At 37.0% G+C, this 144,179-nt stretch overlaps 1 long non-coding RNA gene across 2 annotated transcripts; it reads right to left on the bottom strand.

Moving 5' to 3' along the window:
* Positions 1-48,537: 48,537 nt before the first annotated feature.
* Positions 48,538-111,367, bottom strand: LOC140520922 (uncharacterized). 2 transcript variants are annotated; one of them, XR_011972709.1, is made up of 3 exons: positions 111,329-111,367; positions 82,621-82,746; positions 48,538-49,540 (listed from the first exon to the last, which is right to left on the bottom strand). It is a non-coding gene; the product is annotated as an uncharacterized lncRNA (long non-coding RNA). The 2 variants fall into 2 exon arrangements; XR_011972710.1 differs by lacking the exon at positions 48,538-49,540 and adding an exon at positions 68,084-68,844.
* Between the last annotated feature and the right edge of the window lie 32,812 nt (positions 111,368-144,179).

Below are 144,179 nucleotides of genomic sequence, written 5' to 3'. Positions count from 1 at the left end.
CTGTTGAACATTTGTCTTGTTGCTACAAAATACATCTGCTATTTGCATTAACTTAATCTGTTAAGATATTGTGAACTAAATTACAGATTTCAAGAGGCATTTAGGAAGTAACTTCACATTTTTTTTATTGGACTTTTTTTTTCACTAGGAAAGTCTGCTTTTGAGATCACAAAGCCCTACTCAAGGAGCTCCCCTTTTCTCATGTGTCTTACTCATGGTAACCTCCCCACCCCAACTCCAACCCAAAGCCCCTGTCCTCTGTCAAAAAAAAAGACCATGCAATGTCTTGCAGTGATTTTCAGGGGTTTTATGGAGAAAACAATGCCCATTTACTGAGGCAGGTTTATCTGAAATGAACAGTTGAAAGAAAACTTAATGTCCACTGAGAAACATTTTCCACATTAAGATAATGGACGAATAAGAAATGAAAATAAAAGAAGTCCACGTAAGGTGGACCCAACCAGTATTCTGCTTTTAAAATAATCTGAGATGGGCATGATGGCACATTTGAGATACCAAGGAGACTAAGGATGCCAATTTCTTGAGTTTGAGAGTTCCAAGATGCAGTGGACTAAGTCAGTTGGGTGACTATTCTAAGTTTGGCATCCATATGATGAGCTCTCAAGATGGGGGAGGCATAAATCAGGTTGCTTATGAAGGGATAAACCTGCCTGGTGTTGGAAATAAGGAGGTCAAGAGAAGGGATAAGGGAACAAGCATTTATAAAGTGTCTACCATGTGCCAGACACTACGCTAAGGATATATGAATACCATCTCATTTGATCCCATGATAATCAGTAGTGGGATTTGGCCCATGAGTAGCCCCTGTGACTCTAGCCTCCTAGATTATGGACAGAGAATGATAGTCTCTTGATTGACTTCTTGACTCCAGTTTCTTCCTTCTCCAATCCATCCTTTGTGCTAATGTCAGATTAGTCTCCTACCAGCCCCACTCACCACTCCCAGGCCACTTTCTAAGGATTATGCATGGCTATTTCTTCATAAGCATTTCATACTCCAGGCAGATTGTAGTTTTCATAATCAGATTTGTTGTTAAGTTGTTTTCAGTCATGTCTGACTCATTGTAATCCCATTTTGCGGTTTTCTTGGCAAAGATCCTGGAGTGATTTGCCATTTCCATCTCCAATTCATTTTACAGATGAGGAAACTGAGGCAAGCGGGATTAAGATTAGCCCAGGGTCACATAGTAAGTTTCTGATGCTGAATTTGAACTCAGGAAAATGAGCCTTCCTGGTTTCAAGCCCAAAGCTCTATTATTCATTGTGTGCCACCTACCTCCCCCCTTCATACTCAGGACTTTCTCCCTACTCTCTGTGCATGCTGTTCCCTCCATTTAGATTTCTATCATTAACATCTTCATCAGTAAGACTCTTATCTATCTGTCAAGGCCCCCATTCAAATGGCATCTCCTGCATGAAGTCTTTTCTGACTGCTTTTTCTCCATCCCAGATGGCATGCCTTGTTGCAGTGGTTCAGTGACTTCCAACTCTCCAAAACACCATTGGGAGTATTCTTGGCAAAGATACTGGAGTGCTTTGTCATTTCCTTCTCCAGCTCATTTTGAAGATGTAAACTAAGATTAACAGGATGAAATGACTTGCACAGGTTCCCACAGCTAGTAAGTGTCTGAGGCCAGATTTGAACTCAGGTCATCTAAACTCCAGGACCCTCATTCTATCCACTGTGTCACCTAGCTGCCCCTAAATGGCATGTTGACTTCCCTTGAACAACATTAACTCTGATGAAACAGTTCAGGTCTATCTTGAATTTTGCCAGTTTTCCATATCCCTTATTACATTGTAATCTCCTTGAGGGCAGGGACCATTTAAGTCATTAGCTCCCTTCTACCTTCCATGGCATTTAGCACTATGATTTGCATATAGCAGATGTTCTGAATGAAATGAATGAATGAACTTCTGTAGTTCTCTCCCCAAAGCCAAGAGAAGGGTTTTTATGATCCATGATTTCAGAACTAGCACTTTGTATTATTTAGATAATGACAGGGGAAAGGGACTGGAATATGGAGTTCCTTCTTGAATAAGAACTTTTCTTTTTTACCCCCAAAACTCTGTTTTCTAGGGTAAGCCAATTTAAAGTTTATATCTTGCTGTCATGTCCCTGTAGAGAGTAATTTGATAACATTTAAAAGGTTAAGATTGAATAGAAAGACTATTCAAGTCCTTTCTAAAGATTTGTCCTTTCCCTTGGCTTGAATACTAAGGAAGACACATTTAAAGTGCTCTTGACTTAGGTATTAATATTCATAATGTATCCTAAGCACTATGTGTATACACAAGTCATTCTCTGTCTATAATATTGTTATCTGTATCATTTTATCAGTTGGATCCGTAGGGAGTTTGCTGATAATTCACAAAACAAACAAATCTGCTCCTTTGGCCGTGCTCTCCCCCAATTAGTTTTCCAATTTATCCAGTATCACTTTCCTCTCTCCCTTGGCACTGATTCCTCAAAGAGATGGGAAGCTACTGAAACAGAAGTACGGGCTCATCCACATAAGCTGCAATTGATAAAAATGAGTGGTGACCTTTAGCTGGTTCCAGTGCATCATCCATTCCTGCTCAGGCTCTTCCATGGTTAACACCAAGGAAATGCCTTGTAATGTACTCATGTAATGCAAGAATCGTAGGGGGTCAGCCACACTGTTAGACTGAACTGAACAGGAGTGGTGAGAGTCACTGAAACTGAAATCTAACCCACTGCCCCCAAACAGCAGCCGTAACACAAGGTTAAATTGGTGGTTACACACAGAAATGGTTTGTGTGGAAATTATGTTCAGCGTTCATTGGATGATGACTGATGCTTTTTTTTCCCCTCTTCAGTAATGAACATATGATCATGTAAGAACATACACACACACATATATATACACATATGTAAGATATTATTATAAAGGTGTAATATATTTCATAAAGGCACTATGTATACATACATACATACATATATATGTATATACACACATAACACCTTGCTTTTACTATCTCCAGTATCCTATATGTGTATGTTTCTATATATGGACATATAGTTATTTATTGGTGCTGCTCAGTCATTTCAGTCATGCCTGACTCTTCCTGATCCCATTTGGGGTTTTCTTGGCAAAGATACTGGAGTGCTTTACCATTTCCTTCTTCAGCTCATTTTATGGATGAGGAAACTGACAAACAAGGTTAAGTGACTTGCCCAGGGTCATACAGCTAAATGTCTGAGACCAGATTTGAACTCAGAAAGAGGAGTCATCCTGACCCAGGCCTTGCACACTATTCAGTGCACCAATTAGCAGTTCCCCCTTTTTTCACACATAGTTGTTTGCATGTCCGCTCCCTCACTCTGAGCTCCTTCAAAGGCAGAGACAATAGTTTTGCCTTTGTTGGAATTCCCAGGGCTTGGCACAATTCCTGGCACATGTTACAGGCTTAATACATATTTATTGACTAACTGACTATACAAATGCCTTTATTTACTTAGATTTTTTTTTAGATTTTGTGATGACTTCGTGCCAGAATTTGAAGTTTTTGATTAATGGTTTATATTGTGAAGACGGAGTAGTCTGCAGTTTATTTTTGCAATTAAGCTGTTCACATACGGGCTGTGTATGTATGATTTTGCATTGCTCATTCGTGACCTATTTCAGTACCTGTGTGCTTCAAAGTCTCTGTGATCCCTTTAAAGGGATTTCTCTATTAACGCATTTTTCAATACATCCACCTCTCTTCCTTTTCTGGAGGCCTTATACCAAATCTCTGAACAAATTGTGGATGCCGGTGTAAGACTCAGGTGGTTTATGTGTTGTCATTTGCTTCAGGACTCCTCTTTTTCTACTCATGCATTAGCTGTGTATTACCCTTTATACCTCTTATTACCAGAGCCATCTTTGGTAATGTTCCATCCCCTGCTCTCACTCATTATGCATGTCTTCGATACTCTTTGGACCACGCACAATTTTAATTCTATTTAGAATGTGATATTTCATGATTTACAGCCTTTGAATGTTATTGGGAGAACATTCATATGAAAAAATATTGCTTTTGCATGTTGGATCAGTTAAGGTTCATTGAATACAATTTCCCAGGTACAATCTAGTCCATTGTTTTCTCCCTGCTCAGTTTTGAGTTTGTATGCAATGCCTGTACTGCACAAACACACACACACTATATGTGTGTATGCATGCATACATATATGCACATATACATGTGTGTACATATACATATATACATGCATGCATATATGTATGTGTGTGTATATACATATATATTCCATTCATTTGTATTTTCCTGTATGCATTGATCTCTAAGGCTCCTTCCAGATGTAAACATCTCTGTTACGTATTGCCTCATTGAGTTACTGAACCTCTTTATGTTTCAGTTTCCTTATTTATAAAATGTACTAGATGACTTCTAAGTTTCTTTCAATTCCAAATCTACCTTCTAGTGAATGCTATTTTGATTGGATTTCATTGCTCTCCCTTTTTCTGTGTTACCACTTGGTATTCATGAATTCTTCCTCCATGGACACTGAGATTTAGGAAACTCTATTATTGGTAAGAAACCTGAGGCATAATTATGCCAAAATGAGACAGGGGATGTGACTCTGAAGAGCAGAATGGAGGTTCCATGCATGAAGTTCTAGGAACAAGGATGATTTTTCACATTAGGAAATGTATAAAGAACAAAGTGTGTAAATGATTATTGACTGGCTGACATAGAGACTAAGAAAAAAAACCCTCAGGTCTTTTCTTTTTAGCAATGCCATGATAAACATACCTTAGACAATAATACTAAGAAATATAGTCAGAGATTAATCTCCTAATTTGGTCTTTACAGTCAATTCAAATCAAAATTATAGTGCCATTAGAGTTGGGGAGACAATATTGACCAACATGAAACAATTTGGGAACAAAAGAGGACAGTTTAATCAAATGATAAACTGCCTACTTTGCAAGGACTACCTAAGTGTGCAATAAATGCGTAGCAGACAAGTACAATAGGAATTCAGGGAAGGAAACTCATTGTTCATTGGGAGAGGAGGAGAAGGTTTCCTGGAGGAGCTGGAACTTGACTTTGGTTATTAAGGAATAGGTAAAACAGAATAAAGATGGAAAACTTTATCACTTGGGAAGATAACAGGAGAAAAAGAAAAGTTGTGGGAATGAATAATGTGGATTAGAGAGGAAGAAGAATGATTAGAACTGTCTGCATTGAAGACTAGTGGGAGATATTTGGAGAAATTTGAGCTGTGATTAAAGGTTGAGTACAAATATGGGACCCAACAAGTTCCTTGAGGGTAGATACTGTATTGTTTTTTGTCTTTATGTCCTTGTTACACACAGTAGGAACTTACCAAATATCTGTTGAATTGAGATGATTACATAGGGCCAAGAATGTTGGGTTGAGGAATTTGGAATAATTCTTATCGAAAAATGTTCTATATTCTTGAGCTAAAAAGTAACATTATAAAAACTCCACAATCACAGTTTATTTTGAGAAATATTTCTTTTAATATTGTTCAAGTTTCTCCTCCCCATCTCCTCCCCTTCCCTCCTTCCTCCTCCTCCTCCTCTTTTTCTTCCTCTCCTCCTCCTCCTCTTCCTTCTCTTCATCTGCTCTTCTTCTGCCCCTTCTCCTCCTCTTCGTCTCCCTCCTCCTTCTCCTTCTTCTTCTTCTTCCTCCTCTTCTTCTTCTTCTCCTTCTCCTGCTCCTCCATCTTTTTTCTTCTTCTTCTTCACCCCATGCTCAAAATTAGATAAAAGTTCCTTATAATATTGGAGGCTACATCTCTGTTCTGTTGATAATAACAAACATCTCAAGCTCTGTTCCACTGGATGAAAGCACCATGACAAGAATTTCCTGTCAATGTGTGTGTGTGTGTGTGTGTGTGTTTGTGTGTGTGTTTGTGTGTGTACATAGGGAATCACTGATCACTTTTTATTTCACACTTCTATTTTTTCCTACCTTCTTGTACAAGCCATTCATTAATTACACTATGGTTCTATAGTTGTTAGTTTGTATAAAATGTGTCTGCATTTATACGTGTGGGTGGTGGTGGAAGGGAAGCAGAAGGTAGGAAAATACAATAAAGATGCTTAAATATTTAATATTTGAATTTGGACACAACCCTTGTTGACCCAACATATTTCCATAAGGGATTTTTTCTTGAGTGCTCATTACAAAATTATGTCACTGAAGGAAAAGAAAGGAAAGAAAAAAGACTCCCTCTTGTCCCTTTTAACAGTAGGAAAGACACTGATGCTCTGGAACAGCTTAGGATGGTATTTGGGACTGAAGAATCTGGCTCTGTGGCCTTTGGGGGTTATAAAGGGGCTCCATAAAAATCATGAACCTTAGGAACCTTTACTAGAGGGCAACATATTTAATGATCAATGCTCTTTTGTATTTTTCTCCTCATTTTCACATCTGTGTGAAAGAGATTTTTGCATTCATTGGGGAGCCCTCTTCTGCTTTAACTTGTGAAGGGGTTTGTGGCTTGGTTATTTAGCATGCTGAAGGGTATGTTTTCTGGGCATTTTTTCCCTTTTGGTGCAATTTGCCTTATGCTGCCCCAAACTTTGTATTCCTTTTGAATATATTCTCATTTCAAACACAGAGAGGGTGGTAAGAAGTTCAACTCTGTAGGTTGCTTTATTATAGAAGAAAAGAAAATACTGTTGGACCCCATCTTCTTTTGCTTGCTTTTCAAAGGAGCATGATATGACACTTCCATGAAGATCCTATGAAAGCAAAATGGTATATTACCACAGAGTGGGAGGATAGAGATTTTTGCCTGGAACATGTTTAGCATGTCTCATAAAGTATTTACAGATGCTACTATTGCTACCATCCAGTTCAGTTGGGCATTTTCTCACTTAGCCTAGCACCTCTCCAATTCTTTCTTTCAGTTTCCTCAATCCAAAAATGAATAGCACCTTTTGTATTTTCCCCAGTTCATATTTTTAAGGGCACTGGGAAGACTGGTTAAGAGGATTCACTCCTTAAAAGATGATTAGATCTACCTTTCAGTCTGGGTTATGCAAAGTAGATTTGAATAGTCTCTGGTTCCAAATCTGTCTGGTTCCAATCTAAAACATGGAACTTTGGGAGCTTGTTTTGAGTTATGCATAACCGAGGGGCTGGCACTGTCATGACAAAAGTCTTTTAATTTGCTACAGAACCTGAAGAGCTGTAATAAAAGGGACAACCTACTGATGTCTCAATCTGCCCCTCCAGCCTCTTCTCCTTTTTTGATGATAAATTAAGCAAGATTTTATGGGAGCTGCTAAGTGGAGTTTGAGGGGTAAAGGCAGGAAGAAAGAGCAGCCCTGGTATCTCTCACCTAGTTGCCATGTGTCAGTGAGGACATCATGCCTGTTTCTTTTGTGTTTTTTTTTTCTTGATCTATAAATGGGTATTCTGAAAGATGAGTGCCTGAGTAACTATGTAAGTTTGGGAGATTCATTGGAACCTTCAGAGGTTCTACCCACTCAAATGCAGTCAGTAGCAAAGTCCACTAGAGGTGGTAGCAGTTTCACTAGTGTGACAATAGAGGAAATAACCTGTAGACAAATGTGGGAAGAAAATCATTTAAGAAAAGTTTCAGGAAAGCAACTTCCAGGATCATGAATTCTCATGAGGCAGAGAGAAATTGCTCTGGACTACAGAAAGGTGCCATTCCTTGAAGACTAATAGAGAATTATGTCTAAAGTGAAATTAATGAAAGATCCATGAAGGTAGAAAAAGATCTCTAGGGTCAGGAATGCCATGTATGTTCTCAACATATATGCTTCCTTACCATTGTACTTTAAATTTGAGCCTACTGTTCCTAGAGACCTTTGTGTGTGTAGGTAGGTAGGGTGTCCTCAGGTTTTTGAGGGAATTTTTTTTTGGAAGTACTCTTCATACTTTGATTTCTCATTATAAAAACCAAGTATAACGCAATTTGTTGACCAGTAAAGGGGTACACACTGGTGGGGGCTCAGGATCTAGAACATTAGAAATTGTGATTCCTAGAAATCTGAGAAAGGTGCTTACTCTTAGAAATCTGAGGTAGTTGTCTTCTGGGGATCCTAACTTATGAGTGAAAAACTGATTATCCCCTCCCTTTTTCCATTAGCCAGTATTCTTTAAGAGAAAAATTTAATCATAACCTTTGTCCAGGCTTCACCGTTGGCCCAGGTATATATGTATTTGTGTGTGTTATGTGTGTGTGTGTGTGTGTATGTGTGTGTGTGTGTGTAAGCAAATTGTGGAGTCTGTTGGGTAGTGCTTGGGCATAAGAACTTCTAGTAGACAACAACACATTGAATGTGCAAATTAGGCCTCCAGTGATTCTAGAATCTCTCTTTCTAAATTTCAGATGAATGACTCCTTGTGGTCTTAGGCTCTTGGCCTTGATTCCTGTTACCACTCTCTGGATTCTGTTTATTAGACAGCCTAACCTGGATTCTCTATTGTGAAGCACTGAATTCTCTATTGTGAAAAACTCCTCCCTGCCTAGATTTCCCTGGTTCAAGTTCTGTTTATTGTTCCTGGACTTCCTTTTTATGAACATGCAGATTCAATCCTTATTCCTTCTCCTTTGGCCAGATTTTCTAGCATGACTCTGTCCCCCAAAAAGGCCTCTTCTCTGCTCCATTTTTCTTGATTGGCTAAGACTCTCTGTGACGACATACTTCTCTTTTACTAAAGCTATGGGTTGGGTGTTTTGAGGAATCTAATCCATGATCTGAGGTCTCTGCATATCATCAACGACTAAGTATCAACACGTCCTTCATAAATATGAGGTTATTTTGCATGGCCATGCTGAAAGGAGAAAAGAATGAAATACAGTTTAGCATAAGCGGTCCAGTCATTCCCAAGTGATATTTTCAGAAGTGGTATAACAACCAACAGAGTAGTTTATAAGCAAGTCATTTACTTATTCCACACATAAACATAAATTTAAAAAAAAACTCTCACCTTAAAACCTCATGAGTTGTATTCATTAAGAATTCTGTACACCCATGTATGTCAACTCCTTTGCAGACATTACTCATAAGTTGTTTTATTTTTTCTTTGCTCTTCAATAAAACTCTTTTCACCTTTGTGTAAATTAAGTCCCACTGAGGAGGGTGGGTGTGCATGTGTGTGTGTATGGTGGTCCATAAGCTAACAAGATTCTGACTCAGCCAGAGGGGAAATCACTATGTTCTAGGTAAAACACAGCCACATTTTTACACATGGATGATTCTTAATGAGCCAGGTTTAATGCCCTCTGGGTGGTTTTCTGGTCATAGAACATATTTTATTATTGAAGGGAAAACAGTATTTATTATAATAGTAAGATGCCTGCTACTTATATTCTCCCTCTGGTTGTCAATCCTCTGTGAAGGGTATTTGGTTCAGGTGCATTCTGAAAACCCAAAAAGAGAAATAAGACTGAATGAAGAGATACATGATTTTGCATCTTTAGGAGTGCAGTCAAGTGATATCTTGATGGAGAGCTGAATTTAGAGTCAGGAACATCTGAGTTCAAATCCAACCTCAGACACTTACTAGCTATGTGATCTTGGGAGGTGACTTAATATCTCTCAGCCTCAGTCCCATCATCTGCAAAGCAGTAGATATCAGTAACACCTATATTAGAAGGCGATAGTGAGGGTGAGGTGAGCCTTTAAAATGCCTTTAAACCTTAAAGTGCTATTATCACATTCTCCCACATATTCTAGTTATGGAAGTATGTGTATTTGTGTGTTTAGTGAGATATCTACATCTGTATCTATCTATATAAACATGCACATACACATATATATCTACACACACACCACTAACTATATAAATGAATTATATCAATAACAACAGCTAAATGTATTTTCCCTCTGCTGTTATTTTTTGAGCTTCTTGAAAGCAAGTTTGGTGTGACTTTGGTCTGTTTCTAGTTTTATGTTCCTATCAACTAGTACAACATCTTGAACACAATTGATGCTTTATAAGTGTTTTCTGAGCTACATGGTGTGAGGAGAGAGCACTGGATTTGGAGGAGAGGACCTGAGTTCAAATCCTAGCTTTGCCACTTTGGGGTAAGTCACTTAAACTCTCTGGGCCTTAGTTTCTTTCCTTATCCATACAATGAGAGATTCTCGCTAGATCCTCTCTAAGACTCATTTTAAGTCCAGAACTTTGATCTTGTTAATTTAGTCTCTAAAAATCATGAATTCTGGTTTATGAATTTTACAAACCCCTTCCCATCCTTAAACTTAATGAATTTTATATTAGTTGATTTGTGTATGTGTATGTGTGTGTGTGTATGTGTGTAGTGGTGGCAGCGTGTTACCATGTTTAGGTCAAGCAAATAGCAGTGAACATTTTTAAAAAATTGTCCTTTCTGTAGAAACAGGTGTGTGGGGCCATTAAAAAATTCCTCTCCTGAGTTCACGTCATTGCAGCACTCACCCTCTATATAAGCTTTTTCAAGTCCAGGAGAAATGGGGCCTATCCGGGGGCTGGGATTTTTCTTTTAAAAGGTGCTCTTTTAGACAGTGGAATTGTGAAGACATAGACATGGATCACTTCACTTCTTGGACTAATAGGTGGGAAATATACTGCCATGTAGGGAAGAAAGTTGAGTAGTGAAGCCAGCAGCAAAGAACTGACAGGATAGAAATGCTCCATCACCAAGGACAAGAGCCCTGAGCATAAGAGCCTGTGGTCTATTCTCAGTAATCCTTCACCATGCTCATTGCTTTCTAGATGGGACAAAAAAGACAAATGGGATGTGAGCTGAAGGCCAATGACTTGGGCATCTTATTCTGGTAGTGCCTACATTGTCAGATGGCATGGAGGTTGCTGGCATTTTTCTGGGAAATGGGGAATGTAAAGGGCCAAAACAGATTTATTTCCCAGGGCCAAAGAAAACTACACGCTAAAGCCTGAATGATCTGAATTGCTGTCTGCAGTACAGAAATTTCATGCTAACACATTATATTTATACAGCACTTAATTCTTTTGAAATCTTTTCACATATGTTGTCCCTTTTGATCCTTATAACATGAGGCATTTAAAAGGTGGTAAAGCTGAAAGAGAGAGGAAGGATGTGATTTTCTCAAGATCTCAAGATCCCAAAACAGCTTGGTGGGATTCAAATTTCCTGACTCCCAGATTTGTGTTCTTTCCATTCAACCATGCAACCAGTCAATCAGTCAGTCAACAAGCATTTATTATGGCTCTATTGTGTGCCAGGCATTGGACTGAGTTCTGGCAAATTTCTGTGGCACTCATTTCTCTCCACGTAGGTGAAGTCTGTAGGCTCTTTAATGTCCCTTTTCTATCTTAAGAGATAAGATAAAATGGAAGTCTTGGTGATTTGCTTTATCTCCAAGGACTGTTATTTCTGTTTAGAAGAGATCAATACTGTTGGGAATGAGTGAAGCAATCGACAAGACATCCCAGAGTGCCTTCTGTACGCTCAGCATTGTGCTAGGCACTGTAGAGAAGACAAAAGAAGCAGGATATCACAAACTGCGTAGAAGCCAAGTTGTGTAACCTGGAAATGTTCTATGCCAGTTTTCATCTTGAACACATAGATGTGGATTACCACTATTTGGGCTGTTAGATGGGAAATGCATTATCAAGGAAGGAGAAAAGGAAGTTCAGTAGTAATGCTATCAACCAGGACTAAAAAGGATTTCTAAAGGATGAGGGAAAAAAAGGGAGGTGGTTGGATCAATGGCAGCATTTCAATCAACAATACTGTGAGGTAATCCATGGTTTCTAATTTCTAAATTATTCCAGGTGATATACAGAAATATTCTAGACGTAGAAGAGTAACCAAAGACTGCTATTACTTATAACCCCTAGAAATCCAATTAATCACTTTGGCTATTTGTGTGTGTTTCTATTTGCATGCATGTGCACATTGAAGAAAGCAGAAGCAAAGTAGAGAAAAGTCAGCTAACATAATGTACATCATGGACTTCGTGTGATGCAAGACTGTTGGGGAAACTGCTTTCCTGCTGCCGATTATCTCTAATTTATCCTGTACATATCTTGGTTATTCAAAGTTGCTTATGTATTGTCTTTACCATTATACTATGAGCTCCTTGAGAGCAAGGACTGTGTTTTGCTTCCCCCTCCCCCTGCCCCTTGCATCAAGCACAATATCTGGCACATAGTATGCACTTAATAAATGTTCCTTGACTAACTGGCAGGAGACCTGCAATGCTGTCAAATCGTACTCTGGTGATATTACTCTTTGGGGTATCATCCTGATTAGTTAGTATCATAGTAGTAGGAAACTATTCCTGAAAGCAAAAGAAACAGATGAGGTGGCATAAGATTGCTTGATGGACATATTTGACATTATTATGATGATCATCTTTATGAAAGATAAAGGATAGTGGACTGGATTGTACTGTTTTGTGCCCTGATTTTACAAAAAGGCAAAGTAAATTAGAACATATAATAAATACAAACACTCTTAGAAATGTTTAAGTATAGAGAATGATGACCTCTAAAGTGGTAAAACTATGAGAGTACATGTAATGGATTGTAAATGTGAATATTTTCATTTCAAGCAGATATTATATCATAGAAAAGGAAAAAGGTCCTGCTGGCTATAGGCAAGGTTATATTAAGCTTACAGTCACATAGCAATGCATTGCTAACCAATATAGGGAAAACATAAGGGGAAAAGAAGTCATCCTTGATCCTATGAGTTGAAATCAGGGCCATTACTAAAATCTAAAGAGACAAAAGTTAATAAACATGAGATCAGTGAAAAATCTTCACTTAATGCAAACTCCATAAATGCTACTGAAAATGAAAAAATGAAACAGATTACAAAAAAATTGCAAAGGAGATAAGAACACTTTGAGTGGAATATTGAAAACCCCCTTTTTTGAGTTAAGTGGATTAGAAGAGCAATTATATTAAAACACAGTAATACAAAAAAGCCGGTATTTATAGTAACTATCATGAACAAATATACTTTCCAATAATACTTGACACTAAGTGAGAACACATCACAAGACTTGCAAGCAGCAGTACATATGACAGACCCTGCCATGGGAATGTGTGTGTTTGTCCTTCGTTGCTTAAGAAGATCATGCCATCAGAGAAATGATGACATGATTTGCCCTTGACTTTGTTTTGAGTAAGGGAGGACTGTGCAGGTCACCAGCCTCACTTCTCCTCCAGAGCCACCTGAATCCAGTGACCAGATATTCATCAGGATGACTGGAGATGATCCAGGATGAGGCAATTGAGGTTAAGTGACTTTGCCCAAGGTCACACAGCTAGTAAGCGTCAAGTGTCTGAGGTGAGATTTGAACTCAGGTCTTCCTGACTCTTGCACTGATGCTCAATCTGCTGCACCACCTAACTGCCCCACCATGGTAAGAAATAGAACAGAAAAGAGAGAGCTATCAAGATATACTTCCAATAAACATAGCTAATAAAGATATCAAATGCCATTATGGGAGAAGCAACCTGAGACTAGCTATTGAAGCCCTACAGAAAGGCATTGGAAAATTATGTCAGTATCTACCTGGTACATACAGTAGAAAACCTGAGTGCTATATTGTCTAATTAAAGACCTCAATGACAACAATAAAAAAAAAGTAGAACACAATATGGAAAAAATATTAAGAAAAATTCTTGATGTCCTTCAACAGAAAGTAAATGCAAAAAATTAAGGCAATGTAAAATATCAATGCAGCACAAACAAATAATTCAACAACATTAAAAACCATAGCAATGACAACTTTATGACAAAGACTTGAGAAACAAAGGAATTAGAAGGAGGAAAGAATTCCTCAACAAGGTTGATAGGGAAAATTTCTTGTATTCTATACAACCATACAAATCCAAAACATCAAGAATGCAGTTTGAATTAAACAAGGAACAGAAAATTTGAACACTTATTATAATGAATGACAGAATAGTTAAATCAAGGGAGGTGAATGAAATTCTAGTTTCTTTACAGAACTGGAAAGTGGCAAAAGCTGTCCATATTTATTAGCCCAAAGGGGTTGTATCAGTTCAACGATTATTAGCAAAACATTCTACCAATTTCTTCTCAGAAATAAGTTGAATCCCTTCTAAAAGATCATATCATATATCTAGCACAGAAAGATGAGAATACTAGTGATCTTTTCAAATACAAGTCAATTTCATATTCATATACATTATATAAAGCCTGTTTTTACCACAAAAATATAAATGTTTTCAAAGATGTGTCAGAAATTCAAGTGACATAAGAAATAACATTTTTGGTTAGTAGTTACTGAACAAGATGCCTAGAAGTGTGGTAGAACTGTAATGCTTTTATTGATTGTCCCAAAACCTTTAACTCAGTTCCACACTCATGGCTCATTCTTTTACTAAAAACACAGGAAAAATGGCACAGGAATATTATCACTCTATTTGAGGTCCACAAGAAAACATTAACATTTTAAATTTTAAATAAGCCACAAATGACATCGTGTCAAGAATAATTTATATGATAACCAGTGTTTTCCAGGGATACTGTTTAAGCCCATTATGGTTCTGCCTAGCCTTAAACATGTTATCACCTCTCAAAAACAGAAATAAATATGGCTTCCAAGTTAAAGAGAGAGGTGAACCAAAACATCTTATTTATCACTTGATGAACATGGATGACATCAATCTATATTACTTTGCCAAAAAACACATTAAATAGTGGTTTTATCTCAAGGAATCTTTCTCTAATAACATAAAATGCCATTTTGAACTGATAAGAATAAAACTATTAATTTATGCCAAGAAAGATAGAAGGAAGTCATCAAACTTAAGTCTGGATGTCAAATTAAACTAATGGATGAAGGCAATAATTATAATACCTTAGTTTCCTCCAGGCAAGACCCTTGGAGCATAAAGCTAGCAAAGAAGAAAGCTTGGGCTGGATGTTAAGATAATTACTAGCATGCTGAAATCAAAGCTCAACAGGAAAACATGCTTAAAGCAAATGGCACCTCTGCATGCTAGTCTAATGTATGCTCTAGGAAATGTGAAATGAACCATAGCTGATTTGGAAAATATTCTCATAAAATAGGAAATATTAATTAAACACAGGGCCCATCATTTTAAGGTAATGGGACAAAAGTTAATACTTTCTCACCAGAAAGGATGAAGAAAACATTCAGAGACTATATAAGTAGGTCAAAAACCTACAAGAACAATATTGGAACAAATAGAAGTCACTTCACCAAATGATAATCAAGGCTCAAAACAGAATCGTATCTAATGGTTACATTCATGTTTGTTGAATATGATCAAAAAGTGATTTCCTTCTGGATGGAGGTAATAAAATAATTAATATCCAAGAATCAGAATCAAAAGACCCTCCATGGGTGATATATAATGAAGTGAGCAGCAAAAGTGATGTTGACTACATACTGAGTCATGCATATTTCTTAGAGGAAATCGAAGGTTTTAGGATGACAGTTCAACATTAGGTCATCACCAGCAGAAATTGCAGAAGAGATTTTTAATGAGCTCAAACTTAGTGACTGATGGATGTAGATCAAGAAAACAAATGGTAGACATTGAGACACTTATTACTGAAACTATAAAAAATTGTCACCTCCTGAACACATAGCTTGACTTGATCTGATAACTAGAATTACACATCCAAAGCACACTATCTTTCTTAGATGAAGAGACAACAAAACATGGTACAAATTGAAACCTTTAAGTATCCTTAATTCAGTCATTAACCATTATCACAAAGAACTGTTGTTCACAATCTCCTGGACATAAAATTGATCCATATAAACTTAAGAACACTTCTTTAACAGATGATGCTACAATAAATATTCACAATATCTATACTACATGGAATAAAAGAAAATCAAAATATAGAGACCTATTTAATAATTGGTAATGAAGGGTCTTTGTGAGAATCAGGTAAAAGCCATCACATTTTTTTCCCCAAAACGGGAACAAGATTTTTTTCTCACTCTCTCCATATATTGTTTCCTTCTCTAATGGTAATTATAAAAGCTAAAGATCTTCCCCACCCATTAATGGACCTTCCCATTAAGTGATATTTGATTAGGAGAGATTTGTTTTGTAGGAAAGTCCACTGGTTTTGTTAATTTCTAATGAGGCACTGATTCTCAAGGGTTGTGATGGCTGCTGGCTCTGAAAAGTGTATAAATACTCTAAGGCAAGGTTTTGCTTTGGGGCTTAGTTTTTGGAAGAAGATTTGTGTGCCAGATGAGACTCTGGGTAATTGCTAGGGAGCCGCCTGACTTTGGAAACCCAGATGTTGGTGCTTCCCTCTCTGGTAACTATGTATGTATTGCTTACGGTCAGACAGTTGGAAGTCTTGTCTGTTGATCTTTATTTTTCTGTTTGTATTTTTTCTGATGTTCAGGGTGCTGACTTATTCTCCTGAACTAAGTGAATGATATATGTGCTTGATTAAAGTAGATAGTTGACCCCTCAAAAGTTGTTTTCTTTTTAAAAAAGCAGATGTAAAAACCTGTACAGCAAACCTTCCTGTGTATGCTGGGGGTCCTTGATGTTACACCTTCTCAGTCTCTTATTTACATTATCACTAAATCCCTAGGCATAGAATCAGAAAGTCATGAGTTCAAATCCTGCCATAGTCACTTGCTAGTTGTGTGACCTTGCACAAATCATTTACCCTCTTTCAGCCTTACTTTTCTCATCTGTTAAATGGGGATAATAATAGCACCTATCTCATAGAGTTGTTGTGAGGATTCAATAAGATAACATATGTAAAGTTTTTTTCTAAAAGCACTTAAAGCTTGATATAAATACTGGTTATTTATTATTATCATTTCAGAAGATTCTAAAATCTCATTCTCTTCAGAAATCAACTCTCAATAGTTTTAGTAGCAACTTTTGTATAAAGTTCAAGCAATAGGGTATTTATATATCTGCCAAAAAATATGACAGGAGAATCAGAGAGCTACAAGAGAAGTTTAAGGTAAAGCAGTTTCTGTGAAACTTTAGGCTGTCCCTTGAGCATCTTGCTTTCAAATACTCAGCCGTCAGGTTTTCAAATAGTCTTGATACTTAGAATGGAATAATAGATATGTACCTACATGGGACTCCAGAGGCCATTTAGCCCAATTCTTAGATTGAACAGATGAGGTCAAAAAGACTTGTTAAATTTCATGCAGTGAGATTCAGGATCCTAATCCTGGCCTTCTAAGTCAACATTCCATATTTTTCTTTGTATCTACCATTTTGACTGATCACCATTATCTATTTATGTCTATCCAATGTAACATTCTTAAAGATACATACCAGACTCATGTTCCTTTTGAAGGAGAAAAGGGATTGTGATAGAGACAGGCAAAGGAAAAGTAATCTGCTCTGAAAACTGGCTTTGACTATTACAGAATTGTGGGTAATTTCATAAGGACCAATTTCATGTCTCTCTGACTCCCCTTGGACATCATTTAGCACATTACCCAGCGCAATAATACACCCAAACAGAAACTGCTTAACACATTTTGATGACAATTAAGGATTTTCTCAGATGTCAAATCATGATGATTTCAGCTTAAAAATTCTATGAGTAGGCATAGATACATTTCGTTTTTTCATATGTGTCTTAGATAATGATACACAGTTTTCTTTCCTGTACTTTGAAATGCATCTTTCTGTGAATCTTACAAAGGTAAGCTAACTTGTGTCAATGAAACAAAAGTAGGATTTCTTTTTTCATCCTAAGTGTATTTAATAGCAGCCTTCTGGAAACAACCTTCTAAACCCCTTGTGATGTAATGCGAAGCAATTTTCCCAAGATGAAGATCTTGTTTGTGTCATTCACTTAAGCTCAACAACTCTCTTTTGTCTTTAGAGTCAGATATGAGCTCCTCTTGACTCAATCCTACCATTTTTCACGCTAGATGGCCTGTCTAAATTGACCTACTTGTATTTTACATATGGCAGTTAATCTTTAGCCACTACGACTTTGCATTAGATGTCTTCCATGTCTGGAGTGTACAAGTCCAAAACTTGACTCAAGTGACACTTTCTACACGAAATCTTTCCTAGTCTCTTCAACTCTTAGAGACATCTCCACAAACGTGCCTTATTTTGCACATACTTTATATATGCTTAAAAAAATTCTTGTGTAAGTTCTTATGATAGACTGCAACTTCCTTGAGGGAAGGGACTGTTTCTTTTCTCTCTTTTTAAAAATCCTCAACATTTAGTATCATGCTTATGTACATTGTAGGTACTTTATTTCATTTCTTATTACTCAGCTTCTTTTCAGTTATGTCCAGCTCTTCATGGTCCCATTTGGGGTTTTCTTAGCAGAAATACTGGAGTGGTTTGCCATTCCTACTCTAGTTCACTTTGAGGAAACTGAGGCAGACAGGGATAAGTGACTTTTCTGGGTACTTTATACATATAAGTTAGTTGTCTAATTGGAAGGAGGGACTCCAATAGTGGAAATTTCAGACTAGAAGCTAGGTGGAGTGAGGGTTGCATGGGGGAAGCGGGTAGATAAGGTATTTTGGGAGCTGATAAGACCTTGCAATACTTTCGAATTTCTGCGTAAATACTTGTGGTCAATATCTTTGATATGCTTGGAGAATAGCTACGCCTTAAAAATAAACAACAATCGCATTCACATTATAGGTTTTTCATTTGGTAGCCATTATACTTTGAAAAAAATCTACCAAACACCCTTTAAAGATTGAGCCCTGAGCTGTGGTAGCTAAGTCAAACTGGATCATTCTGTGAACATACCAGGTACCATTATTGATGATGATGATAATAATAGATGACATTTATATGGGGTTTTAAAGTCTTTAAAGCATATAATTAACTCCCTGATAATAAAAACAGTGAGATTGCTACTGCAGGTATTTTTTTCCAACAGTTTTTCTTAACCAAAACAGACTGGTATCTTTTCTGCTAGTTAAAGAGTTTTGGGGATGTTTAGAGGTTAAGTGATTATCCCAGGGTCACACATTCAGTAGTCTCAGAAAAGGGACTTGAACTTAGCTCTTCCTAACTCTGAAATCAATTTTCTATACATTATACTATATTGCTCCTTCAAAAGCACTGTTTTCTCCATTTTCACAGTTGAGGAAATTGAGTTTCAGAGAAGTTAAATGATTTGCTTATGGTCATACAACTAAAGTATTAGAGGAGGTATCTCAACCTAGATCTTTCTGACTCCAGTTTCAGTGCACTATCCATTTGATTTTGACAAATTTGATTTTGACAAAATATATGAGAAGTCTACATACATTTCAGAAAGACAAGAATTCTTTCCTAGCATTTAGAGCAGTTCTTTGCAGATTTCATCTCCATGGCTACTTCCCAACTAGTAGTATTTTTCCTTTCTGGATGTTGGGATTGAATTATGGCCATTTTTTCCTTGGTTGAGGTGTTAAATAAGAGAATTTGTGAATTTTTTTTTTTTTTTTGGAGACTGTTTGGGATCAATGACCACAATTGGAGCTTTCGTCTTCCCTACATCTTACTGCCATTAAATCCTTTCATTTACAAAGAAAAATGTCTTGGATTTGGTATTTGAGACAAAAGAAGGGTAGATATTTGGAATGACAGTTTCAGACAAGCCTTCCCTTTCCCTAATCTCTCCAAGACAAGCAAAGCCCTTCCTGAAGCCATGGGGGAGACTTCTCTGATTCAGCCAAAGCTTGAAGACCACAAAAGCTGAGCTATATAAACAGCACTGGGATTTTGGCTTGTGGTCAGAAGTAGAAAAGACCAGTGGATCAGAAGTGATACTTAAAGAGGTGTGAGGAGGTGCCTGGGACCTTTTGACAACACCCAGACTGCAGAGCAAACTTAAACAGAATGATGAAATAAGAACTAAAGCTAGACAAATTACATTTTTTCCCCAAACAAATCATGGTGTTTTTTTGTTTTTTAGGACCAATCCACTAGAACGTAGAGGTTGCAATTTGAGTGGTTTGCTTTACTGTCATTTCCTGCCTTCTTTCTGGAAGCTGTGAAACATGTCATTTTTTAGGCTTACTGAAGTGGTCTTAGTCTGTGTTGACTAGGCCTCTTTTGGCTTGAGGGCAGCTGTAAGACTGATGGATGGAGTCAGACAGAAATAGAGGTCATTGGATTATAACTTTGGAGCTGGAAGGGGCCTTGGTGGTCATCTAGTCTAAGTCTTTAATTTTACAGTTGAGGAAACTGAGACCCAGATTAGTTATGTGACTCACCCAAAATATAGGTAGTTAGTGATAAAACTAGAGTTGACCCAGCACTATCTATTCAAAACCTTAATATACTACTTAACGAACTATAGCTGAGTCTGGAGCAAATTCAGTTGTTAGGTGTGTGATGGAGGATGTTGGCAGTATTTATGCCAAGGACAATTTGACCACTTAAAATGGTTGTTCTAGGAGGACCAGCTGTTCCTCAGAGAGTTCATCCCATCTCTTCATGGGGGATGGGAGGGGAAATAAGGCTCCCTGACAGAGTGCCAATGTGGTAGGACCTTAGGCATGATGGCCCAGTGACCATCTGGAGGACCTTTAAGTGACACGAAGACAGAGTGTTACTAGCAAGAGGGAGGTATATTTCAAATACCCTTTCCCCCCATGTTGGTGCCCTGGGAAAAAATCCCATTTAGACCTGTATTAATTATAGCTCTGGAACAATTACATTATGTCTTGCCCAGAAAAAAGATAAACATGCTATCAATCTTTGATCCATCTATCAACATGCATTTATCTACAATCTGCTGTTGTATGTGCTAATTCATTTCATTAAATGCTGAAGATACAAAGAAATGTTAAAAATAGCATCTGCCCTCAAGGACCTTAATAAGTACATATTACCTAACTATTTACATGTGTGTGTATGTGTGTACATATATAATTTTAATCAATATCTTGTGAATATTTATTTATACACAGGTCTTGTATATAAATCAATTTATATAAAGTGTATATATTCGTATGTATACACATGTATACATATATGCATATGCATGCATGTATAATATACATGCATACACATACATACATATAAACACATACATAAGACAGCTGAGTGTCATAGTGGATAGAATGTCAGGCCGGAAGTCAGTAACATTCCTTTTCCTGAATTCAAATCTGGTCTCAGACACATACTAGCTGTGTGACTCTGGGCAAGTCACTTCATCCTATTTCCTCATCTGTAAAATGAGATGGAGAAGGAAATGGCAAATCACTCTAGTATCTCTGCCAAGAAAATCTCAAATGGAGTCATGAAGAGTTGGATAAGATTGAAAAATGACAATAAGAAATATATATACATATGAGATAAATACAAAATAGATTGAAGAGAATCATAGAGTGGAGGGTACTAGGTGGTGATTGAGCTAAGTGTCAGGAAACCAGAGATTCTAAGAGTAGGAAGTGATGAGGGAGAACATTCCAGATATGTAAGCAGGTAACAAACATTTATTAAGCATTTACTAAGTGTCAGGCACTGTGTTAAGTGCCGGTGTTACAAATGCAAACCAAAAAAAAAGGCAGTCCCTGCCCTCCAGGGGTGAGGATAGGGTGAGATAACACACAAAAGGGGTATGAAAAGCTGGAGGGCAGAGTAGAAAATATTAGTACCGGGAGGATGTTGGCCAAGTCCAGGGAGAGGAATGAAGTAAGGTGGGCCTAAGACCATCTCTGAAACAGAGGCCCCTGGGAAAAAACCTCACCATTGGAAGAATGAAGTTGGCTTGGTAGACTGATTCTCCAGGGTGGAAACCCCTCAGACACTGGGGGAAATTCCAGTGTGAGAAGACAGATGAGTCATGGTAGAAAAGTCTGAAGAGTCAGAAGCACAACTGTGAGAAAAAAAATGGGCAACCCAGGAATAAGGGATTCCCAGTCTGTTTAAAGATGTGGTAATAGAAGATGGAATATGTGTGAGAAATGGCAAATAGGCCAGTATGGCTGGACAGTAGAGTGCATGAAGGGGGGTTCATACTGAAAGGCTCAAATGACAGGAAAAGGTTGTGTTGGGAAGATCTTTTGAAGTTAAACAGAAGAATTTATGTTTGATCTTAGAGTCACTGAAGTTTCTTGAGTTGGGGTAGGGGTGGGGTGATATTTAGTCTTGTCACACTAGAACATTGAGATCTGAATTCAGTGTTTGGTGAACTGATGTATAATTCAATTCAATTCATTTCAAGAAGCATTTATTAAACATCTCCAGTGTACCAGACACTGTGATGCTAGACACTGGATGCCCCAAGCCTTTATTTTCCTAAATTTCTTTGGGTTAGTTTATTTTATTAGATATATTTTTATCTCCAGACAGAAAATCAATGTGATGCCATCCACAGGCATGCACCTGCATAAGATATTTCACTGGCTATGCATGCATCATTCTGACTCAGGTTACAGCTTGGTTAAGACCAAAAATTGGCAAGAACCTTCTATCTCCCGATACTTGCAACTCAGTATTTCATCTCTTTCAAAGAACATTGATACTTAAGATCTTTGGTCAAATGCAAATTGTTTTTGTAGAAAGGTTAAGAAATTTATTAATATAACTATGCTAAAGGGGGAGTTTGTCTTTTGTATTGAGCTTTAGATTCACTTTAAAGATTAAATGTGAAATAGTCCATGGCAAGGGAGAAAAAAATACAACACGTAGCAGAAATGATGGATTAAAAGCATTCCACTTTCATTACCAACATCTTTCTAAGCAGCCGGCAATTAGAGCAGGCTTATCAACACATCATCTGCCAAAGCTTTGTCACAACTTTTTCAGATTTGGATGGAGGTGGGAATTTCAAGAGAGGGAAGGAGAAAAAATAAAGAGTGAAGAAAGGCTTTGCATTCCTCACACAAGGAATTGTCTAGTTGCATTTGTATGATGAAAAATAAAGAAAGAAAATCTACAAGTCTTGCAAAATTTGGCAGGGGGAGAGGTTTAGCAGAGAACTAGAGAGTGTTATTTTGATACCAAATCAATAATATTGACTCATATGTGTACAATGTTTTAAGATTGACAAAACATGAGAAGCCTGAGAGGGAGGGATATGGATTAGACGTATGATTTCATTGCTACTTTTTTGTTCAGCTGTGTCTCATTCTTTGTGACCCTGTGGACCATGGGGTTGTCTTAGCAAGGATAATGAAATGATTTGCCATTTTCTTCTCCAGTGGATTAAGGCAAAAAAGGTTAAGTGACTTGCCCCAGGTCATACAGCTAGTATGTGTCTTGAGTCTGGATTTGAGCTTATGTAGATCCGATTCTAGGTCCAGTGTTTTAATCACTGTGCCACTTAGCTCCCTCCTTTTTCATTGCTATAGGGAACCTTTAAGTGAGGACACTTTACCCATGCAGATGAGCACCAACTCTATAGTTTTGTTTTAGAATTGCTTAGAGCACAAGAGGATAAATTACTTTCCCAGGGTCACACAACTAGTATGTGTCAAAGAAGAGACTGAATTGAAAGCTAAGTCTTTCTGGCTTTGAATAGGGAGATAGTGTAAGTATTACTAGCCCCATTTTACAAATTAGAAAACTGATGCTTGGAGAGGTTAAGTGAATTGTCCCTGGTCACAGGAGTCAAGTTTGAATCTCAAACCTGCTACTCTATTACATTTGACAATTTTATTGAATATTATTGAATATCATAACATAATGTACTATAAAGTATCCTAAATTTGGAGTCACAAGACCTTGGTTTGATTCTTCTTTCTTCCATTCACTACCTGTGTGACCTTGAGCAAATAATTTAACCCCACTGGGACTCAGTTCCTTCATTTGTAAAATGGGGAGGGGGTTGGATTAGATGACCTCCAAGGTCCTTTTCAGATCTAAAGCTACAGTCTTGTGGAAGTGGGATTTGAATCCAGCTCTCTCAATTTCACAGTCAGCAGACTATCTACAATGCCTCTTTAAAAAATGCAATTTACTCTGTTCAGTGCAACTGATATAATAAAGTGTGTTTCTATACCTGGGTTGGAACCAGTTCCCATTGTTTGATTTTTGGTGTGAACATTTGCACCTTGAAACTCACCAAACACTACCAATCAAGCCTTAATTTAATGTTTTGTTGATTAAGAATGTGATGGAGAAAATGGCATTAATGCCAATTAAACTTAAATGTGTTACACATGTATTTTTTTTCAGAGAGCTGGTGGTGAAATATTTACAAGCACACTCCTGAAACTTTTGGTAAATTTTTAGCCTGAGTCTACAAAGGCTAAGAATTTTCAACTATTATGTTTTAGTTGGATCCTGGGGCTCTACTCAGCTTTTTCTCCATTATTTTCAGAGAAGGCACTAAACAGATTAGAAAATGTTTTGTGTTAAGCTATTATACAATGTTAGACAGGATCATCTAACCTAACCTACTATTTTTTTTACAGTTAAAGAAACTAAGGCTCAAAGAGGTGAAATTACTCACTCATGCCCACATCTTGCATACACACATATACTCACACACATATACACCCCCCAACATAACCACCCATTACATATCCATATTCCCCCAACCCCCACAGCCACATCCCACCCACACCTATACACAACCATACCTACACATTCTTACATGAATCCTCCACACACATGCCCATATATACACCCATGCCCCCAAGCCCCCTCCTCTACATATCATCATCACATACCCACATACCCACCCTCATACCCACACCCATACACATACTCCCACATACCCAAAGCCTCCCCACACATATCCCCCACACCCACACCCACACTCATGCACACTGCCATAGGCCCCACATACACACACACACACACACACACACACACACACACACACGACTCAGAGTAAATGCTCAGCCATTTCATTCCATGGAATAAGAGTTAACCAGGGTGTAATGGCAAGCAAGGTAAGATTTTTTAAAGTTTTGTTTTAGTATAATCAAGTGCCTCTGATAGAATAATGTGATAAAAGAAGATCTTCCCCACCCATTAAAGGGCCTGGGAAGATTTGTATGAAGGCCTATAACTTTGGTTAATGATCCACTGGTTCTCAAGGGTTGTGATGCTGTCTGACTCTGAAAAGTGCATAAAGACTCTGAGGTGAGGTTTTACTTTGGGGCTTATTTGCTGGAAATGTTTGTTTGGCCAGATGAGACTCTGGGTAGCTGTTAAGGAGACCCCCTGGCTTTGAAAATCCAGATGTTGGGGTTTTTCTCTCTGATAACTGTAGGTATGGTCAGACAACTGCATCTGTCTGTTGATCTATGATGTATGTATCTCTTATGTCAGACAGCTGGAAGCACTGTCTGTTGATTTGTATTTCTCTGTATTTTCTCTGAAGTTCAGAGTGCTGAATTTTTCCCCTGAACTAAGTGAATGACATACATGTGCTTGATTAAAGTGATTGTTGACCCTCTCAGAAGTTGCTTTCCTTTTAGAAAAGCAGATCTAAGAACCTGTGGTAATGAGCCCTCCTATGTATGTCAGGGTCTTTGCTTTTACCTTATGGCACAGTTGGAAGGATCTGCAGGTCACATGGGCCTATTAATGGATGGGAAAGATCTTTCCACTAAGAAGCAAAATTATATTAACAATAAGCAAAAATGCATCATCAATACACAGGGATAAGCACACTGCCTGACCCATAGGTACTTGATAAATGTATTTTGTATTTGTTCATTTATTCAGGTAAGGTGCTCTATAAGGATTTCCCTCCCCTGCTCCCCTAAGGTTAAATCCAAATATCCCTCTCACTCACTAAATCCATGTATTTTACATGCCCATTGGTCACATGCAGAATTGCAGAGTTCATAGGACCTTAAAAGTCATCTTGTTCAGACTGTACTAGAGACCAGAAAAGTTAGTATCCAGCCTCTAATTGAAGACTTGCATGATGGGGAACTCATTACCTCATAAAGCAGTCAGTTTCACTCTTGGGTAGCTCAAATTTTTAGGAAAATTTTCCTGATATCAAGCCTAAATCTGCCTTTCTATAATTTCCCATTTCTGGGACTAAATAGTATAAATCTAATTATTTTTCCCCACAATAACCCTTCAAATACTTAAAGCCAGTCATCATGTAATCTTTTCTGGCTAAACAGTTCCAATTCCTTACGTAGCATGTTTTCAAATTCTCTCATCACATTGGACATCTAACAGTTAGTCAATATCTATCCTAAATCATGACTCCTAGAACTGAAGACTTTAGTCTAGATAGCACTGGACTAGGGCAGAGTGCAGTGAGACCATTGCTTCCTTCATTTTGGACACTAAGCTTTTACTAATGCAGCTTAAAATGTCATTAGCTTTTGTGACTGTCATGTTACATTAGGAACTTATTGAACTTTTGTCCCCCAAATTCCTGGATCATTTTCACATAATCTTTGATCTTACCAATTGTACTGGTGCTATTGCTTCAACCCAAGATCTTCAGATTTTTTATGATACTTTTCCACAGTCCTATCACAATTTTTGGTGTGCAGTAACTTATGGGTTCTAGAAGATTATATCAATAAAAAGCAAGCCATAGTAGTTCTACCAAGTTGTAAAAGCTTTCAAGATGAGCCAGCAACAGACCACATGTACATATGCACATATAAATGCATTATATGAGGACTAACCTAGTTCATAAGATCATAGATTTAATACTCGAAGAGATGGTAGAGATCAGCTTTCTCAGCTCCTTTATTTAATAGACAAAGGAAGGTGGAAATTACAGGGTTAAAATAAATTCCTGTGAATCACACAAGCAGTGAGGAGAACAGCCACGATTCAGATGTAGGTCCTCTGACTCCAAACTCAGAATTCTTTCCCATACTATTATCCCATATTATGCTAGAAGAAAGGAAATAATTTCCTTTAGGCAGAGTGGTCACAAACTATACCTCAAGATTCTTCTTTGTCTATTTACCATTCAAGGAATAACTATATAATTGTGAGGAACTCATCACCAGAAGGCTGACTACAGGATGATGGATATCTACCACTGTACTACAGCTATTCAGTCTCTTTCAGTCATTCCCTACCCTTCAACAAAGTTCCCAGGTGGCATTTAGGATCACTTAAAACTCCAATATTTTAGCAAATGTACAGTTTATATTTGTTTAACTTCCTATGGCAAGTCCCATTGCAAGCTGGCAAATAAAAGTAGAAAACAAAATACAACTGACTTGGTGGCTCAGTGGACAGAGCCCTGGGCCTGGTGTCAAGGAGGTCTGAGTTCAAATCTGGCTTCAGACACTGACTAGCTGTGTGACCCTGGGCAAGTCATTTTACCTTTGTCTGCCTCACTTTCCACGGCTGTAAGACGGGTGTGTGTGTGTGTTCATCCTTTGTTGCCGAAGAAGACCATGCCATCAGAGAAATAATTTCATGACTTGCACTTGACTTTGTTCTGAGTGAGGGAGGGCTGTGCAGGTCACCAGCCTCACTTCTCTTCCAGAGCCATCTGAATCCAGTGACCAGATATTCATCAGGATGACTGGAGATGACTCAGAATGAGGTAATTGGGGTTAAGTGACTTGCCCAAGGTCAACCAGCTAGTGAGTGTCAAGTGTCTGAGGTGAGATTTGAACTCAGGTCCTCCTGACTCCTTCACTGGTGCTTTATCCACTGCACCACCTAGCTGCCCTGTACAATGGGTATAATGAGAGCAATTACCCCCAGGGTTGTGGTGAGGATCAAATGAGGTAATAATTGTAAAGTTCTGAGAACAGTGCCTAGCACTCCCTCTTTCCTTTCCTCTCCTTCCTTCCTTCCTTCCTTCCTTCCTTCCTTCCTTCCTTCCTTCCTTCCTTCCTTCCTTCCTTCCTTCCCTTTTGCTTTCAGTAGAGTTAGTCTCTAGTTGAAGACTCAAGAACTAGGAACTCAGCTCCCTTCTGACAAAGATGTGGACTTGGGTTCCAGTGGACTCAAAGCATAGATTTAGAGTGGAGGGGACCTCAAAGGTCATCGCTTTCTCCTCACTGTGAAAGTGAGGACCAAAGGTACAGAATGATTATGCTATTTGCCCAAGGTCACAGAGGTGGAAAATGAAAGAGCTAGAATTTTACCTTAGGGCCCTGGACTGCCAGCTCCAGCATCTTTTTCTGCTCTAGAGAAAGGCAGACTCAGTGCTTTGTCACTGGATGACTATATTTTCTTCATAGTTAGTGCCTTACTTGTCAAACAGGGTGAGTACAACCAGTGACTGGCCCTGAAAAGAGAGGCTTGTCTCCATCATATGACCCTGGCACGTGTTTGACCTTGACCACAGCACCCCTCTGGTGCTACTCACTCTCTGGGGTGCACTCCTTCACCCACTCCCCTTCTCACCAGTAGCCAGATATAACTGTTTCCTTCTCTCCCAATTGGCAGGAGTGACAGGCAGCTTAATAAAGATATTGCAAGTCCCCTACCACCTCTTGCTCTGTTAAATGGCTTACCCCACTCAGACATCTGGATAAGTGGGTTGAGGGGGATCAGAGGAACTGCAGGGTGACAGACCATTTTGACCATCCATCTCTATTATAGGTAGTAAGCATTTTAGCTAGAGTCCATAACTCATTGTAATGAGGTTTTCTACACAACTTCTTTATGAAATATCTGGCCAGAGGGGAGACCCACCTGGCTGGGAAGAGTGGCCAAATTAGGAATAGATCAGGTAAACTTTCTCCCCTTTTGTGGAGTTAGGTGGGGGTGGGAAAAGTATGTGGGAACTGACCTAGTGTTGCCTTTTGGTTGTTAGAAAGTAAAAATGGAGAATCAGGTTTCTGATATTTAAAGAAAAAAGGAAAAGAAAGAAAAGCAGTTCTTACCATTTTTTGAGAGGTAATTAGAACCTTTAAGAATCTCTGTAGATAGGTATGAAAGATCATGCTTACATGGCTGCATCTGCACTCACTGAATTTGGTGCCAGATTTATGAATTCAGTGCAGAACTGGCATTGCATCTATCCTGGCATAAACTTGGCGGCTGCCCCCATTTAAATAGTGCAGGAGCCTAAAGTGATTTCAATAGTGCAATGAAGTGATTGTGCTATTGAAATGCTAATTCAGTTGCAGCAGCTGCCTAATATATGGCGGGTGTCTAGTAGGTGATGCCATACAAGCAGCTACCCTTCTCAAACCCAAGCAGCGAAAGAAGATTTTTCTGCGTTCCCTGTGTGCGCAGATTTTGGTTTAAACAACTCCCACCCTGAGTGTCAAATATGGCCTGCTCTGTCCATCCCCTGGGATTTTTCTGTGGCTGAGTTAACACAGATCCTTTATTACCTTTCATTGAACACATTAGCCCTTCTTTTCAGACACTGCCTTATGGTTGAGAAGACTTGGCCCATTCCAGATAAACATCTGCATGACTATCCTTGGATCAGTGGCTCTGATCGTGGGCTGGATAATTTGTTTGATTAGGGCATCCACCTAAGACAAAGGGAGTATAGCTGAGTGAATCAGGACTCTGGTCTCCAGGAGAGGCCCAAAGATGCAAGAAGAAGCCATTTGCCCTAGACCTTTGACCTGGGCCACCCTCAGGTAGAAGAGGTTTGCTCATCATCTTGTGTTATCCTCAGTCAAATGATGGGCTTTGGGATCTGACAGGACCACAGTTAATCATACAGACAATATCAGAACCACGGGCTCTGCCTGCAGTCGTTACAGATGCAAAAGCAGATGAATTAAAACTAATAATAGATTTTCAAGCTTAGCTTGATGATCCCGTTACTTACAACAAATCTGTCTTCATATTTTGGGCAATGGAGAAAAACTCCCTCAGAAAAAATGTCAGTGGCTCGAGTTTATTTATATGTGAGGTAACCATGAAATATGCCAGCCTACCACTAATTGTGGGGTATATTTATTCTACACAAGTTGTTTTCCGCATTAGCACAGTTGTTAAAATGTACGACTCTGCCCTGGGGATTTTTACAACTTTATCTTCCATCATGATAAACGTGGATGCTGTCTGGCCCTGGTACATGCAGGGCATCAGGAGTCAAGACTGGCAGCCCAGGAGATGCAGAAATAGAAATGACCCAGGGGTGAGACCCTGGAGAGAGACAGCAGGGAACAAAGCTCAGGAGATATACTCAATGAAGGCAAGCCTCAGCGAGCAGCTTTAGAACTTTGTCTGCCCTTTGGTTTGTCTGTCTTTTCTCTTCAAATGGGTTTTAGCTGAAACCAATTAAAGTGGACCAATTGGCAGGGTTCACACTTGTGGTGTTTATGGTGTGTGCGTTGTACTGATTTATGCTGGCCAGCAGCGACGGTGAAAAGCAAACTCTGAAGGGGAAGGGAAAACCTCACACTCCGGGGGTATTTCAGTGTGCAGGGATTATTGCTGGAGCAATAATGAACGGCCCCATAAAGAGAACTGCTGACCCCACAAGATTTGGCGACCAGGAGTATTTTTAAAGGAAGACAATGCAAAGGCTGCAATTTAGTGGCAGGTAATTATGCAAGAGGCTTAATATTGGTGGAGAACGCAGGTCATTTTAGTGGAAGTAGCACGAAACAAAGCAGCCTCTGGCGTTGGCCCTTTTGGAGAGGCTTTGTCTAATAGAAGTAACGTTCTGGACACGGGTCTGACTCTGCAGATGAATCTTTTTACTAAGAAATGAGGTTAAGAGATTTTTCTTTTTATGTTAAACCACAAGCATGTTTGGGAGAGCAAATGAGCCTGACAGAACCAAGATCATTGGACCATCCTGGCAAGAGGTAGGGCTACTAGGATAGGGCCCGTCCTGGGAACCCTTGGCCTTCAGATGGCTACACTGGTGGTATTTGTAAGGGGAGAGCACCCTCTACTCATTTAGGCCATTTGGCAGCTCTTGAGTTAATGCCCTCTCTGCTAGATTGTAATCACCTCCAGGGGAGGGTGTTATTTTTCAATGACACTTTTCCTTCTCTTACCTTCCTGCCCTTTAAGATACTTAATACCGGGCTTAGGATAGAGGCAAAAGCATCCAGCTTGGATTCAGGGGACCTGGGTTCAAGTCCTGGTACTTATTATCTGTATGCTATCAGGCAAGTCACTTAATTTCTCTGAGCCTCAATCCCTTCCTCCCCGCAAAAGCAAAAACAAGGAATCCAGCTAGATCATTGAGGTCCCTTCCTACTCCTGATCTGTCACCCTAGTGTGTGTTTAATAATTTATCCTTTTAATATATTAGCATTTTAAAATGTATTAATAAAGGAATAAAGAGGGGAGAAACATGGAGTAAGTGGAGCCGTATTGAGGGTAGTAAAAAGACTTGATTTAGGGCTAGAGAACTGGGACCTGAATTCCAACTCAGGTCCTCAGTAGCTTTGAGACCTTGGACAAGTTGCTTTGCTTTTCTGAACCTTTTCTCCTTATTTTTCATGTAAGGGGGCTGGGCATGGTGGCAGCTCCCATGGTGGCTGGCAGATCTCCTGAGCCTGGGAGCAGTAGGCTATGCTGATCCACACTAAGTTTGTTATTAATATGGTGAGACCCTGGGAGTGAGGGCCATGAGTACCCCAAGACGGGAGTTAGAGGGAAGCCTAAACCAGCACCCTCTTAGTCCAAGGTCAATGTTCGGATAAAATCAGGCTCTTGCACATCATTGAATAGTTAACAAAGGGAGATCTGGTTTGCTTTAACACATCAAGGATGTGTACTAAAGATGGAGTGACACTCAGTTTCTCTGGATATGTCCTCTTGTTTCCATGTGGAAATGTATCAGATCATTGAGCAGGATGTGGTAAAAGACATGGTGACTTATGTGGTCTTCACAAATCTACTAAGTCTGATGGATATTGACTTCAGTTGAGGAGCACTTTTTATGCCTTTAGGTGACCAGGAAGCTGAAGGCATCAATTAAGTTTCAAGTTCAGCTTTGTCGCTTTTTAGGGAAAAGTTGTCGCTGTCATAGGAGAGAAGGTGGATGCATGGGTTTATCTAATTCATTGTTTTTTAGAGGTGAGGAGGAGGTAGAGACCATACTCATGTTATGGAGAAAAGTGCTAGATATCAGACTGCCAAAAGAGATGAAGTAAAGAGGATTTGGAGCAGACCAAATCCCCCAAGCCAGTCAGAGTAGGACATAGCTGGTGAAGAACCCTTAAACTTCTGAATCCATGATGTATCCTTTTGTCCCTCCTGTGACAGGGACTAGTTTTCCCTAAAAAGCAAGAGGAGAGACCCCACAAATATGCCTCTATTTTCACATACACATCTATCTGTACATATGTGTAGATATATATTTATACTACAGGCATACTGCAGAATGTGTTTGGTTGCAGACCACCACATTAAAGTGAATATCAAAATAAAGTGAAACATTTTTTTTTGTTTTCCAGTGCATATAAAAATGTTTATACTGTACTGTAGTATTAAGTGTGCCGTAGTATTATGTCTAAGATAATGTATATGCCTTAATTAAAAATATGTTATTGCTAAAAAAAAATGCTAGCCATCATCTAAGCCTTCAGTGAGTCAAAATCTTTGCTAGTGGAGGGTCTTGTCTCAGTGTTGAAGGCTGCTGACTGATCGGAGTGGTGGCTATTGAAGGCTGGGGTTCTGTGCAATTTCTTAAAATAAGAGAAGAATGAAGCTGCTGCATTGATCAACTCTCCCTTTCACTTGAACACTTTGTAGAGATCATTGTAGATTATCAAGTGGCCTAATTTCAATATTGTTGTGTCTCAGGGGATAGGGAGACCTGAGGAGAGGAAGAGAGCCTGGGAATCACTGGTAGTTGGAGAAGTCAGAATACATGTCACATTCATCAATTAAGTTCACTTTCTTGTTTGGGTATGGTTCATGGTGCCCCCAAACAATCACAAGGGTCACATCAAAGATAGCTGATCACAGATCACTGTGAGAGAAACAATAATGAAAAAAATGGAAATATTGAATGAATTTCCAAAATGTGACACAAATGCATGGAGTGAGCACCTGCTGTTGGAAAAATGGTGCTGATAGATTTGGGCAGAGTTGCCATAAAACTTTAACTTGTAAAAAATGCAGCTTTTGAGAAGCACAACAAAGTGAAGCATAATAAATGAAGAATGTCTATATATGTATATTTATATTGTTTGCTTTTCCTTTCTTCCTTCCTTCCTTCCTTCCTTCCTTTCTTTTTCTTTCTTTCTTTCTTTCTTTCTTTCTTTCTTTCTTTCTTTCTTTCTTTCTTTCTTTCTTTCTTTCTTTCTTTCTTTCTTTCTCTCTCTCTCTCTTTCTTTCTTTCTTTCTTTCTCTCTCTCTCTTTCTTTCTTTCTTTCTTTCTTTCTTTCTTTCTTTCTTTCTTTCTTTCTTTCTTCCTTTTTTCTTTTATCCATCATCCATCTATGTATGTATGTATGTATGCATGTATGTATGTATGTATGTATGTATGTATGTATGTGTCTATCTATCTATCTATCTATCTATCTATCTATCTATCTATCTATCTACCAGTATACTTTTCATTTTCTCTTTTGGCTCCTGAAAAATCATGCCAGATCCACATACATTGCCTTGGATCTTCGGTAGACCTACAGGGGCAGAACTCAGACCTTTGCTCTGCATTCTTGCCTCCACAATAAAATGTACCCATATCTGTTATGTTTTTCTTCATTAAAAAAAAAACAACACTCTTCTTACAAATCACAGTGTGTAGGCACACCTCTTAGATGCATATGGAAACATTCATTGATTTTCAGAGTCAACTGTATTTTAGTTTACAGATCATCAGCCTCACAGCTATAAACGTTCCTCCCTCACCCCCCTGCAAACAGCAGCTGCCATAACAACAAAAAACAAAACTCCTGAATGTGGCATAACTAGATTAAAATATAATTAAAAAATGTTGAACAAAAAAAATTAAAAATACAACATAGCAATGTTAATTTGTGGTTTTCTAAGTCAATATGGAACCAGCAGGTATTTCATTACAATTGAATTTGGTACCACTGAATAGAATATACAGCATGGCATAACAAAATCACATACATTGGATCAAACACAGAGGTCATACAATATAAAAGGGACACTATATCACATGTTGAGATATATACCAAGCACTCATTACGTATAGTATCCCCAAACCTTTTTCCACCAAAAAAACCCTTAATACAGTTTTAAGCTTTACCAACTTCGGAAATATAAATGATAAACTATAAGAAAGGAACATTTTGAAAGCATATTTGTATTTTAAAATATTGATATTTCTTATAAAATTCAGTATAACTACTGTTTTGTGCTATAAGTCCAGTTTCTTTTGAATTTGTAAAAACTTTCATCAGTTGCTTCTCAGTGATTGAAAGGATTTCATTTGTAATCTTAGCCTTAAGATCATTCAAAGGAGGATTTGATGCCAACATGACAGTTTTGATGTGACCTCACAAGAAAAAGTCAAATGGAGATAGATCAGATGACAAAGCAAGAAGACCTCTTCTATCCATCCGCTGGTCTGAAAAAATCTCATCCCGAAACTGTCACACACACAGTGCATCATGATAGGGTAGCCTATCTTGTTAAAATGAATTTTGTTAAATTTCAAGATGATAGAATAAAAAATAGTTAAACTTTGAAATGATATTTGAACATTTATTCTTCTGAAGTTATTAAAGCTTAGAACTGTACCACCAAGACTTTTAGGGCAGTTTGTATTGATATCAGTTTTGATTTTTGATGACTTTTTGATGACTATGTTTTTGTTGCATTGTCTCCCATTATTCTTCTTGCATCCCATGGCAGGTTGGTTACTTGTCGGGTAGTCCTGGCATTTCTGAGGTGATTGGCTAACAGTTCTGTAACCTCTAGGTATTGAATAGATTAGGTTGTTTAACTGTTTCTAGAACATAATGATTCAGACTCCCTGAATGGCCTTTATTCCTTCATGCCTGAAAGGTCTATCTAGACACCTCAAGTCCCATCTTTTCCATGAAGCTTTTCCTGCTTCCTCCCCTGCTAGGGTCCTCCTGACACAAATTTAGCATATATAGCCCTTCTATATGTGTGTGGTGCCTTTCCTAATAGAGTATAAACTCTTTGAGGGTGTGAACTATTTCACTTCTGTCTTTGCAAGTGGTATGTGGTTAATAAATGCCTGTTGATTGATCAAATCTGAACCAAGAAAGAGGAAGTCTCTATATTCAGTTTTCTTTCTTTCTCTGGGAAGATGCCTATCTTCTGCAATATGAAGAAATTTTAACAGGTTCCCCACCATCAAAGAGTATGAAACTTCTTCACCATCTAAAAAGTAATCTAGATTCTCTCTGTGTAGGCCACTGACAGTCACCAGTCATCCATCTGTACCTGATGGATAGTCTTCATTGAGTTCACTTTTACAGAACCCTCCTTCCTTTCTCTTAGCCTCTTGGCCCTCAGGGACTGGCACTCAGTAAAAGGTGGTGGAGATCCTTCTTGCACATTGGGGCTATTTAATAAATAAATAAATAGCATTTATTTATTATTTATATAATATTTGTATTATACATTATAATATAGTATATAATATTATTCATATATGGTACTTATATGTAATATAACATATAATGTATATATAATTGACAATAAATAAATTTAATAAAATAGATAATAGTTGGGGCTATTTAACAAACAGTCGCAAGGCTCAATCTTTCCACTCTTTGGCTTGGGTTAACTTTCTTCTGACCCTTTTTCTTGTGAATTCCTTTTGCAATAAAATCAACATAGAAGAATTTTATCACATAACTGGAGCTTCTGACAGAGAATAAGGGCATCATGTGTATGACATCTTCCCCCCAAAAATGTTAAGATCTTTGACAGTAGAAATTATTTCACTCTTGTCTTTGCATTTCTAGTGTCTAGCACAGTGCTTAGCAAGTCATATGTGTTAATAAATGCTTGATTGATTAAATCTGAACCAAGAGAGAATAACTCTCTAATTTACACTTCATTCCTCTCTCTGAGAAGAGGTCATCTGGTTTTTGCTTTTTTTGGCCCCTCTCAGACTTCATATGAGCTGAAGCCCTAGCTAAGAGAAATGATGGTTGTCTCTTCATTTTTTCATCTCAAATGATGCTTAAAAATGAGCATCCACACATCAGCATGCAGAAACTCTTGGAAGCGTTACATACATGTTCTAAAATGACCATACTCTGACTTTGCTTTGCTTTTTGTACAGGTTTCAGGGTCTGTAATATGTTTATTAGCAGTATTTGGTTAAAATGCTCTGGTAAAGGTATCCTTGAGAATCACATGTTGCAATTATAGTCAGGAGTTTTTGCTAATGTTCATTTCTCGATTAGTCAGTCAAGAAGCATCTTCTAAGCACCTATTATATGCTAGGACTCAGGAGGAGAGAGTGAGGCATCAATGCCAATGCTCCCCCCATGACAAACCCTGATGAAGTCAAAGAAAAATTTTATGAAGACCTAGAGACCCTTATCCTCAATGTGCCAAAAGAGGATAAGCTTATAATTCTGGGTGACTTTAATGCTAGAGTAGGCTCAGACTACCAGACTTGGTAGGGAGTCCTAAGGAAGAATGGATTTGGAAACAGCAACAGCAATGGTCATTTACTGCTGCAGACTTGTGCATCACATGACCTCATCACCAACACTGTCTTTCATTTACCTAAGCACAATACAACTTCATGCATGCACTCTCACAGAAAATATTGGCATCTAATAGATTATGTGATTGTAAGGAGAAGAGACAGACAAGATGTGAAAGTGACAAAGGCAATGTGTTATGCAGATCATAGACTTATCCTTTCCAAGCTAAATATTCACATTCATCAAAAGCACCACCCACAAGGCAAAATGACGACCAGAAGAGTTAATGTCAACAAATTAGAGCTCTTCTCTGAGCGTGAATAATTTGCTGCTGACTTGGAGGGAAAGTTGAGCCAAGACACAGTTAGTTGGCAACATTGGAGCAGAAAAGGAGTCAGCAGCTTTCAGACACTTGGTGTACAGCCATTTGCTCATCTGAGTCAGATAACTCGCAAACACCAAGACTGGTTTGATGAAAATGATGGGGAAATTCAGAAGCTGCTAAATGAAAAATGAGAACTCCACAGAATTTACCAGGAGGATAGTTCATCCATCTCTAAGAAGGCAGCATTTAATTCTATTAAAAGCAAAGTACAAGCAAAGCTTAGAGAGATACAGGATTCCTGGCTCAGTAAGAAGGCAGATGAAATTCAGTTTTATGCTGATAGTAACAATCCAAAGCGCTTTTATGATTCCCTGAAAGCTGTTTATGGACCAAACCTATGGTGCATCACAACTACTCAGTGCTGATGGAACCACATTGATTAGTGATAAGGACATGATCCTAGAGAGATGGACTGAACACTTCCATAGTGTTCTCAACAGATCATCATCAATGCTGAGATCATTGACCGTTTACCTCAGGTTGAAGTCAATCCCTCCTTAGCTGAACTTCCAACTGAAGAAGAGGTTTTGAGAACCATTAGGCTCCTTTCTTGTGGCAAAGAACCTGGTGCTGATTCTATTCCAGGTGAGATTGACAAGGTAGAAGGACCATTGCTCATACAAAAGCTGACTGAAATTTTCCAGGATATATGACAAGAGGAGGTTATCCCCCAGGAGTTCAAGGTTGCCTCTACTGTTCATCTCTATAAGGGTAAAGGGAATAGATTGTCATGCTGGCAAAATTCTTGCTAGAGTCCTCCTTAATAAGTTGATCCTTTGCCTGGAAGATGGGCACGTACCTGAGAGCCAGTGTGGCTTCAGAAAGGGCCAAGGAACAGTTGATATGGTATTTGCTGCTTGACAACTCCAGGAGAAATGCTAGGAGCAGAATAGAGATCTGTACACAATGTTTGTGGATCTGACTAAGGCCTTTGACACTGATAGTTGTGAGGGCTTATGGAATATTATGTCAAAATTTGGTTGTCCGGAGAAAGTCATCAATATTGTATGTCAATTTCCTGATGGCATGTTTGCCTGGATTCTGGATAATTGACAAAATTCTTGTGCCTTCCCAGTCACTAATGGAGTGAAATAGGCTGTGTACTTGCTCCCATGCTTTTTAGCGTGATGTTTTCAGCCATGTTGACAAATGCTTTCAATGAGAATGAACACAGCATCAAGGTCAACTACCATACTGATAGTAAGTTCCTCAATTTGAAAAGGTTACAAGCCAAGACCAAAGGGGAGGGAGTGTTGGTACATGATTTTCTGTTTGCAGATGATCGTGCACTCAATGCAGCCTCTGAAACTGAGATGTAACAAAGTATTGATCAAATCTCTGCTGCCTGTGCTAATTTTGGCCTAATAATTAAAACCAAAAAAACACAGGTGCTCCATCAGCCACCACCACACCATCCATATGTGGAATCATTGGTTACAACAAATGGAGAAGTTTGGAATGCTGTCGATAAGTTCACTTACCTTGGTAGTGTACTTTCTAGGGATGTACCCATTGACAGTGAGGTTGATACATGCATTGCCAGAGCTAGCTCAGTGTTTGGGAGGCTCCGAAGAAAAGTTTGGGAGAGAAAAGGTATTAGACTGACTACCAAACAGAAGGTCTACAGAGCTATTGTGCTGACCTCATTGTTATATACTTGTGAAACATGGACAGTCTACCAGCGCCATGCCAGGAAACTGAATCGCTTCCATTTGAACTATCTTAGGAATATTCTGAGGATTACCTGGCATGATAAGGTACCAGACACTGAAGTCCTTGCTCAAGCTGAACTGCCAAGTATTCAAACCATGCTTCAGAGAGTGCATCTCCTATACGCTGGCTACGTTGTTTGAATGCAAAATATACACTTGCCAAAAAGAACTTGCATGGAGCAGGAGATCACATGGTGGACAGAAGAAACAATACAAGGACACTCTCAAGGTCTCTCTCAAGAACTTTGGATCTGACTGTGCAACATGAGAGACACTGGCACAGGACCAATCAGCATGGCATGCCCACATAAGAAAAGGTGCTGTGCTCTTTGAGCAAAGTAGAATTGAGACAGCACAAAGTAAATGCAAGATGCACAAATCTGGGATATCCACCTCAAATAATCACATGGACTCTCTGTGCCCAACCTGTGGTAGAGCATTCAAAGCTCATATTGGTCTGATCAGCCACTGTTGGACACACTGAAATTCCACTTTAAAATGGTGATTATCCTCTTTGAAGACAAAGGACAACAACCAATCAACAACCATATGCTAGGAACTCTTCTTAGCACTGGGGATACAATGTCTTTTAGACAGCCCCTATTCTTGAGAACATATTCAAATGTAGGAGATGGCATGAAAACAACTATATACAATCAAGCTACATACATGATAACAGAGGGAAGACACTAGCTTTAAGGGGGATTGGGAAAGGCTTCCTGTAGAAAGTGAGATATTAGCTGGGACTTAGAGGAAGCCAGGGAAGCCAGAAAGTAGGGATGAGGAGAAAGAAATGTCCAAGCATTCAAGACAGGAAAATGCCCAAACTCAGGGGATACAGTGTCTTGTTTGAAGAGAAGGCTATCTGGCTATCAGAGTACATAAGGATGGAGGAAATTAAATGTAAGAAAAGACTGGAAAAGTGTGTGTGTGGGTAAGTGGAGGATGGGGCAGGTAATGAAGACCTTTGAATGTCAAACAGAGGTTTTATGTTTGAGCTGGAGTTGATGATTTCACACTAATTTTGAATTGTTAAGAGCAATGAGTATTTCTCCTAACAAGGAAATCTCAACCCTAGGCTACTATAAGTATAGAGGACTATATAGTTCCCTAGGGGAGGTGAAGCCCACTAGAGAGAGAAAGAAAGCTGTCTGGACTATTTATGGGCTTGAGAGTAAGTCCTTTGTGCTTTTCATTTTTTTGTCAGTTTAAATAAAGTCTGTCCTATATTTATTATACCATTAGCCTGAGTGCACGGTAGTGAAATCCTTTACTTTTTTTGTTGAGACTTGGATATGAGAAAATTCTTATGTTCTCAAGGGAAATCCTGGGTGGGGGCAAAAGTCAAAGAGAGATTTTTGATGTTCCCAAGATGGAACCTGGAACTTTTGGCTTTGGGATACAGATTATATATCCATATTTATACAGTATGTCATTACAGAAATATGCAGCACAGGTTAGAACATTCACCTGATCTGAGAAGTCTTAAGGTTTCCCTAGTAATATATATATATATATACATATATATATATTATACACACACATGCATGCATACATACACACATTTATATGGGTGTAGTATACACACATATGTATATGTACATACATATATACATACACACTCATACTTTGAATGTAGGGCAAATAGAATTTCCTCTTGGATGTTAGGTTTTGGTAGAATGGCAGAAATGACTACCTTATCATATATAACTTAATTTACTAGAGAAAAATACCAGGTTTGTAATCAACATACCTGTCTTAGCATTGGGCTTTTAAAATGAGGTAACTGATTTGAATTTCTAAGGTCCCTTACAACTACAAAAATATGTAATTCTATGAGCTCTGCTTCCTTTCCTCTGCCTCCTACTTCACCAAACCTTCTTGGAAACAGAAAAGGCAACTGGCACTTGCTTCTGTGTAATGAAGGATATTAGCTTCTCATTCCTATTCAGATCTCTTCTCTCTAGTATCTTGCAGGTTTTTGTTCATGGACCTATCTTTGACTGTCATTACTCTGTTGATTCCAGAAAACGATCTATCAACTGCTCTTAGAATCAGTGTTGAGTATCATTCATGCTCTCATCAAAGCCTCTATCAAATGGCCTATGTTAAACTCTGTGGCAGGTACAAAAGTTATGGAAAACAGTTTTTGTCCTCATGAATATTCTTTAGCGAGTCTTTGTTGGAGAACTCTTGAATGAGAACGATTATTTGGGTGCCTGTGGCAACTCGTGAAATGTCGCCTGTCTTCACTGTTCTGTTTTTCAGTAGTTTTCTCTAGTCATCTTGATGTGTGTCTGACTGCTGGACCCAGATAGCTTCAGAGCAGGAAGTGAGGCTGATGACTTTGCACAGTACTCCCTTACTAAAATTGAATTCACTTGCATGTCAAGGCATCACCTCCATGATATCATGGTGCTCTTCGAGAACAAAGGACAAAGCACAACAGCTTTCTCCTCTGACATCAATGTTAGAAAATACAGTATTTTACCTCCTTGGGCCTCAGTGTCTCTATCAGCAAAATGAGTGGTTGAGAAAGGAAGAAGAAAATAATTTATATTGTGCCTACTTTGTCCCTGGCACTGTGCTAAGTGTCTTTTACAAAATATTATTTCATTAGGTCCTCACAACAACCTTATTATGGTGACACAGTTATTACTCCCATTTTACAGATGAGAAAACTGAGGTTAAGTGACTTGTCCAGGATCACAAAGCTAGCAAGTTTCTGTAGTTGGATTTGAACTTAGCTCTGCCTAACCTAGCTGCCTTGACTAGATTGGACTAGATGTCCTTTGAGGTCCATTCTTGCTCTAGATTTGACATCTATGCTTCTTTTGGATATATTCAGCAAGACAGGCAGAAAAACACTGCACTTAGCTCTTATCAAAAGTCAGATATATTCCCAACTCCAGTTTTGGTGTAGTTAATTTTCCATTTACATCCGATGAAGATGATTCAATGATTGCAAATGTGGTCTGTTTTCTTTTTTTGGTATCAATGTAATTTCTGTATGTGACTATGTGTATGTCAGATCCTGTTGGAGTTGAAAACAAATTAAAAAGTCCAGATATTGTTGTTTAATAATCAAACATTGCACATGAGGTAGAATTTTTTTTTTCTCCAAGTCTCAGTGGTATTTTTTTCACTCTGGACAACAAAACATAATTACACAACATCTCAAATAGCTTACATCATGCCCTTTATAAAAATTTGTCTTACCTTAGAGACATTTCTTGAGGGGTTAAGGGAAGAGGGACTTAATTACACATCCTTTTTTTAACCTACTTAATTAAAACTATTGGAGAAATATTTTTTTTTCATAACTTTCCACAAAAGGAACACATTTATGCAAACAAGGAAATCTGGCTTTACCTAACATTAGAAAATCAATGTTAGAAAGGCTCTGGAAACTAAAACCACATAATATATTCAGCAACTTAATTGGCTGATTTATGGATTTAAAGTATGTAAACTTGATGGAGACTCAGGTTTGAATGTTGGATTAAATTCCTATGCCCATCTGGAGGAATATAGTAGTGTTCTACATTGTGACTTCTATATGGGTCATTTTGATAAAATTGTAACTGAGACAGTACATGAACATCATACTCATCATTAGACTTCACATGGCAGAAAGTTTGAACTGTATATCTTTTGATGTATTTTGTATTTTACCTAAAGTTGACCTTGGCCAGCATATGACATTGTCATCCTAGAAGCTTTGGAATGCTGAGGCTCAGGGTTCCAGAGAAGCCTTGACAGTAATCATCATCACCATCATCACCATCACCATCATCATCACCACCATCATCATCCTCTAGCAATTCTATAGTAGTTTAAGGTTTGCAAAGCACTTCATATAGTTCTTCACAACAACATTGGAAGTGGGAGATATTATTATCCTGATTATATAGATGAGGAAACTGAGGGAGAAAGAGCTTAAATGACTCATATAGCTAGTCTGTGGTCAGATTTGAATTCAGGTCTTTGTGAATTCCAAATTCTCGTGCTCGTTCTATTGTGCCACCTGCCTTCAAATTAGGGTTTGTTTCCTCAAATGGCATGCATGGAAGGAGGATATAGGAACCTAATCTACAGTATATAAAAATCAAATCCGTGGGAAAGGGTTTTTATGGATTGAAAGTCTACTCCTTTTGCTCCTCATCCCCACCCACAGTGTTAATCATATCTCATGCCACATATTTCTCTGCCAGGAGAACTTCTTTACCTTTAAATAAAAAAGATGATCTTAAAATAAATAGCTTTATCTGCTGTAAAGAAGCTAAAGATACTTGGAAACAATATTTTTAAAATATTTATAAGGTCTATTTTAAAATCTGCTGCATTCAATAAATTGTATAAATAAATATCAGATCTACAAGACACCATCACGGCGCTCCAGAGCAGTATCTCCAATCACTCATTGACAAGCAGACAAGTTATGATTTCAAACACTGTCATCTGCCTCACAGCCGAAAAAATCCAAACTGAGAAACTTTTTCTTGTCTTGAAAAAGTAGGGTCTTAATTTTTATGTGGAATAAAGAGATAGCCTAAGACTAACCTGGAATGGAGGAGAGAGAAGAATTGAAAGGGAGGAAAGTCAAAACCAAAACACAATGGGATTCTTTTAAAGGAGTGTATCTCCAGGTCTCAGGAGTTGCAGATTTATGCTCAGTAAGGGTTAGACTAAATAAAAGCTAGCCAGATGCAGAGTGGTGTCCTGAATAGGACGCAGGAGTTGGAGTCACAAAATCCTGGGTTAAGTCCTACCTGAAATACTTATTAGCTCTGATACACAGGATAAGTTAATTTAATTTTTAGTCATTCAGTTTTCCTATCTGTAAAATGAGACACTTGAACTCAGTGGCCTTTTAGAACCTTTCTAGCTCCAAGTCTAGGATCTGAATCCTATAGGAGGTCTTCAACTATATTTATGGAATTTGGTTCTGCTGCCATTTTCTGTCATCAGATTATGGAGATAAATGTGTGAATACACAAAGACAGGAGGGTTTCACACACAATATCCACTCCATTTTGCCTCTCCTATGTGCCCAGGACTGTGCCAGGAACTGAAAAGGATGAAAGACAAGTGTAGTGGAATGATAACATTCAAGAAGAGAAACCCTCAAACTCTCAGATGCCCCTAGCATCTTGAGCATCTTGATATAGCAGATCTTACTTGAGGGAAAGTAGACCAGAGCACTCTCTCTAAGTGTAGGAGCTCATTTGGGAGTAATGGTTTTGAGACACACAAAGAATACTTCTGATGGTGCCTCCCCAAATAGAGAGGACAAAGAGACTGCTTCAGGAAGCATAGGGATTATGGAATAAAACCATCTTGTAATAGCTGTGGACATTCTTTAATTGGCTCCAGTCTATTGACCACATAGGTAGGAGATAACTTTGGGTCACAGTCTGGGATAGCTGAGATGAGGACTTATTCTGTTGTTATGTTTCATCTGGATGTGGACTTGGTGGGACCAATATTATGTAGGAACTGAACTAAATTTAAGACAATTCTCTTCAGAGACTGAGATGGTTCTGAGAGATATATGGTATAGGGGTAAGGATACCTCTGTGAGGTTGGTGGAAATTTTTTTTTCTCTTGTTATACCTTTGAAAAAAATATCCCTTTGAAAAAGTGAGTTGATGTGAATGAAACTGGGGAACTAGTCTGTCTCTGGCACCAAATAGTGGGGGGGGGGGGCTATGGCTAGTGGGGACTCTAACCAATAGCATTATAGAGGAGACCCTTCCCTAAACCCTCAGGGTCCCTATAGTAACCTGAAGGGCAGATATAGCAGATCTCATTCTGGAAGAGGAAGCCAGAACATAATCATAACACTTGCTAAAGACCCCAAGAGCCTGCAGCCCATATAAAGAACCAAGAAATATAAAAGCCAGGGCAAAGATGAATGGCAAAGATGGGGAATGATTTATAAGATTAGGAAGAATTGGAATGTTTAATAGGCACACTAGGCAAGAATTGAAGAACTTGTTGATCTTTTGAGTTCTGCTCTTAAAACCTGATTGTATGAAATCAGTTCCAAAAAGGTTGTTTAAATGAAAGAGCCTGACTGCATTTAGTATCTTGATTGACCCCTAATTGAGATAGTGAGGATGTCTACTTGATCCTGTGTAGAGAGATGTATATAAAGACCATGGTAAGATCTAAAGCCCTCAGTCGGTGGATATTTTGTATACTAGACCTTTGGGCACCTTTGGTGATCTGGAATCATCATTCTTACCTTATTTAATGACTGGTGGGTTAACCCTGGCTTTGGTTCTGAAACCAGCCCTTTAGAGGTTGCTTACACTATGACTTATCATGTTGGCACTTCCTTGTGAATTACTAGGTGGTTTAATTCCTATGGGCTTTGGAATTTACCCACCAATTAATGCACTCAAACAAAGAGATCGTGAGTAGATCTAAAGATAAGAAGGCAAGATGTGTAGCATTAAAACAACTTTCCCATTTTGATGTAAAAGTATAAGCAATATTTGAACACATCCAAATTATGATTTTTCCCCTTGCCTCACCAACCATTTGGTGAGATACAGACTGAGTCAAATATGTCATGACTATTTATATTATAGCCTAGTAATGATTTTATGAACTGTGTTTTATTTTTCTCTCCTTTTTCTCTTTCCCTTTCATTCACTTGCTTGCTTTCCTTTCTTTTCTCCTCCTCTCTAATTTGTTGTGAATTTTTAAGTTTAATATTCCAGCCTATAATTCTCATGCTATTTAGGGGCATATGTTATTTGTCCAATTTTTTCCCATTGAAAAATTGTACAATTTTCTCAAGTTTCTTTTCTTTAATGTTGTGATTTCATTCAATTTGTAATCAATGTAAATCTCTTACAAATGAGAACGTCATAGGATGTGATGGCATGGTTGCCTTCTGCACTGGTAAAAGCAGTATCAGAACTGAAGTCACAGAGCCGCCCAAGTAACAGTACAAAGCTCTTTTGTATTTTCTGAATCTTAAGTTTTCTTTTGAAGCTTCACAAGTCTTTGTAATATTTCCCATATTCAAACTAGGAAGGCAACAGAATGGTTTAAAGGACGTTTAGTTCATGACACATGAAGATTTTGATTTTGAAATGTAAAATAAATATAAAAACTGACTTATAAATAAAAGAATAGACTATTAAGCCTTATTTCTGGTAAAATAGAAATATTTTAAGTTATTTTGTAATATTGTTTAATATGATATAGTTTTTTAAAAAGGAAAATATTTTAAACTATAAGGGTTTTCCTCAATCCCCCCTCAAGTCCTAGCATCCAGTTATAGTCATACCAGTGGATTTTAACCAACCACTGAGGTTCCAGTATGTTCCAAGGTAGCCCATTTCATTTTGGGATTAATCTATTGTTAGGAAACCATTCCTTCCTTTTTAAATCTGCCTCTCTGATTCTGCCATCCATTACTCTTGCTGCTGTCCTACAGGAACAATTCATCTTCCCTATATTTATAGAGCACATTACCTTGCTTCCAAAAGCAGGATCCTCTTCCATTTCTTTCTCTTTTTTCTTGCTCCCTAAAATTTTTAATTAATAGTTGCATAATTGCTTAATATGTCCTGTTTCTGCCCTTTCTCATTTTTGTTTTGCTTCTTCCATCTTCTTGAAATCTCAGTGTAACACAGTGACTGGCACATAGGAAGCACATAATGTTTATTGATTGATGAGTGTGGTGGGAAGAACACTGGACCTAGAGTCACAGGACCTGGACTTACTTCCTGAATTGCCCATTTACTTACTAGCTGTTTGGTTGTGGATGGGTTAAGTGACTTATCCTTTCTGTGCCTCAATTCCCTCATTTGGAAAAAAAAATGGGACACAAATATTTGCATTATACAACTCACAGGACTGTGAGGCATCACTAGCATTGCATACATACATTGCCCCTTCTTTCCTTTTTTTTTCTTTTCTATCTACCTTTTTATCTATATATACCTATATCTGTCTATTGGTAAATATGTATGTATATATACACACATTAATGTTAGTAGATATATAGGGAGTATTGAGACACATAAAGATCAAAGCCTTTTGCAAAACTTAAAGAATTATATTATATTAGCAATGGCTATCAAGAACCAGAATTCCTGCCACCAGCTTCTTCCCCTCTATGTAGTGGGTAGTTTTAAATTTGGAGTCAATGAACCTGGATTCAAATCTCAGCTACCTGGGTTACTACCTGTGTGACATTTTGCAATTCACTCTCCCTCTTTGGTGGGGCAGGTAAGTGCCACAGTACATAGAGCTCTGGGCTTGGAGTGAGGAAGAACTTAATTCAAATCCAGCCTCAGATACTTACCAGCTGTGTGACCCTGGACAAGCCACGTAACACTACTTGACTTAGTTTCCTCATCTGCAAAATGAATTGCAGAAGGAAAGGGAAAACCACTCCAGTATCTTTTCTAGGTCAACCTCAAATGGGGTCATGAAGAGTCAGACATGACTGAAATGGCTAAAAAACAATAACAATTCCTTCTTTGGGTTTTGTTTTCTTATCTATAAAATAAAGGAATTGTTCTCCAATGTCTTTTCCAACTCTGTGATTGTCTAATAAAATGTATTTATTATTTTCAAGATCATCTTCCCTAAGTGTGAGTATTTGATCCAGATTATCTCCCCACTCAGATGACTGCAATATCTTATTATGATTCATCTTTTCTAACTAAAGTTCCTGCTAATGGGCTTTCATGCTCTTTATCAGCCAATGATACTCTCAAAGCCAAGGCTGACACTGTCCTAATCATAGATGTATTTTGTAGGTCTGTTTTGGAGAGAGACTGAAACAATTTGTTTAATTTAATTTAACAATTTACTTTTAGTGCTTACAATCTGAAAATTCAAAATGATATCTCCTGTCTCTGTTCTCATGGGTGGTTTTTCCCTCACTGTTCTCAATTTCATTCTCCACTTAGAACTGTAGGGAGAAATAATGTGACAGCTTCATTGGACCCAGGAACTTACAGATATTGACCTTAGCTCAAAGTGTGCCCACCACTGTTGAGGGTGGGAGGAGGAGGAAAGATAAAGAATGTAAAATTCAACAGAATCCTAACAGAGAGAGAAGAACTACATGTGCTCAAAATCTTGGGTTGGAGGGAAGAGGTAGGTGTGGGTTGAGGCCCATTTAGATTTCTGAAATGAAATATACAACTTCTGAAACAAATCAAAAGCTCAAAAAACATCCAGTGTCATGATAAGCATTATGGAAAATAGAGACAGGTTTGTAATTATAATGGGTACAGTTACCATCAAGGGTTAAAGTGTGTTTTAGTAGTCCACTAGCAATTGAGCTACCAGCTCTCCCCCTACCCTTCTAATTTGAGTGTTTTACAACCTACACATAAATATTTTTTAAAGACCTTAAACTGGTCCTTTAAGGTGAGAGTGAAGGACCTAATTTTCTCTCTGCCTTAAAAAGTGGCCCAGCAGTTTGAAAGTAGCAGAGTACTCCAGGTTCCAAGAAGATGTATTTTGTCCAAAAGGGAATGTGATCACCATAACATTGATTCTTCCTGATAAGCTTCTCCATCAGAAATTTGAGTTTACTGAGAATGTTGGTTAATGTAAAGGGCTGCAAAAGTGCTTTGAATCTCCTCTGACTCACTTCTGAAGGTTTTATTTTGAACAAAAAAGGCTAATATTGAATTAAGAGAAAGCACTTTGGAAATTAGTATTCACCAAGAATAAAACACCTTCTGGCTATGGGCTGCCACCTAGATTCAAAAGCAAATATCCAGCTGACAGCAGGTAGACTCATTTCTGTATGATCTTGCAAGTGATTCAATGAGAGTTGTGGGTTTTTAAGAAGTCATAGTAATGTAACTTAAAAACAAAGTTTCTAAAAAACAATTTATTGCATAAGACCTAGGAGATGAAAAGAATGTAACTATTATTCTTGGTTTGTTTTGAGGTTATTTACTTAGGACTAAGCACCTCATTTTTCTTGTATACAAAAAGTAATTATGCAGTCAAAAGAATTATAGCTCATATACTTCAAAACATATGAAAAATGTAAAACTTTATTACACACATTAATTTCTAACAAAGGACATCTCCAGCATCAGTGTAACTGGGATAAGCCAGATAACTGATGTATATATGCGGATGTTTCTCCCAAATGGGTTTTATAAAGGCAAACAAACAAATAAACAATTTCTTCTGTTATGTCTCTATTTTATAAATTTTCACTTCCTGGTAGAGGCAATAGTTTTTGAAATTTTTTTTCTATGTTAATATATTCTCCTCAAGTAGCCTTCTCAGTCACCCACCAATTTCTCATTTTATTTTTCCTAGCTCCTTGGGTGGAATCCATTTCTCTCAGTAGTAGACCAGAGGTAGAGAAACACATGGGCTACATACATATTATAGTCTTGGGGTTGCTAATTTTGTTCCTGCTCATTTCGACCTTCAGGTTAGAATGTACCAGGTGTCCTTGGCCGTACTTGTTTTGTCCTATTACTGCTTCATTTGTTCTTCCTGTTTATTATTGAGGGGCAGCCTCCTTGGTAACCACACCTGGACTTCTGTCACCATATGGGGTATTTAGGTTGAGTTTTAATTGCCTCAAGAGTCCCCAAATGACCTAACCTATCTATTACTGGTGGGATGTTGTGAAAATGTGAGAAAATGAAATGAAAAATGAGAAATGCTACAGATGTTTCAGAGCACAGTGAAAAGAGCACTAGTCAGTCCTGGAATCTGGGAGACCAGGTTCTTTAAAAAAATTATCCTGAATTTAAACATCAAATAAGATGAACATTTTCACACACTACATAGAACATAAAAAAAGAACTTGCATATGGAATGACACATCTGTCACGTATGGATTTCATTTTCTTTTAAGTGCAGAATAAATTTGACATGCATTTTCAAAGCTGTCCTGTTAGTCTGTTTTTCTTTCCTTACTTCTGTTCTCAGGAAGTCTTGAATTCTAATTCAGCTTCTGACATTCTCTAAAAGTGAGATTGTGATCATGTCATAGGTTCTCAGTCTCATTTCTTTCATCTGTAAAATGAGGATAATAGTAATTATATTGCCTAACTCTTAAGAGTATTGTCAAGTTTGGATTAAATAATGTTTATAAAATACTTTTCAAACATGAAAGGCTCATATAAATATGAGTTTTTATTCTTAAATTTTCTATGTCATCTTATAGAAATCATTTATCATTGTACTAATTGTTTTGCTACAGACAAAATAATATTATTTTAAAAAAATGTTCCGTGGTCCCAGGCAGTGTCATTCTAGTTCTGCAATGATAATGGCAGAGAATTGGGAAAGGGAAGGAGAAAGCGTAGAGTCATAGAGCTTTAAGATCATCAAACAACTTTAATTTAGCTTCTGGTACCCTAAATATCATAGATTTGTCCAATGACCCAGGGGAAGACATATTAATAGAGCTGCTGAATCATGTTGAGCTTTACATTCAGGCTACATATAAAATCAGAATTAAAAACAAAGCATTGCAGCTAAATGAAGGGATGGCTCATAGACTTCTTAGAGAAGCAAAGGAAGGAAATGACAGAGAATATCTTACCATATACCCCAAAAGCCACAAGAATTATCATTTCATCATCATGCATTTTTGTGCTAATGATAAGTATTTACAAAAAGAACACCATGAAAATAATTACAGTTTACATACCACACTAGTTGCAGAGGATGAATAGGTAGAGAAAATCTATGAAGAAAAGCTCTTCCAAACCAAATTAGCATACATTCTGAAACTTGGTGACTTCAATCCAAAAGTGGGGGGAAAAAGTGAGGACAGAGAGAAATATGTCAGAAAGTATATGTCAGGAGAAAGAAACGAGAGAGTCCAAAGTCTTATTGCTTATACAGAATCTCATGCTTCTATATTAGGAGATCTTCTGTTCCAAAAAAGAATTGGTAGGTGCTCAATATAACTAACACCAAATAATATCACAAAGAAGGAAATTGACTATTTGTTAACAGACTGGAAAAGGTTCATCATGGAAGGAGGAGTTAGTTCTAAATTTGCTGTCTGTGCACAGTCAGAGTATTCAATCAAAATTTGTAATAAACAATAAGAAAGAACGATGAGAAAAAAAGACATGACTAGCAATTAAGTAACTATAAAGCTGAATTATTTAAACAGGTTACTGAAGTTTAATAGAGATAGTTTTGGTAGAGTGGATGAAGAGCGTTAAAGTTAGGAGGATCTCATTTAACTTTTGATCTCTGATACGTATTGACTGTGTGACTCTGGATAAGTCATTTGATCTCCCATTGTTTTAGGTAACTCTCTAAGGCTATAAGCTGCAGAGAAGGCACCCAATTGCATTGTTAGATAGTTTTCTCATCTAAAAGTTTTCTATACCAATGAAATCTTAGGTTTATTTCTTATCTTTATGCCATTGAAAATTAAATAGGGAAATGGACAACAGAAATAACATTGACACAGACAATAATTTCACCCAGAAGTTAAACCAGTGTCAGTTAGCTGATTAAAAAAAAGAGATCAAAAGAGTCCAGAGAGTGCTTTTATCATTATTCAACTTGTCAAATTGGGAGAGATCAGTGCCAAAGGCAAGATTGAGTTAGGATATAAAGTTATCTGTAAAATCTAACAAAGAAGTATGATGGATGCTTATGAACAGTATCTTCTCATAAAATAAACACTGGAGAACATAAACAGTCTAAAATGTCTGGCAAGATATCCAACTAAACAAAGTCATCTCAAGGATATTCAAAAATGGAAATGAAAGCACAGAAGAAAAGTGCAAAGATGTGAAAACTATTACAAGTTATCTCCCTCAAAGATAGTGGAAATCCTATATTTCAATCCCAATGTCACAGGCTCTGAAGTTCTTTACAAGGAAAGAACTAGTAGCTCTAAAGAGAGCAAAGATGGAAAAAGCTGCAATATTAGATCAAATACATACAGTTGAGATTTATGTTGGAAATGGTACAACTATGGGGTCTGATTTACAAGTTATTAAAAAGAGGGAAAGATACAAAAGGTGAACAAAAAACTCAAACCTTATTGTTGTTCAACAAAAATGCCAAAGAGACTATTAACAACTCCTAACTATGATGCTTTTTGTTACTCAGTTGTGTCCAGTGCTTTGTCATCCCATTTGGGGTTTTCTTGGCAGAGATACTTGAGGGGTTTGCCATTTTCCTCTCCAGTTCATTTTACAGATGGAGAAATTGAGGCAAACAGTGACTTGTCCAGGGTAACATACATATAAGTATCTGGACCCAGAACTGATCTCAGGATGAATCTGTCTAATTCCTAGGGCAGGATTTCATCTACTACACCATCTTGCTGGCAGTGTATTTCTCATGCCTTCATTCCCATTCATACAAAATCTTTATGAGGATCTTTTGTATAAAAATTGAGGGCATCCTCCTTAGGATATTAGTAAAGTACAAGCAGTGATGTTAAATAATGGGTCAGAGCTGAAAATTGACTGAACTATGTAGAGAACATAAGATATTATTTTGTTTATTGTTTATTATGCAAAGTATTCAACTTGCTAAAACACAGCATTGATAGATTCTTTTACACAATCTCTCCCATTCATAAATAACAAGTCATTTAAGATCCTTTGGAAAATATAATAGCAGAAATAACATTGTTCAATAATCCACAGATAACAAAAACTAGGTGGGGCAAAAATATTCAATTATGCTAAACAAAAAGTATTTGCCACTACGATAGAGGAGATTCAGTAAAGAGTGTAGGTTAAGGAGGAATTTTCTGTGGGATGTTTAACCTGGCACATATTAAGGGCTTGAATAAATGTTTGTTGATTGACTGATAGTGAGGTCTTTTAAGATACTTCTGTTTATAGATTAAATTGTTTTGTTTTGAGTCCAGCCCTTAACAATTGCAGAATTTCCTGGAACAGTTCTATAATTATTCAAAGAAGTACAGCTAGTCTACCTGCACAGGAAAGATAAAGTACACAAAGAATTCAGATTGTCCATATTTCAATATGCATCTCAACAGACACCCAGTAGAGCTTATTCAACAACATATGTGGATATGACAGACAATACAGAGAATGAATTGAACCCAGCATTTGTTATCTAAAGCACCACTATCTCCAAAGAGCTAAAGATGAGCATTGCACAGAGATCAAAGGGAATGTGCATAGTAGGAGTGAGCAGGTTGTAACATGATTTACAAGAAACTCCTGAGATGTATAGGAGTCAAGGGTGTCATAAAAGAATTGTATCGCAAAAAGGGAGGTTGGTCATATGGCAAGAGTGATGATGGGTGAATGGTCAAGGCATTCTATTCTTATCTTCTTTTTTTGTGAGGGGGACGTAGGAGGAGAGGAAAGTTTCTAGCACATTGGATGGATCCCTTGATGAGAACCTTTGGGGCAACATGGCCATGAGTTACTCAGAATTGCTAGGTATAGGTGCATTGTGATCTTTTATTACTGAAGGAACTCCTGAATCAATGAAATTACATATCGATTGATGTAATTGAACTATAAGACCAGACCAGGAATACATACACTACACATTTAGTATTAATATACTTCATATACTATTAACTCCAGTGCCATTGTCTAACTAATGCCTCCTCCAAGTGAGACATTTTCTCCTTTGTGTTTTGAACAAAGAGTCCCCCCAGATCTGTGACTCCTTCCTTCTTTACTTCCTAGCTTCTTTCAAAGCACAACTCATATCACTTTCTGCATGAGATCTTTTTGTAATCTCTCCAATTTTTAGAATATTCTCCCTTTTGAAATTAATTCGTGTTACCTTGCATATACTTGTATTTACTCACTGAAGCCCAAGCTTCATTGAGTTAGTAGACTGAAAGTTCCTTGAGAGTAAGGATTGTTTCTTTTTGTTTATATTCCTATTGTTAGCACAGCTTAAGGTTAATAAATATTAGGTGAATTAATATAATTTCATCAGTCAATTTAACGGTGTTAGACTTACAAAGCCAAATGAAGCCAGTGACCACAGGAGGGTTAAGCTTGCCATCTTTAATTACAAGGGCTCTCAGCTGTGTTTGAGTTTCCTTCTTTTATAAATCGCAGGCAATTAGTTTTCATGAAAGAAGGTGAGGATGTTGTCAGTGACACATCCTGGGAAGACAGATGTCAAAGGGGAAAATATTTTCATAACCATAAATAATGTAAGCTCTTTAATACAAATTCTCTCTTGCTCTCTCTCTCCCTCTCACTTTCTCTTTACCTTTCTCACTTTTTCCCTTCATCCCCCTCTCTCTGTCTCTCTCTGTCTCTGTCTCTGTGTCTCTGTCCCTCTCTTTCATACAGGTATACACACACACACACACACACACACACCACACAATGGAAATGATTAAATTCAATCAAACTCCAAAATATAATGTGACATAAGATAACATCAACAGTTTAATTCCATCAATAATTTCTATCAAAGCAATAATGAAAGTTAATCAAACTGGTTGTTTTGAAGGAATTTAGATAAATTTAGCAAATATACTAAGAATCTCTGATTTCTGTGGTGTGGGAACTTCTAGTACAGGAACTCCATCTACTAAAGGCAGATCACAAACTGTCTATGATTTATAACTAAATCCAGGGTACTTGACTGGGTATAAAAAGGTTAAATGATTTGTTCAAAGTGACAGTTAATAAGTGCGAACAGGCTCATCTTCAAGTCAGGTCTTTCTGACTCTAAGCCCAAGGCATTATATCCACTATACCCTTGCTGCTGCAATTTTTATAAAAAAGATGCTTATTGTAAAATGTAATGGCATTTGTCCTCAACCTGGTTTCTATGTGTAAACTAAACCCAACTGAGATTTTCTGATCCTTGGAAAAGACACTAAGTTTCAACTCAAGGAAGGAGGTCTTTGAGTCTACCATGAATATAGTACTAAGGTTTTTCTAATGAGACTTTCAAAGTCAAGACATTGAGTGTCAAGGAAATTCACTGGCTCTATGAGTTATTTCTAAGTGACTTTTATGTGCCAGGTACTGTTCTAGGTGCCATACAAATATGTGTATGAATAATAAAGGACTCCCTTGAATTGAACTTACATTCTAATGGGGAAAACATCAAAATACATATGAAAATGCATACAGCATAAATATAAAGGGAATATGTACGAATACATACAAAGTAGGGAAGTACTTTGTAATAAAAATACAAAGAAGTGAAATAGTTTGGAAGGTAAGGGAATTAGCAGGTGGGGGGTCAGGAAACAATTTGTGTAGAAAATGGTGACTGAGCTGCCTCTTAAAGGAAGAGAGGGAACCTCTGAAGTTAGTTAGGAGGCAGTGCATTCCAGGCAAGAAGGATGATCAGAGTAAAGGTGCGGAGATGGGAGATCAGTCCAACAAACATTTATAAATCACTTAGTATAAACCAGTCTCTAGCCTCTGCCACACTGGGGTATCCTAGTATTTATTCCTCCCTGTGGATGTTTCTCAGGACCTAACTCTGTCCTAGTCACTACGAGGGTTCCTAAGAAATATTTGTTTGATTGCATATATTAAAGATGTCAGATATTTTGATGATGCTGTACTTTATCTATTTAAAAAAAAGAAAGAGTCCTGCTGAAATCCCAATCAAGATCCCATTCAAATGACTCATTGAAACAAGGCAGAAACCCTGGAATCTTTATTTATTTATTTTGTTTTTGGTCACACAAACTCAGGATGACTCTCTTCCAAAGTGTGGAGGTCTTAAAATTGTATCAGTTGAAGAAACATCTACATGAGTGAAATACTAATAATAAAAACAATAAGAATAATGATTATGATAATGCAATGATAGCAATGATAAAACTTTGTAGTTATTGAATGACTTTCCTTGACTTTCTCTACAATACCCCACCTTAATCTCTTCCCCTACCTTTCCCACTTTTCAACTTCCTTTTATGTATTATCTTCCTTCATTGGAATGGAAGCTCGTTAAGGACAGGGACTATTTTTCTTTCTGTTTGTATTTGTGTCCCCAGTACTTAGCACAGTACAGTCATGTGGTAAGCATTCAACAAATACTTGATGACTTGACAGGTACTACTTCTTTTCATCCTTGAGACAACCTTGGGAAATAGGTATTACAAGAATTGACTAAATTTCCAGAGAATCAAACAACTCAGAAAGATAAAAAAAGAAAAAAAAGTCCCCCCAAAAACTTGTTTGTGGTTACTTAATACCTTTTGAAACATTAAAGTACTGGTACCCCAAAATATAATCCTAAAAATGACAATTGATTGCAAATGAATAGTATGGAGTTATCTGTGATGTCATCAATGCCAGAACAAATAACAGTCTACCTATACTTACCCATTCTGTGCTATACTCTTCTATATGATCCTAAAATATACCACAGGGTGAGCATCCAGTCCTCAGGGGCTTTCCTCTACTTATCTGAACCCTGATTTATGAAGCCCTGATAGATATGAAAATCTGAACTCTGTTGTGAATGCCTGCCCCATGGCCTTCTTTCTTTTTAAAGGATTTCCAGCATTTATCTTTAAAGGACATGGTTTTTCTTTTACTATAGGGTGTTCCTTAAAACTGCACAAAGGCTTTTGGTATACTCCATATTTATTATAGATCATAATTATTTGAGGGTAAGAGGGGCAGAGGAACTTAATGAATTTAAAGGTCATTGCCCTTGGAAGATTTGTCAGCAATGATGATCTTGTACATCTAAAAATATATAGTAATGTGGTAGAAGATCAAGCTGCAACTGACAAGAATTGGCTTTATTGACACCTCCTAAGAACATAGACATTGAACCCAGTCAGCAACACTGGTATAGTCTGTGCCAGCAGTCACTCACTTATGTGGCTATCCTTTCTAGTTATTCTTGGGGAAGTGTGTGACAAGAAAATATAGAATATTAAACCATGAAATGATGCATGCTCACAAATTCCCCCCAGAATATGAGATATTTCACAACAGACCTATTGTCATTACCTAGGTTATCATGATTGTTATGTATGGAATATTTCTTCAGAGGTAGACAAACTGTTTCATTTACCTACACAAGAGAAAACTGGAATAGATTCAAGGGAGAGGACAGGATGAATTGTTGAAATGGATTTTGAGATTGCTTTGACTATTCCAATTTGGGAAATAAGCAAAGCAACCAGTGTCAGTTCTCCCCAGCATCTGAAGATGTCATTCATTTGAAATTAAAATGGATAATAAAACTTGCCTTCTAGATGTGGGAGGGGGTGTGGTATTCACTTGCAACAAGATGATTGAGAACTGAGACACATGCTGCTTCCTGTAACTTCATGGGCTAATACCCATCTCCTAGACTGGTTGTCAGGGAAGTGTGCTGGGAACTTTAAAGTCCTATATGACCTTGAACAATATTTAGTCTTAAATTTAGGAATAGCTAGTGTAGATTTTCACAGTTTGTTCTTTTTTGCTATGTAAGAGCTGGAGAAATGCTGTAGGGGGGGGAGGTGTATGAGAATAATGATCTTTTTTAAAAGGCTTCAACTGAGCTGAAGGTTTGGCATAGGCAAAGTTTATAGGTAAAGCCCAAGGAAAATATCTGAATATACTGTGTTGGAAATGACCTGGAGAGTATAATGCGATATTTTAAGCTATCATGGTCCTGTTATTTTTCTTTAAATGAATTATCATTTCTTACTACCTCATATCATATAATATCATATCAGATCACATGATCTTACATATATCATATCATACCACATATTATCTGTAGCATCACATCATGGCTTGCAGTCATGCCATGCCAAAAAAACATTCTTTGATGACATTTTATGAACTATCTCCTTTGTAAATGTGTCATTTTAATACCTAGGTTCTATCCTCTTCACATTCACTATGCATGTTGGGTGATCTTGCAGTTGCTAGTGCAACCACCTCCCTCCAAAATAATCAGGATATTTAGTTTGTATATATTCTTGGTGAATCACTTCTTGAATTGGTTGTGTTCCTCCACTTGTGATCAGGGACCGTGTCTCACTATGCTATGTTCCGTTCCGTTATGTTGTGACGTGTCAGGCAAGGTCAGATCATGTTGTGTCATATCACACAATATATTAGCACAGTGGATAAGAGCATTAGGGTTGGAGTGAGGAAGATCTGTGTTCAAATTTAGCCTTAGACACTTAATAGCTGTGTGACCCTGAGCAAGTCATTTAACCAATATCTGACTCAGTTTCCTCATCTGTGAAATGGGAATAGCATCTACCTCCCAGGGTTGTTGTGAGAATCAAATGAGATAATACTTGTAAAGTATTAAGCACTATGCCTTGCCACAGGGTGAGCACACCCTGAATATTAGCTGTCATTATCATCATTTATTATGTCTTAGTTAAAAAGAGTATGCAATTTTCTAATGGATTACCCACGGGATCTATGCTTGGCCCAAGACTATTTTTTTCAATGACTTGGAGAAAGGTACAGATAAAACATCCTTGTCAAACTTGAAGATAAAAGAAAGCTATACTGCAAGAGTCAGGATCCAGAAAAATCTCAAATTGTATATTGGTCCCAAATTCGGTTGAGTCAAAATGAATAGGAATACATGGGAAGTCAAAGACTTGGGTTCACAAAATCGACTTCAGAAGCACATGATGGTTACAGAGCAATCTGTCTCCCAACAGAGGGCTGTGTTTCACATCCATGGTCTTGGACATTGTTATACTGGTGGCATTTTTAAAAATAGAGAACAGCTTTCCATCATTTCCACTATGGGTGTGTCCAAGTGTTTAACTCAATAAAGCAGTGGATCTAGATTCAGGAAGACATGAGTTCAAATCTGTCTCAGACGTTGATTATCTCTGTGACCCTAGGCAAGTCACTTAATTTTTCTCAGCTTCAGTTGCCTCATCTTTCAAATGGGGATAATAATAGCACCTTCCTCAAAGGTGCTCAAATAGCACCTTCATTTGTTGTGAAGAACAAATGAAATACTATTTGCCAAGCACTCGGATGATCTTAACTCGATGTTTACAGAGTATTTCAGCTTATTCACCAATATCAGTTACAGAGGATGAAAGAGATAAATTCTACATGGAACTTACTCACTAAAACCCTTCAAATTAAATCCACATTCGCTCTTATACTTCCTGATTTCAATGCAAAGAAAGGCATAGGGAAGGCAGAGAAAAAAATGAGAAAATGTGTTTCAAAAGTTAGGCATTAAAGAAGTCAAAGACTTCTCAAATACAAAGAAACCTCATCAATCAATCAGTAAACAAGCATTTATCATCTCTGTTATTTTCAAAGTACTGTGGGCTAGGGGCTATGAGTACAAATACCAGAGTGAGACACAGTCCCTGACCACAAGGAGCTGCTTTTAACTAGGTGAATATAACTAGTTCAAGGAGGGGTTCATGCAGGATATATACAAAATAAGTATTCTTATTACTGGGGGAGGTCACCACCACCTGTAGGATCACCCAAAGGGCATGGTGAGTATGGAGCAGGATGGATCACAAGGGTTGCAGAAGAGGCACTGCATAAGCATGTCAACAAAGAAATGTATAATTGAAAAAAAGGTAGTGCAGTGGATAGAGCAGGAGTCAGGAGGACCTGAGTTCAAATCTCACCTCAGACACTTGACACTCACTAGCTGAGTGACCTTGGGCAAGTCACTTAACCCCAATTACTTCATCCTGCGTCATCTCCAGTCATCCTGATGGATATCTGGTCACTGGATTCAGATGGCTCTGGAGGAAAAGTGAGGCTGGTGACCTGCATAGCCCTGCCTCACTTAAAGCAAAGTCAAGTGCAAGTCATGTCATTATTTCTCTGATGGCATGGTCTTCTTCGACAAGGAAGGATGAACACACACACAAGTGGTTGGGGTGGAAGCCACAAAATGTTTTGATAAGGCACTTACAGTTTAGTCCATATCAATACAGAGTATATAAATCAAATTCTGTTTAGGGATTAGAGAACCATTGGTATATGGAAATTGAAAGGTCATTATACAAACCATTCTTAACATATGGCTGATTACCATTAATGATATGGAACTTTCATTTATATCTGCAGTGTCCTTTTCTCCCAATAACTCTGTGAGGCAGAGAGTGGAAATATTATCACCTCCATTTCACAAATAAGGATATAGACCCTCAGAGAAATTAAGTCACTTGCTCATGTTCACACAGCTAGGTGATGCAGTGGATAGAGGGCTAGCACTGGTTTCAGGAAGACTCATCTTCATGAGTTCAAATCTAGTCTCATACAATTAACTACTAGTTGTGTGACCCTGGGCAAGTCACTTAACCCTATTTGCTTCAGGTCCTCATCTGTAAAATGAGTTGCAGAAGGAAATAGCTAATTACTCCAATATCTTTGCGAAGAAAACCCCAAATGGGGTTTTGAAAAGTTAGACATGACTGAAGAACTTCACTGAACGATAACACCATATGTAGCTAGTAAATAGCAAAGCTGTTATTTGAACCTGTGCTTCACCTCCCTCTCTTTAGATCTAAGGCTTTCCCCAGTGCACCATGCTGATTTACCCTTTGATTCAATAGGTTTGGTTTAGAACCTATCATGCTGGGTTCTGTAGGAGATGGGACAAGATTGCTGACTCCAAGGAGTTGACAACCTAGTTGGACGTAAGATCTTTAAAGGGTGATAAAGAAATTAGTCTCTATAAAAGAGACCACTTGGCTCTGATCCTTTTCAAAACTATCTTTTTGCCTCAAAAATGAGAAGGAAATAAACAAACAACCAAAGAAGCAACTGAATAAATCAAAAAGCTGTATTCTGCAGAGGGCTTGGAGATAAAGGTTGAAAGTGAGTCACCTAGATGTATCCCACTATCCCCTGAATGGTAGATACTTTTGAGCCCCTGGGAACAAAAGGGGATGAAATCCCATTTAAGGCAAATCCAAGGAGAAAGGTAAAGTTACTTTAGTAAGCAGAAAAGTGGTAGGAAATTATAAAGAAGCCTATCCCATGGGAACCCACTCATGGACAAATTGCTAATATTAGCCTTATTGCTTAGAGGTAGAATTCTGTGTTTTATTTTTGGAGTCTAAAAGACTGAAGCTTTTTCAGCCCTGATTCTGGCCTGCTGCAAGGACAGAGTCAAATGACAAAAGGAAAAGAGAATGTCTCAGATTTTACCTAGACCTCAAGATTTTTGCAAGCCTAAGTTTTCTCAGGGAAACTTTTCCCATGATAAAGAAGGAAGATAAAAGACAAGGCTGTTGAATTGGAGTCTATAGACTCAGTCCTAGAAATTGCATAACTTTCATTTACAGCTTAGCCCTTATCTGGCATGAAAGTATATTTAGACCACCCAAACTATAAGTTTGACCCAGTTGTATCATCACTAGGCTTATTGCCCCCAAAAAATCAAGGAAAGAAAATCAAAGGAAAAGGATCTCTACGTCATATCTATAGCTATATCAGCTGTTTTTGTGGTAACCAAAAATTGCAAACCAAGTAGGGAATGTCCTTCTGTTGGAGAATGGCTAAATAAATTGTAGCATAAGACTATAAGGGAATATTATTCTATCATAAGAAATGATGAAATGGACAATTTCAAAGGAAACAGAGATGACTTCTATAGATGGGTGTGCAGCAAAGTGAGCAGAAATAGAAAAATTTATACAAAGGTAACATTACGGAGAAAAACAAGTTTGAAAGACTTTACAACACTGATAGATACAATGATAAACCTTAAGTCCAAAAAGTTGATAAAACCTGACACCTCTCAGCAGAGAAGTATGAATTTAAAATTCACAAAGAACATACATTTTTGGACATGACTAATGTGTGGATTTGTTTCATAGAGCATGTATGTATTAAGAGCTTTTTAAAAAAAAATTCTTTCCCTACCGAGGAGTGGGAGTGAGGTTAATGACTCAGAGTAATGTAAAATACTTATTATTTGAAAACCACCACCACAACAATAGACTATTAAAGAAAAAAAGCAAAATAGGACAGGAGGGGAGGATGACTCTGTAAGCAAAACAACATGTGTAGATTTTTATATGTTCTCTAGAACAAATAAGATTCAAAAAAGTTCTCCAAGTTCTAGTCTCCTCCTCAGGAAAATATGCCCATATTAATGGAAATTTGTATTGACTGGGCAAAAATGGGATGCTTTTCTAAAACAAAGATAGCCAAAGAGCCCGAGGAAAGGAAGAATTACAGGTCAGTTTCCTCCAGGATTAAGTGCTATATGGACCATATGGATGAGCCCAGAGCAAAGGAAACCTTTGGGGTTTTCTGCCTCATATCAAAGTGACAAGTCCTTTCAGCACTGAATCCCCACACAGCTGGAAGGAGCCAGGAAGTTTTCATATCCAAAGGGCCCAAGAGCTGAATCGTCATATTCCTAGATCCCTACTGGCCAATTCAACTTCTACCTAGTCTAGCTTTTGAGCTGTATCATCCAGTCTAACCATCTCTTCTTACAAATGAAAAAACTGAGGCCTAGGGAGGTTAAGTAATTTGTCTGAGGTCAGTATAGGCAGGATTCAAAACCAGACTTCTGCCTCCCAATCCATTGGTAATGACAACTTCATTGCAATTGTCTCCAAAATTATTTATATCAAAAGTCTTTGCTCTGGTCATAAGTGGTTAACTTGGTTAAAGATGGATGTGTCCAGGAATTCACATCATCTCAGTGAAAAAGGAAGCCATTTGTCAGTAGTGTGAAGAAATTCAGAAATTCCTCCAGCCGGGGTAAACTTCAAGAGAACACTTCACTTGCTGTATTGAATCCATTAAAATTACAACGGATTCTCCCCATACAATAAATAGCCTTCACAGAAGAAATTTCTATTTCAGCTCTCATGGTCTTGCCTCAGAGATGTGGTTTCTCAAAAACTGTCCTTCCTATTGTCTAGTTTCCCCCATTCACAAATCTCAGTTCAAAAATTTCTCAATTCATATTGATGTTTTCGAGCGCTCAGTAAACGCATTACTCAGGCAGAGTTCTTTGAAGAATTGTGGAGTGACAGTGTGTGTGTGTGTATGTGTGTGTATGTGTGTGTGTGAAAATGTTTCCTTAGCATTTAAGAAAACAGTTAATAATTCATACTGATGGGAGGTAGTACAAGTAGGGCACTCTCCCAATTTGCATTAAAAGTTCTATGAATGTTTGGGAGCAGTTTTTTTCTTCTTCATGGATCAGATTTAACATTCTTATTCCATCTAACAAAGGAACTCAGATGCATTTAGTTTACAAAAACAAAAATTCCTCTTTCAATCTCACCAATTCTCAAATTTGAATTACGTGGCTTCTCTCATGTTGTGTCATAACCTTAATTTTATTTCCCCATAGGAGGGGAGTTGAATTCAATTCTTACAATTTTCATGCTCTGCCACCAGAGAACAGCTGTCCAGTTGTCAAAGCTCAAAGGGTTAAAAAGTGAGCATGAGGTGTGGACTAAGGTCTAAAACTGTGCTATCATATACACTAAACGGATAAAAGTAGAGAAGGCTTATGAATTTGGAGTCCATCAACCTTTTAAAATATATTTTTGGTAACTGCATGTCAATGCAATTGATTTTCTTTGCATTACTTCATTTTTATTTTATGTATTTGAAAATATTATTCTGAGGGGTCCATAGATTTCAGTGGACTGATGAAGAAAGGGAAGTCCATGACTCCAAAATGATTGAAAAACTTTCTTTTTGTCTTTTATTGGTCAAGTTTCTGCTAATGCTAGATTACATTCCATCTAATTATATGACTACAAAGACAGTGTTCTTAGTAAAGGAAGAAGGGGAAATGTTTCTAGGAGTGAGAATTTGCGCGTTCAAGGCCTTAATCAGCTGTTCTTTGGGGCTCAGATTCTATCCAGTTAATGTTGGAGTTTGGTGACAGATATCCAGTTCCAGGAGATTCCCCATCTCTGTACTTAGAGGTAGGCTGACCAAGGCAATGTGTTGATTCAGCCCACGATCCTGAACATTTGTAAAATGCCTTTTAATGAAAGAGGAGTGTCCTGAGTAACACGCTAAATCCCGCCTGTAATCCGCACCCCAAGGAGGAGACAAAGGAGCTCTCCCTTCCCCTAATATAGCTGCAATAAAGATAGGATGACGGCCCCTGATGTAAACATAAAATAATTGTACACTGAGGCTTATGCAAAAAGCCTTTGTTCCCCAGTACTGGAAAGGCAGTCACCCTGAAACAATGGGGCAAATTAGCATGCATCCAGCCCAAGGCTCTTAGCAGCACACACACACACTCATGGTGACGGATGCTTAGCTCTTGCTGGGAGGTCACCACTAAGAATCTTTCTTGGGAAGGCAGCATGTCACATTTCAGACACTTTCTCTACAAATGGGCTTTTGCAGCTCAAAGGGGGGGCTTTCTGATCCAGATAATAAAGTCCATTTACATGAAAAGATGCCGCTTTCAATGACATGATTAATTTCGGAAATACCTGGCATCTGAATGAAGCTAAGACTTCAAAAAATGACTGATGATGAGAAAAGATAATTAGGCAAATGTCAAGAGTCAGTGTTTTGATTGGTGACTGAGGGGCTGGTCTGTCTAGGTTATCGCGTACTCCTTCCAGATGGAAATGAAAGGTCTTTGTGGTGAGTTTGGGATGATCAACCTATGGTTAAACATAAACTCTTTTTAGCTTACAGTTGCCCTAGCTTTTCGTCCATCATGGTGAGCAGTGAGGTCTCATGCTTTCCCTCAATGACTTTTTAGATAATCCCAAACAAAGCTTGTCCTGTTACTTATGAGGTCTGAAAAATGTAAATTTATCTCTCCCTTCATGTCATCTGTGCAAAAGTAGCTGCTCTGTTCTGAGCCCTTTTAAAAGTCTCACTGACTTTTTCCCTCAAAAAAAATGTCAGACTGAATTTAACAATCTGCAAAGAGGACTTCAAGACAAAGGATGAAATGGAAGGTAATTCAAATGTACTCTGTCCCAATATCTTCCTTCTTTTTTTCCTTCCTTCCTTCCTTCCTTCCTTCCTTCCTTCCTTCCTTCCTTCCTTCCTTCCTTCCTTCCTTCCTTCCTTTCTTCCTTCCTTCCTTCCTTCTTTCCTTCCTTCTTTCCTTCATCCCTTCCTCCTTTTCCCACTTTTATTATGTTTTTTTTTTCCTGAGGGAGGCTTGAAAACTGTTTCTTCACCATTTTTCTTTAGGTTTTCAACTTTACTTGGATAATCATAGCAAAAGCTGCACTATGCAGATCAGTGTCATCCATAGAAAAGGACAAGAGGAACACATGATCCATATCGCAGTGCACTATTAAGATTCCTCCTCCATTGGTATCCTCTTAAAGAAAGAGATTCTTAAAAAAGACAAGGAGAGTCATTCCTTTTCATTCCCAACTGGCCATTAGGGCAAACATAGGTTAACATTGCCCTAAAAGAACCTGTGAATGTATTCCTTTAAAACAGTGGGCTAGTTAGACATCCAGATTGCCTCTCAGCTTTTAACCATTGACACCTACTTTCCTGTACTGGGCTGTGAAATTGATCAGTTGATCACTCCATCAAGGAATTTCTTGAATAAGAAAGGAGATAATGCAGAGGAAGCAGGGGGTTAACAAGTCATGGCCTAATTTGGCTAAATCATTTGAGATCTGCAGCTGCTATTAGTTAATCTTTATGTAATTTGGCATAGCAGACTTTCTGAAGTACCAGAAGATTGTCTCCTCTCTACCTCCCCTCCTCCTTAGTTCTGTCACTGTGGGCATCTATGGGCTTAATATGAGATACTATCTTGCAGGCAGAAATGGTAAAGGTTTTATAGCTGTGCATTAGCCAGAGGTGGATAACCTATCTCTGAAAGGCTTGATTGACTCGAAACATATTCTTAGCCTACTTAAAACTGCTTAGAGAGTGTCATGGAGGTCCCCCCAAAATAAAACGTTCAGTGTATTTAGTGAAATTCTAGATTCTGAGTACATGTAAGGGCACTGTAAGATACTAATTAGGTTGTAACATAAAACACCGTAAAAAGCCAGGACATGCCATAGAAAAAATCCAGAGTGTCAGCCAGCTTTCTTCTGTTAGAAAAAAATACATTAAAATATATTCATGGCAAATATATGAGGCCATTGACCAAATCTGTTTCTAATAGTGGAACAAAGCTGGAAAGAATTGAAATTTCTCTTGGTGTGGAAATTTCTTCTTAAATCAGTGCAATTCCAACATTTTGGCACAATATTAAAAAAATTTACTAACTAGGATACTCAAAGCTTAATTATTTCTGTATTAACAAATATTACACATGACTTAGTACAAGGTAACTTTCTCTAACTTTCAGAAACTTGCTTTAGATAAGTTGTTTTGTGGTAGTTCTGAAAAAGTGGAATATTAAAAATAATATTTATAATAGAGATTACTGCATTGTACATCATCTGTCATACAAATAAAGCAATCTGAACATAGTTTATGAATTACGCCCCTATCTGCAAGTTTGAGATCTTGCTACTATTTGAGTTATCTTTCTTGAAAACTTATACTAAAAATATTTGAAAATAGGAAGATGCCTTTTGGTTCGGGGATTAGAAAATGCATGGTTGGGAGTGGGATAACACAATCCAAATAGAATATGGTTATGTTGTCCTATTTGCTTTTAATCATCTGTAAATCCTAAGATGCTTAACATTTTGTGTTTAAATATTATCCTTCAGTACAAAGCTTTTCCCCTGCTTATGCATAATTTCATCTAGAAATTAATATCTCCCACTTATATTGCATCAAAAACAAGAAACATTTTCCTTTCTTAATGGTGTAGGAATTAGTGTAATTTTAAAGCACTCAAGAATATAATTATTTACATGCACTAGAAATATTAACTAGAACTATCTGATGCAAGGTATATGGAAAGTTAAGGAACAGAAAAATAATATTCCTCCAGATGATGAGCAAGAAGCTACATTAAATGTTGCTGAAGTAGAAACAATTAGGTCTGGGAGGGTCAGAGGGAAACATTCCAAATTGTAGAAGGATGTGTTCTTGGATGCTTGGAAAATTAAATCTGTTTCTGCCTTTAAAAAGAGCCAAATGTACATCAAGATTGTTTACCTTATTCTCTGCTAAAATTCCTTTTTTTTTTTTTTTTGAGGGAAAAGGAACTTTGGCAACATTGGAAATGATGGAAAGGAATGAAGTATTAATTTTATAAATGTGTTGCTAGTTGTGTTAAAATTGAATGCAATGCATATACGTCAATTGGATGTATATCCAGTTGTAATATTTTTATCATTATTATGAAGTGTGCTTTGTTTTACAAATGAGTCGGCACATTGCAAGGATTCCAGGGCTTGTGCTTAAATGGGAATTATCATTTTTCTTCTTTTGTTTGTAAAAGTACAGTTTATATTTCGGAGGTGATTGATAATTTAACTGGAAGGTTTTGTGATTAACAATACAGTATTTTTTATTGAGTTATTTCACACACAAATGGCTAGGCCCAAAGGGTATTCTAGGTTTACAAGATTTTACTAATATATGGGCTCCCCTCTGTATTGAAGCTGCTAATTAGTGCTTTTAAGCAGCTCAACATTTTATTCTTGTAAGGCACCATATCAAGGGCTAATATAAAACTGTTTATGTAGAAGGATATATAAAATAAGGTGTTAAACCCAACACAAATTGAGTGGCAGGGGGTTCCCACCAGTGCTAATTTTATGTTTGTTTTCTCTCATTTAAAGTTAAGATGCCTGTGTTATAATTGTGATGTAGGAACATGGCTTACATACAGATGAACTGAAATGTGTCAATTTACGAGCTGTGATTGTCTGGCAAAGAAGTCAATGGGTACTTTTATCAGGGAATAGCTTAGTTCTAAAAATGACTTTTTAATTTTAACAGAGGGACATATGGGGACTTAAAAATATGGATCTATGTTTTTATGTGTGATGGTTATGTGAGACATGCTAAAAGTCCCAATTCCTGCTAAGCATGTTTAGAGAGATTTTTATAGTATTTGATACTTGTATCTCAGAATGATAACACACTAATGGGTTTTCAAGTTTCTTAAGACAGTTTGAAGAAAACTAGAACTTTACATCCTGTTTAAGGTACTTCAGTATCTTAAGTCATGTCAAAGTTCTTTAAGTATCTTAAGCCAGCCCCTTAAAATTGGCACACTAGACCCCAGACTCGTTAGGCTAGAAATGACCTTGTTCCCTCCCCTTACCTACCCTTAGGTTTAAAACACTATTCAATTCAATTCAATTCAACATATGATTTATTAAATCAGGAAAAAAAGATAATTTATTGCGTCAAGACAATTAGCATCTATTAAGTGCCTACTATGTGCTAGGCACTGTGGTAAGCACTGGGATCAAAAAGTAAGGCAAAATATTGCTTGCTCTAAAGAGACTTACAACATAGTGGGAGACAGAACAGGGAAATAAGTATATGAACAAGCAAGATACGTCCTGAACTCTATCACAGAGCTACCTAGTAGGCACATAGTAGGTGCTTAATAATAAATTGCTAGTTGATTGACTGAAACAAGGTAGTAGAGGAGAAACAAGAAACCTATAGGGATTGCTAAAGAAATCTACATGTGCATTAATTTAAAAATTATGGAAACTTATGATTCAAAAATATATTATTTGAGATAAAGTCAATGTTAGAAACATATCAAGCATATACAATCTGTATTTCAGTGCTTGAAACATCTTGAGACATAATTTTGATGTGATGTTTTGAAATTAGAATTTATTGGGCTTTCTTCTGAAGAAAATGAGGACAATGTTGGGAAAAGAAAGGATACTGGAGTGAGTTATCTTGTCATCATAGACTTTCTAAAGAGTGGGCACCCTGCCCAATTTATTTGTTACGTATGATATCTGAACACATTGTGAGAACATAAGAAATACCAAAGAAGTTTAGTCACAGGTAGTTGAGCATCCACTAAACAATAGTGGTGTCAAAGAATTAGTAGTTGTGTCTCTGAGGAATTGTCATCAGAGAATTGCCATAGTGTGAGTATGTTGCGTTCTGTTTTTATTTTTCATTTCTTAAGGTACAGTCGTAGCTATATGTAAGACAGGAACTTCAGAGAGAAGATGAAATTAACTCTAGTTTAGTAAAGTAGTTCTCAAATGTTTTGGTCTCAGGACTTTGAAAAATTATTGGGAATCCCCCCAAAAGTTTTCTTTTATATGGGCTATATCTATGACACTTGTTTGATTGGAAATCAAAGCCTTTTTGTATTATCATGAAAATCATTTTGACCTCTGTCATACCTTGAGAAGGTCTTGGGGATCCCAAATGGTCTCTGGGCCACACATTGAGAATCACTCATTTGATAGAATTAGCAATGAACTTGTGAATGAATCCGATCTGTTTTCTAGCCTCAACGGTGCCACTAAGTAGCCATGGGCAAAAGTTATCCTCATAGACTTTCAGTTTCCTGATCTGTAAAGTTGAGATAACACCAGCACTCTAATTCACAGTAATGTTCTAAGCATCAAGTGAAATAATGCATAGAACTTTGAAAAATAATAAATATACGTGTAAATATAATTTAATGATAATAATATGTTCATTCTGGTTGAGAAGCAGTATAGAATAGTGGTGAAAGCATTGATTTTGGGATGAAAGGATCTGGGTCCAAGTGCTGCCTCTGATGCTTACTACCTATGTGATCATTGGGCAATTCACTTCGGCCTCACAGACCCTCTGTTTTCTCATCTATAAAAACTAACTAGCTAATGAGAGGGCAATGGCCTCTGATTTCCTCTTTTCAGTTCTCAATCTATAATGTCATGTTCCTGGTGTTTTGAGGTTTTACAAAGAAATTTTCTTACTACATCAGTGAAATTCGTACTATAAGCATAAATCTCATTTTAAAGTTAAGGAAAATGAGACTCAGCACCTCATTAATGATATTAAGTGAATGATGAAGGTGTGGGATATCTCTGGGCATTGAGATTGCTGAGGGCCACTATATAACTAGAAGAGTAGAAAGCTAAGGGGAGAACCTTGGGGGATACCTGTACTTAGGAAGTCTAAGGAGAAAGAGATGAAGATATTGAAGAGGAATCATGTGTTTCTCTTGGTTCTGGTCCCCTGATTTCCCTACTCTCCCCTGCAACTCCCCTTCACTATAGTAAGTTTATAAGTAGCCAGTATAAAGTGGCAATGATAAGAAATAAGATTGCAAAGGGGAACTTAGAAGTCACATAGAAGCCATACCAAAGATCAAAGGAGCATAATTTACAAATTGTATTATATATTAACCAAAAATCACATCCTAGTAATATGTGCCGAATCAAGGGAATCCATCAAGGCTTTGTTGTCAGGACCTTTTGGTCCTATGATATGTAAATCTCAGACAAGTTTCAGAAGACCAGCAGAAGACCAAATGGTGCTGATAACTTAGAGATGACTTGGGTATGTTAACTTTAAAGTTTTACTGACAACTTTGAGATGATTTGGATATGTTAATGAAAAAAGCTGAGGTGACATCAATAAAAGTTAGTCTGTTTTCCCCCCAAAAGTCTATAAAAATGAGATCTCAAACCTCTACCTCTGCTCCACTCCCCAAGCACTCTCCTATCTCCATTGGATTCATGATGCCTAGAGTTCCCCCATGGTTACAAGTATCACTTGCTGCCTATCCCCTTTCTTATAGTCTTCCCCACCACTGACTGTCTTCCTTACTATTCCATCCCCTGTCTCCACACTTTCTAGCACTCTGTTAATGATGCCTTCCTGCATTACTGTACCTTGATTTTCCCTGTACTTTCTATGTCATTTGCTCCTATACTCTTTGTTCTTTTTAAAATGTGATTGCAGCCTTACCTCCTGCTTCCATTGTAGAATCTCCCTATGAGTATTCAAACAACAAGGCCTGACTGCCCCGTTTCATATTTTCATAAATTATCAATTCAAACTAGTAGAGGGAAATTCCATGGAAGTTAAGGGAGAAAGTCTGAAGAAGGAAGGGTGACCAACAATATCAAATGATGTATATAGATTGAGGAAAATAAGAACAAAAAAAAGTCCTCAGGATTTGGAAGTGGGAGGTCGTAGTTGATCCTGAAGGGAGTGGTTACCATGAAGTAGTTGGATTGGATGGCATACTGAAAGGGGTTAAGGAGGTATTGAATAGAGAAATGTCCTCAGTGACCACATACTTCTAGGATTTTGATGGGAATTGGAAGGAATTAAATTAGATAAGGACAAGATATATGTAGTAGATGGAATATAGAATCCAAGGGTTGATGATCATAATATTATAACAATGTATTAGGAAAACTATACACACACACACATAATGTGTATGTGTAATTCCTGACTGAATGTGATTCAAATTATATTGGGCCAGTGTAAGAGGTTTCTGGTCTGTGTTTACTGCAAAGAATATGATGTACAGTCAGATTTTGAACAGCAAAAGCCAAAGCCAGCTGATGGGGTTTGGTGTTGTTTGGATGAAAACATATCATCTAGAAATCTAGGGAGAGATCCAGTTTCAGTGTGAGATGACTCCTCAGAGGGAAGTGAGAAAAAAAGAAGGAATGGTTGTGAAAAGAAGAAAGAAAAGGAATTTGTTTGATGGGGATGGAAGAATTGGGAGGTGGGGGGGGATAATTAAAGAACTATTTTTAAGGGAAGTGGGGGATGGGCCTAAAGGAGCTGAAGACAAGTGTGGTAGAAGTCAAGCTGCCAATAAGCTCAGAATAGGGTAAAGCTTCTTATTAAAGCATAGAAGCTGTATCTTGAACAGCTCTAAGATTTTTTTAAAATCTCTCTATTAAACTATCATTTTCATAGTTAACGTAGCACCTAATTTTCTGCCTTCCTCCTCTGAACTATTTCCAGTAATGCATACTGATTTTGAAGGCTATAGGTCAAATCATCTCCAATCTGAAATGACTTCTCAATGAACTGAAATATATATTTGATGTGTAGTGATCAGATAATCTCTTTTCCCCAAGGATTCAATTTTAATGAAATCTCCCATTTATATGACACTTTAAAGTTCACAATCCACCATCACCCCCACAACTTTTCTCATAACAACCTGGGCTATAGGTAGTTATAAGTATGAGTGTATGCGTGCTTTCTGTGTGCATGAATGTGTACAAGGAGGTTGTAAAGTGTGGTTCTGTTATTTCTTCAATGTAGGGAACTCTTACTGTAGAAAACCATTCCACTGATGCTGAGCCCCTCAGCATCTCCAAAACTCGGATTCTTAGAAAGTTGTCCTGGGACACAGAGAAGATAATTGTCCTACCCATGGTCACATTTCTTGTATCTACCAGAGGCAAGATTCAAACTCAGTTCTCCTGACTAAATCTAACACTCTATTAATGATGCCCTCCTGCCTCATTGTATTTTAAAATTGTACTAGAGAGAGTAGGAACAAGACCAGTGGCTGAATCTCAAACAACAATAACATTTCAGCTACTTCCATACTTGCCTCATTGTGTTAGCCAAATACCTTGCATATTTAATGAATATCTGTTGATTGACTGATTCTGTGACATTGTCATGACACACCAGGGTATTGGGACAGAGAAATTGAACATGACCTTCTTGACTTTTGAGGCCATCAGCAAACAATAGGAAGTAGTCAATCCCTCTGTTGGAGGGAGGACATCTGCCTTGAGAATGAGCCTGTATTTCAGTAGATTTATAGGCCATATAGAAGGTACTATCTTGGGAAATTTGTTTCAGTTAAAACAGCTACTCAGACTAAAATGACTTAGCAATTCTTGAGCTAGTTAGATGAGAATACTCAAAGCTAAGCATATATTTTGTAGATAACATGTTCTTTGCTTTTAAAAAGCATATCTTGTGGTCATTGGCTATTTCCTTTTGCCTTAATTTATGTAAAGTCAAGTCCTGAAGTTTTATTCTCCTTATTTGGTCATTTTGTAGCTCTAAAGAGAAAAGATTTATATTGTGGGTCCCCTTTCAATCAGAAGTCCTTGGAAAATGAATATTAAATAAATCAGTGAATTTTCACATTACCCTTCCCCCCCCCCCCAAAAAAAAATCCCTCTGAGCCCTTAGTATTTGGTCAGATAGATGCCTGAATCATGAGTGTGCAACATGCCAGGAGTTGTTTGGGTTATCCTTTAGCTACCCTGAAACTTTAAATTTGCCTTCTCCATTTAGCTAAGAGTTCACTATATCCAGAGGTTTCAAATGCATATACAACCCCCCCACCCCTGCACAAGCACAAATATAGATATAGATACATGGTATTCACATGCCACATTTCTCCAAATCTACTTTATAGATTTATTGTTATTTTTCAGTCATTTTAGTCATATTTGACTCTGTTTCCCCACTTGAGGTTTTCTTGGCAAAGATACTGGAGAAGTTTGGCATTTCGTTCTCTAGCTCATTTTACAGATGAGGAAACTGAGGCAAACAGGGCTAAGTGACTTTCCCAGAGTCGTACAGAGAGTAAATGTTTGAGGTTGGATTTGAACTAAGGTTCTTTTGACTCCAGGATCAGCACTCTAGCTATTACAGCACCTAGCTACCCTATTTTGTAGATAACTTATCCCATATGGTGTCCTGTAATCTACAATCTATAATCCAATAATCAAGGAGTTCCTCCAGCAATTTTTAATCCTAGACAGGTTTCACAGAAATAGGAAAAGACTGGACTAACATTATGTAAATAGTATCTACATAAAGTCTATAACCTCAAGGCTAAAACTATTACCACATAATCATATAATTTCATAGTTAGAGATCGGGTTGTTTAAATATTCAACTTCCTCTTCTGTTAATCTGGGCAATTTGTATTTTTTAAAATATTCATCCATCTCGTTTAGATTATCGAATTTGTGGGCATAAAGTTGGGCAAAGTAGTTTCTAATTATTGTTTTAATTTCCTCCTCATTGGAGGTGAGTTCACCCCTTTCATTTTTAATATTAGTAATTTGGTTTTCTTCTTTCTTTTTTTTAATCAGATTGACCAAAGGTTTATCAATTTTATTAGTTTTTTCATAAAACCAACTGTTGGTTTTATTTATTAATTCAATAGTTTTCTTAATTTCAATTTTATTAATCTCTCCTTTGGTTTTCAGTATTTCTAATTTGGTATTTACTTGGGGATTTTCAATTTGTTCTTTTTCTAGCTTTTTCAACTTGCAAGCCTAAGTCATTGATCTCCTCTTTCTTTATTTTATTTATGTAAGCATTCAAAGATATAAAACTTCCCCTAATAACTGCTTTTGCAGTATCCCATAAGTTTTGGTATGTTGTCTCACTATTGTCATTCTCTTGAATGAAATTGTTGATTGTTTCTATGATTTCTTCTTTAACCCAACCCTTCTTTAGAATTAGATTATTTAGTTTTCAATTGATTTTTGGTTTCTCTTTCCATGGCCTTTTATTACATGTAATTTTTAATGCATTATGATCTGAAAAGGATGCATTGATTATCTCTACCTTTCTGCACTGGATTGTGAGATTTTTATGTCCTAGTACATGGTCAATTTTTGTAAATGTTCCATGTACCGCTGAGAAAAAGGTATATTCCTTTCTATTCCCATTTAATTTTCTCCAAAGATCTATCATATCTACCTTATCCAGAGTTTTATTTACCTCCTTAACCTCTTTCTTGTTTATTTTGAGGTTGGATTTATCGAGTTCAGAGAGGGCGAGGTTGAGGTCCCCCACTAGTATAGTTTTGCTATCAATTTCTTCCTTCAACTCCCTCAACCTCTCCTCTAAGAATCTGGATGCTATACCACTTGGAGCATACATGTTTAGTAATGATATTGCTTCATTGTCTATGGTGCCTTTTAGCAGGATATAGTTTCCATCCTTATCCCTTTTGATTACGTCTATTTCTGCTTTTGCTTTGTCTGAGATTAGGATTGCTACTCCTGCCTTTCTTACATGAGCTGAAGCACAATATATTCTGCTCCATCCTTTGACCTTTATCCTATGTGTATCCCCCTGTTTCAAATGTGTTTCTTGTAAGCAGCATATTGTTGGATTATGGCTTTTAATCCATTCTGCTATCCGTCTCCGTTTTATGGGAGAGTTCATTCCATTCACATTCACAGTTATGATTACAATCTGTGTATTTCCCTCCAACCTCTTTCCCACCATTTGTGCTTTTAGCTCTCCCGTCTCCCTTCCCCTCCTCAATAGTATTCGCTTTTCTCCCCCTCCTAATGCAGCCTTCCCCTCCTTCTTTTAGCCCCCCTCCCTTTTAGTTCCCTTTACTCTTATTGCTTCTTTCCTCCCTTTTAGCCACCCTCCCCTTTCTTCCCCCTTCCCCTCCTACTACCCATAGAGCTAGTTAGGATTATCTACTTAAGATTATTGTTCCCTCCTTTGAACAAATCAGATGAGAGTACCTCTCAAACAATGCTCATCTCCCTCCCCTCCTTCCCTCTACTATAGTTTTGTACTTCTTCCTGTGATATAATTTGCCATTTTCTGCTTCCCCCTTTCCACACCTCCTATTACATTCCCTTCTCATACTTAAATCATATTTTTGACATGACATCATTTACTTTATGCCCGTTCCCTCTACATATATCCCTTTTATCATAATAGCTGCACAGTTCTCAAGATTAACAGGTATCATCTTCCCTTATAGGGAGGTAAACAGTTTGCCCTAATTGAGTAGCAAGTTTTTGTTTTTGTTTTTTCCCCTCTGTTTACCTTTTTATGATTCTCTGGAGACCTGCATTTGAAGATCCAATTGTCTATTGAGTTCTGGTGTTTTGGTCAATAAGCTCTGGAAATCCCTTATTTCGTTGAATGACTTTCTCCTTGCCTGAAATGTTATGCTGAACTTTGCTGGGTAGTTGATCCTTGGTTGAAGTCCCAACTCCTTTGCCTTATGGAATATTGGGTTCCAATTCTTTTGATCTTTTAATGTAGAAGCTGCAAGGTCCTGTGTGATCCTGACTGTGTGTCCTTGATATTTGAATTGTTTCTTTCTGGCTGCTTGTAGTATTTTCTCCTTCACTTGATAGCTCTGGAATTTGGCAACTATATTTCTTGAGGTTTTGAGTTTGGGATCCCTTTCAGGAGGGGAACGGTGGATTCTTTCGATGACTATTTTGCCCTCTGAGTCTAGTACTTCTGGGCAGTTTTCCTTGATGATTTCATGGAAGATATTGTCCAGACTCTTTTCTTCATCATGGGTTTCTGGCAGGCCAATAATTCTTAAATTTTCTCTCCTGGATCTATTTTCCAGGTCAGTTGTTTTTCCAATTAAATATTTTACATTTTCTTCTATCTTTTCATTCTTTAGATTTTGTTTGACTGATTCTTGTTGCCTCATTGAGTCATTAGTTTCTACTTGCCCAATTCTAATCTTCATCGTATTGTTTTCTTCAGTTAGCTTTTGCATCTCCTTTTCCATCTGACCAATTTTTCCCTTTAAGGAGCTACTTTCTCCATTTAATTTTTGTACTTCTTTTTCCATTCGATCAATTTTCCCAGTTAGGTTTTGGGTTTCCTTTTTCATCTGATCAATTTTCCCAATTAGGTTTTGGGTTTCCTTTTCCGTTTGATTAACTCTTCCTTTTAGGGAATTATTCTCTCCAGTTAATTTTTGAACTTCCTTTTCCATTTCTTCAATTTTATTTTTCAGAGTGATGTTCTCATCAGTGAATTCTTTTTTTATAATTTTAAAATCATTGGCCAGTTTTTCTTTTATATCCTTCTTCAGATGTTCCAGGTAATCTAGTTGTGCTTGCGAGAAATTCATAGTCCCATCTGAGGTTTCAGATGAAAGTACAGTCTCAGCTCTGACCTCTTTGGTGTTTGTGTTTTGGTCCTTATCCCCATAGAAAGATTCTATGGTTTTTTCACTTTTCGTCTGCTTTTTCCGATTCATGATGTTGGCTGAGTGTTGTAGATTTTGGTTCTTTCAGTCAGAAGATACAGATCTTTTAAGTTGAGTTGATGTGTGTCTAGGCTAAAAGCAGGCTTTTATTTTTTGTTGTTGTTTCCCAGATCAACGCTGGGGTTAGCTTGTTAGGTGTGTGGGAGGGGTGGTCTGGTCTCAGGAGATCTCCTCAGCTGACTTGAGGCAAAGGCAAGATCAGGGGATGGTGATCCCAGCTTCCCTATTGTCTTCCCTTTTCCCCTGGAGGGCTGGGGCACGCCTAGAAGCTAATGCGTGTTCCCGCCCCTCCTGGGGCTCGTCTCCCGGCGCTGAGGCTTGCCTGGGTCTCAGTGCGAATTTTCTCTGCCCTGGGTCTTCTGTCCCTCCAGATCGCCTCTGCCACAGTAGGAAGAATCCCCCCTTGCCACTTTTCCAGCCTCTGGTGTTATGAGACCACCCGCTCCCTTCTACTGTTCCCGCTGATCCAGGATTAATCTGGGGAAGAATTTTATGGTTCCCTCACGGTCATCAGGGGGGAGGAGAGAGCACTTACTGATCACTCCGCCATCCCAGCTCCTGGAAGTTCAAGTAGTTGACCCACCGAAGTCCAGTCTTCAGGCTGAAGGTTTCAAGGGCTGCTGCACTGATATCTGGTGCTCAGTGGCTCTCATCGGCTCGGCCTGGCTTATCTCCTGCTCCGCTGGTCTCGCCTGCCACTCTCGGGCCCCTTAGGTCCCCTCCGCCCTGCCGCGCCGACCACGCTGCGCTGTGCGCCGGGGTCTTACCCCCCTGGAACAGATCCCTCCCGTGAACCCTCCAGTCCAACCTGGGCTCCGAATCTGTCAAAGTCCATCACCCACTGGATTCTACACCTCCAAAGTCTGGTCAGACTCTCCCCCCAGAGATATCCAGAGGAGTTTTTCCAGGAGCTTAGGTGAGTTGTTGCTTTCACTCCGCCATCTTCTAATTTCATAGTTAGAAAGAAAATCAGAAACCATTCCATCCGGATCCTACATACTTCTACAGAATGTGGTCTAGAACATATTCCATGAATGACTGGTCAACTTTTTCTAGAACACGTCAAATAGCAAGCCTTGCTTTGGTCCAAGGCATCCTATTCCACTTTGGATTGGCTCCTTGTTTCTTTTCTGACAAATTTTCTTTCACTTCATTATTTCAAAGTCAGTGTTCCCAATCTGTTAATCCCTCTGTCATTTCTTTAATGAGTTTCTCCATCATGGATTCAATTTTTCCTCACCAATCTACTAAATTATATATTTTAATTTTGTATGATTTGATTACTGACTTTTATTAATTCCTCATTTTGGGGGTAAATTTAATTTCCCTTTTGAACCATTCTGGAGTTTCTTGTTCTTGATCTATGTTCTCTGAAGATTCTGCAGGATTCTGTCATTCATTGGGTACTATTGGCTTGCTTTCTTTTATGGTACACTATTTGTTAAGCAAACTTTGTATTCTGTTGGAAGTTTTTGTATTCTTATTTCTGCTTTTTGGAATCCTTCTTGTTGATTTGTCTGCTTATGCATAAAATTTTTGGTGAGTTTCCCCCCTTTCTTGAGACATTTGGTGTTTCAGTCTTTTTCACTTATTTCCTATTGCTTAGTTTAGCTCCTCTTCCCCTGCTGGAGAGCAAACCACTAAGGGCGCGTTGCAATGCTCTTTCAGGCTCCTCAGGCTGATGGACCTAAGATTTACTAATTTTATTTCCTATTCTGAGTAATCTTTGAATATCCAGGACTGGTCCCAGTCTGGTTTGGGCCCCCTTTTCTTCAGTCTCAATCTTGCTTCAATCACTGTAGCTGCTTTTCATTGCTTTTCATCCCTTCTCCATTCTCCTCCTTTATGTTATTTTACTGGGTAGAATAAGCATGTATTCTTCTGGGCAACTAGGTGGGGCAGTGACTAGAGTACCAGACCTGGAGTCTGGAAAATTCATCTTCCTGAGTTCAAATCTGACTTCAGACAGTTACTAGCTATTTGACACTGGACAAGTCTATTAAATACACTTGGGAAGGAAATGTCAAACCAGTCTAGTACCTTTGCCTAGAAAACTCCCTAATGGGATCACAAAAAGTCAGATGTGACTGAAACAATGGGACAGTAACAACTGGATTTTAAACAGCATCATTGTAGAGGTTGATAATCCCAAGAAACATTCCAAACCTGTGAGTTCACTTAACTGGAAGCTGTGTCTTCTTAGAGATTGAGAAGAAATGACTCCAAGGAAGCATTCCAGATATACTCTATCTATTAAAATGTTCCCGCATTAATCATGAAGAATTTTTACCTTGCTGGAGAGTCTGTCTTCTCCTATAGATTTTATTGTACTTAACTACACTTAGAACTAAATTTCCACAGTGAGGCAACAAAGAACATTGGGTGCTTGGGAGGTTGAAGTGATTATCAGAAAGTGACTAATTCACCACTAGGAAGTAAATTGACTGAGAGAATTTTTCATTCAATTGAACTGAAATTTACTTCTTTGTAACTTCCAATGCATTACTCCTAATTTGATCTTTGGAAAGAAGTGGGATAAGTCCCATCCCTCTTGCACATAAGGATAGCTAAAGTACCTGAAGATGACTTCTCTAAGTCTTTTCCTATTTATTCTTAGTGCCTTCCTTTCAAGACTGCCCCTAATTTGTCCTGTACACATCTGATTTGTACAGTGATGTTTGCATGTTATCTCTCCATTAAATTATGACTGGGAGGATCTGCTTCCCCCCTCCCCTTTCTTTGTGTTCCTAGCATATAACAGTGCTTGGCATATAGTAGGTGCATCATAAATGCTAGATGACTGACTGTTAGCCTGAGTTTCTATGAAATGGGTGGTTCAACTAGGTAATCTATAATGTCCTACCTCAATTTCCCCTTTATATGTATATGCTGTATCTTCATTCCTTCCTCCAATAGAATGCAACTCCTTGAAAGCAGGAATTATTTTGTTTTAATGTTCATTTTTCTGTCCCAAGCAGCTGACCTTGTGCTTTAGACATAGTATTTATTGGATAAATGTTGGTTGAATTAAATTGAATTCCAGTTTTATGAGATTTCAAAGTACTGTTGTTATTAGTAGGGCATTTATTTTATGATTGCCCACATATAGTTTTGACTGACTTTCTTAATAAGCACAGATCAATATTCTTCTGTCCTTCAAGGATACAGATGAATGATTTAATTAGCATGAGTGGTCTTTGCATCCTTGCCCAATGCCAGATGGTTTGGGGGAACTTCTGTGGTAGAAAAATGCATTACAATGCAGCCACTGGGTGATGAGTATTTGTGATTTTTGCTAGGTTGGACATCAGATGAGAGACAATGAAAAGTAATAGTGACTAGGGCTGCATTAGGAAACTTTGCTATTTTGGTAGGATCTGCTAAAACTCCCCCATTCCTAGCACAACCTTTGAGAACAAAGGAGGAGGACTTTAGTGGAGTGACAACCAATTGTTTAATCACAGGAATTAACTTACATACTAGGTCACCGTTGGTGTACATATTCTTAAGTCTCCAGAACTCTGTCAAACTATGTGGTGCATGAGCAAAGGAGGTTGAGTGAAGGCAGTAAGTGAAGAAAGGGACATGATTAGTTTATCCAGCTATGTGAGGACTGGAGGGAAGTAGATAGCTCTCCTCTAGTCAACTGAGGGAGCTGAAATGGTGAGATTTCTACTCAATATGTTATTGAATGTAAAGCAGAGAACCTGGCTAGCTGGAGAAATATTCAGAAAATAGTGAGAGAAGACACAGAAGTGAGAATGGAGTGATTCACTTTTGGAGGATCTGAGAGAAACTACAAGGGAGCCATCTTATTTCATATAATCAATGTTCATATAATTAATCCAATTTAAGTTAGAGAATAATATGGAGTTACAGATTACTTTATACCTAACTAGTTTATGTGAGATTTTCAGAAATAAGAAGAATGTCCAATTTCTATACAACCAAGACCTATTAATCTAGGGTAAGGCATTTTTTACTCTGACTCTTTCCCCTGGGATTGACGTGCTGTGTGGCCTGTCTGCATCTGCTCAGTCCTCTGAGTCTCAGTTTCCTTCTCTACAGAATGGAAAAAAAATGGGAAAGCACTGTTTTACCAAGGTGTTGTCAGAATTTATGTTTGCAGACTGCGCTGAGATGGATGGATGAAAAACACTATGTAAGTGCCAAGTAGTATTATCTCTCTAGATCTGGATAAGTTAACAAATCTTTTTAATGTCTATTTTAATGGCACAGTTGTTCCATATGGTGGACCTCAGCTGCATCAAGATATTCGTTTTTCTACATTCCCTGGAGAGTTCCAGGTTGTCCAGGTGCACTGTATTAAATTTAGGGTGAGATTAAGAGACACAGTGCTTCAGCATTCATCCTCAAACACCAACTCAGCCCACAGTTTCTCTGTCCTTATTCTTTCTGACAGTACAAGGCCTGCTTATTGATGAAAAATTCATGTAATAACTCCTGGAAAGCAGATCCTAGTCATTTTGGGGACTTATGTCAGTATGGGTCTTTGGCAAAAGGAAGCTCATTTAAACTCAGCCTCTGAGATGAAGTTATTAAGGAGTTTGCTGGAGTTGGGGAAGACAACAGCCAGAAATGATTTGTAGGCAGTGGAATTTTGATGCAGATTGTGTGCCTCCAAAAGAACTTCAAAGGTTCTCTTCTAGGGCATCATACTTTTTATGCATGTAGGTCAAAGCTCACTTTTGCTTCAGCCTGCCTGATAGAATTACCAGGTTCAGGTAATGAAGTCCTCTGTCATCCTCACAAAAGTCTCTCCATAGTCCGAAAACAAGGTTGATGTTCACAACAGTCTAACTTGTTACTGAGCCAAATTTCTCTTGTTGATCTTGGAAATGGAGCAAAATCCATTCATCAAGCGAAATAAAGGTGGAATGAATAACCCACTCTGGTTTGTGTGATCCCATACCTCTCCTGGAGAATGATTCCAATTTACTATTCCATGAGCTACAGAAATTCACAGACGAAGGAGGACAGCCCAATAGATCTAAAGACTGAAGGCTAGAAGCAGAAAGGCTAGAAACTTCAGAGCTAACATGAGTTTTACCATGCACTGTAATAAGGAATAGCATGATCACTCATTTATTAAGTACCTATTATGTGCAAACACTGTACTAGGCACCAAGGACTCAAAGATGGAAATTAAACAATCTTTGTACCACAGAAATTTAGGTTCTGTGAGGGAAAGCACCAGAATGTATTATATACAGGTATATCATGTAAAATTATGTGTTATGATTATATATAATATACATTTGATGATAGTTGGCATCAATATGTATTCATGCAGATGTAAAATATAATGTATTATACATATACAGTTTTAAGAATTATAATTAAATCTACACACATTCCATGAAGGTGGGCATCAGCATCTATTATACATAAATATACGATATGTAATTATATATGCTATACGGTATATAATTACATATTCTATTCTTTATAATTATATCTAAAATTATAACTATATATCATACACATGACATATACATAGACATACATACATGCATATATATATATACATATATATATATATATATATATATATATATATATATATACACATATATGAAAGACATGTTGATCCCCCATCCTCACAGAATGTAAACATCTCCAGTGCAGGGATTGTTTTACTTCTCTCTTTGAGTCCTCAACGCCTAGCACATCATAAGTACTTAATCAATATCTTAATCAATGCATATAAATTATATATGTATTGTCCATGTATGTGAAATGTGAAAAACAAATGTGATGTAACCAGCGGGGTTAGCAGGCATGGGGGGCAAAAAGGAGGGATCAGAAAAGGCTCCAAATAAAAGGTAAAGCTTGATTTGAACCAAGATATATTAGGGAAAGCAGAGCCCTTGATTCATTAACATATATTCTTTGCCTGGTTCTAGTTCAAGGGATCACACAGAACCCTGGGGTGGGCTTTTTCTATTCATGCACAACTGGGGACAATTATTATGCAATGACAAAAAATATTCTAATTGGCTGCAGAGCCAGAAGAATAAATAACTGAGAGACTGTTGAGTCAAGGATGAGAACAAGTGAGTACACACTTTCATTCATCAGTCTCCATGTGAGGAAGTATCATTTCCTAGGATATGTATCCCAAATGCTTTGCTCATAGTAATCACTTAGTGTTTGTTGACTGACTGATTCTCTATCTTCATTATAGTCTCTTTCTTCTCACTGAATGTCAGAGCCTCAGAACTAAAATTGAATTTGAGTGGCCATCTAGTTCAACTCAGGAATGAAAAAGAATCTTCCTCATTACAATGAGCTTGTTGGAAAATTCCTACCAAAGGGGAAACTATTACCTCCCAAATTGACTCATTCCATTTTTGAATTTGTTAGGAAGTTTCCCTCGTGTCAAGCCTAAAATTCCTCTTTTGCAACTTCTGCCTTTGTCTTGCTTTCTGGATGCAAGTAGAACAAGTCTTCTCCTAAAAAAGAAAAAAGAAAAAAGAAATCTACTTTATTCTCCTGAGCACTTCTATACTACTGCCTTCTTCCTTTACATTTTTCTTTGGCTAGTATCAGTCTTATAAGAAAATACTTTCATCCACTGAACGCTCTCTGGTTCCTATAATAGAACACTACTGTTCTCTACTCCAAAGAGAATTGGATGTAGAGTCAGATCACCTATGTTATTACCTTCATTCTGGCAAGGGATAGTTGTGTTACCAGTGTGTAACTCATCAAGGCATTAGATTTCTCATCTGTGCAAGTATGTTCATACATTATAGGGCTGTTGTAAGAAACAGTTAAACTATATAGCTCTACTTAAAGATGAACATGCAACAGTGATATTGGTCTTCAACATCTCCATTCTGCATCTAAAACTATTCTTTCCAACAATTATTTCATGCCTTCATTTGTTTCAGTAATTCCCTCAGCTTCACTCCTCTCTCATCTGTCATAGCTAATAACCAGAATGGTTTTTACCCCAGAATTCTGATGGAATATAACAATGAATGAGTTAAAGGCAGATGAGGAAATAAATGTAGGTTAAAGTTAATTATAATAATGTTTTTCAGATATACACACATTTCAGATATATACACATACATACAAGTATGTATCTACTTTATGTGTGTATACTAACATGCACAAATATATGATATATCTAACACATTTTGAGGGGAGAGAATGTTTGTGCCAACTGTTCTTATAGCTGAATGATAAATACATTTTTATCCCAAAATTACTTATGAGTGCTACCTGATTATTAATGAGCAAACTCACTGATAGAAACTTAGGAACTGCACTGCAGGAAATATTACTCCTCTGAGTTAGTTATCCGTAGAACTCTGAATAGTAATAGTCAAATAACCTCTGGGGGACTCAATTTGTGACTGTGAGTTCCTAGTTCAGGAACAACCCAGAGGGGATGCTACAAAACAAACTATGAATTCTAAGTGACTCAGGTGAGAAGAAAAATGCTTTTCAGGCATTAAGGACAGACATCACAAAGGCATGGAGATGGAAGATGGAATATTGTCTAGGAAGAGCATTAAGGTCAGTTGGATTGGAGTGTGAGAAGTAGGTAAGAGGTAATAAGGCTAGAGAGGTAAGCTGAATCTCATTTGCTAAAAGAATTTAAATGCCAAACACAGGAAGTTATATTTTACCCCAGAAATAAAAAGGGACTCAATGGAGTTTGTTGAGTAACATGATGAGAATATGCTTCAGTAAAATCACTTTGGTGACTTTATAGAGGACAAATTAGAAGCAGAGAGAGACAAGACAGGGAAACCAATGAGCAGATGATTTCAATAAAAATACACCATTATCTGTAAAATAGGGGAAATAATACCTGTAGGATTATTCTAAGACTCCAATGAGATAATGTTTATAAAGCTCTTTGTAGTCTTAAAGTGTTAACTATGACTATTATTACATATATTCCAATTGTTTTTAACTACTATTAATAGAAGTCAGCAAGCATCCACAAAATGATTTTGTCATGAAACCAATGAGTCAATGAGCATTTCTTTGGTGCCTTGTATGTGATGGACACTGTGCTATGCCATGAGGATGCAAAGAAATCAAACACAATCCCTGTTCTCAAAGAGTTCACCTTTAAATGGAGGAAATGACGTGAAAACAACCAGGTTTGTTGTGGTAGACAATTAATAACCATCTCTTCAAAAATCTTATGTACTTTTAAGTTTCACCTGCAGTATCAACATTTTCTCCATTACTTTCCTATGCTAAACAATCAGTAAAATAATACAATTCAAGTTCTGATTTGTGGTGTTTGGTCATTTCCAAACCATAGAAGCTCACAATGAAAATTTAACAATCAGCTCTTGTGAGCAGCCATGAGCTGACCCCAGCACACTCTGGGAAACCACTACATATAAACTATTTGAAATGAAGATACTTACTTGATGCTTTGGATAACCTCATCTTTTGTTTTTAAAAAAAGTACCAGAGATGAAAGAGTGAGAGATTTAATATGAAGGCAACTCATGATTTATTTTTGAAGGAATATCTGGAAGAAAAAAATGAGAATTTTTTTTTTGCATAGCTTTAAATGTTTAGGCAGCTAAGGATAAAGAGATTTTAGAAATGAAATAGCTGCTAGAGACAGCATGTACATGATTAAAGCCTGATGTGATAATTTGTTGTTCTTTTGTTGAAATATGGGTATTTACTCTTTCTTGGACAGTGAAAAAATATAGCAGATGGGACTTCTCCCACTGTTGTTTAAATGTTGTCCACAATGCAGAAGGTGCGATGGTACTTGTCTACTTTAGAGGCAGCATGCCTTAGTGGAAGAAGTATTAGAGTAAAAGTTCGAAGATCACGGTGTGGTGGCATTGCTGCTGTTGAACAGCTATGTGATCTTGGGCTAATCACTTTTCTTCATGGAATCTCAGTTTCCTCAACTGTTTAAATGAGGAGGTTGATTTAGAGCTGAATCTATGGTTGAATAAATATAAATATGAAAGAACAGGGAGAGGCTGGAATAAACCATTTTTAAATCACAGAACTTTAGAAATAGAAGGGAATCAAAAAGTCAACTAATTCATCCTCTCCTTTTAGAGATGAAACAGAGTCCTAGAGAAGTCAAATGATTTGTCAAAGGTAGAGAACAACGTGGCATGTGTATTGATTGAAATGACTGCGGAAACAAAGATTCAAGCTTCTGAACATATGGATTTATTGGCAGGGTATGCAATTGCATGGTAAATTGGGACAAAGTCCCCTCGGCTAGGGACTGGACCCCATACATAGAAGGAATACAGAAGGAAACATTAAAAGAAAACAATTAGCAGGATATCAACTGAGATATAAGATTAAGTAATCTGCTTTCTAATTACAGGAGAGATTATAGACTTTCCAAGTTAGGAGGGGAAGAGAAAATTGGTGCAATTCCCTGAAATCAGAAAAAGAGGCATCCCCTCACCTGCCAGCAAGTGTCTGTATTCAATAAAATGAACAAGGAAGTAGTAACTGGTTGACTAGTATGGGGCCAGTTGTCAGTTGACATATGGGTTTCTTGAGATTTATAATTGTAAGCAAACTCCTTGCATCAACCTTTGAAGAGGTGGGCTGGCTTCCCAGACACAAAGGGCTAAGTTCAAAGGATGCAATAAAATTTTCTCAAAATTCCCAAAATTAAGATTTCTCACTAGACAGACATTTGACTAAAGCAATAATTGAATAGAAAGGGAACTGTGCTAGATCCAGAAATGATTCATAAGATGGAGTCAGTGTGGTTCCCTCAATTTCTACAGTTCCCACAAGGCAGAAAGCAACATATTTTCAACATCAAAAAAGTGTTCTAAGATAATTATATTGTCTCATTGTTCTAAGAAAGCATGGACCAATTGGACAGACAAGGTAACAGCTAATTAGTTCTTTGATGATATTGAGTGATTTGTTTGTGATGCATCATCAATGTTATTGAGAAAGGACATGGGTTGGTGCTATATTGTGCAAAGCAGGCAATAGAAAACTTAATATAAAATGGTACCCAAATTGTACCCAAGAAATTGACTTGGACATTTTTACCTGGAAAAACTAGGCAACTTGTTGCAAAATGATGAGGAAGACTTTCATAAATCTGTCTGAATTGGTCAAATAATATAGACTTTGTGTGATGATGTCCTTGAACTTCTGGAGAGCTACACAGGAAGAGTGTTTGGATTATCTGAGGACATTTGATCAGTCCCCATAAGCTGTCTATAAAACAGCAAACCAGTACAAAAATGAGGGATAGAGACTTCAGGTTGAGAGAAACTTGAGGGTCTACGAGTGCACAGGAAGCAATGACAATATACAGAGGTGAACTGGAAAGAAGTCACAACTCAGGGACAACAAGGTAAAGGAGAAAAGGAAAGTAGGACTGAGCTGCAGCAGAGCAGGGAGGTATAGAGAAAGGTCACTGGCTGTAGAGAAGAAGATAGGCTGTCTGTCTCCTGAAGGACCAAGGATAGTTCCCAGAAAATGTCTACCCTATTGCCAACTTCCCATCCTAGTATCTACTATATCACCAGCTTCCCATCCCAACATCTATCTGTTAAAAGATACATTAAAATTCTATGCTGCTCCTTTGACCTTCTGTTTCTAAGACTGAATTTTCCTCAACCACACAGTGGCCAAGGGTTAACTAGAGAGAGATGCAGTATAAATTAAAGCAAAGAGCCAAACATCTGTCCAGAAGTTAGGGATTTTCCTAACTCAGGGCTCAGAGTAATTGTGATTATTCTCCTAACTTTTCATCCAATTTAGCAGAAAAAGGAAACATGCAACCTAGTGTCCATTATATTGTTTGTAAGGTGTCATATGAGCTAATTATTGCAACAGGATTTTATATTTGTCATTATTGTTCCTACTTTTATATTGCTAGCATTCCTTCCAATAGTGGAAGTTGTGACTTAACAACATCTTATCCTTTTAGACACAGAATAAATCACCCAGTGTGATGATTTGAATCCTTTGTGTTGCCTCATCTTGGTATGGAAATGAACCTGGGTTTTTAGCTATGGAGCACAAACATAGGCAGTTTCTAGCAAACTTGTAAGGTTTAGAAAATGGTTTCAGTAATAGACCGTGGATCTGCTGAGCAAATTAAATATGAAAGGCCCATTCATAAGCAATGATAAATTCTTTGGCCAGTGTAATCAGCTTGTGCTGCAATTTGAAAAATGCCGTTCAACTCCTCATTCAAGTCTTCTGGAATTCTTGGATGTGGCAGCATAAGATGAACAAGGTAAGTAGGGAGCAGAAACTAGGGTTATCACAGTAGGCAAATAAAGTAGAAAAGCACTTCTCCCCAGACTTACAGAGATGCATCCACCTGTGGCAAAAATTTGGATGAAAAGATATAAATGAAAGCCTCCCATTTTAAAATGCATGCCTGGGCTAGATGATTCACTGTTAAGAAAAGAGGGCTATACACTAAAGAAAGATTTTATATTATGGCAGAAAAATTCAGAAAGATAGAGGAACCTTGCAGGATTGTTGTGAGGATCAAGAAAGATAATGTATGTGAAAGCTTTTGAAAAATTATAAAGCACTCTATAGATACAAGTTATTATTCTTATTTCAGCATTTGCAGGGTAAGAAGTTGTATTTGATTTTAGACAGACAAGGCAGGAAAATTTGGTAAGGGGAGGGGAGAGACAAAATGAATTAATTTTCTCTCCCATAAAAAAGAGACAAAGGTAAAAGTAAGACATATAATTAAAGGGCCAAAAACATTTTCTTCCCTTCCAGGAAATCAGGGATTTGTGGGAGAGGCCCAAAAAAAAGATACAAAGAAGGTAGTTGGAAGATGAAACAATACAAAGCAATTTTAGGCACAGGTTCTACCTGTAGAACTGGGAATAACACTGGAAAATATTGACAGCAAGAATAGAGAAAGGAGGAAATGACACAAATAACAGATTAAAGAACAATTACAGAGGTATGGGTAATGTGAGAAAAATCGATATAGTGATAAGGTATGAAATAAATAGATCTTAAGATCCCTGATACATGCAATAAAGTTTATTTACATATGTACAAAAAAAAGCAAGAGAAGGGGTTTTGGGAGGGAGGTTGCATGAAGCTGAAGGATGAGGCTGAACAAATCAAAACTGGGTCATACGAAAACCTGGAATAATGGCTACATATCCCTTCCCCCTTTCTCTGTAACTGTGGGAGGCTGGCAAGAAAGAGGTAAAGATTTAGGGATTGCCCCTCTTACCAATTCCACTGTTGAAGCTGAAATGGGAGATTTAAAGGCTATATATATACCTGAAATGTTGAAAAATAGATGAATTCATTGACTGTGAGGAGATAGAGATGAACAAAAATCCATGACAAAAGGTTCTGTAAATAGGGGAGAAGGAGGATTTGCCTGACTCGAGTATTTCAGTACAATAATATTCTTTTCACCCCAAATTATTGGGGAATGTGATGGGGAGATATACCCAGCCATTTCATCAAAAGCCCTTTCAGAGAGAGGTGATGAATGGCTGCCAAAGCTTTTTCTCTTTCCTGGAAAGTTCATTGCACTGCATTTAATAATTGTTTCCCATTATTGTATGGCTGTCTTTTCCAAATAAATCTACCTGATTGGGATGGATTTGGACTGGGAATAACTGTTCCAGACTATTAGCCAGCACCTTTGCTGAGATCTCACAGTCCACATTTATTAAGAAGATTGGGTGATAATTCAGGTTGGGTTCTGGTCCTCTTCTCAGTTTAAGGATTACAATAATTAGTGCCCATCTTAAATACAAAAGTAGGATGTTCATCTCTTGCACAGTCTCATCTCTTCCTAGGAGGCCAGATACCAGTATTTTCCTTTGGGTACATGAGAAGACTATTGAAAACCAAAGAAATAATAATAAAACAAACAACAAGAAACAAAACAAAAACAAAATTCAAGGCTCTTGCTGTGTTTCAGGTGATAGGTGTATGACATAACTATATTTATACTTATTATTACCCTACATAAGTTACTTTGGATTTCCTATTATTTCTTTTTTTTTTCTTGTCTAGTTATTTTATTTTATTTTATTTTATTTTATTTTATTTTATTTTTTTATTTTTTTTATTTATTTTTTTATTTTGTAATGTTTAACAGTCACTGCCATACAATTGTGATTTTATTCCCCCCCACCTACCCCCCACTCCCCCCCTCCCTCCCCACGACTGCATACAATTCTGTATAGATTCTACATATACTTTCCTATTGAGTATATTTTCACTATAGTCATGCTATGTAGTCAGACTAAGATAAATGAAAGAAATCGTATAACAAATCAGAACATGATACACAAACACATACACATACACAAACATGATCTGCTACAATATGTGAGTGACTTCCATATTTCTCTCTCTGAGTGTGGCAGGCATTTTGCCTTGAGATCCTCCATTGGGATTTTTTTTTTTTTTTTTTTTGGTAAGAAGTTCTTGTGTTATTACAAAAATCTAAGTCTACCAGAAAAAACTCTCACACACTGTGGTTGTTGCTGTGCATAAAGTTCTCCTGGTTCTGCTCCTTTCACTCAGCATCAGGTCATATAAGTCCTTCCAGGCCTCTCTGAAGTCTTCTTGTTCATCATTTCTTATGGCACAATAGTACTCCATTACATTCATATACCATAATTTATTCAGCCATTCCCCAATTGATGGACATCCCCTTGACTTCCAGTTTTTGGCAACTACATAGACTGCTGCTATAAATATTTTTGTACATGTGGGACCCTTTCCCATTTTTATGATCTCTTGGGGATATAGTCCTAGTAGCGATATTGCTGGGTCAAAGGGTATGCACATTTTTGTAGCCCTTTGGGCATAGTTCCAAATTGCTCTCCAGAATGGTTGGATGCGCTCGCAGCTCCACCAACAATGAATTAGTGTTCCAACTTTCCCACATCCTCTCCAGCATTTATCATTTTCTTGTTCTGTCATGTTTGCCAATCTTATAGGTGTGATGTGGTACCTCAGAGTTGTTTTGATTTGCATCTCTCTAACCAATAGTGATTTAGAGCATTTTTTCATATGATTATAGATAGCTTTAATTTCTTCCTCTGAAAATTGCCTGTTCATATCCTTTGACCATTTATCAATTGGGGAATGACTTGTATGATTGTACATTTGGATCAGTTCTCTATATATTCTAGAAATGAGGCCTTTATCCCCGGATTTCCTATTATTTCTACCAGTTACCTGCAGAGGATGCATTATTCACTCTTTTAATTAATTTGGGTAGATTCTTATTCTCTGAATCGATGATTATTAAAATGAACTTTGGGGTAGATTTTTCCAGTGCCCAATTCTTTCCCTGGTACTTTTTAAGGCAAATCTTATCCTGTAACAATGTACTTTATTCATCTTTTTTTCTGAGTCAATTTGAATTTCATCAGAGTAATAGCTTTTGTTTTGAAATTGAACTTGAATATCATCTTGTTCCCCACCTCATTCTAAAAGTTAGGAAAAAAAATAGAGATTTAGAGACATTATATGACTTGATTGGGTTCATGGGGAAGAATTCAACTAATGTTTTGTTTTTGTTTTGTTTTGTTTTTTACTCCAAGTCCATAACACTTTTCACAACACGGACAGCATCTATTCCTATGGTAAAGATAGCATGATGATAGCATTTGATAGAGTTTTTTTTTAATCTTTTTAAGTGATTTTTATAATTTGATGTAAAATTTTTCAAATGTTTGCCATGGTCAGGACTCTTTGTTTAGGTGCTTAGGTACTTACATGTATATTAAGTCCAATGGACTCTGTCCTTAGCGAATATATCATTTTTGTCAGGAATATAGGCTATTACTGCAAGTGATATAATGCTATTGGAGTGAAAAATAGATATTAGGGATACAAACAAAGTGTTATAAGAGTTCATAGGAAGAGATCATTTCACCTGAGGACACAGGAGAAAAAAAATATAGATAGCATAGCATATGAGCTGGACATAGGAGATTTTCATAGAATATAAAGTTTTCACAAGGCGAGATGGTTGATGAGAAAGGAAACAGAGGACTTTTTAGCTGCAAAAGGAAGGCAGAAATATTTGTTAGTTCACTTTGCCTGAATAATAGACGATATGAAAGGAAGCAGTAAAGTATGGAGATGTAAGTCAGAACAAGAGTGTGATAGGTCTTGAGTGCCATGGTAAGGGGTTTGGACTTCATCTGGCAGGTAATCTAACAATAGTACATGGAATAAATTAGAGGGAGTTAAGATTAGAGTCAGACTGATTATATGGACTTTTCCACATCTTAGAACATATTGTTTTCATCACCATTCTTCTTGACCACCTTGACTTCTTCTTTTATGACCTTGATCCCTGTAGCAATAAGCACCCCAACGTACACAGGAGGGCCTGCTATCACAGGATTTGCATTTACAAAAGGAAAGGCAACTTTTAAGGGGTTAACAATCACTTTAATCAAACACATATATCATTCCTTTAACCAAGCACATATATCATTCACTTAGTTCAGGGGAATCAGCACTCTGAACTTCAAAGAAAATACAGAGAAATCAAAAAGTCAACAGACATGGCTTCCTCTGCCTGATCATAATTCAACAGATAGGTCCAACTATCTGACCATGGTTACCAGAAAGGGAAGCAGCACCAACATCTGGGTTTTCAAAGGCTGGGGGGCTTCTTAGCAGCTTCCCAGAATCCTCCTCAGGTCAAACAAACACTTCCAGTCAGTAAACCCCAAAGTAAAACCTCAACTCAGAGTATTTATACCCTTTTTAGAGACAGAGAGCATCACAACCCTTGAAAACTAGTGACTCATTAACAAAAGGTGTGGGTCTTACTGCAAATCTTCCCTTATCAAACTCCTTTTTCATGGGCAGGCCCATTAATGGGTGGGGAAGATCTTTAACCACATTAACAATACAAATACATCACACTGTTTCTAGTTAAAGAAACTCTGATTTTTGTACTTTACTCCCAGTAAAGACTCTTGACTGATAAAGGCAAGATACAATCCCAGGCACTTGATTATGCTAAAACAAAAACAACAAAAGATCTTATTTTGCTTGCCATCACAATCCCATCCCATCTCATCTTTTTTAGGAACTTGTTTTTTTTCTCTTCTCTTTAAGATATCTCAGTCTTTTGGCTTTCCAAGTTACCTACAAAAATGTTTTGGATTTCTCTATTCTCAAAACAAGCAAAATTTTTTCTGACATATCCTTAAATTATCATCTTATATCTCTTTTCCTCAACATTAGGAAACTTTTTTCATAGTCTACAATTTGGTTCTTCTACTTCCTCAGAACTTATTCAGACTTCCACCCCTTGCAGTGTGTGTTACAACTTCATCACTTGACTGAAATTGCTCTCTTAGAGGACACCAATGATTTCCTAATTGCTAAATTTGTTGTTCAGTCATGTCCAACTCTTTGTGACCCCCATGGACCACACTGTCTAGAGGAGTTTTCTTGGCAAGAATATTTAAGTGGTTTACTATTTCCTTCTCCAGTACATTAAAGGAAACAGAGGTTGTGACTTGCCTAGGGCCACATAGCTGGTAAGTTTTTGAGGCCAGATTTGAATTCAGGTCTTCTTCACTCCAGGACCAGAGTTCTATCCACTGAACCATTTAGCTCCTCCCAATTGCTAAATATTATACTGAATATTTTTATTCTCTGAGCACTCTGCAACATTTAACACTGCAAACCACTCCCTTTTCCTAGATAATTTCTCCCCAGCACAACTTCCACAATAATTTAATCCATGTTGGTTATATTGTAGAGATAGGTGAAAAGTGACTTGTCTACTATATAACACAACCAGTAACTGGTTGAGGTGAGATTTGAACTTGGTAGATTGTACTTCAACTCAAATGCTCTTTCGAGGAATTGGCTACATCCCTGAAAGAATAAGTGGGGTATTCTGACAATTTCCATATCCTCTTCTAAATAATTGAGGTGAGTAGACATTTCAAAAGATCAATGACCATCATTCATTTATTCAACAAATTTCTATAACTTTTAATTCACGAACCTAAAGTATTGAGCTGATCAAATGCATAGCTCAACACTTGAGAAAAATATCACATTTCAAACTCCGAGGCGTGTAGTGATTAAATTTCAAAATTCCAATGCCAAATACCGATTGTTGCAAGCATCCATGAAAAGGACTTTAGTATCAAAGACAGCAAATTTAAATATCTCAGGTTGACTCTGTAACCATGAAAATCAGGGGGGGAAATGGAATGTGATAATCCAGAAAGTTAAAGAGTTCAAGCTGTAACTGTCACATTAGCATATCTTATAAAGCTAAGCTTCATCAACATAAAAAGGACTGCACTAAAATAAAGACATTTGAAGCATTCCTGGAAAAAAAATTGAGATGCATAAATAATTTGACTTGCATACAATCACAGAAAAAGAGAGTACAGAATGAAATGAATTCTCCTGTGTTTATAGATTATTGTTTAAAATAAGTAACTGAGTAGAGCAAAAACAAAAGCAAGAAAAAGCAAACAAAGAGGGACTATCAAGGGACAGAATGGACCTAAAGTGATAAAAGATTAAAGGAAATTTCAAGAATCATGATGAGGGAAGGAGAAATGGATGAATTAATGGTCTGCTGGCTAAATCTTACACCCCCCTCTTATGGGAGAAATACCAGTGGGAAATCACTTGAACAAGAAGGTTTTCCTATGTACCAAGTACTGTGGGGCTATAAATACTAAAACAAAATAACCCCTTGTCTTCAAGGAGCTTACTGTAATAGAGGGAGACAAACATAGGAGAGTAGTGTTTTGGGAGGAGTCCTTTGGCTTGGAAAATTACAAGGATGATGGATATTAACACACTGGACAGTGGAGTACAGGTAAGGAAGGAGAAAGGATGAGGGTAAATGTCTAGCCACAAAGTCATTCAGAATATAGAGTAAAATGATAGGCAAGGACGGGGAAAATGTGTTCAGCCTGTTGTTTGAATAATAAGTCCTGTCTGAAAATTTCTTTGGAAGAAAAGTCAATGTGAATGGAGATAATGTAAAGAAGTTCATACAATTAGTTTTTGTTTGTTTGTTTGTTTCAGTGCAACACTAATACAACTTTAAGGAGAATTGGCAATAGGACATTTAGGAAGCAAGGTAGCGTACGATACTCTAGGACTTTTTAGCTCTAGTAACTAGTGAGAGGCCAATTGGCAAAGTGAAGGGATTTCTTTGAAGTAATATAGTACATTTAATCTAGAATGATCACTTATGATTTAATTATAACTTTTAATGCTAGAATTCTACTTCTCGTATCCTTAAATGTTAGAACTATCAGTAGTATGTATGTAATCCTACTATAATGTAAAAGTCATATTTAATTAAATTAATGTAACTGAGATAGTTCAGTTGGCTTAACTTGTTCATTTTCTCTAACTAAATATCAGCTTACACTAAAAATTTTATTAATCACAGTAATGAGAATTTTTATATTAAATATATATATTACATTTAGTTTAAACGTTAATAGTCTACATTAATTTAATAAATTGAGCTAAGGGAGTATATATGGAATAAGCCTTTCATGCAGATTTTATTGGTTGCTGCATAGTTAATAGACACTAATGTGATCAGAGCCTGGATGTGATCATAAGATCAGTAGTTAAAATGATTGAAATATAAATTAGGAGCTGGAATAATTGTTTGTTAGGAGCTCAGATAATAACTGTTTGGCAGTGCTTGGAGAGCTGAAGAAATAAAGCATTAAAATGTTCAGAGGTAGGCAAGCGGGAAAACACTTTGTGGCAGACAAAGACTGGAGATTTTGTTCCACTAATCGCAACTCTCCCTCCTTTTATGTCGACCATTTTCTTTCCCCCAGTAGACCCTTCTTCTCTACTCTGACCTCAGACATTTTTCTTTCCCTTTCTTCTGCCTCCTTTGCACTCATGGATTAGAACTCCTTATGGATGGTGACTGGTACTAATTGACTCTCTTTGCACATTAGGATTTTTTTCCCTCTGTGGGATTCTGTAGGAGAAATAACAGTGTCTCCCAGAACTATAGCGCTATTCTATCCAACGTGTAAAAATGCCACTCTGAGCCAAAGAATCATTTAGCTTTCTTCTTTTAAAGAAGGGGATCACTTGAAATGTCTTTCTCAACAAAGGAACCATAATAAATTTTCATACTCATTTGTGTATTGTGTAATTCTGTAAGGAGAGGGTCGATGATTGCTAATAAAATGGAAGCAATCTTGAATCAACGCCTGCATAGGCTTTAAGGTTAATTAAAGGAGAGCTCAATCAAATTTAATAAGATTTAATAAAATTTTCTGCTCCCTATAGCTATGAGAAGCTTTATTATTATTGGTCGCTGAGCCAGGATTTGAGGGCCATGAGGTACACCATGAAAACTTAGATAGCTTTGGTTTTTGACAATTAATTCCTCCTTCTCCCTTGAACTTTTGCCTTTTCTTTCAAATTCTTGGCTTAGATACTGAAAAATCATTCTTTTTTAATTCTGAATACTTGCCTCCTACTCTCCTCTCCAATTAATTCACCTGTCTCCCTCACCTTCTGTAATGTTTTTCTTTAGTTATTTATCTTAGTTGATTTGACTGGGAAGAGTCTTGCTCACTTTTCCACTGTTTTTTTCTTCTTCTTTTTGTGCAGATGAGCAATGTGTCCTCTCAATCTCTATAATGAATTCCTTAAGGAAGCTGGAGATTTCTGACAGCAATTTTTGAATGAAGACCCACAGATTTCCTTTCTCCCACTCCCCCGGAAACCCTATAATTTTAATATTACTTCTTCTTGATCTCTTCCCCAGATCAACTATTTTAACTTCTGTCCCATCTATGCTGTTGAAATACTCTTTTTGTATATAGCTTTATTTTATTTTCTTTGACTAATTCTTTATTAAAACAAACTTTTGTTGAGTACCTACTATGTGCAAGGAACTATGTACAAAAAATGTAAAATAAACTGACCTTCCAATTAAGGAAAACACCAGACAGATAAGTTTGGTAGAAAGTAAAATCTGATAAGGACAAAAACGCTATTCATATAGAGTTCGTTAAGAGATTTTGGAAAGAGAGTGATCATGACAAGGGAATTAGGGAAAGTCTAAAGAAGGAAGTGACACCTGACTTTGGTCTCAAAAGAAGAAAAGAATTTCAATGGGAGGCATGAATGAATTATGGGCTGTGCAAATGCAGAAGCAACAAAAGTCAGATTAAGACTGGAAATCAGCACTAGTGCACTTTGGCTGGAATGTAGAATAGCGGAGGGGAGCATTATTAAATTATATCTAGAAAGAGAGATTGGAGCCAGATCATGAAAGGCCTTAAGTGCCAGACTAAGGAATTTGCATCCTAAATTATAGGCAATAAGGAACCATAGAAGCAAATGTGACATGGTGGAAAACATGCTGGCCCTGGAGTTGGAGGATCTAGGTTTGAATGTCAGTTCTGCCACCCTCAGTAACTACTTAACATCTCTGGTCCTTAGCTTTCTAGTCTACAAAATTAAGATGTTGGGTCCTATGACTTTTGAGGAAGGAAGGACTTATAATTTAGGAAGATCATTTTGGCAGCTATGTGGAAAACAGTTGAGATATACAATAGACTAGATGCAGGGGTGGGGGATTAAGAGGCTGATGCAATAATCCAAGTGAGAGGTTATGGTGGCTTGAACTACAGTGGAGGAAGTGTTACTGTGAAAGAATGAATGGTGGTAAGAGACTTTATAGGGATAGAATTAACAAAACATCAAATAATTGGGTATCTAGGATGAGGGCAAAGAATAGTCAGAAATGACTGAGATTTTGACTTGAGGTTTTTCCACTTTAATGATCAAATCTCTCACATACATGTTTTTACCTCTTCATATGCCGTATGCCTCTTATACTTATTCTTCATCTTTTTGGCACCTTCATTCCCCCCATCTATAACATTGCACCTATGTTAACATGATTTTACTTTCTTCCCACTCTTGATCCAATAGTTAATGAATCCCACTGTATACTGGTCTTCTCTTCTTGATTCAGCTCACCTCATATTCTATTGATACTCCATCTACCACACTGGGTTACTTCCACTAATTGCTTCTTTCTTTCCTGATCACATGCCGCTGGATAGACGTCACATAACCAAACTAGCAGAATCCATTGTCAATTGAGATTATTTAATTTCAAAAGGGCTCTCACTGAATTAAGGCAATCCTTTCCCATCCTAATCAAGTTTGTATTCCCTCCCCTACAGAAGCTTATTCAAACCTTCACTTCTCTCCTCAAGACTCTCAACATTATCCTGTACCTTATCAGCCAAGGACTTACTGTATTTTATAGAAAATATGGACCATTTGCCATGAGCTCCCCCTTTTGCCTTTATGTACTGATCAAAATCTCTTGACATCGTCAATTACCCTGTAATTTACTCCAGCCTCTGATGAAGTGGTGAACTTCCTTGTCAAGGCCAACCTAATTACCAACTCAGTTACTTATGCACTTGATTTTATTTGTTCCGTGCAGTTTTCCCCTACAATGTCCCCATCATCTCTTTTCTTCAATCTCTTCCTAGATACTGATTTTTCCCTACTTTCTAACAACAATCTTGTCTGTCAATTCTTAGAAAAACTCATCACTAAGCCCTATAATCTCTTCAAATTATCATTTTACATCTCTTCTCCTTTTCATAGCCAAATTCCTAGAAAAAGTTTCTACCTTAACTTCTTCTCTGCCCATTTGCTGCTAAATTCCTTATTTTTTTTCCCATGGCTTCCCAATTTGCTAACAGCCTTTGAATTAAATGGGAACAATACATGAAAACATTACATGGGAACTAGTGTAGTACTCAGCTATTCAACCAATTCTTGTTCTTACCATATGAATAGCTTGAATACTTCGTTTTCTGATAATACAATTCCAAGATGATGTCTCTTTCATATTTTTTTTTGCATTTAGATTGTTATTGGCAATATCATTTTGTCTATTTGTGCTCTCTGAAACCTTGGAACTTGGATTCTTTGGATATTTTGATGATCCAAGATAACCATACATAGAGAATGTAACAAGATTTTTTTTTTTGAGAGGGGAACAACAGGGTTGGGGAGTGGACTGAGATTGTTATAAACATTATGTAGTAAAAAAATCTAGACCTCTCTTTCTCTCATTCATTTCTGTACCCAGATTGTTAAAATCTGAGCAACTCTTTTTACAAACAACCAAAAACAAAAATCTTATATTTTCTAAAGATTTTGATCTGTTGTATAATTGAAAAGATGCGTTCTGTCACAAAATATGGTTTGAAAAAAAAGCCTGCTTGTTCCTTTATATTTTTATGAAAATGACTTAAAAATGTGTATATTATTCTCTTAAAGATTTTATATCAATAATAGTAAATACATCAATAAACAAATAAGATAGCAGTCAACAATTAGTAATATACTGTTGATTGCCTTTCCTAAGCAGTTATCTTCTCCTGATTTTATTTTATTTTTGATATTCCTTTGGTATCTTCCTCTTCTTGTAATTGCTTATAAAATAGTCTCTGAAGGCTTTCATGATTGCTGCATATTCAGCATCAATTTCTCCTGTGTACTCAGTATGGTCCAGCTCCTCATTCTGATTTTGTTTTCTTGAAGAACCATTTAAAAAAAATCTCAGATAAACATAACGCTATTTGAGTCCAAATATAATGGTTATTTTTTTTTGATGGTGAAAATAGATCATTACATAAATGCTAATAAATCTGGTTCATTTCCCATCTATTTGTTAATTTCTTTTCAGTTTCATCAATGAATGCTTTAGAGGCAATGCAGCTTGGTTGGGGATTACTCTAAGCTGTCTTAAGATGTTAAGCCTTTTCTAAGTTTTATTGAGTGATATTTCTTATAATCTCCTATTTTCTATTTTCTATAGACATTAATTCATATTCCAAAACATTGTTGCCTTTAGGATCTATGTATCTCTGAGTGACAAGAAGATCAAGTGTCTGCTGGTGATGTGGTTTTTCTGTGTTAAATTTCTGCAGGAAATGTTGATAACTTATAATCAAAGTCAAAATTGCTGCATTTTCCCAAATCCTACTTTTTAAGAGTATTTTTGGTACAGTTTAAAGGCTTGGTTGCAGTGTTCTTTTTTCAACATTTTTTCCTCCTAATTTGATGTTGAAATTTATCTTTTCTCTAAATTGTAGTTGTTTTGATTTAAACTAGCTCATCTCTATCTGCCTCAATTACCATCTTTAAAATGAAGATATAACAGCACCTATCTCTTAGGGTTGGCATATGAACTGAGTAAGATAATTTTAAAATATAACTAAATTTATTTATTTTCAGTTTTCAACATCCACTTCCACAAAGTTTTGAATTTCGTATTTTCTCCCCATATCCCCCTCTCTCCCCACCCTAGGACAGCATTTTTCCTCTAATCTACCCTCCCTTCTATCATTTCCCCGCCCCCATCCTCTTCCCTTCTATTTTCCTGTAAGGCAAGATAGATTTCTATACCTCATTGTCTATTATCTTATTTCCTAGTTGCACGTAAAACAATTTTTAACATTCACTTTTAAAGCTTTGAGTTCCACATATGAGATAATATTTTTAAAGTGCTTTGCAAACCTTATGGTACTATGTAAATGTTATCTTATTCTTATTTTTATCTAGCACAGTGCATTGTACATGGACACAGTAAAACTATTTCCACTAAGTCCTTTATTTTCCTTTCAGAGGAGAACCTTTGACCCACCCTTTCATTTAGTTGCAACTTCCTTTTATCTTTCATATAGCTCAGTTCTTTCGACAATATGTTAATCTATTGGTCATTGGACAACGATAAAACATTTTGAGTACTAACAGTGAAGTGAATGTCTACAGTTTTTTTTTTTTAAAAGTGATTCTTTGGAGTCTGTTCACTCTCTTTCTACACCTCTTCCTCTATTACTATGGAAGTGGAAAGGGGACTGCATAGGACTACGGGCTGTTATTTTTCTGTGTTTCATGGGTTGCCATGGCCACAAAAATTAACAGTCCTACTGATGATGATTCTCTCCACCTTATCTAAGTTGGTTTTCAGACAGCAGAATCAATCTGTTTCCATTAAAACCTTTCTAGCTAGAGATAATCTGGCATAGATTACATTTTTTAGCATGGCCTTTGAGAATTCAGGGTTGCCTCTGTGCCATGAGGAGGTTTTGGAGCAGGACTACATACAGCTTGATGTGTATTTTTGTCTTTGTGTCTCCATCAAATAACACACTGCTTGCCACATAATAGTCATTTAATAAGCTCTTGATTAATTGATATTCCTGAAATTAATTAATGAAACTGGCCCATCTGATTCATATTAACATCTTTTTCTGAGCTATTCCAACCTTTTAAAAAAGTACTTTATGGATTTACACTCACAGAAGGCAATGAGGGGCAGTGGGCAGAACGGATTTAGAGTCAGAGGATATGAATTTGAACCTCAGTGATGCCATTGATTACCCATGTGACTCTGGCCAAGTCATTTGAACTTCTGGCCTTCATTTCCTTCCATTTAAAAATGAAGTGGACTAGTTGTCTTCAAAGGTCCATTAAACATGATCCTACGTTATATATCTGACACCTCCACCAACGTCAGGCTACTTGGACTTGTTCATGGATGTTGTGCTTTGCTCTAATGTTTGAGTGTTGTTCTGGTCATTTTCAGCCTCTGGATCAGTTGAAGTCCTGCCTTAGGTTACTGTTATATACTTTCTTTTCTTTTTCAGTTAGAGTCATTTTTAAGTGTTTATTGAAAAATTTAGCACTGACTTTTTTTTTTACATGGATTACTTTATATGGCAAAAATAAGAAGCAAACAAAAAACAACCAGAAAATCCAGAAGAATAAATTGCTCCTTGTTCCCTCATTCTCATTGAGCTGTAAGTTGCCCCACTCCCTTAGACTCTTCTCCCTCTTTTCCAGAACACATAAGGATTCATAGTACCTGCTTAAAACCATACATGATACATTGGATCTGACTCTAATTTTTTTCTCCCATGCTTCCATGAAAAAAATTCAGTTCTCATTGGTAGGTCTGGGAACCACTTAGTGGCAACATTTTAGCAAAATGGGTGGGGAGGCAAGAGCTGGGATAACTATTTATTTCATAGCCCTGTGTACTCATTTGTATTAGACTGAGAAGACTGAAGGAAAAAAATAATCATGCCAATGAGGGAGAGCTGAGAGACTGGCATTATTAGAGAGGAATTGGGAAGGATTTTGCCCATTTTTAAAAGATGGTTCCATGCCAAAAAGGAAAAACAAAAATAAAACATTTCAAATAATCAACAATTCAAATACAGTTGAAAACCATAAAAGCTAGATTCAAATGCTGGACTCTAAATGTTTCCAGAAATTGAACAATGACCCCCGGCATCCTTCCAGAGAAACTGGTATATGTTAGATCCTAGGAGTAACTGTAGTGACAGCAGACGTTGCTCCATTTGCAGCTTCTCCATTTCAAAAATTACTAGAAGAGCCAGGACCATGAAAGATGTGGTCCCCATCCACAATGCTGCCCTTGAGAACTTATACATTTTCTGGACCATAGGGAGGACCAGGTCGATGGTGACCCCACCTCTGGATATGATATTTTATGGCAGCATAGGTCAGACCCCACAGTCTCTGCCAGGATCTCATATAGCTCATCACCATTGTCCCCTTCCAGCTCCTCAGACTTCTTAGTACTGATTTTCTGGAGCAGCTGATTCAGGCATCTGTCTCTCTTAATCTTCTTGCCATTAAATTTGAAAATCATGTGAAGGATAGGCTCACTCAAGCCAGCTGACGCTTGTCTTCTTGATTTTGACAATAAGGAGTCAACATAGGTGGTTCCAGTTGTGGAAAGTGGGCAGAGGTACGTGTGTTAATGTGGGGGGTAGAGAGAACATAAGGACTTAGGCATTAGATATGATCCATGAAAAGGAAAATTCACAGCATTGTATTCACATACTGGGGCAGTCTCTGAGATCAAAGAGACACCCTTCATCCTTTCTACCCCCACCCTCCCAGATACTGCTTGGCAATCCTTTTTCACAGGGACAAATTTGCTTCTAGTAGCTTAAACACAGTGGAACGGTAAATGAACAAAGGCCAATTCACCTGGATTCCCATATGAAATGAGAATCAGACTATTTATCTTCTTAGTATCTGTCCCATTCATTTTCTCACGAAAATGTTATATCATGTACCCATTTTTAATTTACAGGCTTCTTGGTTTCTGAATAACTTTTTCCATTTTGTCTTTACATATCCTTATTTTGATCAGTTTTCTTTTTCTGCATCAATGCACAGTCTTCTGAGCTGTCTCATTTTAATAACAATACCAACCCTTTTATGGTGCTTTATAGCTTTATTAAAGCTCATTGTTTTCTGTTCAGATTTCTAATCTATTTGTTGAGGTCAGTTGGTGCCATTTTATACACTCACAGGTTCTTGCCAAAGGTAGTGCTTGGTTGAATTTAATTAATGCATTGTTTCCATTCCCTTCAAATCATAAATAACAATGTTCAATAAATTAGGTCTTAATACTTGTCCCTTTCATACCTGGCAGAATAACTCCCTGCAATTAAAACCAGCCATTGATCAGTCTTTTGGCTCATCCCTTAGCATGTATCATTTCTCAAAGTCCTTTCCGAACACCAAGCTTTTTGTAGCCACATTTTTTAAAACAGATTGCAGCTTCTTCACATATACATTTATATCGCTCTTTATCCAATACTGATGATGAGGGAAAATGTTTTTATCAAGGAAGAGAAGGGAAGGCAGATTCTGGACCCAGCTCTGTCAACAACTCGCTGGATGACCTTAGACAAGTCTCTTCAACTTTGGGTAAAATAAGGGTTTAGACTAGATGGCTAGTCCATCCACTAAGTCCTAGAGTTCTCTTCTAGTTACACGAGTTTGTTCTCCTTCCTCTTCTTTTCTTTAGCTGTGTCTCAAATTTATTGGCAAGATCAAAGTCATATTCTTCTGTGTTCCCAGCTTCTATGTCTAAAATATAGAAGCTGCTAGAGTTTATTAAAAAAAGTTGATGTGATTATTTTCCCAGGGTACTGTTTCTTTACACATAAAAATGAAACTCATTCCTTCAAGAAAGTGTTTCAGTTTTACTTTCATCAAATAGTTAAAGAGAAAAAGGCTTTTAGCATCTCATTTCACTTACATACACACGGCCCATTATAACCTGCATAAACAAGGATGACAAGTTGAGATTAATGAGAGGCCCAAAGTGACAGAACAATTTAATTGTCAGAAATTGTAGGAGCTGAACTTTACCAGTGTATTTATATAAGACTGCCATAGCCTAAAAACTACCCTAATTGATTATGACCAATAAGTAATAACACAGAAAGCAGTTTTCTGGTATACAAATAACAAATGACCCATAATAGTTAATTGAGGTATTAAGATTCATAAGGGAGGAATATTAGATTGACAAGATAAATGACTTATAATGCAGGGCAAATAATTTCAGAGTTCATATGCCTAAGTACAATACTGTATATCAGCTACCTGATGAAGAAAAGAAAATTTCTTTTTCTTTTTCTTTTTTTTAATAAATAATTCTCCTAGCTCACAGAATATCTGAGCATTACTATTGGTCCACTTTTGTTAGCATCACATTAGTGTCTCAGTCAAAAGCAGCCTCTCTAGAGATTCATCTCACTGATTATAATACAATATATTAAATATAAGAACTCCCCCTTTCTTTCCTTCTTTTCTTCTCTCTCACTATCCTTCCTTTGTCCTCCCTCTCTCCTTCGCTCCTTCCCTTCTCTCTTCTTTCCTTCTTTTCTTCTTCCTTCCTTCCTTCCTTCCTCCTTCCTTCCTTCCTTCCTTCCTTCCTTCCTTCCTTTCTTTCTTTCTTTCTTTCTTTCTTTCTTTCTTTCTTTCTTTCTTTCTTTCCTTCCTTCCTTCCTTCCTTCCTTCCTTCCTTCCTTCCTTCCTTCCTTCCTTCCTTCCTTCCTTCCTTCCTTCTTTCTTTCTTTCTTTCTTTCTTTCTTTCTTTCTTTCTTTCTTTCTTTCTCTTTCTTTCCCAGTATTTAACACTGTGCCTAGAACACTGGAAGCATTTTGTAAATGCTTGCTGACTGATCTATACCATAGTTATAATCCTGACACCTTATAGCACTTAAGGCATGGAGAAGATTGGGAGGGAAAGGTAGTCTTGATATCCAGAAGTCAACTATTTTGACAGCTATAAAAAAATGACTCTTGGAGATAGAGTTCTTATGGATCCAGGCTTTTGGTTAGTCTAATGGTTGGTACATTCCATATTTTTCCACATCTCTCATACTCAGGACTGGACTTACAAATGGACAGATGCTACGTGATTTGAGAGACATCTGACAAATCCCATGGCTTGCAAACAACTCTCTCACTTGGGAACTGAAATTCTATCAATATAGATGGAGTTCTTTGGGTATTTGAGGCTTTTTAGTAGAATTTAGAAGAATTCCATCTTAAAACACAAATTCTTTGGAAAAGAAGTGAAGTTCACATCAGCTAACTCTTTAACATTACCGAGAAAAAGGTTGTTGGTGAATGGTTAAAAATACTAGGTGATAGGATTTGAGGGAATGGTTTGATGGCAGAGCTTCCAGGAGATGGAAAGTGGGAATTTAGAAAAAAGATTCCCTAACAATTTCTGACTAAGAACTGTATATGGAAAATGCAGTTTAAAAATGTTTTAAAATACATGGAGCTAAAATCAACAGCAGGATTTTGCATAAGCTATTGTATATGTCTAAAAGCACTGAGGTTGTAATTAGTACTTATGTAATCTTCACAAACAGGCACACTATAATTTGGACTTTGGAATTTCTTCTTCAGTAATTTAGTTCAAGTGATAAGAAATGGCCAAGAGCCTTGCTCACATAAAGGTGCTAAAGCCTCCAAACTATTTTATTTTAAATTCAGTTTGGGCATCTTTCCTGATATTATTCTCCTAAAATCAACCAAGATGAAATTTCAAATACTCTAAAGGCTACCTCTCTTTCTGGCATTGGCATCATGTTTGACCATTTTTGAATAGTGAAATTCTATCCCTTTAGACTCACGTCTTTAAGTCTTGGGAAGGACAGAATTTAATTGAGACCTTTGTTAGAATGTTATATTAACGAGGCTAAAAAGTTGATTCCTGTATAATCTAGTTCATACCACTTTTTTCTACATGCATAGAAATATTTCCCCATTAATTCCCATAAATATTTTCAATAAAGAAAGAATGTGACCAGGTAAAAAATATATAAAGTGATTAACACAAATCCATCTCTATTACTGTAAAAATAAAGAGTATAATGGTGGATCAATAATTATTATGTTCAAACATGGGGACAACTCAACGTATTTTAAAAGTGGTCCAAAAAAAACTTCAAATTGGTACAGTCAAACATCCCACAAATCAGCTAAGACAATGTGGTATAACAGATAGAGTGAATCTCGAAGCCAGGAAAATCTGGATCAAATCTTGTCTCTGATACACATTGGCTCTGTGACACTGGGAAAGTCTTGTAATCTTTCATTGCTCTAGGCAACTCTGACTTTAAGTTGCCAGCAAAGTTCTAACCTGCACTAATAGGTGTTTTCCTTACCTCAGAGTTTCCCATACCAATGAAATCAGAGGTCCATTCTCTAGCTATAAACTGTCCTTTGTTTGAACTGTGCTAATTTAGAATTTTTGATGACATTTACCAATACTTTAGCTGTATGGAAGTGGTTGGTTAAGTAAACTAAATGGTAGTTTTTGGTCCCCTGATTTCCTAGGCCAGTGCTTTTCTTATCCCATGCTGTCAATCTAACCTAACTAGCTCATTTCTGCTTTTAATGGACACAGACACCAGTTGGGGAAATATGTTCTTCAAATTTCATGAAACTTCTCCCCTGCCCCATTCTTTCTCCCTCATATTTTGCTTCTTACATCATGTCCAGGATAAATGTTGAAGTCCAAGGTAACAGCAGTTTTGTAAAGTAGCAGTTACACATTCCAGCTTGAATCTGGCACTTTCACTTGGTGAGTCCAAAACAGTTCTGTTTGACAGCCTCTTACACGCAGGCTTGAAAAATAACCTATTTAGCATTCCCCAGTCTCAGCTCATGATTTCACTGGGAAACTATGCAAAAGATACTTTGGAAATAAATATACACAAAAAATTACAACTCTGTTTGAATGACCCTCTACCTTGGAATGTCTAGAACTGTGAGAATTATAAGGTCAGGAAATATATCCAGGCCTTGTTGCTTGAAAAGTTACCATTCCTTATTTGGAATCTGCACAGACATGTAAACTGAAGTTATATAAACTAAATGGAAGGGTTTTTTTTCCCCTACTGCTTACATGCCTTGTCCTTGACCTATCCCATTTATAGTTTCCTTTAAGATACTATGCATTTCAAGTTCATTTGTTTCCTAATAGCCTTCCAACAATGATTTTCAGACCAAGGCTGTACTTTACAAAAAAGTTTGGCTCTTCAAGCTAAGACCAAATATTGGCATGCTAGAAGAAGTGTAGTTCAGTCAGAGGAATTGGACCGTTGTTTCGGCAGAATCTTTTGTTCACTAATAATTCTGGGATCTTTCTACAGAAGCCCGGGTAAAGCTTATTGGTTACCACTGGAACTTTCCAAGTACAGGCAGATGAGGTATTTAGTCTGACTTTCTCTAAAATATAAGACAAGCAAATTCAGACAAGCACATGCAGAACAAGAAACATTTTCTTAACCCATTTCCTTTATGAAGTATTTAATAGATTGACAAACTGCATTCTTTAAACTAAAAATAGACCCTTCCTATAAAGGTATAATTGCTTTCTTTCACAACGTAATATAGAGTCTTTTTTTGTAATCCTAACTTAGAGAAGGCAATTTATAACGTAACTGATTAACACAAACCACAGAGCTGATTCAAACCAAATTTTCACTTCATTGATTAGACAGACATCTGAAAATTGAGGCAGGAATGCAAGAGCTCCCTAATAAGATTCAAAGTGCTTATAGAGGACAATACATCAAAATGTTTCTGGGCTTTCTCTTTCTTCTAGTCTGGAGGCCTGTTGGAAAAACTCTCACTTTAATCTGTAACTTCTAGCCTTTCTTGGCACCTACATGACTTTCTTAGATTTAACCAGTATAAGGAGAAGGAGGTTAGAATCAAAGTACGTTTCAAGGCCTACAAAGTTACTATTGCAAATGGTGTGAGTTTGAAAAGGTTGTTTATAGACTTGGTGTTTGGAACTTCCATCACATTTTCCAATGGAAAGGCTTATAAATGGTATCTTATATGCTCTGGAACATAGTAGGCACTTAAATTTTATTGAGTGTATGGACTGTCTCTGAGAGCTGTTTAACCCATTTCATTTCCCTTATCAGTGCTTTCACCTGAATTGTCCTCCATGATCAAAATGTGTACTCTATCTGGGCCTGGTAGCATCCTCCTCTTCTTTCAAGGCTTAGCTCAGATGCTGCATCCTCTGTGCCTTCCTTCCTTTCATTCCCTCAGTTCCTAGTCCTCTCTTCTTCCTCAAACTTTCCTCAAGAACTTGCACCTTTCTCTCGTCACCTCCTTGGATTATGCATCCTCCGTGAAGCTGCATGTTGCCATTAGATGGTTGGCTCCTTGAAGGTAGAGGTTGTTTAATTTTGTCTTTATAGTCCTAGAGACAAACAAAGTGACTTTTGCTCTGTAGGAATTTAGTGAGGGTCTGTTGAATTGGATTGAATTCTATTTGAATACTCCAAACGAACTAAATCTTCCTGCTCTGCTCAAGGCAGAGATTGCTGTCTACCTGGGAGAGAGGAGGGAAAGATTCCAGAGAGAGCTATTGATACTCCCTTGTATGCTCCCCATTTATACTTTGAGATCTCCTATCTATATATCTTTCATAGGCAGCACATATCTTACCCTTAGTCCTATTATAGGGGTGGGGAACCTATGGCCTCAAGGCCACATGTGGTCCTCTAACTCCTCAAGTGTGGCCTTCTAAATCCAAATCCAACTCCTAAGTTTGGATTCAAAGGACTGTACTTGAGGACCTAGAGGGTCACATGTGGCCTCAAGACTGCAGGTTCCCCACTCATATACACTCTCTTCCACAAGCATATCCAGATGAATGAAGTACATATTAAAGGGGGAGAGGTGACTCCCAATGATCAGCTAGGATGTACTAGCTAGGGGGAGTAAGTACATCATCCTGTGGTACAAAGAATATCAGATTGAGAATCAGGAGACTTATGTGGGAGTCCTGGTCATAGCACTTATTAAGTATATGACCTTAGACAAGTTTTACAAGCTTTATGAAGTTGAATTATCTCATCTGTAAAATCTGGCCTTTGGACTTGATGAATTCTAAGGTTTTATCCAGCTTGAAAACTTTATAAACCAGGCCATCAAATAGATGAAAGTGAAAGGAGACTTTAGCGGTGACCAGGATTTCTTGCAGCAATGTTGGAGAAGAAAAGAAGGGTCAAAGTAATCTCACAGACTCAGGGTCATGGAATAAATGGTCTTGAACTAGGAATGCTCTGGGTCATTTTGTATCATATATACGTACTTATTTGTACTTGTATCTATGGACACATATTTGGAAGGAGGTATATATTCACACACATACCTTTACTTGGTTGTTCTAAATCCAGTGATTCATTAAGTGCCTAGGATATGCACAACTCTGAGGGGAACCCAATCTTAGACACACAGAACTGCCTAATATGATTATCATTTTCTTCTATAGCCTGGACACTGACTACTCATGTTGCTTCCTTCTAATGGCAGGATTTCCTGTAAGGGACTTGATACTCTGCATCAGTCTAATTATTTTGTTACCAAAACAAATATATATTTTATGTTTTGGAAAGATTAAGAGATGAAAGATTAGAAAATCGGTGCATATTGCCTGGAGACACAAATATTGAGAATCCTGCATGTTCCTGCTTCATTTGAAAATACCACTTGGATTTTTTATAGACTCTGATCATTTAAACCCTGAAATTGAAAGATGGACTTACTTTGACTTTGGTAAACCTGATCTTATGGGATTGTAGACCAATGTTCACTAGGCATTTGTGTGATTCTCCTTAAAAGACTGATAATCTAATAATGCTTAACATTTTCCATTTTTAAGTAAACTGGCTTCGAAATATTTCCTACAGCTAATGCATGATTCGTTTAAGCATTCCAGTTAAATCTAATCTTTCACTCCTGTTGATGCTGATCCATATCTTTGGATGGTTAATTTACTGGCTTTCCAACAAAGTTCAATTATTGTTGCATGTCTGATCAAGCTTAGCCATGATTTTCTATACTATATTAGTCAAAGTAATGTTTATGAGAGCCAAGTCATATTTATGAACCTTCATGATTAACTGAAAATTTCCCCATGTGGCATTTCAATCCACAAATGTGTTTTGATTAGAGAAGGGACAATTATTCTATTTGCATCTGTTTCCAACACAAACTACACAGTTTTCACCTCTTTGAAGTTATATAAATAGAGAAAAAATGCAGGTTCTTAGTCTGATTGACGATGGAGCTGCTAGTGACCACGCTTTATGACCATTCCAACCCTAATCTTATTTCTTCCTTGTGACACATGACTTCAAAATAGTTTTCTGTATGGATAATTACCTTAATTGTTCCTATTCTCAGAAGTATCGTTAGGCTATTATCCATTATGCTGCATAAAATTGATCATTGTGTACTGCTCTAATCTACTTGATCCTCTTTATGACTGGTCCTCTGAATGTTTAGATTTAACACCTGACAAATGTTACAAATATGGAAAGAGAATGAGTAAATAGAATCAAAATGCAATGCATTTCACATAGATAGATAGATAGATAGATAGATAGATAGATAGATAGATAGATAGATAATTGTTAACTTTCTCAAAAGCTCCCATATGTTCCAAAGTGTTTGCCTTGGGATAGATATCTTTAGAAAAAATTTAGTTCGCTATAGATTACTTGTGCAAGACATATTACATCTTCAGTCATTAGAGTCTGCTTTATTGATACTACGTCTGCATGATCAGCAGTCCAGGATGGTCTTGAACACTATTCTAGTCATAACTTTTACTCAAATCAATCTTCATGGCACCTCACTAGAGATCCGAATGCGTTTGCTCACTCCAATAGTGTTGCTTTATAGGTAGGCCTTGCTGATCAGCTTGACTGAAAGTTTCCATCACAATAGCTCCCCAAAGTTTTCTACTTCTTTGTGTATGTGGCCAGATAGAATCCTTTAGGAACCTCTCTGTGGGACTGAAATTATTAGTGTATTTGGCAGTTAGAATGATACATCCTTTATGGTGACTTGTTCTTTACCACCAACTACTTCCCTGGGGTTGATGGTACTTGGTAGAGGTTCATATTGAGTTATGGACTAAAATTATCTCCATTAGCCAAGAGCAGTGAATGGTAGGTACCTATAGGAATGTTTATTATGATTTTAAACAGATAAGTTAGAATCCATAGTTACAATATCTTTCTTTAACAGTTTTCATTCTTGGGACCCATTCTTTGGTTCTGTCTAATTAGATATGTTTCAGATTTTTTTTCTGACATGTGAAAGTCTTTGGTTGAACTGACACCTCCTTTAAAATTTTTTGACTCACTACAATCCATGTCGAACCCCCTTTTCATGTCAGAATGCTAGCTTTAATAAATCAGTTCTCTCAAATTGAATAAATCTATTTAAATACTTATAAAATATTAAGGATGCATTTGGGAAAAGCCTCTAAGGTTATTGTGGCACCCATGTACCGCACAGTAACTAATTTATTAAGCAGTTTGCAAACCTGGGAAGAAAGGAAAAAGAAAAATGGTTTCATAAACCAAGAGCAGAAGCCAATTTTTCAGCTCGGATGATGAAAGGAAGCATGCATTTCTAATCAAAAAGACAGATAAGCCTTCTCTCTCCCACCATTCCCTCACCAGCAAAGTGCCTTTTCATCATCAACAACACTCCATTTCTAATGTCTGCCCGGGCCTTTCTGCACCTTCTCCATACACTAGTAATGTACACAGAGCATCCCTTTGAAACAAGACCCCATTAACTGTAGCAGACTACCTTTTCAGTTGACGTTCTTCTGTTGGAAGTCATCAACGGAGTGTTAAATCATTCCTACTGGGCATGCTCAAAACCCTGTCAGTGGGATAAACTGATATTTGGAGCCATAGCATGAAAATTGCTTTTCAACCCCCTTGAAGGACAGTTAAAAAAAAAAGGAAAGGAAAAGGGGAAGGTCATAAACTAGACAGGTAACACCAAACTCATTTCTTTTAAACTCAGACCATTTTATTTCTTCATTGAATTTCTTTATGTGATCAGTTTCAGATCTCTGCCTAATGTACTTGACTGCAATCCCCTCCTTACATGGGTGCATGTGTAACCCAACCAATACCACTGGTCAGAATCCCTACTTCATTCTGTTTTTCTTTATTCTTAAAAGCATCCTCTCATGCTGAACAAAAACACTGGAAGAGGACAACTCTTATTTTTTAATAGCCTCTACTTTTACCATTTGTGATATAAAAATTGCCTTAACAGCATTTAACATGATGTCAATAGACTAGGGTGTAGCTGATGGCAACAAAGATCCAAAGATAATCAAGATTCATATAGCCTTCCTTGATTTTAATGTTTTAATGTTCTTATTTCTTAGAACTTATGTATTACTTTCCACACTTTGCCTTAAACCATAATTAATTTGTTCATCTATATTAAGGTTTTAATGGTATTTAGAGAGAACTACATTTAACATAGAAGTTGTAATCAAAAAGAAATGAACTATTTTAGAGGTGATAGAGTTGTTAGACATTTTAAAGACATGATTTACAGGGGCCACAATGGCTTATAACTCACTCCGTCTCCTTCTCCTAAGTTGAGTTACATACTAAGACAATAAACAATGCAGTCAATGATACCACATAGTTGATTGGGAGAGAGTTTTTTTCCCTTTTCCTAGATGAAGGGGAGAGAAACCTCATTTTCCAAGAGAACACCTATTTGTGTCCAGTCAACTCATTTGTTATTTTAGGCCCAGATTCCTAAACCGGTTCCCTTACGAAGTTACTTACAACATGTTACTATCTCCTTGCCCTATGATGTAGCTGGTCAGGGCATGCTCAGAAACAAGGCTTTAGATAATTATTTTCCCGCCATTGGGTGTGGTAGAGGGATCTAGAAACTGTCGTCTTTACTAGCCATCAGGGTGACACTTCACAACAGCTCTGAGTAATGCAGTGGAGATTAAGACCAAATTGAGTATTGCCATTTCTGAGGGTAATCAATTTTCATGCCATTGTAAAAGGCGTCCAACATTTCTCACCGCAGCTTGGGTTTCTACATGACTTTTCCAGATTTTGGTGGATTGCTTGTTCCTTTCCCCAACTATGAGATACAGATGATACAGAAGCATCCCAAACCAATGGAAGAACACTTAAAATCACACGTGCACACATACATACACACATACACATACACACACACACAAACTCAGCATGCCTAATCATCCTCAGATGAGCATTTTGTTGGGTTGAATGAATGAATATTTTTATTTTCTTAATGCAAAAGCTGGAGAACATACTGCAAATAAACAGGGAAGTGGTTGGGTAGAAAGGGTTAAGATTCTGGAACTTAAGGCTTGTGGGGGTTGTGGGATTGAGGTAGAGGGTGAGGGTGGGGGTGGAGTTGGGATCAACAAGTCTGAAGCCCAGGGAAGGTTATCTCTGCTTTTGTGCAGGCTGGTTTTAATCACTTTCTTGTACCTCTCCCTGACTTCATTTATCAAACCTTCACATAAAAGTTGCAAAGTGAGGTTATTCAGCGGGTACCCTCATCCGTCTCAGATTATTGACCAGGGTGGTTTATTGCAGAAGCCAATCTTGGGGGATGGCATTCTTCTGTTTCCAACAAGCAGTCTGCTTTTGTTTTATATTGTAATTGCCCAGACCCAAATTGGAATTGAGTGCAACTCCAAGTCCTTCCAGACTGTTGGATGCTGCTTCTGGGTGTGAGTGCTTGAGATTTCCTCTTTGGAGGATTTACTGATTTGAAACAAATCCCTCGGCTTTGGTCCTAAATCACGTAATTTTGATTGTAAAATGATCAGAGATATACAGAAAACTCTAAAACTAAAGTGCTAGTCCCAACTTTTCTCTTGGTGATATTTATCTAAGTTCTTATCCACTGCTTTCTACGTAGTTCTCTCTCGTGAAATTTAAACAATCTATTTGTTCAGCAAAAGAAACAACTTCCTAATTTGGAGGGATAGTGGAGCCTGTGGGGAAGTGAGTGAGGGTGACACTAGAAGTGTCCTCAAGGAAAGTTATATAATAATGGTTGACATTTTAGAATCTTTGCCACATTAAGGAATCACAGTAAGATGTTTACTAATGCCTAGGGACACTAGATGCATAGCATCATAGAAGAATTTGTTGACAAGAACTGTGTCAAGTTTATCAGAAGTTCAACTGCTATAATGGAGAAGGGCCCAGGAGAGTCCAGCTATAATGTCATATTCAATGAGAGTGAGGGCAAGCAAATCTGAAGGAAACTGGGATTTTCTAATGTGCATTGCTAAATTGTCTTCTTTTTTGAGGGTGGATAAGAGGCAAAAAGGACTGAGAGATGAAACCTGAAAATTCAATTTAGGGTGGGACTGCTTAATGATGGGAATGCATAAGAATGTAAGTGGGTGAAAGAGTAATAGACATATTTAAAGAACAGGAGTGTATACGTCTTTGTGAGATATAGGAACTCAGAAAATATTTTGGGAGGAGCCTATGGGAGGGGTGGCATGTTCTTACATTAAGAAATAGAGTATCTCCTCGCTGTCTTGGGATCAATTGAAATATGTAGACATGAGTAAGAGGAGAATGACAAATGAGGTTACCTAAATGATTGTGAAGGGAAAGAATGAGGACATGAGTAAGTAGGTGCAGGAAAGAATCAGATATATATGAATATTTGATAGAGTTCCTATTCCTCAGGTGGTAATGGACTTGTCCATAAAATATGGAAAGTCAAAGTCCCTCTGTAGTCCCCTGATAACAAGGAGTTCCAAATGCCTGTGATATTCAACATAGGTCTGAATAATGAATCTAGATGTTTATGTGAATACAAATTTTTGAAGCTCATTGCCATACATCTAGGCAGATAACTTTATAAAAGACAAACAAAACCAAACCTGAATTTCTTATTTAATATATTGGGATGACATCCCTCCCCACTCCCAAATGAGGAAGAATTTTTTCCTCTTTTACTCTGATCCTAAAGATGATAACAATTCTTAAATCCAGGCCAAGCTAAGATTGTGAGAGGCACAATGGAAATGAAAAATGAACATGAAGTCAGAAGATATGAGTTTGTGATCTTATTCTGTTTCACCACTTACTACTGAACATGTGATCCTGAGTAAAATTTGAGCCTGTTTGCCTAGTTATAAATCAGAATAATATCATCTGCCTCACTCTCACCACAATACTATTGTAAGGTTAAAATAGGAGAGGTTTCCCAAATTCGTGCAACAATGGACCACTTCCATATACTGAAATATCCTTTCATAAAATCATTTAGTCAAATAAATTGTTCAAATTATATTATATTGAAGTAAAAGAAAACATTTAATATGATTTTAATAACAACAAAATATTAAACACAATACATTGTCAAAATGTAGTGTCATTGGTGACATTGTTACTCAATTATTCAATTATTGATAAAGACATTTTATTAACTAACAGTTACAGCAGAAACCATTGTTTAACATGAATAAAATATAAGTAATTACAAAATGTATATCACTTACGTAAAACAGAAAACTGTTCATTCAGCTGTAACTAATGCAAATGTAAGTGCAACCAAGAGTAAACGTTTCAGACTCCTTTGATGTACTGTCAATCACAAGATAAATCTATTAATAATTCTTCAGGCAGAACAGAATCATTTTGTTGTTGTGGTTCTTCAATAATTTAGTCATGTCTAGTACTTCCATGGGGTTTTCTTAGTAAAAATACTGGAGAGGTTTGTCATTTCCTTTTCCACTGAATTAAGGCAAGGAGAAGGCAAGTGATGAGAAATTTATCTACAGACTAGTGAAATGATTAATGGGCAGGGGAGTTATCTTCTTTAATTTCATCTGTACAATAGGTTTTTATCATTTGGAAAATATCAAAAATATTATTTTATAAATTTGCTACCATAGCTTTACTTTTTCATATAGTCATTTTTTCTTTGCAGATCGTAATATGAATTTGATCTGTGTTGATTGCGTTATATTGATTTATGTATATTTCCCCCCAAAATATTTGCTAAATGTATGTTTTAGAAATAATTTTTTATAAAATTAATTTTCTTTGTTATAATTACTAAGAAAAAACAGCATTTTTTCAAACTCAAATATCTTTTGAAGTATTTCTGCCCAATAAAGTTCACATTTTAAAATAATATAGAAATACTCTTTTTGCTGCCCTCATATTGTCACATAATTTTGCAAAGAACTTTCCTTTTAGTGAATTTTTTCTTTAAAAATTTGATTGCTCTTGTAACAGCTTACAGGATATTATGAAGTACCTCATCTGTATATCTTCATAGAAATTATTGTTGTGAAGCCTACAGTGTGTCAAAAGTGCTTGAAGAGTCTTGCTTTAAAGATGTCCTTGTAGATCTAAATTTTGTCAAAACATCAGTGGGGCACCATCAGTATATAGTTCAGTACCATTCTACCATATTACATAATTTGCATTAAAAAAATCCTTCAACTTTGTTGAAAATTTCTCAGGATGTGGCACTATCATCAACAGATTTACATATTAGCATAATTCTAGTATCAGTTTCAGTGACCTTGTATATGTATAATCATGAGAACATTTTTATATCTGTTGCTACACCTACTTGAAATAATAGGAAAATTTTAGTGTCTCAATTAATTGGTTGCAAGGGTCTTTGAATATATGACAGACAATTTTTCCTACTGTATTTCTATAATATATTTATCATTATTACTATTATTAAGCTTTTGAGACTTATTTGCATGTAATTTGCCAACAATAATTTTGACCTTCAGATAGTCTTGTCCCTGCTGTCATACGAGGCTTTTTTTCTTAGCAATTCTTTAAAGAATCATACAGAATGTAAGCAAATTTTTTGATGTCACGAATTTTATAAGTTTCTTTTTGCTTGTTAAAAGCACCTAATTTTCTTTGGAAAAAGTCATCTTGTCTTATCAACATGTACTCCACATGTACTTGCAAGGTAGTATGTTGGTGCATTAGGTTTCAAACTATATATAACTAAAAATACAGACCACAGTGTCTTTGCAGCAGTAACATTTCCAGTGATTCCCAATGGTAAATATAATTTTTTTAGACCTTGGATTATATTTTTTAAAATTTGTTTTCCTGTATGTATCTTCTTAAACTCTCATTACTCTTTTTGATTTTACTAGTTGCACCATCTCGTGTGCATTTTCTTTTCATGATTCCTTAAAGAACTGCTAAATTTAAAAAGCTTCATTTGATAGGAGGAACAGGATTACCTAAGATTATACAAAGGTTGAAATGAAAATTGGCAAGTTATGTACAAATAAGATTCAAAAACTTAATGATAGTAATAACAATGAATATACTCAATTACCCATTATACAGTAACAAGAAGAACTGACCATATCATATATTCAAAGAGTTATTAACTCATACACCTCAAAAGGAAATAATTTCATTTAAAATATTAATAAAAGTTGAGGTAAATTTCAATGTTAATGAAATTTTCAATTGATTATTTATAACTGATTTAGAGTAACTTTAGCTTTTATAAATTGTATTTTTGGAGTTTATGAAACAAATTTCCAAAATTAATTATATTGAAAATAAGATAGGTATTGCATTATATATAATTTCTGTACAACTGTTACATTTAAGTTTATAGACTTCATGTCCAAAAAGCAGCATGACACAAGTCATCTGTGTCACGAGCCTGCACTGACTTACAATAATGCTAACAGACTGCATCTTTGTTGAAATTCAACATTTGCCATCAAATTTGACCTTGTTTACACATATCATATTAAATAACAGCCATATCACATTCAATAGAAGTTAAGCAAAATTTTCTGCATTAGTTTTGCTTTTGTTGATTTTTATTTCAATTTTGTTCTCCTCAGGGACAAAAGGAATGTGTTGAAGTTGGAGCCATGCTTGAAAATGTTCTATAATTTTAAGTCTTTTCTTAGATATTCCTCTTCCCAAGCCGAGAAGAGGTTGCCTGTCTTTTTGAGAAAATTAGGAAAACTTTGAAAGACAATAAATTTGAAGTACTTAACAGACCACACATTGCTGTATAAACATAAGGTACTTGTATATGGGGGTGGTTCCCATGGTTCAGAGTCACATCAATCCTTACCTTGCTTCAGCTTTTTGAATAATTTCAGAAAGGCAGCATGGTATAGCTTGATAGTGCACAGGTTTGAGTCTTGGATTGACATTTACAATCTGTGAGGCAGGGGCAAGTCACTTCATATTTTTGGCTTCCATTTTCCCCATCTGTAAAATGAGAATTGAAATAAATGTGTTACCTATCTCATGATGCTATGAGACAAATTCCCTGAAAAAGAAAAGATTATTGCTACATTTGATCTAAAATTACTGTTACTGACATAGAACTGACATACTGTTCCTGCATACCTTAGGATCAAGCTCTGTATATACCAAAGTCTTACCTAGCTGATTTGATAACCAGTCAAAGACTAGTGAGCTAGTAAAGATGAATAAAAAGATACATTACATTCATAGGTTTGGCAACGAGGTGGTGACATGGATAGAGTACTGGGTCAGGAGTTAGGAAGACTCATTTTCCAGAGTTAAAATCTGGCCTCAGATACTTTCTAGCTGTGTGACCCTGAGCAACTCACTTAACTGTGCTTGCCTCAATTTCCTCATCTGTAAAATGGGCTGGAGAAGAAATGACAAACCACCCCAATTTCTTTGCCAAGAAAACCCCAAATGGGATAAAAAAGAGACAGAAACAACTGACAAATGACTGAACAACGACTCTTAGGTAAAATGCCATAGATTTTAGTGATGACCTTCTGCTTCCTATTATCACAGAGAATAACTCTCATGGTCCTCATAGGAAGAGAGAATGATCCAAAGGGAGCAAGTGGGGGACATCCATTTTCTTTGGTTGGGCCTCATAAGTTGCCTCCTCTGTGAAGATTTCCTTTGAAACTCTAGCTCACATAACTCTTTTCTGACCTCTTATAGGTCATAAATATTGTTTCTATCACACTTTTAAAAAACTTAATTATATTGTCTTATGTCATCCTTTAATTGTTTGCCTTGTGCAAGTTCTTTGTTCCAAACAAGCTAATAGGTTTAAAGTCAGAATCTGAGTCATATACTTTAAAAAGAAATCCCTCCTAGAATGTAGCACAATATATGCTGTACATATTAAAGATGGATTGAATTAAACTGGACCAAGTGGCCACTCTGCCTCTTTGTTTACCTTAGTCATTTTCTAGCCTCTTTCTCCCAGCAGACCAGCCTCTGGAGAAACTTTGGAACACTCAGTTGGGTATCTGACTTCTGATCTATGAGACTTCACTATATTAAGGTGCCTTCAGAATCAACCATGCTTTTTAACATCATCTGATTTCTGACCATAGTAGGCCCCAACATACAAATACCTTGTCACCTCTTGATCGGAGAATTGTCATAAAATCAACACTAGTGCATACATATATATGCATATATATATTGCACATATATGTATATACACACGTTTGTATATATACATACACATGCTCCATCCATATAATACACACATGCATACATACATACATGTACATGTGTATTCATATACAAGTTATCTAAATATCTGTGTTAAATGTGTAGTTACATGTATATGTGTATACACACATACATATATACACACATTTAGCTATACACACAGTAATCATCTTTCCAAATAATATATATATTATATATATAAATATATATATATTTACACGTGTATACATAAACTTTTGCATATATATACGTACATACGTATATAAAAGCATTTCACCCTTTGGGTTGTGTGTATATATGTATGTGGATATATCTATGTCTATCTAGCTATCTACATCTATCTATATCTGTATGTGTATATGTGTAAATGCATGTATGTATATGTACATGCATGTAATGGATATATATAGCTATATACATATGTGTATGCACATGTATATTCACATATACATTCATATAATACATGTCTCTATTGATAGATATAGATATGCTATGTTTAATTTTACTACATATATACATACACTGTGTGTATATATGTGTGTTTATGTGTGTATATACATATATAAACATACACATACATAATATAAATTTTAGCACATATATGTGTAGTTTGGGGTATATATACACATACATATACACATACACATGTGTATATGTATAAGCACATACACATATCTGTATGCACATATGTATGTGTGTTTATATGCATATACATACACGTGTGCATGTATGTGTATAGCCCTGGCCCCCACTGTTGCGAAGTCAGATATGTTGCATTTCTCTTTCCTCCAGGGATTTTCATCACCTTTAAAAGGGTAGGATGTGTCTAGACACTCTACAAATGGCTCTAGCCTCTACTGATGATCTTTCCCAAAGTGTTAGGGGCAGGTCCCCTTAATCCTAGTTTCGTTTAGTCACTAACACTCAGAATAGTTTTTATATATAATATCATCTTCAAAATGTATAACCATAAATATATCAATTTGTTTCCCCAAATATTGGGCTTAATTCAATCTACTCTCCTGCTTACCACCACAGTCTCAATTGGTGGAATGTGGAGGAAATTAGATTTATAGCTTAGAGCGGTTTTTATAGAGCACAGTCCCAAGTTCCAAGTCCAAAAACTGTCCTCAAATCTATGGTGCCCTGGCTTTTCTACGGGACTTCCCTTCTGTAATTCTAGCTCTGAAGTTGGCATAGCTTAAACTCCCAGGTCTGGCAGGGATCTCGATTGTCATCTGAAACCTAGAAAGACAAATGAAACAGAACGCGCATACCTCCAGACCCATTTTGGAGCTGGGGTAAATGAAGAGGATGTATCCTAGGAACTGTGATCTTCATTCTCATCTGAATGCAGCACAAGTGCTCAGGAAAAGGGAAAGACTTTCCCAGGCTGTTTATTTTTAAAGACATAGCCTTTTCTAGCTATGCAACCAATGAAAGTATCCCGACTCACATGATAAGAGAAAGACAGAGAATTCAGGGTGCCTCCATGTTAGGCAATCTGGGCCTATGCAGGGCAAGCCCCTTTATGCTCACATACATGTCCTATACACATATACATATAGATATGCATATACCTGTGTATATATGTATACATGCATTAAATACATACGTATATGTATGCACATACATATATATGTTTATATAAGAACTTTATATTTAATATCATTGACTTATTTTTTTAATCTTATTTATTTTATGCATTTAAGGACATTACTCTGAGAAGAGATCATTAAGTTTCATCAGATTCTAAATGAATCAACGACACAACAAGTTTGAGCACTCCTCTTCTAGACCAAAATCCCTTTCTACTCCCCTGTGTGTATTGCCTCCCTTGTTAGAATATGTGGTCCTTGAAAGCAGATAGTTTCATACTTTTGTATTTCTACTTAGTGCATAGCAACAGTTAATCCTTTATCATCCATTCATAGAGGACCAGTCTTGCCACTAGAAACATAGAAAGATAATCATTAAGGACCACCACAAAGCTTCTCTTACTCTCCCAAGAGAGGTGCCGTTACTGAAAATGCAATAACTCTTACTGGGGCTTTTTGGAAGGGAAGTGGTGCTGCTTCGGAATTCAGACACATGAGGCAGATGTGCTCTCCTGCTCCTCTGACTGATGACCGATGTAGTATAAGCACTGGGAGTGCATTGGTGATTCATTATATTGGGTTGCAGACTGGGCTTGCTACCTTGCCAGTAGTTTGTACCATGTGGAGGCAGACAGCTGCCTCTCCTGCTTTTCCTGAGCCTGATGGCTTATTTTAGGAAGAAAGATGGAGGAAGCAGCAAATCCTCCCAAAGAGTGCCAGCTCTTGGCGCAGGTGGCACCAGGTTTTGCTTCCCTATTCACATCTGACTCCTAGGATAGTCCCTTGTATGTACTAATCCCAATTTTAAACTGACCCTGCCTTCTCCCTACTTGTAGTTAACAACTAATCCAGAGTACTCAGGGAAAACTTTGGTTAAATGGTATGGATCTCCCTTCTTGATCAGATTGCCAACTGTTAGCTTTAATTAAGCAAGGTGTCTTATGATTTTTCAATTTGTTCTCATCTTTCTTTAGATATTTTTTCACAACCAGAAACCTCCCCTGCTTAGCTTATTGAATTGCTATTAAATAAACTCCATTTGAACTTCACATGCCATTATTATTTCCCTTGAATTCTTCCCCCACCCCCTGAAAAAATCTTTCTTCATGCTTGCCTGTACTCCTGTTTTCCTTTGGCTCTTTTACCATGTTGTTGCTCCACTCCACTCTGGTCCTGCAAGTGGACATACTTCCTGTTTTTTGGTTACTTCGCACACCTGGTAGACACAGCATCATAAGTGATGAAAATAGAGGTGATTTCATTGCAAACGATTACAGTAAAGGCTTTCAAATGACCAAACTCCAGGTTGTTGTAAATATGTAGATTCCACAATTATGCTACACAGTTAAGTAGGATCTTTGCCCACAAAAATGCCCTACCAGTTTTATTTTTTTCTGATTTTCTTTCTTCTTTAGAAAGACTATTTCCTCTCCTGACCAGTTTTCATAGCATCTGTTCCTTCTTGTTGCCAAAAAAAAGGATAGTTAGAACCCTTCTCCATAAATGAGAACAGGAAACTGGATAAATCAAACCTAGTCCAATTACCTCAACTTAAGAAACCATGCCTGACACTTGGTTTTGTTGAGCCAGACATGGCATTACAAAAAAGTGTTCCCCTGCTACTGTTCCCAGAGCCCTAGCCAAGTTACTGACCAAACATCACTTTCTAATGAAGACTGTTAGCTAAAAGTAGAACCTACTATCTACTCATTTCAATTTGAAATCAAGATGAGGAGCAGAGATGAGTTATTCTGGCTTAAAAACAAAGTCTGGTGAATGGGTGGATTAAAGCCAAGCAGAGGACAGCTAGTCTTCTTGCCAACTACTGGAGGGTCTTCTCTCCCCCACAGCTTACACTCCCTTTCCCCCAAAATAATCTGGCTCCTTCTGGATAACTGGAAATCGCAAAATCAAACACCTGTTTCCTAGATATGTAGAGCTATATGCCTGCCACTGCTGATCCATCTGTAGAATGTAACATAACATTCACCAGCTGCTTTACTTAGCATGGGGTGGAAGCAAAATCCATTGATGAAAACATCAACAACCTACTTTTATACCGCAGCGATTTCAATCCTCCTCACTTTTTTTTAAATGACATACTCACTGATATGGCTTTTGTGAGTTTTATGAAGGCAGGGACATGGACAGATACTATGCCTGAATAGAGCAAAATGGCGAAGAAATAACCCCACATGTATTTTATCCCAGTATGCAGCATTCAGAGAGCCAGTTGCAAGGCATACCAGGGTTGGGACTGAGGTCACAAAGCTAGTGATTTTTCTCATCAGGAAATAACTGCCCTTAATTGTACCCATCATTTTTTAAAGCAGCATGAAGATGCTGTGTTGCCAATAACTACCGAGGAGAGCTGGTCTCTGTGATTTCAGTAAAGTTTAATGTAGAGATTTAATCTGGGGTGAGAGAAGCAGGAGCAGATTTTTTCTAAATTTAGCTAAGGTATTATTTTCTATCTTCTCTATATGAAAGGGCTATTCTTATTCTAATTTTTTTCAACAGCTCCATCACCATAAAAACCAAACTAGCAAAAGGCATTCATTAAATACCTACTTTGCTAAGTAATATATAAAGAAAATGGGTATGGTATATTTGGTATCAAAGAATGTGTTACTCTAAGAAGAAATTTCTAATTTAAAAGTTTTTTCTGTTGATATTAGAAAATCAAATACTTATAGGGACAAGGCCAGGATATAAATCAGAGATTCATTTTAAATTATAATTATGTTGGGTGACAGGAAAAAAAAAAAAAACATTGAAACAAAAGATAAAGTCAAAAAGATGAAGACATTTATACTTTTAAATGAGCACAATGGGGGAATAGTTGCCCAGACTGAGCTAATTGACAGCTAGGTGATGCATTGAATAGAGTGCCAGGTGTGTAGTTAGGAAGATATCTTCTTGAGTTCAAATCTGGCCCCAGACACTTACTAGATGTATGACCCTGGACAAGTCACTTAACTTGCCTCAGTTCCTCATCTGTACAATGAGCTGGAGAAGGAAATGGCAAACCACTACAGTATCTTTGCCAAGAGCACCCTAAGTGGAGTCACAAAGAGTTGGATATCACTGAAAAGTGACTGAACAAAAACCAACTAAACTAAATAAAACTTGAGTCCTGCTTTTTTATTCTTGTATTTTACTGATCCCTTCCAATGAGACTCATAAAGTTGAGGAGTAGCTAAGAATCTTGGAAGATGTCATTTAATTTATTTACTTGATTTAAGGATAGAATGTAGATCAATATTTGGACTAAATATCTTTCAACATTAAATATATCAGAAAGAGAAAATTATATGTCCTATGTTGTTGTTCATTCATTTCTGACTCTTCATGAGCCCATGGACCGTATTATCCATGGCAAAGATATTGGAGTGATTTGCTATTTCCTTCTCCAGTGGATTAAGGCAAACATGGTAAAATGACTCTCCCAGGACCACACAGCTACCAAGTGTCTGAGATTGAATTTGAACTCAGATCTCCCTGAATCCAAGCCCAATGCTCTATCCAGTGTTCTTTCTAGCTGCCTCTCTATACCCTATAGGACCCAGAATTATTCCTTATGCATAGTAGGTGCACAGTAAATGATTGTTGGATAAGTACTGTACCTATTCAAATACAAGTTGTATGCCTGACCCAAATCTGACTTGTATAAAACCTGATTATAGATTATAGACTATTCTCTTTATTAGAAATATAATTGTTTATTATTATTTTAGACCCCACTCAGTCCCTTCTCTAGAGATATCATAAAGCACAGGTTAAACTTTGTCTCCACAACAAGAGTAGAAAAGTAGTACCTTCTTTTCTATTGGTAAATTCAATAGAAGTCCATGTAGTTAATTTCTTCTCCTGTATCCCTTGAGGCTACTAGAAGTGGTTGGTGAGAGGAGATCTCCAGGAATTCCCTCTCCAAATATTTTGTGTTTTGCTGATCATCTGAAAGTATTTCCATTTTTGGTTATAGATTCAAATGCTGGCTCTTTGGAGCGCATTGGGATTTGAAGAACATGGGGATGATGAGTCCCGTTGAGTAGTGGTGGCATCTAAACTTTTTTTTTTAAGTGAGAGGCTTTCCCTTGAAAACAGTAAAACCACGAGGTTGAAGGTAGTACACAAAGGATGAGACAAGTGAGAATTGGTTGTCTGTGTCAGCACACACAGAAGAGTGCCCTTGTTTATATCACAGAGGTGTCAGCCAAGCCCAAGGTACAGATGTCAAGATGAAGGTGGGTAAGATAGTTTGGAATCAAAGAAATGGAGAGGAGAAATTGATAAGGTCCCTTTTATTTCATCATTGTGGTAGGACAGCAGGCTTCTGAGAGAAATGATAGAACTGACAAAAACTTTTCTTTCCTAAAGCACATCTCCCTGATATCTTTTAGCCTTTTAATATATGTGTATATATATGTGTGTGTATGTCTATACATATATACATATATACACACATACATGTATATAACATATATTTGTATTTACACATATACACATATATATGTATGTGTGTATATATGTATATATATATACATATATATTACAGCTTTTACTCAAAAATTTTGATAGAAAAAGGTAACCTGGTATAGTTAATTGAGGGTTAATATGAGAGTTGGAAAGAATTTACTTAAGTCAACTGATCAATTAAGAAACATTTTAAAGTCTCTTCAATGCTAGGCACTTTGTTAGTTACTGCTGATACAAAGACAAACATGTAACAGGTAAATGGGGAAAGATTGTTTGTTGGGTAACAATAGATAAGAAAATAAAATGTATGGGAGGAAGGACCTGAAAAGGGAGCAATTTTTATTGCTCTCTCTCTCTAGATTATTTGGATTTTTAAAATTTTCTCTTCTTTTTCTTACAGTTTAAATTTCCATGTATAATTCTCCTTTATATTATGTCTAATTTTTGTGACAGAAATGAATTTATTTACTTTTAGAAAAAAACAAATTTCTTTATTATATGTAAATCTTTCCTATAAGGCAATTTGTTTTGCAAAGTATAGCCATATGACTTTCGCTTAATTTTTATCTCAGTTTTAGCTTTAGTTATCATATCTGAGAGAAACCTAACAATATAGTAAATGGTATGGTCCATTCATTCGAATGGACCAATATGGTAGATAAGTGAGCATTCCATGATAATCTGCTCTAATATTTAATTCTTCTCACTGTTAAGCAATTTTTCTCTATAGTTAATTTAAATCTTTCCTTCTATAATTGAAACTCATTTGGTCTGACTTGGTGCTCAGGGAAGATTTATAATACTTGTCCACTAATCTTTGTGTAATAACTCATCACATGCAGAACTCTGACTTAAGTGGGCATTTTACACGTAGAACATGGAGAGAATTGAGAAGCAAGACTTTTGAATTGACCTGTGGACTTTGAGGGGCTCCTCAGGACTCTAATTCTGACTGACCTGGGAAAGTCATACAAAGCATTAATTTTCCAGTAAAGTTCCTTTTGATCCCACAGAAAATCTAGATGGTCAGTGGGCAGAAAAACAACAAAAACAAAAACTTCTAAATGTGTCTGACTTTAATGATCAAGTTCACTCCTTTATCTTCTTCCTGTACCATTTGGTCCATTCATTTTGTTCCATATATAATCTAGATATGTTGCAATTATCCACTTGTTTCCATGGTATTGAGTAGAGATGCTTCTAGTCATGGACAGGGTATATTTGACTTATGACTCAATTCAAGCTTGTTAGCCACTGTACTTGAGAAATAAATTTGTCACTAAGGAAAATAAAATTCGGATTGTAAAACCTTAAATATGTATTGCTTAAGGAGTTGCTTAACAGCTCAAGAGGTCAGTTATAAAACCAAGGTCTTCTAGAACTAGGCTATCCGTTAAAGATTTCTCTCATTGGAAAAAATATCCTTTATTGAATAATACCTAGAGAGGTAGAAAATGTGAGTCAGGTAGTGAATTAATATTCACAGTGAATAGATCTTTACAACTCGTTATCTTGATATTGTAACATGAAGATCTGAGGCCAGAGTGATAGGAACTTTGTATGGAAGCATGGTGGATAATTTGGGATCACGTGACCCTACATAGCCTCACTATGCCAGGTTATCCCTTTTTATTAAAATTCTCATTGAGTTGATAGTTTATGTGTTCTCCTAAATTTTAACTATAGGATAACTGTGGGTTGTCTTTTACATTTCAACTTACTACTCTTGAAATTGAACCACAGAGGTTCCCTGTCCGTCCCGTACCTGAATAAGAATCTTTTCTATAACACACCTTGAAAATGATTGGCCAACCTTGCTGTCTTCCAGTGAAGTGGAATTTACTACATCCCGAGACAGCACATTCTCCTTCTAGACAACTTTAATGTATGGAAGTTTTTCCTGACATCATTTCTACATTGGTTTCTGTGCATCTTTTACACATTATTTCTAGGTCTTCCTCCACTCTAGAAAAAAATGAAATAAAAGAAATTCACTCTCTCATATGCTAACCTCTCAAACACTTGAAGAAAGCAATTGTGTGCTTCTTGCCAGCTTCTGTATTAAATATTCTCAGCTTTGTCAAGTGATCTGCATATAGAATTATCTCAAGACCTTTCACTGTCCTGGTTGCCATTTTCTGGACACTTCAAATTATGAAATCATTTAATTTAAATTCCTTTAAAAATGAAAAGCAGTTGGTAGATAGATTGGTTATTGTCTTTCGTTCTCAGAGAGGACCAAAATGACATCACTATGCTAGAGTCAAGTTTCAGTGTGTGACTATGACTGATTAGACAAATGAGCTCGGAAGTCTCTACCTCAGGTCAGGCACGAATGTCCATATAAACATTTGGGGTGGATACTCCAAATCTGTGCATCCTACATTTCCTTTGAACTGTCTCAATTCCGCTTTGCTTATAGAGCACAGCACAGCACCTTTTCTGATGTAGGCACCATATACTGAGAGGTTCTGTGCAGTGTCACACAAGTGTACGTTTTGCATTTGAACAGCATGGCCGGCCCATCAGAGTTGTGCTCTCTGAAGCAGAGTTTGAATGCTTGGCTGCTTAGTTCAAGTAAGGACCTCAATGTCTTGTACCTTATCCTACCAGGTGATCTTCAGAATCTTCCTAAGACAACTCCAATGGAAATAATTCAGTTAGGAACTAATGACAAATAGTAAAATGCCACGTCAGGAGCACTGACCTTATATTGAGAATTGACTCCGACATTTGCCACTGAAAAGTTTATTGAACTTTGGTAACATTTTTAACCCTACTGAACTCAACTCACTTATCTGTATAACTAAGGAGCAAGGTTCCTTCCATCTCTAGAACACTATAATACTAATATTGGGGGCCACCGGTATGATGTCCAGGGAATTGGATGTTCAATATACTTTTATACCTTAGAAAGTTAGAGGTATTCTTCTCAAACTAGGCAAAGTTTGAAACTGAGCAATTCTGTCATTTCTACTACATACTGTATATATTGTCAGCATCTGGAGCATAAATTAAAAAAGGTTTTTTTGAGTAATTTCCTAACACATGCCATGTGCTGAATGGAGCTTTCTAGGACTTCTACAATCGCTAACTTCAACACTCACCTCTAATATATTCCGACTTAAAGTGTGCAACCTTGTTTAAAATGCACTGCTAAAGCATATATTTTCATGTATTGCTATGTCTGAATGCATGATAACCAGGTTGAAAATCAAATTATCTGTGTTAGGGTGAATATTATAGTGTGAATACTGCCTGCTGTGCTGTGAATGAATCTTGTAAACACAATCAAATGCATCTCTCCCTTTCTCAACGCGTCCCACCCCCCCACAAGAAAAGCAATTCTTCACCTTCTGCCATCCCATTGTCACAGCGGTTCATGTTTATTGTGGGTGACATCTTCAGCTACGACGCAGCATGAGTTCTGCCATGTTGTAACTGAGCGTTCTCTTTGGAAAATCAGCATTCAGATTAAAGTTGTTTCATGAATAATGAAAAAAAATAAATATCACCCTTATACTAGAGGTATGCAAAATGCTTTGTTTAACTAAAAGTGTCTGCTGAGAAATTCTCTGGTCTCTCAAGCTGTGGGTTGTTTTATTGAGGGCAAAGAGGAGACATTTAGATGGGGCTGTTTTCACTCCATTGCTAATTTTCTATGCTGTCCCAGGGAGGGGAATGTGTTTGTATTATTTGCTGAGAAGCTACAAGCTTCAGCAAGTGACAGTCATGAGCCCAAAGCTGGGAATACCAGGTTTGCCGAGTCAGAAGTCAAGACTTCATGGCTCACAGTCTGTCAGAGTTCTTCGTTCCTGGATCTCTTGGTTTAGAGTATTTGCCAAGATCCTCTTCAAAATCATCCCAGAGAACTACTTTAATCATTTCTGAAAGTGCGTGGCTTTAGAAGCAGTAAAAACAGGAAAGAAAAAAATAAGGTTTTTCTGTTCTGTTTTGTTTTTCTGAAGAGAGGCACTCCATCGCACTGATGCAGGGCCGTACAAGGCAAGGTTATTGTAAGATCCCGGTAAAAGATATCCTCGGCACGATAGTACTGGATCTTCCTTTATGTTGGCAGCATCGTTGCCTGTTACTGCCAATTCTCCAAGGATCACCATTACAAATTTGAGGAAGAAAAAACAAACTCAGTGAATTATGGGGTTAGCTTGACCAGCCCTTTGCCTAATAAGTTTGGTTTTACCAGAGCTGATGGTTACAGGAAGAAAAAGAAGAAAAAATCACATTCTCAGTGCTTAGTAGAGTTCTTGACATATAGGAGTCACTGAAAATATGCATTGATTGATGTCCCATTCCCCATATCCACCTATAAATACATATACTTTAAATCGGTAAAATCATGTGCAAATGAATATCCAAGATCTCCTTCAAAGGAAAATGAGTCATCGGTGTTCCCTCCTTCCTCAAATGATTCCATATATAGATTTCTAATGCTATGTTTTGAGCAGAATATAAACTCCTTAAGGGTAGAAATTATTTTCATCACTGCATCTCTAGCACATAGCATGGAGTCTTATACCTAACAGGTGCTTAAGAAATGCTTGTTGGGTTTATTTGGATTCCAGCCCTTCTACCAGGTCCTCTCAGTTGGAATTTGACGTGGTGTGTGATGTTATGTGTTAATCATATTGTTTCAAGGCTCCTCTCCCATCCTCCACCTTCCTCCAGTTTTCCTGCCCCTCCCCCCTGCCCCGCAACTGGCAGGCTACCTTGTTGAGTCATTTTCCATCTACCAGCAATATAAGAAGGGCCCTCCAAAAAGTAAGGCCAGGCAACTGCTGTTATTTGCCATGCCCTAGGGATAGTTCTGAACACTTGAGCCAAGTAGTTAAATAATGCTTTCTCTTTTTTCAAATTGTATTTTTATTTACTTTTAGAAATATTTCCCAAATACGTTTTAATCTGGTTCCAATGTTGTTGGCTGCATGGTCCTCAGGCATACATAATGCTTTTAATCTCTTCCTACTTGCTTTGAATTTAGACTTTTATAACTCATTTTTTTACAAGTCCACCCCCTCAGGGTGTACCTAGTTTCTGAGACAGCATGAGTCAGTGTCACCCTCCCTTTAAACAAACAGCAGGTTCAGGCTCAGTTCTTTTCCATATTTTATCCAGAGCACTTCATGGCAGGGAAAAATTCCAAAGTTCACCAGAGAAGCATGGCAAAGCCCACAGCATTTTTCTATAATTTCTCACTTATTGATTTGAATATGGTAACTACTCAATATAAGAACTGCATCCTTTGTGGGAAGCGAATGAATGGCCATTAACTGGTAAACATTGAGTGTGACCTGTTTCCAGAAATTTGGTAAATATATTTCTGTAAATACATAATCCATGAAAGATTTTGTAAATATGAATACATATTCATACTGTATGCACATATATATTATTGTAAGACTTTTAGGTAAACATGACATTATTTCTATTATAACTTGAGGTGATTCCCTAGTAACAATTTTGTATAAATACTTCTTTACCTCAGGAAATTGTTTTGTACATGAGAATACCAAGAAAGGCTAAAGCTCTTATCATAAACAGAGGAAACAGTTTGCATTGAAGTGAAAGAAAAGAAAGATAAAAGACCATTCACATACCATTGTCAAAGCAAGAATGAGGTGGCAGATCATGAAATAATTCTTCAGATAGGAAAATAACAAAGCCAGAGGTCTGATTAGGGATATTTCAAAGCCTGTACTCAAATGTTGGTAGACAGAAAATTAGCTTAAAAAAAGATGAATGTTTCTTAACATTCAAAATATATTTCTTGAAAAAAATGTAGATGTGGGTGCCCATCAATTAGTGAACAACTAACAAAAGCTGTATATGAATATAACGAGTTGTTATTGTGCAGCAAGAATTTGTAAATATGAGGAATTCATAGAAATGTGGGGAGGCTTGTGTGAATGGACATAGAACAAGATATCTAGAATGAGAAGTACAAAATACACAATGACTCTAACAATGTAAATAAAAAGATTACCAAAAAATACAGTTGAATAATGGAAAAAAAGCAATGAATATCTTGGAGAAACATGAGTTCACTTGAGATTTGGGGGAGCTACATTTTACTTTGGACTTACAAGCAAAAAGTTTATAACAGTAAGGGTGGAAATGAAAGGCTTCCAGTCAAATAAATAGGAAGAAAAATTGCTTAAGTGACTTGGAGATGTTTGGACTGTAAGACAGAAGGAGAATTTAAAGAGGAGAAAATAGAAAAAAATTCGAACAACACAATATCAGACTAGAAACTGGTCCAGATTCTATATCTGTTTTGTTTGTTTAATCTTCTTTAATATTTTATTTTCCCAATTACATGTAAAGACAATTTAACAATTTTATTTTTCAAATTTTTAGTTTCAAATTCTCTCCATCCCTTCCCTCACTCCCTCATTGAGAGGACAAGTAATTTGACATAGGTAATACATGTGTAATCATATAAAACACATTTCCAGGTAAGTCATTCTGTGAAAAAAAACACAGACCAAAGAAAACAAGAAAAAAAGTAAAGGAAAAATATCTTTGATCTGCATTCAGTCTCCTACAGTTCCTTCTCTGGAGATGGAGAGCACCTCTCACCATAAATTCTACAGAATTCTCTTAGATCATTGTATTACTGAGAATAGGTAAGCAACTCATAGAAAGTCATCATAAAACATTGCTGTTATGGTCTACAATGTTCTCCTGGTTCTGCTCATTTCACTTTGCATCAGTTCATGTTTCATGTTCATGGATCAATTCTATGTTTTTCTGAGAACATCTTGTTCAACATTTCTTAAAGCACAATAGTATTCGATCACAATCATGTACAATTTGTTTAGTCATTCCCCAATTGATGGACATACCCACAATTTCCAATTCTTTATCATCACTAAAAGAGCTGCTATAAATATTTTTGTACACATAGGTCCTTTCTGGTTTTTGTTTTTATCATTTTGGGATACAGACCTAGTAGAAATATTGCTTGATGAAAGCTTTGGTCAAAACCACTGTATGGCTTTTAGCATAATTTCAAATTGCTCTCCAGAATGATTGAATCAGTGTACAATTTCACCAATAGTACATTAATGGTTTAATATTCTAATTCCCTCCAACACTAGTCATTTTCCTTTTCTGTCACATTAACCAATCTGACAGGTATGAGGTATTAGCTCAGACTTGTTTTAATTTATATTTTTCTCATCAGTAGTAATATAGAGTGTTTTTCATATGACATCATGATAGTTTTGATTACTTTGTCTGAAAACTGCCTGTTCATATGCTTTGACCATTTATGAGTTGAGGAATGCCTCTTATTTCTATAAATTTGAATCAGTTTTCTATTTGTTTGAGAAATGAAGTCTTAATCAGAGAAACTCAATATAATTTTTTCACAGTAATGATTATCAACTATGTATTTCCTTCCATCCTATTTTCCCTATTTATCCTGCTTTCTCTCTTCTTTTACCCTGTCCATTCTCAAACATGTTTTGCTTCTGGCTTTTACTCCACACCACCCCGAACTTCCCTCCCTTCTATCAGCTTCCTCCCTTTCTGTTATCACATTCCCTTCCTACTTTTCTCTACGGTAAGATAGATTCCTACAACAACTGAGTATATACGTTATTCGCTCTTTGAGCCAGTTCCAATGGGAGTAAAGTTCATGTGTTCCCTTCCCCACTTTCTCCACTTTTCTCTCCTCTGTAAAATTTCTTTCAGGCATCTTAAATGTCACATAATTTATCCCATTCTACCTTTCCCTTTCCCCTTCTCCCAGTTCATTCTTCTTTCTCATTTCTTAATTTTATTACTTTTTTTTTAGATAATCACATCATCACTTTCAACTCACACCTCTGCTTTCTGTGCATACTCCTAACTGCCCTAATGATGAGAAAGTTTTTAGGAGTTATAAATATCATTTTCCCATTCAGTAATATAAACAGCTTAACCTTTTCGAATCACTGGTGATTTCTCGTTCCTGTTTACCTTTTTATGCTTCTTTTGCATGTTGTATTTGACAGTCAAATTTTATATTTAGCTCTGGTCATTTCATCAGGAAAGAGAATGTCTGGACTCCTTTTTAGATTGACTTTTAGGTAGTGTAATAACTCTTAAATTATCTCTGCTGGATCTATTTTCTAGGTCAGTTATTTTTCCAATGAGATACTTCAAATTTTCTTCTATTTTTTTCATTCTTTCAATTTTGTTTGATTGTTTCTTGATATCTCATTAGCTTCTGCTTGACCTATTCCAACTTTTAAAGAATTATTTTCTTCAGTGAGCTAATGTACCTGCTTTTCCATTTAGATAGTTCTACTTTTTAAGGAGTTCTCTTCAGTGACTTTTTGTATATCATTTTCCATTTGGCCACCTCTGCTTTTCAAGACTTTCCTTTCCTCATTGGCTTTGTGTACTTCTTTTACAATTTGGTCTATTCTGTTCTTTAAAGTGTTTTAAAGTTTTATTCAGTACTTTTTTGTGCCTCCTTTGCTGAATTTTTGATTCTTTTTTTTCATGATTTTCTTGCATCACTCTTATTCCTCTTGTCATTTTTTCTCTATCACTTCTATGTGATTTTTAAAATCCTTTTTGAGTTCTTCTATGGTCTGAGACCAATTCATGTTTTTCTCCAATACTTTTAATGTAGTAGTTTTGACTTTGTTGTGTAGAGAAAATTGGTGAAGGAAAGAGAAGATTGGTGCAAGTCTAAAGTGGAGATAAGTAGGTCTGTGGTTATTCAGTTATTTTGGCAAAGGAAAAGAAATTGAATAAGGTTGTAAAATTACTTAGAAATGCTAATTTACTGAAAAAAATTTGATTGGTGACTTAGAATTGCAGTGTAAATGTCCAAAAGTAACTTTAACAAGCAAGACTAAAAATCTCTACTATTTTGGAAAGTAGCACAAATTGTATAAGGAATGAATCAACTCTTTGATGTTTGAATTTTGTCAGTAGCTGAGTGATTACTCTCTGCCAAATGTAGCCTGATTTCCCTTCTGAAAGATAAGGTAAAGGGATTGAAAGAGGAGGAGGCCAGCTCAGAACCCTTACAGATGAAACACCAAGGTTGGAATAAGGGGGTGGAAGCAGAAGCAACAGCAGATTTGAGAGTTTTTAAGCCAGAGATGGTGAGGGGTTATGGCAACTGGTCATAGAGTGATTACAGGGGATCCCTGAGCTATCACTAAACACAGGAGTAAATACTGTTTGGTATTTTCCAATATCCATGTCTGAGTCATAGCTCAAGGGCAAGGAGGAGCACTTTAAATTAAGGAATAAAAACCCTGAGGAAGAATATTGCTTCCAGTCTCAAGGGAACAGGGATCCTGAGGAGTAGTGTTGATTGCAATCCCAAGTAAACAAGGACTTTCCTGGGTAAGGACCAGAGTGCACACTAGGAAAGCAGCAACAACACCTCTCCCCTTATCACACCACTTTGGAAGCACTGAAAACTTCTATAACCCAGGACTAATTCTGAAAACAACAGTGTGGGAAAAAAAGCCTAAAGCTTGAGACAACTGCCCCTCACAGAATCCAACATAAAGTTCCAATTAAAAAATACGGTGGAAAAATCAGCAAGCAATCAAAAAAGAACCTGAACATAAAAAAGTAGTATGGTAACATGGGAAATCAACATACAAACTCAGAAGACAATGAGGTCAAAATAACTACAAGCAAAATCTCAAAGAAAAGCATGTGAACTGGACACAAGCTCAAGAAGAATTTCTAGAAAATTTTTTTCAAAATCAAATAAGAGTGGTAGAGGAAAAAGCAGGCAAAGAAATGAAAGCAAATGAAGAAAGTTATGAAGAGACAATTAACAGCTTGGCAAAAGAGGCACACAAATATTGAAAAAAATAACACCTTAAAAAATTGGCCAAATGGAAAAGGTGTTAAAAATTCACTATTGAATATAACTGCTTAAAAAGCAGAATTATCCAATGGGGAAAAAAGTAGGCACAAAAACTCAACGAAGAAAATAATTTTTTAAAAGTTGGAACTGGTCAAGTGGAAGCTGATGACATCAGGAGACTTCAAGAAACAACAAAAAGATAAAAAGAATGAAAAAAAATAGAAGAAAATGTAAAGTATCTATTGAGAAAGAAATGACTTGGAAACTAGAACAGGGAGAGATAATTTGACAATTATTAGACTGCTTGAAAATTATGATTTTTAAAAAAGGATGAGGCATCATATTTCAAGAAACTGTCAAAGAAAACTGCCTTAATATCTTCAAATCAAAAGGATAAAAGAAAAGTTGAAATAATCTACCAATCACCATGTGAAAGTGATCCCCAAATGAAAACCAGCAGAAATAATATAGCCAGAGATTCCAGGTTAAAGAGAAAAATTTTTAAGGCCCCAAACAGAAACTATTCAAATATCATGAAGCCATAGTAAGGATCACAAAAGATTTTGCAGCTGCTATATTAAAGGAGTAGGACATTTGGAATATGATATTCTGAAAAATAAAAAAAACAAAGCTGAGATTCCAGCTAAGAATAACCTACTACACCCCCCTCCCCCCAAAACTGTGTATAATCCTTCAAAGGAAAAAAATGGATACTTAATGAAATAGAGGATTTAAAAGAATTACTGACAAAAAAAGTGCTGAATACAAAAAATGTGACTTTTAAATACAAGACTCAATAGGAGAGGGATGGAACCATGATGGCTGAGTAAAAGCTAGGATTTGCTTAAGCTGTCCCCCAAGCCCCTCCAAATGCCTGTAAAAATGACTCAAAACAAATTCTAGAGCTACAGAACCCACAAAATTACCTATAGAAACAAATCTCTAGCCCAAGGCAATCTGGAAGGTCAATAGGAAGGTTATACCTCATGGGGCTGGGAGTAGAGTGCAGACTTGTGTCGGGGTGTGCCAGTACAGACAGGGCCAGACTAGGACTCAGGGGATTGAATCATTGTACCTGTGACAGTTTCCAAACTTCTCAACCCAAAAATACTAACGACAACATAGAAGGGCAGTGAGAAAACACTGTAGGACCTAGGTGAAAGAAGAGAGCAGTCTGGCTGGGGTCTGATCTCAGTCCCAGGGCAGGGGAGGGGAGGTAGTGGTGGTGGCATTAGAAGCAGCAGCAGTAGCAGCTGCTGCTGCTGTTGCTTTCAGAGCACTAGGTACACAGATGGCCTGGCTGATACAAACCCCCTGAAGCCTGGGACAGTACACCCACCACAACCTCACTGCCACTGAAAGCATTGTTCTACCTTGACAAAGAGTTAAAAAGTTAAGTATTTGACTGGGAAGATGAACAAACAACATAAAAAAAATAATCCTAGACTATAGAATCCCACTTTGCTGACAAAGAAGACCAAAACATGCAACCAGAACACAATTTAGCCAAAGCTCCTACATCAAAAGCCTCCAAGAGAAATATGAATTGATCTTGGGTCATGGAAGAACTCAAACAAAGTTTGAAAATCAAATAAGAGAAGTAGAGGAAATATTGGGAAGAGAAATGAGATTGATGCAAGAACATCGTAAAAAAATAAGTCAACAGCTTGCTAAAGGATACCCCCCAAAAATACTAAGGAAAATAAGATTCCCCCAAAATGGACTAATGTACATGGCAAAAGAGGTCCAAAGAGCCAAGGAGGAGAAGAATGTCTTAAAAAGCAGAACTGACCAAATGGAAAAGGAAGTCAAAAAGCTCACTGAAGAAAATAATTCTTTCAAAATTAGAATGGAGTAAATGAAAGCTAATGACTTTATGAGAAATCAAGAAATTATAAAACAGAACCAAAAGAATGAATAAAATAGATGACAACGTGAAATATCTCATGGGAAAAACTACTGATCTAGAAAACAGATATAGGAGAGCTAATATAAAAATTATTGAACTACCTGTTATGATAAAAAGAAATAGCCTAGTCATCATCTTTCAAGAAATTATCAAGGAAAACTTCCCTTAAATTCTAGAATCAGAGGATAAACTAGAAATTGAAAGAGTAAACCAATTGCCTCTGGAAATCTCCTAGGAAAACTCCTAGGAATACTATAGCCACATACCAGAGTTCTGTATTGATACTGTATTTTTGAGTATTGTTAATATAATTTTGCTTCTTAATGGGAAGATCTTTCCCATCCATTAATAAGCCCATATGGCCTGTAACATGGAATCCTGAGTTACATGAGTCTAAGTGACATGGGACAGGAAGACATGGAGCAGGAAGGGTGGAACAGGAAGAGGTGGAACTAGAATAGAGTTGAGAGGAAGTTAGCTCAAGAGCAATCAGAACTGGGAAAGGTAGCTGGCTAGCATAAGTGAGAGAACTTGTTTGTGATTTGTTTAAGGGAGCAGGTTTGTGGAAAGCCTAATAGAGAGAAGGCTTGGTCATGGTGTTGCCCTCTGCATTGTTATTGTATATAGATTTCTTTATTGCTGTGATGAATTTGGCTTTCTGATGTCTGAATAAAAGTTTTGGTTTGGTCTTCCATGTGAAGAGTCTGTTGTATTTCATGATTCAGAATTGCACCAGTATATTCATGGCTGCTGTAGGCACTGTGAATATTGTGTTGGTTCTACAACTTCCCAAGTCAAGTGAAAATATTGCAAGCAGCCAAAAAGAAATCTGAGTATTGTGCAAATATAATCAGGATAACATAAAATCTAGCAATTTCTACAATAAGGTATCAAAGGACTTGGAATATAATATTCTGGTGGTCAAAAGAACTAGGATTAAAACAAAAAAAAACACCTACTCAGCAAAACTGAGTGTAATACTTCAGGGGAAAATGGATATTCAAGAAAATAGGGGCCTTTCAAGCATTCTTGATGAAAAGACCAGAGCTGAAAAGAAATTTTGACTTTCAAGTACAAGAATCAAGAGAAACATGAAAAGGTAAACAGGAAAGAGAAATCATAAGGAACTCAATAAAACTGAACTGTTTATATTCCTACATGGAAAGATGATATTTTTAACTCATGAGACCTTTCTCAGTATTAGAGTAGTTGGAGAAAAAATAGATAAGTAGATAGATAGATAGATAGATAGATAGATAGATAGATAGATAGATAGATAGATAAGATAGAGGGCACACATTGAGTTGAATATGAAGTGATGGTATCTAAAAATAAAATTAAGGGGTGAAAGAGGAATATATTGGGAGAAGGAGAAAGGAAGAAATAGAATGGGGTAAATTATCTCACATAAAAGATTCAAAAAAAAGGTTTCACAATGGAGGGGAAGAGGGGTAAAGTGAGAGGAAATGAATGAACCTTACTCTCCTCAGACTTTGCTTAAGAAGGGAATAACATGCACACTCAACTGGGATTTTTACCCTATAGGAAAATAAAGGGAAAGAGGATGGGGGGGTGATAAAAGGGAAGGTAGATTGGGTGAGGGGGTAGTCAGAAACAACGCTTTTGAAAAGGGACAGGGTCAAAGGAGAAAATAGAATAAGTGGGAGTGGGTGGGATAAGATGGAGGGAAATATAGTTAGTCTTTCACAACATGAATATTATGGAAGTGTTTTGAATAACTACACATGTATAATCTATGTTGAATTGCTTGCCTTCTCAAAGAGGGTGGGTGAGGAGGGAAGAAGGGAGAGGATTTGGATCTCAAAATTTTAAAAACAAATGTTAGAAATTGCTTTTAACTGCAAATAGCAATAGATATACAGATAATGAGACATAGAAATCTATCTTGCTCTCCAAGAAAGTAAGGGGGAAGGGAGAAGGGAGTGATATAAGGGAAGGCAGACTGGGGAAAGGGGTAAACAGAATTCATGCCATCTAGGGGTGGGGAGAGGGAAGAAATGGAGAGAAATTTTGGAACTCAAAATCTTGTGGAAATGAATGTTTAACATTAAAATTAATTAATTGATCTGATAAAATTAAATTTTAAAAAGACAATAGGAACATGAAAATAAACATGAAAGGAAAACAATAAGGAAATTATTAAGGTTAAAGTGTGTACCTTTCTATATAGTAAGATAAAATATATCTTCTAAGAACTTGTCTATTATTATGATAGTTAGAAATATTCTACATGGAAAGCTGTAGATGTTGAGATGATGAAAAAAAGGATAGGCATGAAAGAATGATGACTTGGGAGAAGGGGGAAGGGAGATGAAGAATGGAGAAAATTATCACATAAAAGAGACATACAAGGCAGAGTTTTTACAGGGATGGGGAAATGGTGGAGGTGGGGATGGGCAATATTTGAACCTCACATCTAAATTTGTTCCAGGAAAGAATATATGTACACACATGTATATGCACATATATGTATATATGTATGTAAAACTACCAAAACAGAGGGACAGTCACTGAGTTAAAATAAGAGGTTGAGAAGAATCAGTTGAAGTAAAAATGACAGGGGTAGCAATCAGGATCTCAGACTAAACAAAAGCAACAAAAGAAGTAGTTAAAAGAGATAGTCAGGGAAAGTACATTGTGCTAAAAGGCTCCATATACAATCAATATTAAACATATATGTCCTAAATGGCATAGCATCGCACTTTCAAAAAGGGAAGTCAAATGAATTACAGGAGGAAATAGACAGTAAAGTTGTACTAGTGGGAATTCAACCTTCACCTATCAGAGATAGATAGATCTAGCCATAGAATAAATAAGAAAGAAGTGGAGGAAATGAATAGTATCTTAGAAAAGTTAGAAATGACAGACCTATGCAGAAAACAAGGGGGATAGAAAGGAATATAACTTTTCCTCAGCTGTAAATAGTACCTTCACAAAAATTGACTATGCGTTAGGTCATAAAAATCTCACAAGTAAATTCAGAAAAAGAGAAGTATTAAATATGTCCTTTTCAGATCACAGAGTAATAAAAATTATACTCAATAAAAGGGACATGGAAGGATAGATTAAAAGTTAATTTGGAAAATAAATTATTTAATCCTAAAGTTTGAATGAGTCAAAGAACAAATCACACAATCAATCATATAATCAATAATTTCATCCAAGAGAATGAGGACACTGAGAAAGTATTCCAAAATTTGTGGAATTCAGCACTACTTAAGGGGAATTTTGTATTTCTAAATACATACATCAGTAAAAGACAATGTAGATCAATGAATTGAGCATGCAACAAAACAAATTGAAAAAGAACAAATAAAAATCCTCAAATAAACATAAAAATGGAAATATTGAAAATCAAAGGATGGATTAATAAAATAGCATATAAAAACCCATTGTACTAATAAATAAAATTATGAGCTGGTTTTATTTTTAAAAAACTAATAAAATAGTTAAACCATTATTTAATTTAATTTTTAAAAAGAAAGCAGAAAACCAATTACCAGTATCAAAAATGAGAAGAATGAATGTACCACCAATAAAACATGAAACAATGGCAATAATTAGGAGTTTTTTTGCCCAATTTCATGCCTGTTAAACTGACAATCTAAGTAAAATGTTTGGATTTTACTAAAATATAAACCTTCTAGATTAACAGAGGAGGAAGTAGACTACTTAAGTAGCAGTATCTTAGAAAAAGAAATCAAACAAGCCCTCATTGAGCTACCTAAGAAAAAATCCCCAGGACCACTTGGATTTACAAGTGAATTCAACCGAACATTTAAGGAATAATTAATACTATATAAAGTATTTTAAAAAATACAAATAAAAGAGTCTTAAAAAAATTTCTTTTATGACACAAATGATATGGGTGATGTCTTTTGATTCATGCGTAAAGTGGATTTAAGTAAGGCAGACTTGCACAAAGTTGCCAGCCTCACTCTCTCCTCCAAAGTCATCATAGTGCAGTGGCAGGACAGAGTCAAGACAGCTGGCAATGGCTCAGGATGCAGTGGATGACCTTGGCATCTTTGGTGTCTAACCATGCTCTAAGCACTCCACATCTCCTGCTTCATCTGCCTTCATGGCCATTGGAAGAAATTGTTTTCATCCATCCTTTCCATCAGAGGAAGTCTTCATATGCTTGGAATAGACACCCCCCTAACTCACCAATGGGTTTCAGAACCCTTGGTTCCCCTCATCCTGGTTGGCCCATCAGCTGAAACAGTTTACCAGGGTGTGGTTGCTGGGCATGCTGCAGCTTCTTGGAGTCACAGGTGAGTTAGGTGTAACAGGTGGACACGAAAGGTGGAAAAGCCCCCAAAAGGGCTCAGCAGCCATCACACCAAAGGTAATAATCCTCCTTGAACACACCCTACACTCCATGACACAAATATATTTTTGATACCTCAGCCAGGCAGAGTAGAGAAAGAAAACTATAGAACAATTTCTTTACTGAATATTGATGTGAAAATTTTAACTAAAATACTAGCAAGGAGATAATAGCAGTATATCACAAAGATCACACACTATCAGTGCATGTGATTTATATCAGGAATTCTGGGCTTGTTCAATATCTGCAAAACTATAAGCATAACTGGCCATATTGATAATAAAAAACCAAAAATCTCATGATTATATATTAAGAGATACAAAAAAGATTTTTCACACAATACAATATCCCTTCCTATTAAAAAAAAATCCTAGAAAACATAGGAAATGATGGAGTTTTTCTTAAAGTGAGAAATAGTATCTACCTAAAACCAAGAGCAAGAATTTTCTATAATAGAAATAATTGGGGCAGAACCAAGATGGGGGAGTAGAAGCAGGGACCTGCTTCAGCTTTCTCCTCAACCCCTCAAAAAACTTGTAAAAAATTGCTCTAAAATATTCTAGAAGCAGAAGCTACAGAAGGACAGGCTGAAACAAATTTCCAGCCCAAGTCAATAAGAGTCTATCAGGAGCTGGGAGCAGAGTGTGGGTTGCATCAGCATGGCCTGAACTCCTACAGGCCTTGGGGGACTGAATTGCTGGCAGCTGTGGTGGTTTCCAGACCTCTCAACCCACAAATGCCAAAGACAGCTTCATAAGCCAGTGGGAAGGGTCTCGTACCTGGCTAAGAGGACAGCATGGCCTGGCCTCAGCCCCAACCCCAGCCCTAGCCTCAGGGTTGCAGCTTCTGGAGTCCTACACTTAATAAAGAGCACAAAAGTCAAGCAATTGGCTAGAAAAATGAGCAAATGGGGAAAAAAAACAGACTACAGATTCTTACTTTCTCAGTGAAAAGGTATTTTCTCATGCCATTGGTGATGAGAAAGATCAAAACATGCAACCAGAAAAAGACAACAAAGTCAAAGTTCATGCATTCCAAATCCCCAAGAAAAAAATTAATTGATCTCAGGTCATGGAAGAGTTCAAATATGAGTGATGCAAGAAAATTATGAAAAATGAGTCACAGCTTACTGAAGGGGACTCCAAAAATGCTGAAGAAAATAACACTTATAAAATTAAACCAACATAGATGGCAAAAAAAAGGTCCAAAAAGCCAATGAGGAGAAGAATGCCTTAAAAAGCAGAATGGGCCACATAGAAAAGGAAGTCCAAAAGCTCAATGGAGAAAATAATTTTTTAAAAATTAGAATGGAGCAAATAGAAGCTAGTGACTTTATGAGAAATCAAGAAATTATAAAACAAAACCAATAGAATGAAAAAAGACAATAAGATAGTCTTGAAACCTTCCCACTATGATCAAGTGTGAAGCAGGAATGCCCATTACCACCACTATTATTAAATATTGTATTAGAAATGCTATAGTATAGAAATTCTATAGCAATAAGATAATAAAAAGAAATTGAAGGAATAAAACACTAGGAAACAAAAGTATTAATTACTCTTTTTACATGAATGAAATGAGGGTATAATTAGAAAACTCTAAGAAATAAACTAAAAAACACTAGTTAAAATAGTCAAAGACTTCAGCAAAGTTGTAGAATATAAAATAAGCACACATAAAGCATCAGCATTTCTATATACTACCAATAAAACCCAGTAGCAAGAGATAGAAAGACAAATTCCATTTAAAATAATTATAGACAAAATAAAATACTTGAGAATTTGCCTCTCAAGAGAAAGTTAGGGATCATGTATACACACAATTTCAAAACATTTATTTAACAGAAAGGAGGAAATATCTAAACAAGTGGAGAAATATTAATTTCTCAGGGGGCAGAGCCAAGATGGCAGAGTAGAAAGATGGACCTTTAGAAGCTCCCCACCATAGCACATAAAATACTTGTAAAATATGACTTTAAAATAATTCTAGAGCAGCAGAAGCCACAAAACAACAGAGTAAAAAAGATTTCCAGTTCAAGACAGCCTGGAAGGCTGACAGGAAAGGTCTATCACACTGCACATGGAGTGGAGTGCAGCCTGAAGAGTGCAGCCCACAGAGCACAGTCTAGCCTTGGCCACAACACCACCAGGAACAGGACTGGAGCAGGCTCGGGGGGGGGGGGGGGGGGGGGGGGGGGGGAGGAAATCCCCAGCAGCAGCTGTGGTTCCCAGATTGCTCAACCCACAAACACCAAAGGCAGTTTCAAAGGTCAGTGAGAACCCTTTTTCACCTGGGTGAAAAGGGAACACAGTCTGGCCCTGCTGGCAGCAGCCACTTTAGCACAGCATCTATTTTTGGAGCCTTTGACTTAGACACTGGGGGAATTGGGCAGTTGATCTACATCTCAGCCTTGAGTGTCAGCCTTGGGGTGAGGAAGACCTAAAAGTCAAGGATTCTGCGTCCTAAACCTCCAAAATACATATGAAATGGTCTCAGTCCATGGAAGAGCTCAAAAAGGATTTGAAAATCAAGTAATAGAGATGGAGGAAAAACTGGGAAGAGAAACAAGAGTGATGCAAGAAAATCATGAAAAGGGGGAGGAGCCAAGATGGCAGAGTAGAAAGATACACATATGCTAGCTCCTAACTCACAGCCCATAAAATGCCTGTAAAGAAGAACTTCCAACAAATTCTGGAGCAGCAGAAGCCATAGAACAATGGATTGGAGGAGATTTCTATTCCAGAGAGACCTGAAAAACCAACACGAAAGGTCCATCGCACACCGGACCTGGAGCAGAGCCCAGCTCTGCCTTGGCATCGGGGCACCAAGAGGAACAGATCCGAGCAGGCTTCAGGGATGGAATCTCCAGCAGCCACACAAGTCCCTCCACCCACAGGCACCAAAAGTCAGTGAGAGAGTCTTTTCAGCTTGTGAAGAGGGGAGCAG

This window comes from Notamacropus eugenii, chromosome 1 (genome assembly GCF_028372415.1).
Source record: "Notamacropus eugenii isolate mMacEug1 chromosome 1, mMacEug1.pri_v2, whole genome shotgun sequence".
Classification (NCBI taxonomy): Eukaryota; Metazoa; Chordata; class Mammalia; order Diprotodontia; family Macropodidae; genus Notamacropus; species Notamacropus eugenii.
The sequence above is the reverse complement of the archived record's forward strand: the minus strand, read 5'-3'. Positions and strand labels throughout refer to the sequence as shown.